Genomic DNA, 144,179 nt, shown 5'->3' with positions numbered 1-144,179 from the left:
CTGAGCAAACTTTCCTAAGTGCCCAAAAAGGGCGGTGGTATGAGGCCGGTTATTAACCTGCGCCCCCTCAACGCATACATTTGGTACCACCACTCAGGGTCGGCGCTACCATAAGGCGGCCCAGGCGGCCGCCTTAGGGCGCACCGGCCGTGGGGGCGCAAAATCAGGCTGACCAGAAGGAGGGAAGCGCACTGCGCTCCCCTCCAACCGACGACCTGTTGTAGCGTGGCCGAGCGCCCGGTTCTGCGGGCGCGCGAGGGAGCACTCTCCCATGTGTGCTTCCTCTTCAGCTCCCTCGCGCGCCGCATACTGATACCGGAGCCGGAAGATGACGTCATCTTCCGGCGCCGGCATCCCTACGCGGTGCGCGAGGGAGCTGAAGAGGAAGCACACATGGGAGAGTGCTCCCTCGCGCCCGCCCGGGAGCCAGCCAGCCAGCCAGCCAGGGAGGGAGGGAGGGAGGGAGGGAGCCAGCCAGCCAGCCAGCCAGCAAGGGAAAAAGCCAGCCAGCCAGCCAGGGAGGGAGCCAGCCAGCCAAGGAGCCCAGCAGCACCACTGGACCCCAGGGAATCCCTTCAGCACTCCAAAAAGGTAAGGAGGCTGAGGGATTAAATAAAAAAAAAAACATGTGTTAGTGTGAGTGTTAGTGTGTGTGTCTGCTAGTGAGTGTCAGTGAGTGACAGTGTGTGTGTCTGCTAGTGAGTGTCAGTGTGTGTGTCTGCTAGTGAGTGTCAGTGTGTGTGTCTGCTAGTGAGTGTCAGTGTGTGTGTTTGCTAGTGTCAGTGAGTGTGTCTGCTAGTGTCAGTGAGTGTGTCTGCTAGTGTCAGTGAGTGTCTGCTAGTGTCAGTGAGTGTGTCTGCTAGTGTCAGTGAGTGTGTCTGCTAGTGTCAGTGAGTGTGTCTGCTAGTGTCAGTGTGTGTGTTTGCTAGTGTCAGTGTGTGTGTTTGCTGGTGAGTGTCAGTGAGTGTGTCTGCTAGTGAGTGTCAGTGAGTGTGTCTGCTAGTGAGTGTCAGTGTGTTACTGTGTGTCTCTTACTGAGTGTGTTTGTGTGTGTATTAGTGAGTCTGTTTGATGTCTGTTAGTGAGTGTTTGTCAGTGAGAGTGTATGTTTTGTAAGTGAGTGTGTATGTATGTCTGTCGCTGAGTGTGTCTGTCAGTAAATGTGTGTGTCTGTTAGCTGGTGTGTATGCATCTGTTCGTGAGAGTGTGTGTGTGTCTTCAGCACTTACCTTTCTCTAGCGCCGGACTCCCTAGGCGCTGGGGATCCCTCCGCCTCTCAGCTCCGAATGCTCTTGCCGCGCATGCATTCAAACCGCCCATAGGAAAGCATTACTCAATGCTTTCCTATGGACGTTCAGTGTTTTCGAATAGCGGAAGCTCCTCTAGCGGCTGTCAGTGAGACATCCACTAGAGGCTGGATTAACCCTCGGTGAAACATAGCAGTTTCTCTGAAACTGCTATGTTTTCAGCTGCAGGGTTAAAACTAGAGGGACCTGACACCCAGACCACTTAATTGAGCTGATGTGATCTGGGTGTCTGTAGTGGTCCTTTAATTGTGTGTGCATCTGCATGCACTGGCGTAAATACCGCGGTCGCAGGGGTCACAGCCCTGCAACCCCTGCGACCAGGTGCCCGCCGCCATGTGTTGGAGGGGGCGAGGATATGAATGACATCATATCCCTGCTCCCTGTGTACCACACAGCGCGGCTGGCGCCCTGTGATAGGGCTGGGCTGCAGGACAGGACTCCAAGGAGCCAGACAGCATGCATCCAGGGGACAAGATTGAACTAGTATGTAATTGTGTATGTCTCTGTATGTGTGTATGTCTCTGTATGTATGTATGTAGATCTCTGTATGCCTGTATGTCTTTGTATGTATGTTTCTGTATGCATGTATGTATCTGTATGTTTCTGTATGCCTGTATGTCTCTGTATATACAAATGTATGTGTCCGTATGCCTGTATGTCTCAGTATGTACAAATGTATGTGTCTGTATGCCTGTATGTCTTTGTACGTATGTGTCTGTATGCCTGTATGTCTCTGTATACCTGTATATATGTATGTGTCTGTATGTCTCTGTATGCGTGTATGTCTTTGTATGCCTGTATGTATGTATGTGTCTGTATGCCTGGATGTCTCTGTATGTATGTTTCTGTATGTCTGTCTATGTATGTATGTATGTATGTGTCTGTATGACGGCATAGGCGTGCGCACGGGGTGTGCCGGGTGTGCCTGGGCACACCCTAATCCCCGCGGCACGCGCTATGTATTAAGACCGGCAGGGGAGATCTCAGGATCTCCCCTGCCGGCTCATGCAGAGCCGGCGCTATCCGAGCGCCGGCTCTGCTCTCAGCCTCCCCTCCCCGGCTCACATGCAGGGAGGGAGGCAGGAGAGGACCGGCAGAGCTCTTGCCAGCAGCTCCGCCGGGTTCCTCTCGCGAGATCTGAGCGTTGCCGCGGCAACGCTCAGATCTCGCGTGAGTGAACTCTAGGCCTGCGGGGCTAGAGTTCACTCTCCACTGGACCACCAGGGAGGGTAGCAGCAGAAAGGATCCCCCCTCCCAGGCATAAGGTAAGAAGGGAGGGGGGATAACTGATCTGCCCCCACCTCCACTGGACCACCAGGGAAGGCAGCAAGGAAGGATCCCCCCTCCCTACATGAAGTAAGTAGGGAGGGGGGATATTAAGTAATGTACCCCCACCTCCACCCCCCACAATCACCCACACACATACACAGCACCAACACACATACAGCACCCACATACATACACAGCACCCACCGACATACACAGCACCCACACACATAAACAGCACCCACAGACATACATAGCACCAAAACACATACAGCATCCACACACATACACAGCACCTATACACATACACAGCACCCACACACATACACAGCACCCACACACATACACAGCACCTAAACACATACAGCACCTACACACATACAGCACCTACACACATACAGCACCCACACACATACAGCATCCACAGACATACATAGCACCAAAACACATACAGCATCCACACACATACACAGCACCCACACACATACACAGCACCCACACACATACACAGCACCCACACACATACACAGCACCTAAACACATTCAGCACCCACAGACATACACAGCACATACACACATACACACATACAGCACCCACACACATACACAGCACCCACACACATACACATCACCCTCACACATACACAGCACCCTCACACACATAACAGAAACAGCACCCTCACACTCACACAGCACACTAACAGTACCCTCACAAACACAAACAGGACCCTAACAAACACACACACACAGCACACTACCAGTACCCTCACACATAAACAGCACCCTCACACACAGTACATTTACAGCACCCTCACAAGTGCACACACACACACAAACAGCACCCTGACACACAGTACATTCACAGCACCCTCACAAGTGCACACACACACACAAACAGCACCCTGACACACAGTACATTCACAGCACCCTCACAAGCACGCACACACAAACACCCTCACCCACATAGTACACTACCAGCACCCTCACACACACATCACACAGCTTTGTGTGTGTGTATATATGTGTATATATACATACATACACATATACATATATATATATATATATATATATATATACCGCGTGTGCTTGTGCTTTAGGGTGCACACCCTAATGCAATAGGCTGCGCACGCCTATGTATGACGGTATGCCTCTGTATGTATGTCTATATGCCTGCATGTATGTCTCTGTGTCTGTATGTCTCTGTATGATTATTTCTGTGTTTGTATGAACCTTATTTTAAACGAGGGTGGGGGGCACCAAAATGCATCTTCGCCTGTGTAACTAAAAATCCTAGCACCGGTCCTGCCACCACTTCAAGATGGAAGGAATCCAGTGCCTTCGGGACCTCCTCAGGTTGGGGGATTGGATGGTCAAACTTGACCTACAGGATGCCTATCTCACCATCCCGATTGCTGACGAGTGTCCACCTTCTTCAGTTTCAATGGGATGAGAGAACGTGGAGATTCCGGTGTTTCTCCTTTGGGCTGTCGTCAGCCCCATGGTGCTTCACCAAGCTGCTGAAACCTGTGGTTGCCCTCCTGTGCAGCAGAAGTGTCCGCATGATCATATATTTAGACGATATGCTGATCATGGCGCACGATGCTCAGCTATTACAACAAAATCTCTCTTGGGCGTTATCCCTCCTGCACAACTTGGGATTCCTGATCAATTGGGAAAAGTCAGTACTAACCCCCACCCAGCCCATGGAATTCTTAGGATTTAACATCTAGCGCCCACAAAGGTAAAACTCATCAAGAAGGAAATCCGCAGCACCTTGGCTCGCCCAGTGTTAACCTTGAGACAACTGACCAGAATGATCAGCTTCCTCTCAGCCTCCATCCAGGCGATTTTCCCAAGGCCTCTCCATTACAGGGCCCTGCAAAGACTAAAGGCTACACACTTACACTTGGGTGACTCCTACTCCGACTCCGTGCCACTCGACTTCACAGCCAAGGAGAAACTCACCTGGTGGCTGCAACATATGGAAGCATACTAAATAGTATGTCATGATTTATTGTCAACTATATTATCGTAATCATTCAGCCTAGTCTTTACTGTTAACATAGATGATGGTCTCTGGGACATATTTTACCATTTCCTTTTCTCTGGCCCTTTTCAGCTTGACACTTTTCTGATGGCTACCATCAAAATCGGGTTTTCCTTCATGGTTTTCCAGCAGATGTGTTCCTAAACATCCGTTCACGCGGGGGATATCAACAGCTAGACAGTCTGATGTGTTCATCCAATTTTCCTTCAAGGGACACTATAGTCAACATTTAAAAGCAAGAAAGACATGTCCCCCAGCCTTCTTTCTTGCTTTTATATGAACTTGCCATAAAAAATAAATAAGTCCTTGTAAGTTTTAATAATAAAACTTACCTCTGTTCCAGCGCCGAGCTCCCCGCTAGGCCACGCCGCCTTTTTTTGTCAAAATTATGAAATCGCAGGGCCCAATAGGACGCTTCTCCTTGATGCGCTGCACATATCGCATTCTTTATAGAGCGGCATTGAATGCCGCCGTATGAAGAAACTCAGCGCTCAACCACTATAGTGTCCCTTTCAGTTCGGTTTTCGTTGATGGTTGGCTTCGGCATCAACAAGGAAAGAGGAGTGGCTCAGGGTCACATGGGATGATATTGCTATGTGGACTGCTCTCATTGGCTAAGATGCTATGATACTATGGTTGCTATGGTTAACCCTTTAGGGTACTTGTTTTAGTTTTTTTCTATGAATATCTTAATCCTTTCTTTGCTGCTGAGGTATAATAAAGAAAGACATAAGCATAATATTCGCCTCCGTGTCCTTTATAAAATCATGACTTTACGTCATGTAATTAGTAAAATCTGGTAATTTATTCGTAGAGTTACATCACAGCCTTGTCAGTGCCAGTACATTGACTGAGGTCACTCAGCTGACGCGCTCAGTCAATGAACACGGCCCTGATTAGCTCAGTGGTGATTACCGGATTCTCCGGCCCAGAAGACTCAAAAACAGGGGCTGGCGTCTGACGAGACCCTGTTATGTTGTTAAACTGTTCTAAACAGTATGACAAATTACACTGGGAGGACGCCAAAGCCACTACAGAGGCCAGTAGTGGCTAAGGTGTTTGGTGTGTTCATTTATTAAATTATTAAATATTCACCTAATATAACATAAAATAAAACGTAATTACATAGAGAAAGTACTCCCAGGTCTATGATGTATATATAATGTAATATGTTAGTATTTTGTAACACCTCTGCATTCTTTAGTGAATGACGTAGCTGCTTGATTCACATGACAAGTAAAAAATCCCAAGGGCAGTTATCAGAGTACAAAACATTTTTCTTCCTCCTTTGATGAACTGTTTCCAAGTTATTTCATCATTTCCTTTTGCTTTATTTTTCTTTTCAAAATCATTATTCTTTGTAGCTGCATGTAGGTACTGGAACGTGGGAGGCAGCATTATTTCATGACATTGTAACACTGAGCCTGACGAATACTGTGATAGTCACACTGACACAGCATTCTGTGATCTTACTGATAACTGCAGCACTGTCTCCTTGCTATCTCACAGTGAAATGTTTAATTGCAACAGAGATATAAGCACACACAGAGGGATTGCGTATTAAAAGTGCCTTGTTCTTTTTTATGTTTGCATAGGTTTTTTTCTTGTGCTCCATTTTCTTATGGATATTTTATTCTTTATATATTGGTGCCTTTCTTTTCCTCCTTTTAATTAATGGACCAAAGTAATCCTTCTTATTACCACGTTTTACTCCTCTCTGATAATTTGCTCCTTTTTCCCCCTGATGATTTTACCGTTAATTGCAATCACAGATAAAGACAAACAAGTAATATTATTAGGAAAAGAGGCGCATTCTTAATTTTAAAAATCTTTGAGAGTGGTGAAAAATTTGTTGGAAAGAAAGGCACACATTTGCACCTGTGTTTTTATAAAATGGAAGAGACAGATTTGTGATTAAAAAAGAAAGAAAATGGAACAGGAAAATAAAATGATGGAAGAAGACACAGGAAGGTATATTTTGGTGCAAATACGTGAATAAATAGAAGCAACTAGAAAAAGTGCTTGGAAAACGCACACAAAAGTTAATCCGACACTTTTTATACATAACTACAAATAATTCCAGAAAGGAGCACTATAGCGTTAGTAATACATATCTGTATTCCAAATGCTACAGCCCTTATGCCACTCATCAATTAGTGTCGTCCCCCCGGTGTAAAAATAAATAAATGAATTACCGTATATACTCGAGTATAAGTCGAGTTTTTCGGCACATTTTTTGTGCTGAATAACCCCAACTCGACTTATACTCGAGTCACTGTCTGTATTATGGCATCCATGTTATTTCATCATTTCCTTTTGATTTCTTTTTCTTTTTAAAATCATTATTCTTTGTAGCTGCATGTAGGTACTGGAACGTGGGAGGCAGCATTATTTCATGACATTGTAACACTGAGCCTGACGAATACGAGCCGCGGGGTCATAGTGCGGCTCTCGCGAGACTTACACTGTGAGCTGACAGTGGAGCTGCACGGACCGGCACGGAGGAGAAGGGAGCTGACAGAAGCTGCAGGAGAGGTAAGTGCTTCCTGCCAGCCCCCTCCACTGAACTCCCAATGCCACTGGACCACCAGGGAGTGAGAGCCCCCCTCCCTGCCATGTATCAAGCATAATAATAATAAAATATTAAAATATTAATAATAAAAAAAATTACGAATAAAACAAAAAAATAATAAATATTTTTTTTTTTTAAATAATATAAAAAATGCCCACCCCCCATCAAGGCTCTGCAACACACACACACACACACACACACACACACTGCACTCATACACACACTGCACTCATACACACACACTGCACTCATACACACACACACACACACTGTACTCATACACACACTGCACTCCTATACACACTGCACTCATGTACACACTGCACTCTTATACACACTGCACTCATACACACACTGCACTCATGCACACACTGCATTCATACACACACTGCACTCATACACACACTGCATTCATACACACACTACATTCATACACACACTGCACTCATACACACACACTGCACTCATACACACACTGCACTCATACACACACTGCACTCATACACACACTGCACTCATACACACACGCTGCACTCATACACACACTGCACTCATACACACACTGCACTCATACACACACACTGCACTCATATACACACACTGCATTCATACACACACACTGCATTCATATACACACACTGCACTCTTATACACACTGCACTCATACACACACTGCACTCATGCACACACTGCATTCATACACACACTGCACTCATACACACACTGCATTCATACACACACTACATTCATACACACACTGCACTCATACACACACACTGCACTCATACACACACTGCACTCATACACACACTGCACTCATACACACACTGCACTCATACACACACGCTGCACTCATACACACACTGCACTCATACACACACTGCACTCATACACACACACTGCACTCATATACACACACTGCATTCATACACACACACTGCATTCATATACACACACTGCATTCATACACACACACTGCATTCATTATATACACACACTGTAAATAAATATTCAATTAATATAATTTTTTTAGGATCTAATTTTATTTAGAAATTTACCAGTAGCTGCTGCATTTCCCACCCTAGTCTTATACTCGAGTCAACAAGTTTTCCCAGTTTTTTGGGGTAAAATTAGGGGCCTCGGCTTATATTCGGGTCGGCTTATACTAGAGTATATACGGTACTCACATTTTCTCCAGCACAGATTCTCCTTCAGCGCTGCTGTGACCTCCTCTTCAGGTTGCATCATCTTGGAAGGCCAATCCAATTCTGCTTGTAGAACAGCCCCTATGATTCCTCTATAGAGAATCACTGTAATCAATAATTCTCTATGGCCGAACGTGACAGCACTGTGCATGTGCGGTAGACTTCACAGTATGTTAAGGCATGAAAGCAGGGAAGTAAGATTCCTGGCTCTCATACCCGTATTAAGTTGTGTCTTGAAGCCTCGCTTTCAAGCCTTCTAATGAGTGAAGTAAAGGGTTGTGGGGGCTAGGACAGGGAGGCAGGGCTGCAGGCACTATAACAACTTCAATAGGATAAAGTTGCTAAAGTGCCTACAGTGTTCCTTTAGCTTACTTAAATACAATACATCTTGCATTCGAATGCATTGCTTGGTTTTCATACAAAAAAGAAATGTTTATTTGAAGTTTCGGAAACAATGTTATTTATATGCAATATATTTTACCAGGCACCGTAAGAGAGAGTTTATTAAAGAAAAGTAATTGAAACACTTGGTTTTATGAATCTCATACAGCTACATGGTCGTAGAGGTGGTGGGATTTGTAGTCCATCAAAGTCACTCAGAAGCTGAAATAGATAATGGGGCTTGTAGTCCACCTCAGCCAGGCAGAGATTAGAACAGATTATGGGTTTGCAGTCCACCTGAGCCATACAAAGATTGAAATGGATAATCATTCTCACAGTTCATCTTAGACAGAGAGAAACTAAAGTGGCTTATAGTGTTCCTCAGACAGAGACAGATTTTGCAATAGGTAACAATCGACGGCTGCTTGGTAATTGAATTTTTTAATATTTATCAAGCAAGTAAGATATGTACTTTCTTACTCTCTTCTATGTGTGAGCCAGACTGAACTTAATGGACGCAAGTCTCTTTTCAGCTATGTAACTATGTAACTACGTAAAAAATAATGCCCCTCTCATCATCGAGAAAGCAATAAAGGAGTGGATCTTATGAAGGTGGTATGGGTGCCTGAAGATTCTTTACACACAGGGAACTGAAATGTAGACAATTAGCTCAAACAATGGCTTAATGGGACAAGCCATCATGCAAAATATCATCCTGATTTGTATATATAGACAGATAGACCGATAGATAGATAGATGATAGACAGACAGACGGACGGAGGGTCAAAAAGATAGCATAATACCATAAGGATATAGGAGCTGAGGTAAATCTTACATGAGAAAACATTTTGTAACTTTAACAACTGTATGCATATTGCCCATGGGTTTAATTTTAAATCCCCTGCCTCTGTTCACTGAATACCTAATCAGACCTGCAGGAATAAATTGTCCATAGACTGTCTTTATCTCCTTGAATACCAAAATATTTTTTGCTTTTTGATAGACCAGAGACGTTAGGTTAAAATTTAACATTATGTTAGCCAATTTGTGGCATTGCATTCCAACAAACACCTTACACTTTATATCAAAAGCTATATCAAAAACTTAAAGGAACATTACAGGAATTAAGTTGTTATGGTTTCAGTTGGTCCCTGGTTATGGTTTACCTTCACAAACGGCTTAACCCCAAAGTCCAGTATCCAACATCCGACCACTATGTTTCTCAAGCCATTTGAAAATGGGGAGCTACTGATTGACCTTGCCCGTTAGCTGACACTCTCAGTATATCAGCGGCACCCCTGGCCAAGGCTTCCTCGTTCAGGATTCTGAGCAGCGGAAGGACAGGGTGCAGTGCGATAGGGCACTGAATACTGGACTTTGGGGTCAAACCATCAATGAACAGTTTAGCCCCTAATAATAAGCCGACGTCAAGGACCTCCATTATAATTACTTAATTCCCATAAAGTTATTATGGGGCCCAGAGTGTTCTTTTTTTTTTTTTTTTTTCTTTATATTTGCTGTGCAGAGGTGTACAAACAGTCATGTCATGCCACAACAGCAGTTGACACAAAACTTTTAAGACATAGCTTTACATAGGAGGTGGTATGCTGCTTAGACTTGCACAATTTTATTTTTTTTGGAGATTGTAATGCTAAACGAAGAGGAGAACAGTGTTTTGTAGCACTTCTTGAACAGTATACTTTTACACTCGCTGTACATGCTAATCATTAAACATATAGGCTCTTTATACATGCTAATCCTTATACGTTTATGCCCGTTGCTCATGTTTAACACTTTATGTTTAACCTGGTGCACATTCTTAACAGTATACATTTTAAACTTGTTAAATCCTATTGCTTATGTTTGCGTCAGATACAGATTTCTAAAGAGTATGGTTAGGGAAACGTGAGAAGAAAAAAAAAAAAGAGAAAAACATAACACTTAAATTAAGCCTTAATCATGTATCACGGGTCGCTCGGGTAGTGTTGCCACAGGTAAATAGTGTCTGTCAGTGTGTGGTCAAGCCTTTCATGTTCTGGGGGCCCTTTTCTCCGTTCATCCGATCCCTGTGGGTGGCAAGGTTGGTGCTGGGCAGGGTGCGAGTCCGTGGACCCCTTCGGTCGATGGAGATTGCTTCCAGGCTTCCCAGGGAGGCAGCGTGCGGGTGTTCCATGTGGGTGTTTGCACAGAGGTATATAGCATTTTCGGATCATTCCCTGTAGCGTGTAGGGGGTTTGGGCTAGACCGGAGGTGGCCCTGGTGCTTTCCTCCTTGTGGGTGCCTCACTCTTCCCCTTCGTTGAGCAAATTGGCGAGGTAAGGGGCGCTGAAGGGGTGACCACGTGGTGAGTCCACGTTGAGGCATTGAGTGATTCACCCCTGGTCGGCGATTAAGGTACTGGGGCTGTTGTCTACCTGCCCGTCTCCTTCTTGGCGCTTTCCAGTTCTCTCCTGAGGCCCGTCCCAGAGTCGCAGGCTGCTGCTCGGAGTTTCGTGGGGTTGCAGTCGGTAGGGTTCCAACCGAGGTGCACCTGCGGGTAGAAAGCCTGGCCCAAAAGCAGCGAGCAGCCGGTCAATCTGCCCCAATACTGAGGGCAGCGGGGGCCAGGTGCTGGGTGACTTCTGCCATGTTGTGCATTGTTGGTCCGATGGTGCAGGTAAGCTGATTTTGGTTCCCCTGTCTTGGGCTGCAGGCTGTTGTTGCCAGGATATCCCTCTCCGGCAGGGGGGGGGGGAATGGAGTGTGTTGGGGAGACCTTCTGTGATGTAGGCCGCAGTCGGTGGAGGGATCGGCCGCCTCCCTCGTGCCGTCTGAGTAGGCCTCAGATGTATCCCACGGCCGCAGCCGCCAATTCTGGCCAAAGACCTGATTGTGCATCGCTGTAGCGGTGGACCCCTGTCTCTGGGGCTGAAAAGCAGGCATGGAGTGGGTAGTTTACAGGCTTTTTGTCGAGTTTTTGCCCACTTCAGCCCGGAGCTCGTCTAGTGTGCAGCCGCTCAGCTTGACTGCCAAGCTCCGCCCCCCCCAGAGTGTTCTTTTAATACCGTTTTAACCAATTTGTGGACTGACCCTGTATAATACCTTGTCTTGTGTCACTTTCCTTTTCCTTTTTTTCTGTATCCTTCCCTGAACAGTTATTTGTTTGAAATTTTAGCAGTGAAAATAAAACCTGAGAATTGGGTGGCGTGATATTAACAGTACAGAAAGTGGTTACATGTCTTTCGAGCTCCGTCCCGACCATGGGAAAGAAAAGCAAACAGCTCAAAATCCTCCCAGGCAAGGGTTTTCCTCTCCAACAGCGATTTACTGCTGATCAGGCCTCAGCCTAAGATGGCAGCGCAGCCAGACCCACACTGCTCATACTGAGATAAGTATGAAACAGGTTCTTGACGCCAGAACATGGTGACATTATACCAGCTTAATCTATTGGTTTCTTGTGTCTATAGCCTGTCCACGCAGGCTTTTCAATGTAAACACAGACTTTTCTGAGAAACTCCTAGTGCCTATTTAGTAACACCTCAAGTGGAAGTCACTCAGATGCCCACTCGAGGTGCTTTCTAGTCTACTGCTCTGCAAGGACGCGCTGAACGTTGCCCATAGAAATGCATTAATTCAATGAATCTCTATGAGGAGATGCTGATTGGCACAGTGCAGTGTTTTGCTGCGCATACACAACAGTCTTCCAGTGATTTCCTATGGGTAAGCATTGGATTAACTGAGTGTTAGAACTACTCCTAGGTGATCACCAGACCTCGACTGCCATGAACTTAATGTTCTATCCAGACCTCAGCACTCCCCAAGTACTTGGAGACTCTCAATGAAAGATAATGCAAAGGAGTCATTTCAGAAAATGCCCGATGTTTATTAAACAGAACAAAGGTTTTCAAGCAAGGGAAATAAGGGGATGTCTAGGGGAAAGTATCACTAATTACCAATCAACTATTGACAACTATTACTAACAGCATGTACAAGTGCATGCAAACAGCATTGTATGGGCACGTAACAAATCACTGATCCTTAGTTTATCTAGGGGGCATTACTAGGTGCCCCCCTAGTATCTCTAATGTATCCCTACACCTTTCTTAGGAAGGTGTAGGGATAGGGTCTTCCTAGAAAAGGGGGGAGCAAAGATGGTCATTTGCAAAACCAAGTATGTAAAGTCCTTGCAATGTACAAGATTGTTAGTCTTACGATTCAGCTGAACAGAAATGAACCCTTTCAGTGAGATCACCAAAAGGCGGAGCGAGGCCAGGTCATCTGTGGTGAGACCAGTGTGGCGTGGGAAAAAAAGGTGAGGAAAATCACCTTTTCACTGCATAGACAGGGGAACCAGTGACCTAAATAGCCACACCAGCACTATAGTGTCGGAATATGTTTGTATTCCTGACACTGTTATGGTACTTTTAAAAAGTAAACCAAAATGTTTAAATGTCTATCTGTTCCTGTCCAAATCAATAAATTGAATTGCGTATATACGCTGAAGTAATTAAGTCTGACACACAAGGTTCAGGTTAAAATAACTTCGAGAAAGTTTATTGGCAAGTGAAGAAAAAGCGGGCGCGCAGGCCCTTTTAAGAGGCATTTTGCGTCATCATTGATTATTAGAATATCAGCAAATAAACATCATCAATTGGATTAATTGTTAAGTGTCGGTGTTAGTGTCTTACCTATTGGTTCAAAAAATTAAGAGGTTAGTCCCGTGTCCACCCACCAGAGGTGGGATTATTCTGGACACGGGTGGGGATAAGGGGGTCCTAAGCGTCATTTTACACGGTCAATGATATCAGGCTTCATGTCCAGGTGCAAGGTCTCTTATGAATAGAACATTTCATTACTACTGTGTTCTCGTGGCCTTCAAACTATACTATCTTACAAGTTCTAAGGAGTAGCCAGCAAGGTTTAAGGAGTAGCCAGCACCTCCTGGTGCTTGTCCTTGCAGGAAACACAGTCTTTGTCTACTATACTACTTGGGTTGAGAAGTTCAGTCACGTAATGTAGTTTTAAATGAACAAGTTAAGTCATGAGGACAAAATGGAGGATTGAAGAAGTCAGGTTAGGAGGACAAAATGGAGGATTGAAGAAGTCAGGTTAGGAGGACAAAATGGAGGATCATCACAGTATAAAGTTAAAATGGAGTTAGTACAATAATTCAATACAAGTACAATAAAGATTTTTAATAATCCCACATCTGTCCCCCCTATGAAATGTTAGATTCTAAGAGATAAAAACTTTATTAAGTTAGTACCAGGAAGACGTGTTAACCCAAAGGCACAGAAACCCCGTGGCCGCTAGCTAGGTGTTAATGCAAAGTGCAAGTCTGTCCCTAGAGCTGACCCTAATAGGCTAACTCATCCATCAGTATGGCTCTCGAACACTTCACACCCATGGGTGTCCCATGGCAGCTAACCCACCACTTCTCCACACGGGCCTTTACCATTCACTGACAGATGCTGTCCCTAAGCTAGTCCCTTCCTAGAATTCCTGCACTTTATCAACATAAGGGATTGTTTGCAGCGGCAGACAGGGTGAGTTGACGTCTTAAAAATCTTGGTCATCAACTTCAAGATGGGTAAAAGTGGGTGCCGCTTGGTCAACAGTCTTCATGAGGGATTTTCTCAGACATGGGAGGATACAACAAAAGAGAAGAGCAAAATAAAAAGAAAAATTAGTATAGCCATACCAATCTGCATTAAAGCCTTTTGCCATCCTGTCATCCAACCAAACCATCTTTCCCAGGGATCTTTTATCCCAAAATTCCTTTTTAACTCTTCAGACAGGTCATTTAATTTTTCTATGGCTAATGTAACTTTACCATTAGGGCCTGTGTTTTCTGGGATATAGGTACAACATGTCATGGTGTCGGGCAAAATTTTACAAACCCCTCCTTTTTCGGCTAAGATCATATCTAGGGCCATTCTATTCTGGAAAGCCATTTGGGATGTGGCCTGCAGCTGTTCGGCCAACCCCTGGAGGGCGTCTCTGGTGTAATTAACAAAACGCTGTTGATTATAATAAATGTAATTTATCCAATTTAAATTTTTGTTTGCGGTAACTATGGTAAAAATTGATTCAAATCCTGCGGCAACTTCATCCCTTGCTTTAAACTCATTGGGCACCCCCCTAGGCACTCCAATGGCATCAATATACACATGAGGATCAAAACTTCCTTTCACTGGGGCGTCACGCTTAACCTTAGTGTGTTTGGACCCATGGGTGACGAGGTGTGTGTCAGAAATGATATGTATAGGCATAATAGCTTTAGCCAGAGTACACTCCCCCCACCACTGTTTGTCCATTCTGGATCTTAGCTGTAAATCCCCACACAACCAGTAAATATCCCCTAATGACCTGGTGTGAAACTGCAACAAGTCCATAGAGACATTTCTGTAGGTAGCACAATACCCCTTGGAGAAGTTACCCAAGAATTTACCTATTCCATCGTAATTAGCATAATAAGTGTAATTACCTTTATACACGGTAATACCATCTGGGGGTTTGACATCCTGGGTTAGGAGAGGATACTCCTTTGTCCATGCAATACATATGGACCTGTTAAAATTATAGTGATAGGCAAAAAGGCTTAAAACACATTCTTCTATGTCTACTGGTAGGATTAAAGGCACGGTACCCAGGTAAGGCCGGGCACCGCCACACACATAACATGCAGTTCTATTATGCTTATTAGCATTATATTTCATCCATTCTAACCATAGATTTACATCATTAAAACCTGTTTCAGCGGCCATGGTATCTTCAAAAGTGGGGTTAGCAATGGCCATCATGTCTTGAAAGGTCTGGATATGAGGTTTTAATGGGTTAGGGACCATATGGGTGGCCCCTTGCCACTCAGAAGAGTTGCACATATCTTTGAGGTAGAAATGCCCTAATTTACGGTAGGAACCCTTTTTCCAATACATTCCCATCACATACTGGTCCGCATCTGTTGGGCTTGGATGCTCAATGTTAAGGATTAATTTCATTGGTGTACTCCCCCCAGGCTTTCTTAAAGTCATTCTCTGGAGAAGGGATCTACCATGATCATCTACTTTAGATACGGCACTTTTTAGTTTGTAACCCCAGGCAGGCCCGGCATTCCATCCCGCCGCCCCCCAATGGTCACAATTGTGCCCCCATTGCTTGTCAACTACACAAACATATGGGTCTTTCGAATGAGGGATATCTCTATAGATGCTCTGGATTTGTGGTGTGGGAAATGGGCATTCTACAATATCACAGTAGTCAAAGGTATAAGTAGCCACCTGGGTGCACGATGAATTATACCAAAAGGTGTACCCACTAACATCTTTGGTAATGGCTACTTGCTGGGCCTTCATAAGGCTAATTAAGGAGAGGATGTACCAGAGATACATGTCTGTGCGGTATTCGCTTCCTCTGGGGCAGGAGATTTCTTGCAGTGGGAGGCGTGGATCCAATTTGGCCTACCGGCCAGTTTGACGGAGGTTGCGGTAATCAGGAGAACTTGGAATGGACCGTCAAATCTTGGTTCCAGGGTATTTTTCCGCACAAACTTCTTAACCAGGACCCAATCTCCGGGAAGCAGGCTATGAGAACCTGTATCCAATTCGGGATCTGGAATTGAAGAGAAAACTTGGGCATGTATTTTGTTTAAAACACTTGCAAGTTCAGTTACATAGTCTACTAAAACATCTGATTGGAGTTGCAACTGCTGCGGATAATAACAACCTAGTCTGGGTGCTGTCCCAAATAGAACCTCATATGGGGACAGTGAATGTTTCCCTCTAGGTGTGTGCCTAACACTAAATAAAGCTATTGGCAGGCTTTCTGGCCAGGGCATCTTTGTTTCTTGTGACATTTTTAACATTCTGGTTTTTAGAGTGCCATTCATGCGCTCCACTTTACCACTACTTTGTGGGTGGTAAGGGGTATGGAAGGCTAGAGTCACCCCTAGAGCAGTCCAAATTTCTTTAGTCACTGTTGCTGTAAAGGCTGGGCCTTGATCACTCTCAATGACTTCTGGGAGTCCGAATCTACATACGATATCTGTAAGTAGTCGCTTTGCGGTTGTTTTTGCAGTGATATTGGCCACTGGGTAGGCCTCCGGCCAGCCTGAGAACATATCCACTATTACTAGTGCATATTCATGGGGCCCACTCTTGGGCATTTGGATGTGGTCAATTTGAATTCGCTGGAAGGGGTACATGGGCTTTGCCAGGTGTTTTGCAGGCACCTTGATTGGTCTTCCTGGGTTGCATTTTGCACAAATGACACAGGCCTTGCAGAAGCTATTGATCAATGTTGTGATTCCAGGTGCTTCATAATACTTCTGTATGAGGGCGGCCATCAATTCTTTTGACAGGTGTGCAGGCCCATGTGCCCATTGGACAACTGCTGGATACAAATTTCTGGGAAGACAAAATTTGAAGTTGTTGTAATATATTCCGTCCTTTTGGACAGCTCCTTTCTTTTTCCATTTCTGGATTTCTTCAGGAGTGACTGCAGCTTGTTGTTCTTGTAAAATTCGCAAATCAGTAGGAAGAGTTTGCAGAGCAAAAATAGGAACTTCTTCTTCTTCTTGTCCGGACACTTCTTCATCCACTTCCTGCAGATCCCTGGCCGCTAGCTTAGCAGCCTGATCAGCTAAATGGTTGCCCTTTGCTTCATCTGTATCCAATTTCCCATGGGCCTTGACTTTCAAAACGGCCACTTCTTCAGGGAGTAGGAGGGCATCCATTAGTTCCTTAATTGCAGTGCTGTGTTTGACTGGTGTACCGGCGGTGGTAAGAAATCCTCTTGTCTTCCAAATTAGGCCGAAGTCATGTGCCACACCCAGAGCATATCTTAAATCTGTATAGATGTTGGCACGTGTTCCTTCGGAAATTTTGCATGCTGAAGTCAGAGCCTGTAATTCAGCTTCTTGCGCAGACATTGCTGGCTGTAAGGATGAGGATTTGATGACTTCGTCTGTTGTGGTTACGGCATATCCTGTGTGATATCTTCCTTCTTCATCAGCATATCTTGATCCGTCCACAAACAGGGTAAAATCTGGATCTGGTAATGGATTTTCATGCACAGTTGGTAAGTGCACTGTTTCCATTTTCATCTGTTCGAAACAGTCATGAGGTGTTTCTGGGTCATAATCATTCTTTATGACCAGATCTTGAAATTCCTTTTCCAGGAAATGGCGTGGCCATGCTTCTAGAAGGTCAGTTGTTGGGTATTTGGCAATACCATTTTCCTGTAGCTGTTCTTCATTCATGGTGGCCCATAGTTTCGCCATGGGCCCAAGATCATTCCATGACCTTGTTTTTAACTTGGTAACAGGAATATGTGGGATAGCGGTATCCCAATGGCGGTAGAGGTAGTTAAGTTGTTGAGGTAGCTGGACCAAGACCATGCTATTTCCTTCAGAGTCACAATAGAAATCTTGTGCAGTGAGCTTTACATCGGTCCAGTGGTAAAGCTCATCTTCATAGCAAGGTTCAGGAGTAATGTTCGGTTTGTACCACATGGTACAGAAGGCGTAATCCGGGCCTTCACAAAGAGGTGTCTCATCTTCATAAAATGACAAATGTGGATGCATGACTTTCTTGATACATCCACAGAGCAGGTAAATGTAGGTTTCATCCGTGATAAATCCATAATAGATACCCCCCTCAGGGAGTGGAAGAAGAGTAGATGGATTAAGCACTTGACATCTCTGGATGGAAATGTTGTCAGGCAAAAGAAGATGACACTGTAGGCGCAGGTGTCTGGCTGGAGACACGTGCTTGAGCTGGACTTGGTTGATGATAGCAGAAATATCATGAGGGGCCAAAACAACCAGAGGGTGGCCAAGGACCAGGTCTGAGGTTCTTTCTATGAGCTCTCTAGCAGCAAAAACAGCCCTGAGACAGGAAGGAGTCCCTCTGGCCACAATGTCCAGTTGACATGAGAAATATCCAATAGGCCTCTGGCGGCCTCTTAAGTCATTAGTTTGGGTGAGAACTCCTGTTGCATGGCCTTGTCTTTCAGAGACAAATCATTTGAAAGGTTTGGAGTAGTCAGGTAGGCCCAAGGCAGGAGCAGAAGCAATGGCACGTTTTAGAGCATTAAAATTGTCCAGAGCTTCATTGGTCAGACAAAATGGGTCAGACTTAAGAGCATCGTAGAGAGGTTGCATAAGCAGAGAGGCTTCTGGGATCCATGCTCTGCAGTAGGAAATGAGGCCTAGGAAGGCATGAAGAGACTTTGAAGTCCTTGGAGGTGGAATGTCCAGAACAGCTCTTACCCGGTCCCGAGTAAGATGTCTGGTACCTTGGGATAGGCAATGTCCAAGAAAAATCACTGAAGATTGGCAGAATTGCAGCTTGGTGAGTGAAGCTTTGCATCCTTGTTCTGCCAAATAGGAAAGAAGACTAATTGAACACCTTTCAGTAGTGGGTATATCATCTCCACAGAGCAGTAAATCATCCACATACTGGAGCAAGACAACTTCTGGGTGCTCAGCTTGCCATGGGTCAAGGATGGTACCCATGGCCTTTGCAAATTGACTTGGAGAATTTTGTGATCCTTGGGGCATGACAGTCCAGGTATACTGTTGCATCTCATAAGTGAAAGCAAACAGGTATTGACAGGATGGGTCCAGTGGGACACTGAAAAATGCATTGGCCAGGTCGATGACTGTGAAGAATTTAGCAGACGGTGGGACTCCAGAGAGCAGAGTATGGGGATTTGGTACAAGAGGTGTATCCAGGACGGTAACTTCATTGACAGCACGGAGATCCTGAACCATCCTGTACTTCTCTGGCTCACCCTTTGGAGTTTTCTTTTTCACAGGAAATAACGGGGTGTTGCATTCAGATTTACATTTTACCAGGGCACCCTTCTCCAAGAGTGCCTTGATGTGGACAGAAATGGCAGCAGACTGTGCTGGTTTTAATGGATATTGTGGTTTTCTTGGTAACTTAGCTCCTGGAATAAGCTTTACCACCACAGGGGGAACATTTAGGTGACCTATGTCCTCTGGGCCTGAGGACCATAACTTGGCGGGCACCCGTGTTTTTAATTCCTCTGGGAAATTGGACCTTAATTCTGCTGCTTCCTCACGGGGCTTTTCTAAATGCAGCATCAGAGGCAAGGAGCACAGGGCTGAGGTGTCTGATACAGATAGAGGTGTGAACATTTCTACTTGCCCGTCTGGGGTGAAGGTGATGGATGCTTGCAGGCGTGAGAGGACATCAGCACCTAACAGGTTAATTGGGCATGTGGAGGATACCACAAAGCGAGCAAGCAGGCTAGAGCCAACTCGTAGTGGAGTTGTTAAAGGGCTGTGTCTTGGCTGGCCGTCCACTCCAACACAAGAGACATCAATATTGGACAGGAAGGATGGGTCTGGCAGGTCTTGTTCTCGTAGAACACTACGGGCTGCACCTGTGTCAACTAGAAATGTGGTAGGGTGGCCTTCAATGGGTAAAGTCACTGTAGCAAGTGGCCCCCCCTTATCCCCTGTAGACACTGCCATGACAGGGGTTACGGACACAGGCTTGCCAATCTCCTAGTCATCGGGTTCCTCAACTATTGGAACCTGTTTGGTGGCTTTGGGAGCCGGGGCAGGCTTGGGTGGTTTTCTGGATTCCCTTTGCTCCCTTTTAGGTTCTGGACAGTCATTTCTAAAGTGTCCCTTTGCTCCACAATTAAAGCAATGTCCCCCCTCCTCCGGTCTGGGACCTCTTGGGACTGGAGCGGAGCGGGATACCATGAGAGGAGCTGAAGTAGGTCTTCTTGGGGTCTGAACAAATTCCAAACCTCTAGCAACTAAAAGCAGGGTATCCAGGGGAACAACCTTATATTCAGGGCGTGCGGCAATGATTCCCTTGCGTATAGAGTCTTTAACGTCTTGGACAAACGCACCTGACAGCATTTGTGAATGAATTTTGTCAGTAAGATCAAACCCCAAATCTGTGAACATTTGATACAGTCTTCCATGAAACCTTTCCACTGATTCTCCTTTATCTTGAATAACATCAGTAAGGCCAGCAGCCTGATCTGCAAGTTTGTCCTTAGCCCATTCTCTTAATTGGGTGCAAAAGGTTACCCCGGAAGGGTAATCAACATCACTGGAAAGCAGATCTGTACTGAGGTGACGGGCCATGCTCGGCCAATATGCATCCCCTGCTTTAATAGCACAAATGCTCAGTAAGTCACGCCATGCGGCGGAATAAGTCTTTTGAATTTGAACTATCCCTCGGTAAAAAGGCATAGGCTGTTTTTCTGGGTCAGGGAGCGATTTCATTAATGCACTAGCTTGAGTGGGGTTAAAAGCAACATACTTAGGAGGGGTCCGCTCTCCCCGACCCTTGTGTCCAAAGGGATCATCGATAGAACGATGAGTTGAGGCTCCTGCAGCGGCTCCTGCAGCCTCCAACGAGTCCTGGGATAACCTATCCTCTTCTCCCTCATCTAATTCTATGATCTGAGCTCTCTTACGTGCAGGGCCCGAGTAAGGTGACAGGACCGGGGGATGAGCGGGGGTCCCAGATGCGGGGGTGGCTAGCGGATCATAACTAGATAGGTAGTCACCGGGAATTACTGGCATCAGGGCTGTACTGGGGGCCGCCATATTGGTGGCTGGAAAAGGTACTGTAGTAGGGTTAAGGGAAGAAGTGGCGGCCATGTTGGATGTGGGCACATCCGGGGCAGACTGTGCCGGACTGGGCATGACCGGAACCTGGGGAGTGGCTTGGGGAATGGGTAGTGGATATCCGGGATAGGGCAGGGCCATGGGATATGGGAAGGGGTAGGGCCAGGCTGGGGAGGGGAAGGAGGTGGGGTATTGAACTGGGGTGGAGATGGGAGGGGACGGAGAGGGATTGGTAGGGGTGGGTGTAGAGGGAGGAGCCGGGGCAAGGGTGGAGGAGGTGGTTAGTTGGGCGGATGAAGAGGGGAGGGGATCATTAACGGAGAGAGAGTGTAGGGAAGGAATGGCAGATGAAATATTAGGGGGAGGTACAGCAGGTAGCGTAGGGATGGATGAGGATGATGGGAATGTTAGAGACGGGGAAGGGGAAAAGAAAGATCCATCAGAATTCAGGACCGGGCAAACAGGGGAGGTGACGGGATGGGTGTTAGGAGGATTGGGAGTGGGGAACATAGTCAGCTGGCTATCACCTACGGCTGACTGAACCTTGGGGATAGATATCCCCTGGGCGCCGTTTTGGGGCGCTGGCTGAGGGTAAACCCCAGTAACACAATTATTATGATACACAAACAATTTCACACCTTTGTAATTTATTTCTTCCTCAACCCAACCTTCTAGCTGAATAGCCTTCGCTACTCTGTACCATGCTTCAGCAGTCTTTAATAAACCATTATCTGTAAGCTTGCCTTTCATTTCTGCCAGTAACTTGCGCCAACTTTCTGGTTGCAATCTTCCACCCGTTGGTACAGTAATTTTACATACTTTTGCAATCTTTTCAACACCTTTAACCATCTCCTCACCCTCTCTGTTTTCTACCAAATCACATGCTAACCAGCCCTTACTGGGCTTGCTTAAATCCTGCCCCATAATCCCTCTACCCCTATACCAGCGTCCTAGATATAGAGAGAGAGAGGGAAAACTGAACAAGAACGTCTACAATGCTCGACTGCCACCCGAGAACCGTGGGACTTTCTCAGGTGCGTCTTCCCAAAACGTAGACTAGTCACTGAATCCGCCTACCCGGGGTGGTAGACACGGATTGGAGCGAGGTGAGAAGTGTGTGACCAATCACTTCTCTTTAAAGAGGAATGGGAGTGGATAGTATAATAATATAGGAAGTACAGAAAAGATGAACGGCAAGGAAAATCCTTAGAGACAGACACAGGAGTTCATGAGACTCCTAATTAAACAAACAAGACAACAATACAGTTGAAATACAGTGCATGCATCACAGTTCAAAATCAACAATAATCCCTTTCCTTTACTCGTGTGCTTACTCCAAAGTCACCTCCCTCAACCCCGTAGTGTCTCCGCTCGGAGAACGACTTTCGTAAGTCTCACTACCAGCGGCCACGGAAAACAACTGACACCGGTCCGAGTTCCGTCAGCCTCCCTCTACACAGCAGTCCACAAGAATGTGGCCACCTCTATCCTCACTCCCGTAGTGCCCCTATAAAACCCACTTATAAGTCTCAGTACCACGTGATGCGGAACACAAGCAATACCTACTTGAATTCCCCCAGGAAACAGAGTCCTCTGCCACAAGACTAAGCCCCCCTCACAAATAAACAGAAAAATTCCCTCAGCCTCCACACTTGAAGCTGCGGGTTACCACGTGCACAAAGAAGCTAGCTAGGCTCTCAAAGTGACACAAGAAGGATCACAGGAAATTATGAGTCTACACAAAATCCACAGTTCCAACACCCCTCTTTTTCCTTACAGCCACAGCCACGAGGCTCCTAAAAGAGGTAAACAGGTAAAGAAGACCCCCAGGAACGCATCCGCAGGTCAACCCCTCTTTTTCCTTACAACCACAACACCGTGGTTCCTAAAAGAGGTAAACAGGCAACAGAGACCCCCAGGAACGCATCCGCAGGTCACCCCCCTTTTTCCTTACAGCCACAGCCACGAGGCTCCTAAAAGAGGTAAACAGGCAAAGAAGACCCCCAGGAACGCATCCGCAGGTCAACCCCCCTTTTTCCTTACAACCACAACACCGTGGTTCCTAAAAGAGGTAAAACAGGCAACAGAAGACCCCCAGGAACGAATCCGCGGGTCCACCCCCCTTTATCCCAAAAGAGGTAAAATACAAACAGATAGACAGACACACTGAAGACCCAGGCAAGTCCCCTCAGGTCCACCCCCCTTTATCCCAAAAAGGGGAAAACAAGCAAGACAGAACCCCAGGCAAATCCCCTGCAGGTCCACCCCCCCTTTATCTCAAAATGGGGAAACAGGCAAACAATTCAAACACACCCAGGCAACAGATAGACTAAAATGCAGGTAAACAAGTGAGTAACGAGGCACCGGGCAAGATATTACCTGTCTTTGATGTCCTCCCGGGAAGCAGTCACAGACACGTGGACGGGTCAATCAAAGGGGCCGGAACATACCGGTGGCTCTGCAGAAGTCTCTACCGTGTACCTGGAGGTGATCAATCTCCTTTCCTTCCCCCCTGATTCCTCCGTCCACCCTTGTCTTCCTTAGGACGGCTCACCGGCCGGACATAGCCCGATGCCCCACGTTGGGCGCCAAGTTGTTATGGTACTTTTAAAAAGTAAACCAAAATGTTTAAATGTCTATCTGTTCCTGTCCAAATCAATAAATTGAATTGCGTATATACGCTGAAGTAATTAAGTCTGACACACAAGGTTCAGGTTAAAATAACTTCGAGAAAGTTTATTGGCAAGTGAAGAAAAAGCGGGCGCGCAGGCCCTTTTAAGAGGCATTTTGCGTCATCATTGATTATTAGAATATCAGCAAATAAACATCATCAATTGGATTAATTGTTAAGTGTCGGTGTTAGTGTCTTACCTATTGGTTCAAAAAATTAAGAGGTTAGTCCCGTGTCCACCCACCAGAGGTGGGATTATTCTGGACACGGGTGGGGATAAGGGGGTCCTAAGCGTCATTTTACATGGTCAATGATATCAGGCTTCATGTCCAGGTGCAAGGTCTCTTATGAATAGAACATTTCATTACTACTGTGTTCTCGTGGCCTTCAAACTATACTATCTTACAAGTTCTAAGGAGTAGCCAGCAAGGTTTAAGGAGTAGCCAGCACCTCCTGGTGCTTGTCCTTGCAGGAAACACAGTCTTTGTCTACTATACTAATTGGGTTGAGAAGTTCAGTCACGTAATGTAGTTTTAAATGAACAAGTTAAGTCATGAGGACAAAATGGAGGATTGAAGAAGTCAGGTTAGGAGGACAAAATGGAGGATTGAAGAAGTCAGGTTAGGAGGACAAAATGGAGGATCATCACAGTATAAAGTTAAAATGGAGTTAGTACAATAATTCAATACAAGTACAATAAAGATTTTTAATAATCCCACATCAACACTATAGTGTTCCTATAATGATATAATGAAAAGCATACAGTAAAGTTTTTAATGCAGATTTGCTGTTGGTGAGGGAAGAGATTACCGCTGTTTCCGATAGAGTGCAAGTGGCAGAAGAAGAAATTTCGTCAATGGCTCAGACCCAGTGGCCACAACAAAGCAAGTTACTTGTCTACAGGCCTCAAACTAAAAGATTCTGCTTCAATTAGATGCACTGGATGACTATCGAGGGGAAAAAAAACCCTCAAAGTGAGGGGTATTGCCGAGGCAGTACATGCAAAGGAATTGGTACACTACAAAGACAGGAAAAATCTATCCATATTCATGGCTGGTTGCACCTTCAAAAATAGGCAAGAGTCTCAGGGATGTTCTTCTTTGCGTCATAGCATGTATAGATAAATTGGCTGTCCTGGAGGGATTGAAATCTAAGATGCCCTTTCACTTAGAACCATTGCCACTCATGTTCCTGCAAGATATATGTAAATCCACTTTGCAGTGGAGAAGATCATTCTACACCATGACAAAGGCCCTATGGGATGCCAAATTGAGTTATCGGTAGGGACAGGCACACTCTACCTCCATTATAAAACATGTGAAGACCTACAAACTCACCACTGTAGTGAACTCTGCTCCATTCCTCTTGTCGCTGGGTCTGCCCCCATTGGGTAAAATGCTGGAGTCTTGTAAGACTTGGGATATGTCTAATATAGTCCCCTTGTCCCCTGTATCACAGTTGACACAGGCTAAAGGATATACTGTAATCAGGAAAACCAGAGATCTTCCAAATAATAGTGCAGCAATATTTTAATAACAAAGAAAAGCAACCAATAGTGCAATATATCTTCTAGTATGTGTAGTAAAATAATAGAATCCTACTTACGAATTCCAGAGCATTGGCCTGTTCTGGGTGTGAAGAGCTTTGGTGGTTTGATCTCCACCATTGATTTAATAGAAGCAAGAAAGCCAGGACAAAAACAGTGAAAGTGGTACAGATATAAAATATATATCAAAAAGAGTTAGAAGGTATGCCGTTTATGTAACAAATTAGTTTTGAAAATTAACTAAACTAGCTAGAACCAGGCCAGAACATAGTTATTTCAGTTTTCAACAATTATTATCTGACTAAAATTCATAGTTGCCAACTGTCCCGGGCAATTTACTGTTCTGGGACAGTCCCGGCTTGCAGAGCCATATGCTTTTATTATTTTCCCTCGGATTGTAACAGCCTGTTACAGTCTGAGGGAATTCAGGACAGAGGTGGACACTGCTGGGAGATGCTGGAGAGAGATGCTGGGGACTATAGAGAGGTGCTGCGGGCTGCTGGTGGCCGGAGGGAGCACTGACAGTATCCCTTCCGATTTCCCAGCAGCTCCCTGGCACACAGGCTCCTGCTCCATCATTTTGCTAGCAGGCTGCGCCCCGATGACGCAAGTTCCACCCACACATGTAAGCCCTGCCTCCTACCACCAAGCTCCGCCCCTCCCCCCCCCCACCGTTAAGCAGCAGACCTTGCTGTAGTTGGAAGAAGCCAGAAAATGGCTATCTGACCTCCCAGCAACAGTCTTCAGCTTGATATACTCAGCCTTGTGTGTGTGCCTGCTAGTGAGGAAGCTTGTGTTGTGTGTGTGCCTGCTAGTGAGGAAGCTTGTGTTGTGTTGTGTGTGTGTCGGTAAGCTTGTCTGTAGTGAGCTTGTGTGTGTGTCAGTGAGCTTGTTTGTAGTGAGCTTGTGTGTGTCAGTGAGCTTATCTGTAGTGAGCTTGTGTGTGTCCGTGAGCTTGTTTGTAGTAAGCTTGTGTGTGTGTGTGTGTGTGTCAGTGCCCAGGCTGACAGAGGAGACCTGCTTTCTTGCTGTGGGCCCTCTTGGGCTTGTGAGGAAATCAAAGATTGTGTGCTTACTATATACCTGTATACTGTATCAGTAAAGCGAGAATTGCATGCAATTGAGATGGGAACTTCAAACTTTAGGCCGAAATAGTGCAGCTGAATGGGAGAATTATTCCAACTCGGCTACTTTGGCCTTAAGTTTAAAATTACCATCTCAATTCCATGTAATTCTCTCTTTATTGAGTAGACCCTTTAATCTGCACTATGATACGTAGGCAGAGATTAACTATGTGGGTTGGACACAGTGGGCCGAGCTTTGTGGCAGTGGGTGTGGTACATTTTCAAGGTACGGTAGTAATTGATAGTTGTGCTGCAAAGTGTCCCTGGAAATTTTACAAAAATGTTGGCAACTATACGAGACTTTTGCCACATTTTTAAATTCACCATAGCATACGTGACCGGCCCATCTTCATGATATAGAGTTTCTTGTTAGCAAATATGCAGTTTGCATTGTTAACATGACTGCTATAAAAATACAGCACAACAGAAATGATTATTTATGTTATTTTATAAATAAAAGGTAGGGTGGCCTAAAACCCACAGACTATTCAAGGGTCACTTGTCCAGAAAAGGGCATCATTAGTGTTTCCAATCATGTTTTTGTTATGTTCTTACATATTGATAAAAAAAAAAAATGTGGCCTTGAGTCTCTGCTAAATGATCCTAAATATTCACCAATATAAAGTGATGGATCTCACTGTTACACCTGGCTTATTGAAAATTAAGAATAAAAAATAAAAATAAAAAAAATAACCCAGAGAAATATTGTATAACTATAAAATACAAAATATAAAAACTAGCTGTGATACAGAGAATACTTTCACATGGGTTAATATGTTGGTCCTATTGCAGTAGACTAGACTCCAATACAATGGTTGCCTTAGTTAAAGGAAAGCACGATCAAGTCTCTAGTTTTTAGAACTCTATCTAGACAGCGCTAGAGGTGGTGCACTCTGTAATCCCATTGGTTTAGTGTTACGAAACCTGCAGTTAGTGGGCGTGGTTACTGCTGGCTCGCAGTGGAGGTCGTAGTGTGTGTCCCAGGTCTAGGTGTGATGTCATAGAGAACACGTCACGGTGGAAGTGTTGGAGCCGTCACACAGTCGCTGTTTCGCCGCCTGTCCTCCCGGATGGCGCACCGTTGCCTGCTCCTGTCTGGGGCCGGGCGAGCCTTCACCGCAGCCCTAACCCCGCTGTTGGATAACAGTGCAGCCCGCCAGGCAGGGGCCTGCTGTCTGAGGAGGGTAAGTCACCTTCTGATGGCTGTACCAGGGGCAGCCATGGTCTGCAGCACGGCGGCCGAACGGTGGATAGACCAGGAACCTTTACAACTCCTACAACACAGGGCCAGCATTAAAGGCAGACCCACAGCTATTAAACTGCAAATCCAATGATGCTTTGACAGCTTTTACCTTAAAGGACCACTATAGGCACCCAGACCACTTCAGCTCAATGAAGTGGTCTGGGTGCCAGGTCCATCTAGGGTTAACCCTGCCTGCTGTAAACATAGCCGTTTCAAAGAACCAGCTATGTTTACATTTGTGGTTAATCCAGCCTCTAGTGGCTGTCTTCTGGACAGCCACTAGAGGTGCATCTGTGACGCTGGAGGCACATTTCGCCTCCATTGTGCAGAGCGTCCATAGGAAAGCATTGAGAAATGCTTTCCTATGGACCCTTTGAATGCGCGCGCAGCACTTGCCGCGCATGCGCATTCAGCCCCACTGATGTCAGACAGGGAGGAGACGTCACCAGCGCCGAGGGAGCCCAGTGCTGGAATAAGGTAAGTGGCTCAGGGGAGGGGGACCCTAAAGGTGGGGGCACCCTCAGGGCACTATAGTGTCAGGAAAACCGCTTTGTTTTCCAGACACTATAGTGATCCTTTAATGAAGTGGTCTGGGTGCCAGGTCCATATAGGGTTAACCCTGCAGCTGTTCAGAGAAACTGCTATGTTTACATTAGGGTTAATCCAGCCTCTAGTGGCTGTCTCAATGACAGGCGCTTCCGCGCTTCTCACTGTGATTTTCACAGTGAGAAGACGCTTGCATCCATAGGAAAGCATTAAGAAATGCTTTCCTATGGACCGAATGTGCGCGCGGATTCGGCGGATGATGTCAGAAGAGGGAGGAAGCCCGGCACTGGAGAAAGGTAAGCGTTTAGCCCCTTCCTTCCCCTAGAGTCAGTCGGGTGGGGGGCCATAAGGGGAGGGACCTATTAACACTATAGTGCCAGGAAAACAAGTTTGTTTTCCTGGCACTATAGTGGTTCTTTAACAAAGTATGATGGGCATTGTAGTTATATAACACCAGGGGCTCTCTCCTTTCTTCACCAGCCTTCATCTGGAATTACAGGGCTCTATACTGATCTGTGGTTACCCACGTGTATAGTTGGCCAATGAGGGTGCTCTGCAATGGGTGCTATCTGGGCTAGTGAGGGTGCTCTGCAATGGCTGCTGTCTGGGCCAGTGAGGGAGCTCTGCAATGGGTGCTGTCAGGGCCAGTGAGGGTGCTCTGCAGTGGAAGCTGTCTGGGCCAGTGAGGGTGCTCTTCAGTGGGTGCTGTCTGGGCCAGTGAGGGTGCTCTTCAGTGGGTGCTGTCTGGGCCAGTGAGGGTGCTCTTCAGTGGGTGCTGTCTGGGCCAGTGAGGGTGCTCTTCAGTGGGTGCTGTCTGGGCCAGTGAGGGTGCTCTTCAGTGGGTGCTGTCTGGGCCAGTGAGGGTGCTCTGCAGTGGGTGCTGTCTGGGCCAGTGAGGGTGCTCTGCAATGGGTGCGCACCATAATAGCAGTGCAAAAAAAAAAAAAAAATACCCTATAATACACATAATCGAAAGGGTAAATAATAAAATACGCTAAAATACACTTTTACCGTACATTAAATAATCCATATTATTAATTTAGTGGTGTCCTATAGGTACAGGTGAGTTGCATCATAGTTGTCACGTGTACACTCACTGTCGCATATATACTAATGAGTACACATTGAGGTCTAAGGAGGTGGTGGCCAAGAAGTCTCTGCAAGGTTTATATGCATATCTGTAGAGTGATGACTTTTTTTCTATGGTGCTGTTTTACATTTGGTTGTCATCTGTAATACCAACATAGTATGTTGGTATTGCGCTCTTAATACCAATTTTAAGGTGTGTCACGTCATCATTGTGTTACGGCAAATCAATCAAAGCATTATAATCAGTGACAATAAAGATACTTTTTCATGTAAGAGATTTTGTTTGGGTATAAAAATGGTGTATTCATTTTATTTGCAAGCTTGACATATGATTGCAGAACTCTTCTCTCAGTGTTGTACACAACCCAATAGCTAACTAGAAGTTAGCAAACTATTTGTTATGCTATGCTTTTTTTTTCCTCCTCAATTCTGAGATTAAAAAAAAAAAAAAAAAAAAGACCTAGACTGCTTGGTTGTCCTGGCATGGCTTGAGCTTACCTTCGAAATTAATTTAGTCACTGTGACGCCATATGCACCATACACTTGTGTATGGTACTATGGAATGAATGCCTGAACGCACATGCATTTATATGGCATGTATCTACAGGTGACTGACACAGCCTGCATGGAAAATACATGGTTTCATTTTCAGTCAGATGTTACATTGAATGTTTTTATCTCCTGTTCTGTAAATTGAACTTTCATTACATACAGGGGGCTCTTGCAGGTTCTAGCAAGCTATTATAGAGCAGGAGATAAAATCGAAATTAAGCAGAATCTGCAATAAAGAAAGTATAGACATTAGATTATTCTTTACAGTAAGTGTTTAGGAAGGCCACGTGCAGGGAGGTGTGACTAGGGCTGGATAAACAATGTGATTAATTCCTAACTAGCACATAATTGAGCAGTGAGACTGCAGGGGCATGATCTATACACAAAAACTACTTAATTAAGCTAAAGTTTTTTTGGTGACTATAATGTCCCTTTAAATGTGAATTCCAAAGACCAACACAACTTTTATGTGAGTTACCACTTTCAGACTTCATATTTAGCTGTATTATTTTTAATTTTTTCGTTTCTTTGATTTTGTATATAGATTTTGCAATGAATAAATATTTAGCAGCATCCTGTTTCTCCCATTTTAAATAATTTCTTGCTAGTTTCTGTATTTGGTATATGAGGCCACAGATGTACCCCCTTTCTGTCCATCTTTCCTGACCAGTGTTTCTCCAATAACATAGTTATCCATGTCATCAGGAAGCACAGCAGTGGCTTCACCCTTGCTCTGAGCAGGACTGTAACTTTGAAATCTTATAGTCAGAATCACAAGCAGTTTCTTATTGTCAGATTTATTGATGATGAAAAAGACACAGCCTCATATGCATTTTCAATTATATGGCTGTCTGCATGGTTTTATGGCATTGCAGAATTTTACAGTATATGTGCGGTGTGCTTTGCTGTTCTTAAATGACATGCATTCCTAAATAATAAAAAGGAAGTAATTTGTCATGAATTTTTGCCTTCATTATTTGCCAGTGCACAGTATATGCTTGCATAGTTTATGATAATCCAATGTTAAAGCGGTGCGGTCATTATGCAGGTTTTGGTTTTAAATGCGTTGTTTTTGTCCTTCTATTTACCTTGATATTTTTGAATTTTTTTTTTTAGTTCAATTTGTTAGTTCTACCTGAGAAAATGTAAAGACTACTGTTTATGTAAATTGTGTATTTTTTTTTTTTTTTTTTTTTATTGCATTAGGCAAACCATTAAATAAGAAAGTTCAGAGCAATTTCAGCAGGCAAGTTAGGTTGAGCTGCAGCTTGCCAGATAACAATAAAATCCACTATGGCTGCTTAGCCAGAAAAAGTAAAATTTAAAGAAAAATCTAAGTACATACGTTAAAAAAACAAAACCTTTTATTCTGTTTCATCAGATGTAGTAAACGTTAGAATAATAAATTAGAAGTGAAAATTTGATAGCAGTTGTCCTTTAAAATAAATATATACCGGTATATATTTTTTAAAATTCTTTATTTTTGTGTCGACACAGAGTGCGGCATAGCGGTATACATTGGCTCACGCAGGGGCCGATTACCAATAATTTTTACATGGTATGTAACAGTAGATAGGTGGTTTTTCAGATTATATGACATTTGTGTTTTGCCGCTCAGTGTCGCTTTTTTAACTTTGGAGGGCATGTCTTGCCCATTCATAAAATTAAAAAAGAACACAACAATACAATAAAATACATTAAACTGTAAGTGTACAATATGTGACTCGAGACACTTTCCAACAGATTCACAGTGGTCACATCGGTCATTTTTCCTGCGTAAAGCAGTTCGGAATTTTGTGCTGTCGGCTGCATTCTATGTCTGATGCTGTGTGTGAGTTGGAGTCATGCCATAGTGGTTTTTAAAGTCGTGTAGGTTCGTTCCTGGCAGTTGAGTCTAGTGTCTACCCGTCCTATGTGCCACCCTATTCAGGGGTTCGTTTTGGTCGCGGGTTGTAGTAGTGCCCTGTCGGGTTCTTTTTTAGGGCCGTGGGAGTTATCCTAAATAGACCCTAGTGCCGGGTCGTGAGCTTAGGGTGGTTGTAGTGCCTCTCTTATAATTCTCGATACCAGCTTATTGGTGTGGTGCTACCTTTTGGTCTGCCATCTATGTGGATCCTTCTTATTGGCTTGCTTGTGGTTCTAAGGGGTTTTATGTGAAGTGTTCGCTGTCTTTATCCACTCTCCCTTTGGTTGGAGGGAGGTGGGGGGGGATGGAGCCGCGGGGCGGGGGGGTACGCTGTTCGTTGGGGCGCACGGTGGATCTAGGCCCCTACTGGAGCCTCTGTCTTTGTCTAGCTCGTGGGGTTTATTCATCAATATAGTCTTCCCATGGTTGCCATATTTTATGGAATGATTTTTCTTTGTTTCTAATTTGGGCTGTGAGTTTGTCCATCAAATATGTATCTTTGATCTTTACTATCACGTCATTATCTGTGGGTATCGTGGGCTTCAGCCACGCCTGGGCTAGAGCCCTTCTGGCCGCCAGTGTGATTTTATTAAAGAGTTGTTGTTCTTTCCTGGGGAGGCCGTCTATGGGTTTGGACAATGGGACCGACCATGGGTCTAAAACTATGTGTTTACGTCGGTCAGTAGTGTCTGTATGCGCTTCCAATATTTGTTTATTTCTGGGCATTCCCACCACATGTGCACGAAGGTGCCTTTACAGCCGCAACCCTTCCAACATGTGTCCGTCGTGGTTTTCCCCATTCTGTGTAGTTGCACTGGCGTGGTTTACCATCTCATGAGCATTTTGTAGGATTGTTCTTGGTGCAATACACATATCGATGTCTTAGCTGTCGCTTCCCATATGTCCACCCAGTCCTCTCCTTCCAGTACCCCTCCCAGGTCCGTCTCCCACTGGCCAATGTATCGTGGGTCTTTAGCGTCTTTGTCAGGGGCGCTGTATATGGCTGTTATTAAGCCCTTTTGTACGGTTTCGGCATTACATAGCTGTTCATAGAACGTCATTGGGGTGTGAGCTGCTTTTCTAACCTCTGCGTTTTTGGCGAAGTCTCACAGTTGTATATGTCGAAATACGTCTTTTGTAGTTAGGGGTGCTAAGGTTTTCAAACTATCAAACGTTCTGAAGGATTCCCCATCATACATGTGGCCATATCTCTGCATCCCTGTACTCTCTATGCCCCGAAAGTCTCGTGCGCTCAGCCCGGGTTCAAACGCTTTATTTCTCAGGTACGGAGTCAGTGGTGAGGGTGTGTGTTTAACCCCTTAAGGACACATGACATGTGTGACACGTCATTATCCCCTTTTATTCCAGAAGTTTGGTCCTTAAGGGGTTAAGTGCATATTTGGTGGCTGTCTTGTCCCATATACATATGGAATTAAGGATTGCCGGGCAAGTGGTTCGTAGGGATGGTCTGTCTTGTTTGGGTACCCATATCCAGAATTGTGGCAGATCCGTGCTCATTAGCTTCGTTTCTAGGTCGACCCACCGGTGTGAGCCCTCTGGTGCATGCCAAGCTACTATTTGGGCTGAGCCGCCAAGTAGTACTGGTACAGGTTTGGGAGACCCAGTCCTCCCCTTGATTTCGGTCGGTACAGTACTTGTCTAGCTACTCTGTGTCGTCTTTGTGCCCATATAAAGTTATCTATGTGTCTTTGTAGTGTCGTTAGGTCTTGCTTAGTAACTTTGATCGGTAGGGCCTGGAACAGGAACAGTAGGCGAGGTTGCAATGTCATTTTTATTGCATGTAGTCTCCCTATCCATGAGATTTTTTTTCTTGCCATTTTTCTATATCCCGGTAGAGTGCTTGCAAAGTGGGTGTGTAATTCGCTTCATACAGTTTCCCTGGTTCTGTAGTGAGGTTAATACCTAGATATTTAAAGTCAGTTCTTGTGAATTTGAGGGAGTGGTTGGCTTTTATGGTGTTAATCTCCGCCGTATCCATTTCAAATGGCATGGCCACAGTTTTTTCTAAGTTAATTTTATAGCCTGAGACACCTCCATATTCCTTTAGGAGGGAGAGTAGGTGGGGTAGGGATCTCTGGGGGTCGGTGAGTGTGACCATGACATCATCTGCATACGCAGAGACTTTGTATTCCTCCCCTCCCGCCCGTATGCCTGTTATGTTCCCATCCTCCCTTATCCTTTGCAGGAGTGGCTCTAGTGCTAGGACGAACAGCAGGGGGGAAAGGGGGCATCCCTGTCTGGTGCCGTTAGCGGGCTTGAATGGGGTCAGAGCTGTTCCTGGCACTGCGGTTTGCGCCCGCGGTTCTGTGTACAGGGCTTTTATGCCTTTGATGAATGTTTCTGGCATTCGTAGATGCCCCAAAATTGAGAAGAGGTAGTGCCACTGGACCCTATCGAACGCCTTCTCCGCGTCCAAGGATAGAATCAGAGAAGGCGTCCTAGTCCTCACCGCCCACCAAATGACATCCGCTCCCCTCCTGGTGTTTTCAAACAGTTGCCGAGATGGTACGAAGCCGACCTGATCCGGGTGGACCAGTGTTCCCAGTAGGGGGTTCAGCCGCGTCGCTAAGATTTTTGCAAACACTTTTAGGTCAAAATTTATCAGTGAGATGGGCCTATAATTCCCTGCCTCTGTTGGGTCTTTACCTGGCTTGGGGATGAGTGTGATATCTGCCGTAAGTGTTTCTGGATTAGGATGTCCTCCGTCCATCCATTCCGTGTACACCTTCACCAGCCTTGGGATCAACGTGTCTCTAAGGATTTTATAGTAGCCGTCTGGGAGCGGGGCTTTGTTTCCTTTGAGGGCTGTGATTGCCCCGTTCACCTCTTCCTCCTCTATAGGTGCTCCCAAGGTTTGTATGGCTTCCGGACTCAGTCGCGGCATATTTGTTTTAGCTACGAAATCTGCGACCGCTTGTGCATATGTCTTATTGTTTCCGTCTAATTCTGGGGAGTGGTTATAGATGTTGGCTAGGAGCTCCGTGAAGATCTGATTGATCTCCATGGGATTGTGGGTCACCTGCCCTTTTTTGTCCCGGATCGCCGTTATGGCTTTGAATTGCTGTAGTAGAGGCGTTTTTTGTGGACCAGATCTCTGCCGAGATCCTCTACCGCCGTGGACCTTATTTTGTGGCGGAGTGCCCTAAGGTCCTGGAGTTCCTGTGTCGTGGGGGTTTGTTTGTGTCCGGCTTTGGCCCTCATCAGCGCCTTTTGGAGCTCGAAGAGGGTTTCCGCTCTGTTTTTTCCGCCGGGGTGCTAGTTTGATGAGGGTGCCCCTGATGACCGCCTTATGAGCGGCCCATATCGTGGATTGTGTTAATTCCGGCGTGTCGTTTGTATCGAAATAGGTCGTCCGTTCGTCCTGAATTAGCTTTGTCACCTCGGGATCTTTTATAAGTGTGCTGTTCAACCTCCATTTCCATGGTGGTTTGGGCCCTGGGATTCTTATTATGAGCTCTGTCAGCGTGGTCTGACCACGTAATGAGGTTTATTCGTGCAGATTGGATCCATGGGATCCCTCTCTGGTTGACCAGAAATATGTCTATGCGGGAATATGTGGAGTGTGCCGCCGAGAAGAATGTGTAGTCCCTCTGTCCCGGGTGTCGCAGCCTCCAGGGGTCTAGCAATTTCGTCTTTTGTATGAACTGCGTTAGCAGCTTATCTTGTCCCCCGGCCCTTGGTGCCCTCTGGCCTCCCGTCGGTGTGCTACGGTCGACTGGTGGGCTGGGAGTCGCATTAAGGTCGCCCCCAGCACTATTATTCCGTGTGGCAGTGTGTGGATTAAGTTGTGTAACTTCATATACTTCTGTTCACTGCGAAATCTTTCGGTCTGTGTGTCCTCTCGCGTCAAGTCACATATATTAATAGACCACAACATTATATATTACATACATTATATACATGACCATGAATAACCAAATAAATAAAACATGAAATATGAACTATTCCAAACAACCCGTCCTCTAGCACTAACATGCCAAGTATGTTTTTAGTTAACATTGTGGTTTAGGCTTCCTGGTAGGGCCGGTTTACCCCGACGTTTCGGCTGCCCAGCTACCTAAGCTGTCTACAGTTCGTGGTTTTCCCTCACTTCCTTACATTATCTTGGGTACCTCTTGGGGTCTTCAGGGTGGGGGTTGAGGAAGGAGAGGGGATGTCGTCCAGTCAGTGTCGGATCTGCTGGAGATCTTACCTTCTTGTCCCATGTCCAGTAAGGTGGTGGTGGGGACGGGGGCGTATATGGCTGGGAGTGAAAAGGCCTGAGACCCTAATGTTAGAGGTTAATCGTTAGCAGGTATTAGTTTACTGGTCCCGTTTTGGGGTACCTGGCTATTTCCTTGCCCATAGGTTGGTGTTTACTCTAATGTACAGCATGGGGGGGGGGGGGGGGGAGGAAGGGGTTTACACTTGCGTGTCTGGTCGTGTTTACAGTGATTGCTGTAGCCCAATTCGGTTTCTATCAGTTTAGGTATGTACAACGGGACACAGCCCCATTCCACGGTTTTCACTGGTGCTGTCCTGTTTTCAAATGTTCAGTGGTAAAGTCAGAGTTCGTTGTTTTGTGTTTAGTTCTCTTTTTGTCCAGTCATGTGTCTCGTCTTGGCATGTTCACTCTCTTGTCTTCTTGTTCCGTCGTCTCTGGCACAGCGTCTTGTTTATGGTTTGTTTTTTTGGTGTGTTTTCAATTGTTTTTCTTGTTTTTTTTCCCCTTCTCTTTTTTCATTTTTTTATTTTATTTTTTTGTTTTATTTTTTCCGTCTTCTTTTTGTTGTCTCTTATCTGTTTTATTCCCTTTTTTTCATTATTGTTGTTGTTGTTTATTGTTTCGTCTGTTTCTTGGACTTATATTCCAGGTGTTTAGGTCTGTTTGGGTTGGGTCTTGGTAGTTTGTTTCTGTCCGTTATATATTGTCAGTCTGCTGGGAGGAAGGTCCTTTCAGGCCCTTCAAGGAGCGCCGCCGTCCTGTGCTGCTTCCTCTCTGGGCAATTGACCCAGTGCCTGGGTGCCTCTGTGGGGGAGTCGGAAATCTTCTGGGACTTCTATGCCTAAGCCGTGGAGGAAGGCCTTGGGGTCTGCTGTGGGCTGGAGTACGGCCGGCCTCGGTCCATTGAATACCAGCATTTTGAAGGGGTGTCCCCATGCGAAATTAAGGCCTTTGGCTCTGATTAGGTCGGCAATGGGTTTCCATTCCCTTCTTCTGGCTAACGTGGCAGGCGCTATGTCTTGATACAGGTGAATTGTGGAGCCTTCAAATGAGTAAGTGTGGTGGCGTGCGCTTTTGATGATGGCTTCTTTGGTGGAGAAAAATATATGGCTGCTTTGGTGGGCCGAAAATAAATAAATAAATATATATATATATATATATATATATATATATATATATATATATATTATTTTTTTTTTTTAATGAAGTGTATATATAAAAAAAAAAAGTGTGTGTGTGTGTGTGTGTATATATATATATAATATAACACATCGCTTACTTTAGTATATGAAAGAATCCTCTAGCCATATGCATGCACCATAGGTCCAACAGTGTTTGAAAACCTGCAGTTCTTCCCTAGAACATGAGATAAGAACTAGAGAGACTAAATATATTGATATTGAGATTCAGCACAAGGAAGACATAAGACATAAAATGTCAAGGGCTGGGGGTAGTATCAACCCTTGACCATACATAACCACTACAGACCGCTAGTTACTATCCTCTTTCCCCTTTCTCTTTAGCATGGCTTTGAAATAATATACTGATTATAAGAGACCAGTAATTGGATGCGAGTGAGCGCCATATCATCAGCTCACACTTGTATATTGGTTAAGGTACACTGTGCACCTTCAGATTAGGAAGACAAATTGTGAAAAGGGGAGGATGGGCTAACGAGGTGAGTTATGCTGCAGAAAGCAGCAAAAACCGGAAAATGTATTCGAATTTACAGTTTTGTTTTCTGGTAATATACCATGGCAGCACAACAATGACTACAACTCCTCCCTAATCAAAATGTACAGGAACACCTACTAATTAAATAAAAGGTACACCCCAAACCCCCTGCCCACAGTCTAGTAAAAAGCTAGCAATTCCAAATGATGGTGGGTGTGTAGTATTGCCATGGAAAAAAACACGTCCTGCGCTCAAACTCCCACTACTCTTGGGCGGCAGCAACAACCATAGTACACATCAGCCCCAATACATACAGTAAAAACCAAAGAAAAAAAGAAACCTTAGACTTTTCCTCTCAGTTTCCAAACAAGTGCTAGGTTTGAAACAGATATGGAAGATTTCCCGTGTCATAAGGAGGTTAAATTGCCAGCATCCTGAGAATGTGGAACCAAGGATGTTGAGAATAGGACCAGATGGTTAGGACTGCCACTCTTTTGTCTTTTCATTTTCTTTAGGAGGGAAAATATGAGAGGGAAAGGAAGGAATAAGTAGCACATACTTAAAAGCCACATGCAGGTCAGGATGTCCATGCACCTGACCAAAGGACCATAGAATTGAAAGAAAAAGCTCTGCACATGATGATTTCATGGTAGATGCTGTTAGGTCTGTCTATGATATACCCAACCAGTCATCAAGCAGCTTTTCCTGGAGAGACACCATTATCTGGATACAGCATAAAATATGCTACCTGTTTGAATTGACCTGGGAAAAAATGGCCATGACGCCCTAAAGTTTCTTTAGCGCCCAACACATGAGGAGATGGATGACATCAGTTCTAATGACCTCCTTGGTGATTCAGATAGGCCACAACTGAATTATCATCTATTTTGAACTTTCAACTATTTTTGGAAGAGACAAGGTTGGAAGCGGAGTAGTGCATTGTAAATTGACATTTGTTCGAATATAATTCAAGGAACTTGATTCTGAGATTGATGCCATGTTTCTTGAACATGACAAGATTGAAGGTAAGCTCCTTATTCAGTCTGGTGGTAAAGATGGTCCAAGGAATTTTCTCCAAGATTTAAACTATTGAAGAGTTTTTCTTTGATTTTCCACCATTTTGGCTTTCTTTTCCATTTCCTGATTCATGTTTTGAAAGAAGAATTTTTGAGGGATTCACAATCTCTATTCTACTGATCTTGTGAGACCTATTGTGGATAGAAGACATGCCAACAGGCTCACAAATTCTCTTTCAGGAACTGCTGAAAGAGAATCTGATGAACATTTCTTTGGAGACAAAAACCTCTCTTTTTGTAACAATCTCACTGATGGTTCTATGGTATTGAATTAAATAATTTTCTGGGATGGAATCAGATGACTCTTCTTGAAATTGATGATCCAGCCATGAGCTTGCAGAATCTTCATAACCTGTCTTGCTGTGTTTCCATGGTTTGCAAATTCTCTATCAAAATCAGGGTGTTCTAATGGAAGATGGAAATCCCTAGCAAATGAATTTTTGCAACCATGAAATCTAAAATCTAGGGGAAAGTTCTCAATGCTATATTCAGATAAATCGAGAGGGCTCTGAAATGTAACTGGGGCTGACCCACAATACATTTTAGCAAATTGTAATAACTATTGGTGATTTAGGAAATATAAATCGATGTCTATTGACTCCATAAAATCACCTGGAGACATTTTTTTGATGGAGTTCAGGGATTCTGTCTTAAATTGTCTTACAAATTCTGTATTTAGCTTGTTAAGGTCTAGAAATGAACGCTATTCCACTGAAACATGTCTTCAAACCCTTTCTTCTATATGAATTGGATAGAAGACTTGTTCTCTCAGAAGATTCAAAATAAAGTTCTATTTTCTTAGGTCCTATGGAATCTGTATACATAAAAGCAGAGTTGGATGGACAGAAGAGAATTCTAGAAAGTATCCTTGCGAAATATTTTTATAACCCATTCATCTTTTGTTAAATATTTCAGACCTCTTAGAACTGGGAAAAAACTTGCTCCCTCTCTAAAAGCCAGGGTAGGGATGTGGTGTGAAGGCCATTCTTGTTGCGAACAACTCAAGAATTGGATACAGTTCCATTCCAGAAAATGGTCTCCGAGGAATTCCTAGCCAAATCTGTAGTTCCTGTAAAAAAATAGGCTTAGTCCTGTTTCCTACGGGAAGAAAGCCTTGTGCAGCTCCTGATGCTTTCATGTAGATGTTTTCTGAATAAAAGGGGCAATGTTGTCTTTTTGGGAAGCCTGACTATATAGCTGTATTCATTTTTATGCACTCGTTTCTCACATTAATATAATGTATTCAGTATTAATTCCTTGTTGGTCTCGTGCAGAGGAAAAGGAGCACATCTCATTAGAACTTTTGCTAAGAAAGCTCCTCTTAGATGGGTTCCTTGAGGTTCTCTCTCACAGTCTTAATTAAAAGCTTAACTCTCTTGTTTAAAGAACTGTAGAGAATGAGGAGAGTTTTCATGCGTGGATGAATCCTTGTCCTCTTTAAATACTGGAGTAATATCACCACTGGAACTGGCATCATAATAAATCGGAAGTAAAGGATCCATGATGTCTGACAAGTTCATAAATACCTTCTGGTACAGCTTCATGGAAAAAGGATAATACATAAAAGAGATGAACTTGCTGTGCCTACAGCTGCTTTTGAACTTGAGGAATATAAGCAAATGCCCTCCATGGCTCCATTCTTTGAAGAGAGGGACTTGTCTTTTTCTTATAAGAGGCTGACTTGTGATGAGGCCTGGAATGAACAGTCAAAATTCAAAAAGTGGCTTACCTTGAACCTCTGCAATGCAATGTATTTTGAGAATGGCTTGCAAAATCCATAGTTTACACCATGCAACTGAAATAAACAAATTGAAAACAAAATTCTAGATAAAAAGCCAAAATAAATCTTCAGTAAATAAATAAAGTACTTATCCAAATAATTGTCTTTTTAACATTGCTATTACCCCAAAAACAATCCCCTATAATCAGAAGCAAACAAAATCTTTAAATAGTGAAAGTTGATAACATTTGCACAATTAAACACATGGCAAAATAGGAAGAATAAAAAAGCACCAAACAGACTAAACTTGTGAAATGTGGATCCAATAATTTTCTCAGAACTCGATGCAGAAATGCCCATGTACATTAGTTTATCAGCATACAATGCCCAAGGAAGGGTAAACCCAGACATTTTGTTTCTTGTTCAGTGAATTTAATACCTAATTGATTTAAGTTATTGTAATTACTAAATGCCTATTTAACCATTGCCTTGGCTTATTGCTCAATTGAGTATCTCTCGCCTTCCTTGTAGCTCAAAGTAATCCATCAGGTTACTTTGTTCATCCTTGGCTAGAGACCTTGGTTCGTGTTTCTGACTACTCTTTCGGTTTGACTCTAAGGGAACCAACCTTTAGGGGATTGCCATTGGTAAAGTTTCAATTCCTGGGTTTCCATATGGAGAGAGCCTGAAAAAGGAGCTGGAAAAAGGACATGTTCCTTTAATTAGGTAGCATTCCTGTCCATATTGAAGTGGGAGGTGTTAAATCCATCCAATTTTATTGTTTAAAGCATCTCTTATTAAATATGCACAGACCACTTAAAACTGGAAAAAATGTAACTTTGCTCCCATTCCAAGTCTGAGCTGACGTCCCATCAAGGTTGTTTCCATTTACGTGAAGTGCATCTTTTGCTGTGACCAACTTGAGAACTAGATACCTCTCCTTTCCATAACCGATCTGAGGAACTGCTTGCCAGAGATGTTCTGCCTTTAGTGTCTGTCACAATAGGAATGTCTTGCGTTTCCATAACTTGAAATGTGTTGCTTTTTGCAGGGTTTATTAACTAAACACCAAATTGCATTGAACTCGAAACAGAAGCATTTTGATCCAGGCTAATATCTCTTTTGAGGCAATTTATCACCCTATTTAGAAATATATTTCATGGTTATTATACAATGTTAAAAAAGATACAATTATTAGATTTTTTTTTTTTTTTTTTTACCCTTTTGTGTTCTTATTGTCATTTCTTTTTAAATAGCAATCTATAGCTGGGCACTATACACTAGTTGAAGTTTACTCTCTGCTGCAATTATGTTCAATCAAATGCACCATAGTTCTGTATTATACTGCTTATCAGTGTAAATGTGTACACTAGCAGTCTAACATTGTATTAGGCCTGGACAGATACCAAGGGCAAGCCCATCACGTGCATCTTATATTTTTGCAAGGGATGAACTATTTTGTACCTGGCTGTTTAATTTTTGGTATTTGGTACTCCATATAAATCGGGTGGGGGTAAGGCTGCATTTTTCACGGAGAAAGCGGTGGTATCCCTTAAGCATTTGATTTGTCACCAGTGATCCACTAATAAACAGGCTGCATGTATGTCTGCGTTTTGTGTTTTCCTTGTGTGGATTCATGTTCTACCTTGGATGCCAAATCATATACAGCTTTTCTGTAGAAAATAAAAATAATATATATGCACTCTCTCTCTCTCACTTACATTTTCTGTAATGACTGAGAACGGCAGAAAAAAAGATTCACAAAGTATAAGGCTAACATGTAGCACTGCGACTAATTTATTTTGTCTGCCAGTAATAGGCTTATCTTCATTGTATCTTCATTGTTTCACAACACCTCATTGCACAAAATTAATCAACATCCTCACCATGATAATTAAAAGTGGGATTTCACATCACTGTAGCCGCTTTTCGTCTGCTCGGCACAGCAGTGCTAAAAAAAAAAAGAGTTGTAAAAAAATTTAAATTTTTCATGTTGTGTGTTTAAGTTGCTGTGTGCAGTAATTGCAGAAAATTCTCTTCCAGATCCAGAACCTATCAACTTCATCAGAGGAAAATGCTCTGTTAACCAATGCTCTTGCAGCTTATAGAAGACTTCTCTCTTCTCAGCCGCCAAAAGGTATGCCGAAGGAGCATGGGTAATCAATTGCTGCTGCACGCCTATCATATTAAAGATCTGTTTTAAAGGCTACATTTCCTGGAATTCTCTGTGAGCTAGCAGCTGCAAAGTAGTACAAACGGATGGGTGTTCAACCATCAGTCTTCAAGTTATGAAGCCTACATCAGTGTTAATTTTGTCGAATAACAATTTTAGTTGACTAAAATTTTTGAGATTTAGTCGACTAGAACAAATATAATTTAGATGACTAAAATACAACTAAAACTTAAAGGGCATTTTAGTCAAAAGACTATAAATTAAAATTTTATGCCAAAATCAACACTGCACAGAGGGGCTGGGGAAGGGGCAAAAGAGACAGATGTTTCAACTAAATACATTAAATTTTAATCGTGTCGACTAAAATGTACTGAAAATCGTTGACTAAAATCTACTGGAGAATTAGTCAATTTAAACTAGACTAAAACAATTCAGATGACTAAAAATACAACTAAAACTAAAATGGCTTTTTAGTCAAAAGACTAACACTAAGTTGAAATTTGCCGCCAAAATTAACACTGGCCTACAGACTCCTAGTGTGTGGCAGATTTTTTTAGAAAATAGTGTATCGATCATAGAATATTTGATTTGAACTTGGGACGATAAAGCAGAGAGGAAAATGAAAAACCTCCCATAGAGACAGATTTTCAAGGTCTTCATAGAGTAACATTACATCAAATTAGTAGTTAACGCTTTGTCTAATCTTTACTGTACTATAAATGATTACTTTTATAACCTGCAAACCTGTAAAAGTATATCAATAATTTAAATATATCTTGGTATGATAGTAATTTATATTAATCTATCAGGTTTTGAGAAATACTTTCCTAATGGGAAAAATGGCAAGAAATTAAATGACTCGAAAGGAACTTCAACTGAATTAAAAGGTAATGTAATACCCTTTTTTTGCGTGCTTTGTTTTTCCCCTCCTCTTCTTCTTATTTTTTATTATCATTATTATTATTATTATTATTATTATTATCATTATCATTTATATAAAGTCAACATATCCCACTTCACTTTACAATTTGATAGTGGGTGATATAAACAGAGGTAACTAAATATTTGAACAAGAACAAGAGGTGAAGCTGGCTCTGCTCTAAGAGCTGATGATCAAGAGATTGTGAATTGGTTATGTATAAAAACTGTTGCAGTTAATGTAGCTTTTCTGGCATCTTATCTATTCGACCCCAAACTATCTGTCACTGCTCCTCTGTTATTTCCATTCTAATTTTTCCAACAAATTTGTCACTACCAGTGTACTGAGGCAGAAACATGCAAGAATTATTTAACAAAATTTACAGCTATGCTCGATGCGCTTCTTCCTGTTTGTCCAATGTATAAAATGAAATTAAAGGGTAAAAAGCCTTTCTGGTTATTCTATTAGTATTTAGGAAAATATTTAGGAAAACTGTATAGCGAGCAGCAGAGCTTAAGAGCACTGCTCAGCCCAAGAGAAGGTAAATTCAAGGTCATGACTTTAATAAAGACAGAGAGGAAAGTATCATGCTTATCACTTTCTTTTACACCCAATAGCAGCAAAAAGGAGAAACAAAACTGTATAATACATTGTAATCATCATGGTATAATAGTAGGGAATGCACAGGCACAGTTGGCAACATCACTCCCTCCCACCAATTATCTCTCAACATAGTCTATAAATAAGTCTCCACAATCTAGCATCCTCTTTCTTTGCTAATTATTATTTTATTATTTATATAGCGCCATCAAATTCCGTAGCGCTGTACCAAGGGGTGGACTAACAGACACATACCGTATATACTCGAGTATAAGCCGACCCGAATATAAGCCGAGGCCCCTAATTTTACCCCAAAAAACTGGGAAAACTTATTGACTCGAGTATAAGACTAGGGTGGGAAATGCAGCAGCTACTGGTAAATTTCTAAATAAAATTAGATCCTAAAAAAATTATATTAATTGAATATTTATTTACAGTGTGTGTATATAATGAATGCAGTGCGTGCGTATGAGTGCAGTGCGTGTATGAATGCAGTGTGTGAGTGCAGTGTGCGTGCGTATATATTAATTGAATATTTATTTCCAGTGTGTGTATATAATGAATGCAGTGTCTGTGAGTGCAGTGTGTGTATATGAATGCAGTGTGTGTGAGTGCAGTGTGTGTATATGAATGCAGTGTGTGTGAGTGCAGTGTGTGTATATGAATGAAGTGTGAGTGTGTGAGTGTGTGCAGTGTGTGAGTGTGTGCAGTGTGTGTGTGAGTGCAGTGTGTGTGTGAGTGCAGTGTGTGTGTGAGTGCAGTGTGTGTGTGAGTGCAGTGTGTGTATGAGTGCAGTGTGTGTATGAGTGCAGTGTGTGTATATGAATGAAGTGTGTGTGAGTGCAGTGTGTGTATATGAATGAAGTGTGAGTGTGTGTGATGCAGTGTGTTTGTGTATGTGTTGGTGGGGGTGGGCATTTAATATATTATTAATTATTATTATTTTTTATTATTATTATTTTTTTGTATTATTATTTAATTATTATTATTATTTTTTTTTTTTAATTATATTTTTTTTCGTCCCCCCTCCCTGCTTGATACATGGCAGGGAGGGGGGCTCCTTCCCTGGTGGTCCAGTGTCATTGGTAGTTCAGTGGGGGGAGAGGGGGGCTGGCAGAGCTGTTACTTACCTGTCCTGCAGCTCCTGTCAGCTCTCTCCTCCTCTGCGCGGTCTGTGCAGCTCCTTCTGTCAGCTCCCAGTGTAAGTCTCGCGAGAGCCGCGGCTCTCGCGAGACTTACAGTGGGAGCTGACCGAGGTGCTGAACAGACGGCGCGGAGGAGGAGAGAGCTGACAGGAGCTGCAGGACAGGTAAGTAACAGCTCTGCCAGCCCCCCTCTCCCCCGGTCTGTATTATGGCAATGCAAATTGCCATAATACAGACTCTGACTCGAGTATAAGCCGAGTTGGGGTTTTTCAGCACAAAAAATGTGCTGAAAAACTCGGCTTATACTCGAGTATATACGGTAATTGGAATCAGACAAATGAACGCACAGGAACAGGTTGAGGGCCCTGCTCAATGAGCTTACATGCTAGAGGGAGTGGGGTGTAGTGACACAAAGGGTATAAGTAGGTTTAATGAAATGGGTTGCTAGAAAAGTAATCACTGAGAACTTATTTTTGACAGTTGCAGAGAGGTGTCATGGGGTGGGGGGTTGAAAACGGAGTGGAGACTGTGTGAAAGTCTAACTAGGAAGTCTTGGAGGCGAGTATCAGATGTGGGAGTACGGACAGAGGATAGACTTGGGAGAGCGCAGGGATGAACTACCCCTAATCTTCAGAAGGGAACACACTCCTCCCATCCTTTGGCAAACATTGCGTCAAACCCATCTGCTTTTCAAAACCGCTATCATCTATATGCACACAGAAACCCCCACAACTATGGGGAGTCGCACACAAAAACCTAGTCCGGCACCTCAGCGTAACAGCCTGACGGCGGCAGGCGCAGTCCAAAATGACTCCCACAACACAGACGCCATCCCGCTCTCCAGCCCACTCATCTACACTAACCAAGCACAATACCGGGAACCGATGCAGCACGAGACAACACATTTGCCACCAAGCGAGACCTACAAAACTGGGTACAGGACTTCCAGGAAGAGCTGGCGTCAGACGTGGGAAAACTGGAAGCGGACACGCAAAATTTCACTGATCGGGTGCAAGCGACGGAGGTAGACATCAAGGACAAAGCGGCATGAGAAACGCAATTCACCAACTACAAACCACCCAGCAAAGTCTGTCGCTACAAATGTCCCACCTATGAGGACTGCGCCTCCGACGCAACCACATTAAAATTCGAGGCATACCTATAATGTCTTCAGTCAGTATCCAAAAGAAAAAAAAAATAAATCCTAGATGTAATGGCTACTTGGCAGTATGTTTTCCATATATATTGAAATATTCACTTCTGCTTTTTTCCCAAGTAACCTTTTAAGCCATTGCTGTAATGCAGTTTGACACAGATCATGCAAATAAATAAACAAGGAGTCACCAACATATTGTGTTAAGTATTTGATTCTTGTTTCATATTCCTTGAGATGTATACCACACACAAATTACTTTTATTTGGAAAGGTTGGATAAGTGGTGATTTCACAGGATTTGCTATCTACAAATATTAAGCTTGAGTCCCTGACGAAGATGTAAAACCAAATTTATTTTTCATCAATTGATTGAGGAATTTTTAAACTAAATTCACAATTTCCAGAGGTCTGGAAATTCAAGTTCATTTCAGCAAATGATCAGAAATGGGGAAGCACTTAAAGGACCACTATAGGCACCCAGACCACTTCCGCTCAATGAAGTGGTCTGGGTGCCAGGTCCATCTAGGGTTAACCCTGCCTGCTGTAAACATAGCAGTTTTAGAGAAACTGCTATGTTTACATTAGGGTTTATCCAGCCTCTAGTGGCTGTCTCATTGACAGCCGCTAGAGGCGCTTCTGCGCTTCTCACTGTGATTTTCACATTTTCACTGTGAAGTTCTTCCTGAGTTTCTCGGTCTAACGTCACTGGTTCAGAGTAATATTAGTCGAGACAAAGACAATTGGGATTTAGCCATTGGAAGGCTCTGTAACGAAATGGTCCTGTAGCTGAAAGTAGACTGGTTATCCTGGCCAAATTGCTCAATGATGTGTAGTCAGTTCTAGGTTTGTTACATTTCTTTAACCCCTTAAGGACACATGACGTGCCTGACATGTCATGATTCCCTTTTATTCCAGAAGTTTGGTCCTTAAGGGGTTAAACAACTTTACTTTTGAATTTGGTATGCTTGGGTTTCTTACTCTAAATTGCACTTTTTTTTGGTCTTTGCTTTTATTGTGAGTAAAAGAAAGATATTGGCATAATATAAGCCCCTGTGTCTTGTGATAAAAATTATGTTTTTGTTTATCAAATATCCGTACAATATTCCAGTATTATCTGTTTAGATGCTAAAGGCAATGGAAACCAAGCAAAGCGCAATGAAAACCAGCATTCGTCAGGAGGGGGAAGTGACTCAACTGGAGGGGGCAAGAAAGGTGGAAAAGGAGGAGGAAAGAAAGAAGACTCCACTTGGTGGACAAGACTGCAGAAGGTTTAGTTTTAATTCTCTTGAGTATTCACCTAATTGAAGAATGATTATATTACTTAGTCTTTGTTCTTTGCAATGTTTGCAGTGGTAAAAGTTGCATTAGAGACAAAAAACAACAACAGCAAACAATGGTTATATTGCATGAATCTCGCCTAGTGGGTGGTCATAAACGCTTCTGCTAAAGCTGAGAAAGACATTTAATAGCAAGTTTACCTTGCATGCACTTAATACAATTGCGATGAAAATACACACCACCTGGTAGACAGTAACATTGTGCTAGTCAGTTACCTTAAAAAACAAGGTAAGTTATCTTTATGACTTCCATGCCATGCACTTTGGAATGGCACTTGCACCATTTTGAGGATGGAAGCAACAAACTCTGACTTGGTTAGGTTCCCAAATATGAGCCCGTCTCTGGAGCATGCTAATTACAAAAAAATTGCTAAAGCTTTAATGTAACCACTACAAGACTCAACTGGGAAGGAATATTTTACAAAATTCCTTAGTTTTCTTTCCCACCTATTTTGGTTATTGCCTATGATGATCTTGCAATGTTTCCTTTTGAATAGGTTTGTGATTTTTGCCTTTTTAGGGTGAAATACCGTGGGATGATAAGGAGTTCCGCTTTTACTTTATGGCAAGTGCCGGGTTATGGGCTGGTGTTACCTATTACATCTTCTTCAGGAAGTCTGGCAGAGAAATCACTTGGAAAGATTTTATTAATAACTACTTATCGAAAGATGTGGTGAGTCAACTGGCTGGTAATTGTAACGTGTACAGTGGGAGTCTTGTGTGTGTACGGTATTATCTTCACCATAGAAATCATGTTAAAGTGTTGCATCTAAAAGAGAGGGCATAGTAATGCACGTGGGGATGATTATTATACACGTGTGCAAAAATTAACGTTTTGTTTTAATAAAATTCCCGGCAATCGTCCAACAAATCTATTTCCTTTACAAATGAACTAAATCAGGATCATCTGAAATAAAATCCTTGTATTAGGGTGTTAATTTGGATGATTCTAATTCGGTTTGTTTGTGAAATGATTCATTTGACTGTCAGGAATTTTATTTTGACGAATTGCTGTACGTTAAATTTTTGTGCATGTTTAATTATTAATGTGTAGCTTAGACACCAAAGTAGATCATGACCACATAATCTGGTATATTAGTGAGAAACAGTGTTTTAATTGCCGTTAGTTTCTCCATGGTTTGATCCCGTATCAGCTGCTTCTTAATTTATTAATCTTGGATGTAGTCTTATACATAGTGAACTTGCCAACTTGTGTGTGTATCTATATTCCAAAAGTACGTTTGGCACTATTCCCAATGGTTGGAATCCAATATCAGCTACTACCATGGTGCGAACCCGCGATATATATATATATAATTTCTTTTTTTCCTGGATTTGAAAATTATAACTTGGTTTATTGTGCAAAAAAGATCAGAGGATCGACGTTTCGACCTCTAAAAGGTCTTTCTCAAGATCAGAAAATTGCAAATTATAGCAGTGTGAATATATACATAAATCAAATAAAAACTTAACAATAACTGCTAAATTTCACAAAATGCCAATAATCCGCTATAAGAGAAATAAGAACTTCCGTGACCTGCTGGTAAAAGGCGATCCTATTCACCGCTACAAAAAAGTGATAACTCTGAAACGTGGTTGCTTTAAGAGTTATTGTATTCAAGGCCATCGCTCAACCATCAACACTGCCTACCGAGATCAAAAGACTGATAAACCAGTTGCCAAGCACTTTCTTATGATAGGGCATAGTCTCCCGTCTCTCCTTCGATTCATTGCTATAAATCATGTCCCCCCTTTACCCCGTGGGGGTGACAGATCTCGAGCATTACTGCAACATGAGGCTTACTGGATACATCATTTGAACACTGTAGGTGTGGATGGTTTACATAATATGAGCCAATTTAAGTAAGATTTTTTTTCCTAGCCTGATCTATCAACAATAGAATGTTATAGTATTTCTGTCCCACAGTCACCTTTTTGTATCTGTGGGAGTCTATGCTTCTGTTTTAGGAATATATATATGTTTGACTCAGGGCACGTAGGAAGCTATTTCTCACTATATGCACGGTTTGTTTCACTTTTGTATGGCACATTTAGGATGCATTTATGTTTTACGGACTTCACACATCCATATGGGTGTTTGCCCATGCCAGCTTCCGCGGTCCCTGCATGATCCTCCGTCTCGGAAGATTAGCTTTAGGCTTTCTATATGAATCACTGGTGCTTGGTCACCCCTGGCAACGGTTCCCTGGTTACCACATTGTTTACCGCAGTGACGCAGCGTGATGACGTCACATGCGGTCTTCCTTCACTTCTGGGTTTACAATCGGGTGGTGGAGATCCACTTCACATTATTGGAACTTTTTTAATTTTTTTTTTTATTTACTTCACATTATTGGAACGTTTTTATTTGATTTATGTATATATTCACACTGCTATAGTTTGCAATTTTCTGATCTTGAGAACGACTTTTTAGAGGTCGAACCGTCAATCATCGGATCTTTTTTGCTATATATATATCCGATATCCTGATGAAAGTCCACAGGCTGGACTGAAACGTCGATTTTTTTATGCGATTTCATTAAAAGTTATATTTTAAACTGAAGAAATTCCGTGAGGGCAGCCATTCTATTTTGTATTTGGATATTTGGAGCCCTGGTAATGCACCCGGTTCATTGCAAGAACTTAAGGACAGCTTGAGTGCAAGGTATTATATATGTTTTTATATATATATATATATATATATATATATATATATATATATATATATATATATATATATATATATATATATAAATCTCTCTCTCTCTCTCTCTCTCTCTCTCTCTCTCTCTCTCTCTCTCTCTCTATATCTATATCTATAGAGAGAGAGATATGTAAATGTCTATTGTAGGGGTTAAGGGGAGATGTTTACTGTCATTGTATGTCTCACTACTGTGACAACAGTCATGTATGTCTGAAGGTAGGATCTTAGAACTATACTGATTTGAAGTCTGAATTTTTCCCTGTTTCTTAGGGGAAATAATTGTATGGATGATATCACCACCCATGCGCTATAAGATTCTAAATTGTGACTATATACATATTCTCAGGGGCATTGCTAACTTCCCAAAGAAAAACTCTGTAACCCTACCCTAAAATTCAGTCCCAGGAGCCATATCCCCAGCTCTCTCTGTGTAAACTTTGCCAACTATGCAAGCCATGATCTCACAAAAAATTGCCAGAAACAAGAACATACTGAATTGTCAGGTATTCAATACAGTTCTGCCTAAACACACTACATAAGCAATGAAAAGTGGTACAGTGCAGTTTCTCTGCCCAGCCCTCCTCCCCCCAATGTCTGTCACCTGGGTGCTATTATTCTATCCCCTTTATTAATGTGGAGGAGCTCTTTTTGAGTTAGCTTCTCCTTTAAAATAATCTAAAATGGCATAAATGTTTCTTTTATTTCTAGATTATTCAGTTTTAACTATGTTGTATATTACCTGCATTTTCCCCTTTTTATAATGTTTGATATAGTGAATAAATAATTGTGAGTAATGTCACATTAGCGTTTCTTTTTTTTGTTTTTGTTTAGGTAGATCGTCTTGAGGTGGTGAATAAACGTTTTGTAAGAGTCGTCTTTACACCAGGAAAAACGCCTGTTGATGGGGTAAAGTTGCTTCTTTATATTTTTTCTTACTTAAAGGAACACTATAGTGTTAGGAGTACAAAGCTGTATTTCAAACACTATGGTGTCACTTCGCCTCTGCGCATGTGTGGCGAGCACTGCATATGTATAAGGGCTTCCCCATAGGAAAACATTGACTCAATGCTTTCCTATAGGGACTTGTAATATGCTGGATATCCTCATGCAAAGGGGGTGACGAGAAGTGGACACAGCACAGAGTAGTGTTTTTAAAAAGGGGGTTAAGCCTCCAGTAGTCTTGAGTATTGCTCCAGGAGCAACAATCTTCAAAGGTTGAAGGGTTCCCAGACAAGAGAACAGGTGGATCCAGGGGGACAAAACCTCCAGGTCTGCATTGTCATGAGTAGTCACAGTCCGTTTGTCCAAGTCGTCAGATTTGAATAATTGTTAGCTTGATACCTTAATCCTAGCAATACATTGATTAAATCAAAACATCAGGAGGATAGGTTCTTTAGAAAAGTTATAAAATCCAGCGCACTTGTTCATTCACTAAACAGCAATTTCAAGTCTACCAGAAAGTAATGGTTTTATTTAAAAATGCCTTACCTAGGCAAAAAATTATGGGGGGTTTAGTTACAATACATGATCATACATTGCAAGAAACCTGTTACAAAATCAATGTACCCCATTCTTGGCAGGTCCTACTCTAACAGCCTAATGCCTGCTCTTGTGAGATTAATCCACTTATTTGGGAAATTCTTCCTCCTGATACTCTCTGCAGGTCAAGGCTAAATAGATCATATATTGTAACTAAACCCCCATTATTTTTTTTGCCTAGGTGAGGTGTTTTTAAATACAACTATTACAATCTGTGAAATTTGAAATCATTGTTTAATGAATAAGCGAGTGCGCTGGATTGTGCATTTTGTATGTTGCATCTATTGGCCCCAGCAGCACCCTATAATGTATGCATGTTCACCTGAGTGCAGCCCTCTTGGTTTTATATTTATATCGTTTTTGTGGGTTTTATATTTATATAGTTTGGATTTTATTTTATATTTTATATTATATGCAAAGCTAAAAAGATTGAAAAAGTACAATTTTGTGCAGTCATAATAATCGTAAATTGCATCGCTGAATCTGTGGAGTGTTATAGAATGAACAGATGAATAACTAATGCATTCATTTTGTAAAGCAGGTTTGTACATTTCTCGTATTCTGAAGTCCCTAGTTTAAAGAGCATCTGAAAATAAAAAATATTAAGTATGTAAAGGATATCTCCTTTTTCTTTTTTTTTTTCTTTTTTTTTTTTTTTTAATCCAGCATTCATATTCCAACTATTTAGAAGAAAAATATGCAAAATACACAATGATATAATTAAAAGCTTGCATAGTAACACATTTTATTTTATTAGTATGCAATCAGTCTGTCTACACCAATTTTATTGACTCACGTTTATCCAGTGTTTTTTTGCACTTTCTTTAACCCTTTTAATGTTTAGTTGTTCTTGCATTGCACTGAATGTAATCACCAAGAACTCTGTCTAGTTAGATGGGAACAGTTCATGATATTTTCCACTCTTGTGTTTTTTATTTTTTTTTTATTTTATAGCAATATGTCTGGTTTAATATTGGCAGTGTGGACACCTTTGAAAGGAATTTGGAAACTGTGCAGCAAGAGCTTGGTATAGAGGGAGAGAACAGATTACCTGTAGTGTATGCAGCTGAAAGTGATGGGTAAGATTAATTGTATTATTCCAGATACAGCAATCAGGCTCCCGTTATCTGCTTGTGTTGCACATTGCGTGATTTTCAAAGTTTTGTTTGTTTTCAGAAAATAACCTGTCAACATATAGAAATCGTTCTTTGTGAAAATATAGGAGTTTGCCCTTCCTTCCTTTTCCTTGTAACTCTTGCAGCATATATTCACTGGTTTGTCTGTCAATCTATCTGTCTCATTCCATCATTGTTCGTTTATGTAACCGGCCTGTCAGGCATGTTGCCAATGAAGTCACACAACTTTTTATACAAGGCTTACCATTTAAAAAGTTAAATTTTGTGTGTGTTAGCGCCGCTGTGTAAAAGAAGAAAGCTCCTTATACAAAATAACCCATTGGAGTAGGAATAAAATAGTCTAGAACTTATTTATGTAATTACTAAACTCTGTCACTCTTGTTTCATAGGTTTTATAAGTTGTTGGCTGTTTAATCACAATGCTGTATTGTGTCTAAGATGCAGTCACATAAAAAGTTGTGACAATGTCCTTGTAACCCAGTGGTTACCACGATGATCCACAGTATTGCTGACTTAGTGTTACGCTAAGATGACCTAAGCTTTACATGGCAATTTGCTTTTAGAGCTGCTTGCTAGTGTTTAGGCACTAGAGCAAACTTACACATCCACAGTATGTTCTGGTACACATGAGGACATATCAAACATATCCATCGACGCTATATGCTGGATATATATTGGTATTGTAAACAAATATCAGGAACTGATGATGTTGCACATTAATCAAACTTCTGTGTTGGTGTCTCAGCTTTGAACTAATGCATTGTTTCCACTTTGTCAGGTCTGGTCAATGCATTTAATGTTCTGCTAAAATTAATATGTGTGGCTCCATACCGGCCTTCATCCTGTTATCCTTTTTACTGGAGATTTATCATCCGTTCCCAATGTCTTGTTTTTTTTTTTTGGCATTGTTTAGTTTGAACAGAAATAAAGATCAAACAACATAACAGCTTTCATAATACAGTGCAAAAGTACGATAATTTTTTTCATAAATCGGTTGAAGATTGCAGGGTTATGCAACATTACATACGGGATTCAATACAGTGTGATGAAATGTACTCTTCCAGTTGTTGGCATTCAGAATACATATGTGGAGGAGACATTGTTATCATACAACACATAGAACTACTACATGAAAAAATTTGAAATGTGCTAGACATGCTTCACTCGGTGAGGCTTGTTATGTCCCAGCTCATGTCGGATCCAAAATGGATGCTTAAGATGTAAACAGTGGTATCATCACCAACATACACTGTATTGGTCCACTCGTTCCACCACTTGCAGTAGAGACCAGCAACAAAACAATTCCCAAAGCGATTAGGAGAGAGAAGTGAGGGAGGAGGAAAAGGAAAGAAGAAAGTAAGAGAAGGTACCCATGGTCCAGATGTAAGGTATCAGGATTTCCATGCCTCTTATAATTACATCAGACACTATATGTCACTTGTGGTAATACCCAAAGTATAACACATATATACATATCATCATTTTATCGTTTGCTACTTTTTGTGTGTATGTGTGTTAATAATGGTCATAAGGAGAGTTAGGAATGATACAACGTACAATTCTTCCAATGTTTACAGTGAGCACCATCCTTGCCTCTTGGTTTACAGGTTTTTCAAAGGTGATCTGTAGAATCAACATAATACATTTTACATAATTGTATTTGTCTTCGGTAATTGATTAGAAGTTTTTATTTATTTTTTTTATTCTAGCTCCTTCCTTCTAAGCATGCTTCCTACTGTCCTCATTATTGGTTTTCTCCTGTACACTGTGAGACGTGGTCCAGCTGGTGGAAGGCCCGGTCGTGGAATGGGTGGTCTCTTCAGTGTTGGAGAAACAACTGCCAAGGTACTCAAGGATGAAATTGATGTGAAGTTCAAGGATGTGGCTGGATGTGAAGAGGCAAAACTGGAAATTATGGAATTTGTTAATTTCCTCAAAAATCCAAAGCAGTATCAAGATTTAGGTGCCAAAATCCCCAAGGTAAATGCTGACTATTCAGTACTATGATGAAATATTAAAACTCTTCTTGGGATTACTGCATGCTCTCAACAACTTTTTAGTGTCATGCACTGTTCTAAATGGGTTATTAATAGTTATTGCTAAAATTAAATGAACTGATTTTCATTGTAAGCTGTTTAATTTCCAGTTGAACATAGACCTTGTGGTTTTTCAGATTGTAACATGGTTATGTGAAATGAAAGTGCTAGTTCAACAAATGCGTATTGTTGGGTGTTATCCCATTTGACACTTGATATTATCCTGTCTCCCATCACTGATATGTCATTATTAAAGCAGTAACCAGGGCTTATTACAGTTCTATAGGTCTGACCTATATGGAAATCATGGGAGACCATATGCAGGGCAAAAGTGATCAAATCTAAGATAGATAGCATGGCTTTATTGTGGGATTTGGTTTATTCTTGAGCAGGATGATAACTCGGTAAAGGCTTCTGAACTTTGTGTGTTAATCTTATTGCCCACTAAACAGTGTTTCTTCTTGTGATTCTGCTTAATCATATCCTGGGCTTGCTTTTGTAAAGAAGTTTTAATTTGTGAAATGTATTACTGCTGTATACAATACAAGCTGCATGTCAAATACTAATAATGCAATTATTAACACTAATGTTAGTAGCAGCGAAGAAGGTGGCACTAGGGTGATAGCCTGAATATTTACCTATTCTTATCCCCCCAAACTCAGTCTGCTTCCTTAGAGTTTAGTCTTGTCCCAGGTTATAGGCAGGGAGCAGTGTAACTGATGTTTGAGGTTTAATTTAAATAAAATAATTTGTCGTATGCGGCTTACAATGTCTTCAAAGACATTTTAGATTTCTTTTTCACATTGTAACAGTCTTGCTATTCTTTAATTTTGTGTATTTAATATTTACTTACTGTTTTCAAGGGTGCAATTTTAACTGGTCCTCCTGGCACTGGAAAAACACTTCTGGCAAAAGCAACAGCAGGAGAAGCCAATGTCCCTTTCATTACAGTCAACGGTTCTGAGTTTCTAGAGATGTTTGTTGGTGTTGGTCCAGCAAGGGTAAGTTGATGAATGCAAGGACCCCCCTCGGCGCTCTGTTAATGTCTGAAGGTGGGAAAGAACTTGGCAGAAGTACACTTGTCAATAACCTATATTTATCTGTGAATGAAAAACAAGGGTCACTGTTTCCTCCTGGGTATAACATGGCTCTTTATTTATTGCTTGGGTATTTATAATGTGTTTGTACTCTGGTTTGCATGTGTCTTCTACAAACCTTTTAGTAACGGTCACTTGAAAACATCTCTTGTCACCAACAAAGCCTTGCATGCACGCACTCCATACATTGTCCTGGCAAAAACCACCCGATACCTGGTATTCCCATTTAACTTACTTTGTGATTTAACATGCATGTACAGTTAGTTTGTGCTGGGGCTTAGGAAAATGAAATTTAAAATATTTATCGTGCTTGTTATGCTAAAGGGGAGAATACAATTTACTGAAGTGGAAAATCTTTAAGCACATTAAAATGATGTTGCATCTTTAATGTCAATTACCGGCATGTGGATGGTTTATACTCTGGAAAAATTATTTGTGTTGGAAAGATGACTAATGATACAAGTATATGCACACTTGGTTTGTCACAGGAAGCCCTACTAAACAGCACTGCATGTATAGTTACCTATAACTGTTTTATACTAGGAGTCTGATAACAGACTACTCTGACCACACAAAGTGTGATGGGGGGAAATATTCTGTGCTTTTTCACATGATACTAGATAAGTTATTACATTTACATTAGCATAAACCCCTTCCAAGTCTCTCATTTATAAATACAGAGACCCAACCCTATTTTGGTTGAATTCTATTTCCTGTAACATTATGATATGAGTGCTTAGCTCACACACAAACCTAATTCAAGTAAAACAGATAGGGGAACGCATTCATAGGTGCAATTGGTTTCCATCTCTTCAATTTGCAGTTTAATTTGATGCTGCTTGTTAGTGCCTTGCACGTTTGTGGGTAGTCACTAAATATGAGCTCTAATGTGCACATATTGAAATATCATACACACATACATTGCTCCTGCTCAGACCAGGAAAAGACTTTATCAATCAGTTTTCTTTCAGATTTACATCTGATAAATAGTAATTTAAATAGAACAAAAATGGGGACTTCCCATCATTGTACATATGGTTACCAAAGACAGATAGACCACACTTACCCCCAATCACCCCAGCACTCACCACATCAATAAAAATATTGGACAAAATAGCGCTGAAACACTACTTAACCTCTGACCCCTCCCCTCCCCTCTCACGCAATTGTAACGGAACACCTCCTTTGAACCTGGTATGTCACTCCAGGACTTGTCCTATGTGTCGGCTTGGGAGAGGGACCCTGGGTCCACCGGAGGACCCGTCTTACTGGGGAGATATACGGGAAGCGACAGCTTCGGTCTCCATTTGTGTAAATCATAAAGGCGCAGTAGAGATGGACAAACTCTCTGACATAGTACACGACACTACAAAACACTTTTTTTACAAAATCTGGGACCCATAGATCCTAGAATCCAACCTCCCAACCTAAATCACTGGAGAGACGGGAGAGGCGAACGGCAGGACCACCCACAGCCGGTCCTCCCAGACCTCTCCCCCCCCCCCCCCCGAACCCTTCTACCCTCACCCCGTTTTTCTTTCTTTCTCTTCCTCACCTTCCTTCATCCTCTCAATTTCCCAACCGCCACTCCTTATTGAATCATGATCCCTATCGGCTCAGTCTTCACCACGCCTTTCACTTGGGATGGGGGACACTGGCTTGACCACATCGGGACGAACGCTGCCAATAGGCAAGACGGCAGAGGCACCCTGAGGGGAACAGAGCCTTGCACACATAGCCACCGACAAAAACAGCACCTCCGGGGGATGCCCTCCCCGATACTGGGCTCTAAAAACCTGGCTCTACCCACACCACCGACATACCACAGGAGGACCATCCACGATGGCCAACCCTCGACAATCTGAACAGGCACTAAGCTGCAACGGTTAAGATGTGAACCTTTTTCACTTTCCCCTATTGGTATAATACCTCCGACATAAGCCAAATACCCCAATGCAAAGTCAACTTGTTATATGTTCTAGAATACTGTTTAAATATTACTACGATCACCACTATTATATTTCATTCTGTTCATTTCGCATGGTTAGTGAAACATTCATATGCCTCTACATTGTACCAACTTGTTCTGTGTTCAAGACAACTGTATAATTGTCACTACTGTTATTACTATTACGTATACCCAACTTCTTTTTTTTTTTACTGTTGTTACAACACCTTTTGAAAAAGACACATGCCTCTACATGACACCGCTCTATTTTAAGCTCAATATTATTGTTTAATTGAAACTACTGTTACCACTTTTCTTACTGTTTTGTCAACACTGTCTATTTCAAAAATTTAAAATAATGTTTAAAAAAAAAAACAAAAAAAACTCCAAAGAACAAAAAATGGACAGTGGAGTGTTCCTTTTAATTTATAATAAATATAAGGTCAAGTGACCTAGAGTCCATGACCGGTCTTTATCAAAGTTTAAACCAACAGAGAAAAGAAGGAAGGGAAACGGATTAAGGAAAGTGTGGTGAGAGGTAAAGTGAGAGGAAGGGAAGAGATGATGGTGAGTTATAGAGAAAAGGTGGGGAGATCAGATATCTTATTGGAGAAAGGGTAAAACAAAACTGTATTTTTGTCCATGTATTCATGTTGTTTTGGTATTAGTATCAGAAGTAGTAAAAAAACACTTATAATCATCCTTGTCTTTTTTTCTAGGTGCGTGATTTATTTGTCATGGCTAGAAAAAATGCCCCTTGCATTCTTTTTATTGATGAAATCGATGCAGTTGGTAGGAAGAGAGGACGTGGAAACTTTGGAGGGCAAAGTGAGCAGGAAAACACTCTCAACCAACTTCTGGTAGAAATGGATGGTAATTTTTCTATTACTCTTTTTCCTCTTTCACTCGGTGAAATATTATCTCTAAACTCTTAAGTGTCCTAAATTTTGTTTTCTCGAGTCTTATATCTATGGTAGTCGTATCTTGATAGACTTTACTTTCTCTTCCTACATTAACCTCCGTTACCGCCACAGTACTGTAAGTATCCCTTGCTTCCTGAAAAGCTGAATACCAACATCAAGGCTTACAACTGACCTACTCTCCTAGCCAGACTTTAACGGTTACATGTCACTGCAAGTCTGCAGCATGCATGGCACATTTAGCAGGACTAGATTTTCACCTACCAATGTGGCAAGTGGAAATTTTTAAAAAGATTAACCATGGGTGTTTGTGGATGACTTGCCTACTTTAATGCATGGAGGTTCTATTTCATTCTTTTGGGATTAACTAAATTGAAAATGATGAATTGTTGATATTATAGAGTTTAAAAAAAAAATTTAATCTTATTAAAACATATATAGTACAGCGGGTAGAGCGACCATCGAGCTATTCAGTCGTGCTACACTTCAACTCCATATATTACCTACAAGACGCTATAAAATCACAAAAATGTAAGTACTAGTCTTTCAGCTAAGATACTCTGCAACATAAAGACTACTATGGGCAAGAGAAACAAGAAGCTGAAGCAATCTGTTAATGGAGGCACCAGAGATATCTGTGACCTGCTCTTTCACGCAGGTAGCCCTAAGATGGATCCCGCAGAGGATCTCCGCTTTCACTTCTCACCACATTTGGACGCACTAGATATGTTTCTGCCTACACCAGACTACAAAGTGGACATCCAAGAACTCTTATCCAACATAAAGCGGTTGTTCGCTGCAGACTTGATAATAAAAAGTAGGGAAATACTTACCCTGATGGGACACATTAAGTCCACAAAGGAGGATGCATTGGACTTGCTGCTAAAGCAGGCCCAGCAAGATACATCTCTAAACACTATTCAAAAACCGCACCAGGCCAAGTCAAGGCCATATGGATTCTCTGGAGACAGTGTTAGGTACTCAAACCTCAAGATAGGAGGTATTTCAGAGGAGGTCACTGATGGGGAACTTCCTCAACATGTAAGGTGTTTGATTCTCACTATACTGCCTCCTGAGAGAACCAAAGCTTTAAACATTGATATAATGTATCACAATGCTAAATCACCTGCAGCCCCATCTAATGGTCTACATGATGTCATTGTTATCTTTGCCACTTTCAAGTTATGGCTGTGTTAATGGAGAAAACTCTATATGCATTTGAGTTATCTAGTCTAACTTTCCTGCTCGTATGCTGTTCCACACTTCACTTTAGACAAAACTCAGAACCGTTATCCAACCCAACTCCTACAAGCAACATGAATCTGCTACTCTCAGGGAACCCCTAGAGCCCTGCTGAGGGAACTTAAGGGCATTACTCGCCATGTACAGACACCTAAAGCTGCAGATCTTTGCTTGCATCAGCTGGATTTTCTTACCCACTAAAATGTTCCCAAGGATGACCCTGGCACCCTGACATATAACGTGGACCCCATAGTCCCCTTTATGAAAATGAATAGACATTCTTGAAGACGCTTCAGTGGGTTACCCCCAATCTTGTTTTTATGCCAATGGGTTTTATGGATCCTGGATTTACCCCTTAAAGTTGGTTGTTGGGCTTTAATTAGGCCCAGTTTAAAGAAAGATATCGTTCATTTTATTAATTTTTGTTTGTCATATTTTTCTATACCCCTGATCGTAGTGGGATCTGTTCCAGATTGAACTTAGTTTTGTTATAATGTGTTTTCTTATAAAATGTTTACCTATGCATATTTTTTGTCATATGTTTTAGACAGAAAAGAATTTAAAAATGAAAAAAAAAATACTGTAAATTAATGACAGTTTTGTGTTTATGTAAATAAACCTGCTCATGAGATGTCTGTAATCTTTTATTGTTCAATAGGGTTTAACACCACAACAAATGTAGTTGTATTAGCTGGAACAAACAGGCCAGATATTCTAGATCCTGCCCTGATGCGTCCTGGGCGATTTGACAGGCAGATCTACATCGGTAAGTTGCATGTTTTTGATCAGGTATTACAAATAATATTTTACAAGTGCAAAATGAATACTATTGTTTCTCATTGAAGGTCCACCCGATATAAAAGGCAGAGCATCTATATTCAAGGTTCACCTTCGGCCTTTGAGAATGGAAAGCACCATAGACAAAGATAGTTTGGCTAGAAAAATGGCGGCATTAACACCAGGATTCTCAGGTAAGAATGTTGTTTTTGTTATATAATGAAAATTAAAACATATTGAGGATATAAAAGGGACAAAATTCTTTAAATACATAGTGATTTTTCAAACTTTTATAGTTGATTGAGATTTTTTAAAAGTGAACAAAAAGGGAATTTTAAATTTAAGGTCAAAACCGCCGAGCTGGACAGATTCTTGAAGTCAACTATGGTTCCAGTTTTGTTTTTTTGTCTTTATTTTTTATTTTCCTTTCAGATTAGAGGCAGTGCTTACACCATAGGGATATCCAATCTGGAGGGAAAAAACAGGCAGGCAAATCTCCAAACATTTTAACCCCTCCCCTAATTACCTCCTTTCCAATAAGTAGCAGCTCCTCCTGATCATCCCCAGTTCTTTGCCTTCCTTCGGCAGGGGAGGTTATGCAGGAAGGTTCTCCAGGAAGCAGGTGAGAAGGGCTGAGGCTCGGGAGGCTCTGCTTCCTTGATGTTCGGGTAAGTAGCGTTTAACACGCCGGACGGCGTGGTCCCTCAGAATTTATTCCGTCTCTTGCCGTGCCAGGTGCCGGTCTGACGAAGGACGCAGGCGTGCGTCGGCTGGGAGGTCCTGTCGGTGGAACGCACACACAGGTTGCGTTGCGTTCCACCAGGGAGTCGCAGAGCGCTATGCACATGCGCAATGCGAACCTGGATTCAGGCGCCAAATTTGAACTGGGCGTTTTTGTTTGGTTACAGGACTTAAAAGGAGCATTACCAGCAGCAACCTCTGTTTGCCAGGAGCTCTCAGAACGGTTTGCAATGTGTGTTTCTCACCTGCCCTCCAACACACTCTCGGGCCATTTAAGGTAAGACTGATTAAGTTTTTATTTAAATGGTTCTAGCCTGAATCTTTAGGGAAAAATTTTGTTTATTTTCCCTTGTTTGTTTTCTGTTCCCAGTATATAATCCTGAAAATTTGGATAAAGTTGCTGAGAAGGGGAAATGTACATCTAGCCAAGCATTTAATTTGCTCTGTGTGTGGCCATCTTATGCCAGATGGTTGTAAAAAGAAAACTTTGCTCTGTGTGTTCAAAGAAGCTTCAGAGGAAGCACAAAGAACAGTAATGTCCACTTTATCAGCTGGTTGCAACAAAGTATGCAGCAAACAGTTGTGGATATGTGGTCAGCAGCATTACAGACAATCCAGGCTTCGGTTGCCCAGGATTCTCAGCTTGTAATACATGCTAACAAAAAGTAAGATCTTGGGAAGTTCCGATTCTAGTTTGGAACTAGTGGTTCTGAGTATGGCGATAATTCAGCAGTGTCTCATCAAATGAGGAATCTGCATTTCCCAGTAGAATCCATTTGGGGAATTGATTAAAGAAGTGCAGTTGCATTTGAACTTGAAGAAACAGGGTAAAAGTCCTATAGGTTTCTTTTTCACCCACAGATTGGGGTATTGATTTAAAAGAATGGAAAATTCCCAGGTCACATGCTGTTTATTGGCTAGACAGTTTTTAATTCTCTCTTTCCATAGAAGCGGTACAAGACTGTATGCTGGATACTGTCCCTGTAGTGGGCGTTCCTATTGCTCAAATAGGTAAGAAGACTACATTACCAATTGGAGTTTCAAGCGATTACCAATTCAGAGCACTACCTTTCGGCCTGGCATCAGCGCCCAGAGTATGCACATAGCTTCGAGTAGTAGTTCAAGCTTTCTAAGAAGTATGGGCATCGCTGTCATTCCATATTTGGACGACTGGCTGTTGTTTGCAGAGTCCCAAGTTCAACTACAGTTAGACCTGGGGACAGCCATCAAATCGCTGGAAAAGCATGGCTGGCTAATAAATTTCAACATATCGGAACTAGTGCCAGTTCAAAGGATCCAGTTCTTGGGTCTAATTTTGGATTCTATCGCGATGAAGTTATTCCTGCCAGAAGGGAAGATACTAAAAGATCAAGCGGTTAATCCGGAATCTCTGAGAAAAAAGTATGTTTTCAATCAGAGATGCCAGGTGCTTACTGGGTCTGTTTACAGCCTCAATCCCGGCAGTCGCTTGGGCAATAGCCAGAATGAGACCTCTACAAAGTTACACTCTGCAGGTCTGGTATCGACAGGAACTCGGCCTAGATAGGCTGATGAGGTTTAACGATCTAACTTTGAAAAGTCTGCAGTGGTGGACATTTTCTCGATTCCTCCACGAGGGTCTGTCATTCCGGATGAAGTCCTTTACTATCATATCAACAGACGCCTCTGCGCTGGGCTGGGGGGCCCATCTGGAAGACATAAAGAAGCAGGGGTCCTGGCAAGAGAAGGATATGAGAAGTTCCTCGAACTTCAGGGAATTAAAGGCCGTATGGATGGCACTCTTGGCGTTTCAGTTTCTCATCAAAGTTCAACATATTCAAATTCGTTCAGACATTCGAACGACAGTGGCATATTTGAACATACAGGGAGGTACGAGATCAACAAGATTAGAAAGCCTTTGTTCAATAATCATGCTGTGGGCAGAAGTGCACCTTATGTCAATCTCTGCAGTTCACATTTTAGGAAAGTTCAATGTGGTGGCAGATGCCCTGAGCAGGCATCATTTGAAACAAGCAGTTTGGTCCCTGTCATGCAGAATTTTCAAGTTCAGCACAGTCCGCTTCGGTGTTCCAGAGATAGACCTGATGGCACCCAGAGTGAACAGGAAGACAAGACGTTTTGCATCCCTAACTCCAGCAGACAGGCCGGATTTCATAGATGCCCTGTCATTACCATGGAAGTTCAACCTGGCATATATCTTCCCGCCAGTAGTGCTTATTCCCAGAATACTTCAAAAAAGTAAGGCTGGGAAATGTAAGTATTATCCTAATCCGTCCAGGGTGGCCAAGAAGTAGTTGGTTCTCGGCTCTCCTGAACTTTCCGAGGGCCACCTTTTGGAAGCTTCCTCTTTCAGGAGTAATTCTAGAGGACGCCATGGTGCCTCTTCCGGCCCTTCGGAGATTCCGATTGACGGCCTGGTTTCTGGACTCCAGATTTAGAGTGTAAAGGTCTGGATCCTGAAGTTATAAAAATTTTTGTTGGCATCTACTTCAAGGTTCTACGTTAGGAATTGGAAGTTTCAGCGATGTTGTAGGTTTGAAGTCAACCCTGTTTCCGCGTCCATCCAGAAGATTCTATGCTTCCTTCGGATGAGATTTGCAAAGGTCTTAAACCTGCTTCATTTAGTTTACATGTTTCTGCTATCGGTTTCTTCTCCCTCAGATGTTTCACCTCGAATTTTCTGATTTCAAGGTTCTTCAGAGCTCTGACACGTTTGGTGCCCTTTGTTAGGGAAACCTGTCCTCCCTGGGATCTGAATTTGGTCCTTTCCGCGCTTTGAGTACCGCCTGTTGAACCATTGGAAGAAGTTCCCTGAAGATGTTTTCTTTGGATCCCGGTTTCCTTTGATGGCTATTCGTCAGCTAAAAGAGTATGTGAGCTCCGAGCGCTTCGGGAGTATTTTCCCTTTTTGGTTTTCATCAGGACAAGGAGGTTCTGAAGCTCGATCCTTCAGGTATCACTAAAGTTTTTTCTGTTGCCAATGTCAACCGAGAAGTGGTTTTGCCGACCTTGTGTCGGAATCCGTCTAATGCCTTGATAAGTAATTTTCTCTGCTTAGACGTAACGATAGGTCTTTGGCAATATCTAAAGCTACGGAATCCTTCCGTTAGGATATCGGTATGTTTGTCTTGTTCATAGGCACAAAGAAAGGTATGTTGGTTTCGCAGAGTTTCTCTGGCTAGATGACTGAAGGATTGTATTCTGTTATCTTATTCTAAGAGTGGCACGGAATTTGCAGGCCCTATAAAGGAACATTCTACTAGAGCTGTTTTCGCCGTCAGGGGCTCTGCGTGCAGCTACTTCTCCGTCTCGAATTTGTTCAGCTGCTAATCGGTCCTCTCTCCATACGTTCTCAGGACACTACAAGTGGGACATACTGGCCTCGGAGTATGCAGCTTTTGGGCGCAGGGTGCTTCAAGCAGTAGTGAACTGAAACCCGCCCTCAGGATCTGCTTTATTATATCCCTATGGTGTAAGCACTGCCTCTAATCTGAAAGGAAAAACATAAATTTTACTTACCGAAAATTTCTTTTTCCTGAAGATTAGAGGCAGTGCTACAATTCCCGCCCCTTTTTCTAATAAACTAAGTAATTTTGCAGCTATTTGGCTTATGTATTGTCTGGGGATGATCAGGAGGAGCTGCTACTTATTGGAAAGGAGGTAATTAGGGGAGGGGTTAAAATGTTTGGAGATTTGCCTGCCTGTTTTTTCCCTCCAGATTGGATATCCCTATGGTGTAAGCACTGCCTCTAATCTTCAGGAAAAAGAAATTTTCGGTAAGTAAAATTTATGTTTTTTATTTTTTTTTAATTCTTTATTTTTCATGTGCTCAGATTAACATCAAGCATGCAGGGCCACAACAGCTTCTGCATGCAATTTCTTAACAGTTTGCAGTGTAAACAGCACATACTTTTCTGTTAAATGTAACATGAGGAATACAAGCCTTGAAACACAAAGGTAATATAGTGTAGCATGTTAGTCTGAACGTACACCTGACGTAGCTAGTAGGGCTGCGGCTCGTAGGTATAAGGTATTACATTTATATGAAGGCATTTCAAGTGCGAGAAAAATACATTCTAAACCGATTAACAATGCTTAGGTTAGGTCTTTGAGTGTCTGAGTAAGGTACACGCTTTAAGAGTTAGAGTACATAGGCTACAGCGGCGATCATAAAATGACTCGCTGAACATAGACAAGCTAGGTCAAGTAAATAAAATAAAATAAAACATTGCTATCCATCAGGAGTGTCATCTATACTGAAGCTGAGTTACGTCGTTTAAACAGCAGGACGGAAAGGAAAGGTAAACCATCTACATGGCACACTATGTTATTGTGAGTAGTCCTACATACAAAGGTAGTAAGCTGTAGTTAGTATTATGTCTGCTTTGTGACCACTGGGCGCCCGTCACACCGTGACCGCTCTTAGGAAACATTTAGTGTAGTGTCTCTGCAAGAGATTTGGTGGATACTACTTGCTACCCGTGTATCCAATGCCACGTATAAACACAGGTCAGTATGCAATAATGAGGCATTAGGTGGGGCTTTAACTGTTCTATCTGATAGCGTAAAAATGCATGCATTATAAGTTAAGGCAAGTGACTGGTAACTTTGACAAGAATACACATAAAGGGCTGGGGTGACCACCAGCTCCGGCAGAGCAAGAAATGAGAGTCCGGGGGAACACAGCTCATGACTAGGTGTGTGGAAGAGTCCCTGTATAGTACCACAAGAAGTCCACTAGGTCCCATTGTCCCGTCCAGTGGCGTGGTGTCCGCCGACTGTTGTCGACAAGCTTCCCGGCTGCTGTACTCTGTAAGCTGTAGCACTCCGGTGATTCAGGCCCACTGATTGTTGGTGAGGCTTGTTCTGTCAGGGTGGGCCCAGAGTTCTCTCCAGGAGATTGCCGCTGCGGTAAGGGTAGGTTTAATCCCTGGGGGCTGCTATGGTTACAGCTTGCTGTCGGACGGGCATGTACACCGCACGGACCTCGATGCTCGGTAGGACCGGAGTGGAGTCACTTTCATCTTGCATAGAGACTCCCTGGTGTAGGAGTGGGTGGCACAGGGATGTGATCCGCCGCCATCTTGCGAGGTGAGTCTTGCGGGTTCCGTGCGCCTCAATCCCCATGCGGCTCAAGCTTTCCTCAGTGGGGACTGGGATGACCCCCCCGGCCCAAAGGGGGGGGAACGGGGCCGGCAAGTGGCTCAGGCAATCAGCTTGTGGTAGTCTGGAAGGGACGCCCGGCGGCGGCCGTCCACCTAGCTCCCCTCCCGGGTAGGCCGCAGCCCTCGAAGCCCCGTGCTCCCTCCTGGGGACCCGTACTCCCGATCTCGGGGTCTGCAGCCTCTCCCACAGCCGTGGGTATCTCGTGGGCTTGTTTGTTGTGCGAAAGTCTGCGTTGAGTAACTTAAGAGGCCCGGTTTCACCGGAGCCTCTCCTACATGCGACCGGTTAGCATGGCGGTCCGGCCCCGCCCCCCTGGCCTTTATTTTTTAAGTTCACTTCCTGACAATTGAAGTCAACAGTGAAATTACCTTATGACCTTTCCCTTTTCTTATCTCTCATTATAACGAGCTCTTGCAATTCGCATGATATCTAAAATAGTCACATCTTTTGAATGAGAAGACACCTGCAGCAGGTGGTAGCTGTGAAGAATGTCTCCTACATAGATTGGGCTGAGCGGTGGAGTTTGACTTTCCATATCTTGCCTGTTTAAATGGTACCTAATAAATTAAATGAAAAGGCATCTTGCACTTCTATATTCCGTGAAAATAAGAAAACATAATCTCTATAATTTAACTTAAAGACACGTGATTGTTTTACCTTTTTTTTTTTTTTTTTTTTTTTTTAAATTCAAACTTTATTGAAAATTTCAAAGTGTATGTAAACACTATATAACGGAAAATAAAACCGGTTACAATTGAGAAATCTCTTTAAAGTAAGAGTGTCTGCAGTTACTAGAGATGCTTTGGTCTGCTTCTGATCATGTCGGTTATTTTTTTTTTATCTACTGGATAGCCAGCTTACATAAGTTAGAAATCATATAATCAGTAATGTAACAATTTACCCTTTATTTTTTTTAATTTAAATAAAAAAAAAAAAAATACTTTTGACCAAGGAAATGCATTGAAATGATACACAGTGGGAGTGCTTTACAAACTAGAAATGAAAACTAAATTGCAGAATTCAGTTGTGACTACCACTTGTTAGAGCGTTTTTGTCCGTTATTTTGGTCTGCACTTTGTTTTCAAATCCGTAAGTTCACTGTTTAGTTAATAAACCTCAGTTCTCCATATGCATGTTAATGAAATACATATTATTTGTTCCTACAAAGACCCCTGCGTGAATTTCATTGCTGTATATGTGAACTGAGACTCTTGTGAGATTTTACTACTATGTTATAACTTAATATCATTTGCATTTTTATTGCATGTGTGGTTTTTGTTTTGGGGGGGGGGGAGGAGGGTGATTGTTTTTTTTTTTTTTTTTTCTTTCTTTTTTTTTCAAAGCCATTTGACCTTGAAATCTTAACTGAATCTGGAATACGAGTCATACTATTGTTCACTGCTCAGGTGCAGATATTGCGAACGTGTGTAATGAAGCTGCCCTAATTGCTGCAAGACACCTTGCTGATGCCATAAACCAAAAGCACTTTGAACAAGCCATTGAAAGGGTTATAGGAGGTAAGAATTATACACCTGTAGTAAAGGAACTTGCAATGGAAGCGTATTAAAATTAATGTGACTTTCTCTTTGACTATTCTGCTAGGCTTTAAGACTTTAAATTTAAAATTGTAAATAAAAATGGAAATGACTCTTTTCTCTATAAAGAATGTCTTGCGTTAAAAATGTTGTTTTGGGAAGAATCTTTGAGTTTAATTAGAATCTTAGTAAGGAGGGATTTTCTGGTAATCTCTCATTTTTGCAATTACAACTCCTTAATCACCAGTCGTTTAATTGAAAGAGAAATTGGTTATCCACTGGATAAGTCATGCATAAGCGCTCATCTATTACAACCTGGCATGCATGATACCAGGAAGAACAAAGAGCTGTGTTTGTTAAAATTATTTTAACATATTATTGAAGAGGTAATACAATACAATATTCAACTGGAACAGAAGAGGCCTTTCCATTATAATTCTGGAGAGAGCCTTTGTTATTCTTCAGTTTAGAATATAGCGCCAGAGGCGGCTCTCTAATTAGGCGATTTAGGCGGCCGCCTAAGGCCTCGCGCTTATGGGGGCCTCGCGGCCGCCTAAATCGCCTTAGGGCAGTGTGACAGGTCGGGTCCTCGGTCAGAGACCGAGGACCCGACACAGGAGGGTGCCCGGCGGCTTGCCCTTAATGCCGCCGGGTGCGAGGCCCCTCCTATGCCTGCCCGGGAGAGACAGCCTGTCTGCAGCTCCGCCGAGCGCAGAGCTGCAGACTGAGTGGCTCTCGCGATCTCAGCCAATCAGAGCGTTGCCGCGGGTTACCACAGCAACGCTCTGACTGGCTGAGATCGCGAGACTAAACTCACCACGTGGTCTGCAGCTCTGCACCCGGCGGAGCTGCAGACCGTAAAGGGAGCCCACCGGACCACCAGGGAAACAGCCTGGCCTCCCACTGGACCACCAGGGATCCTAAGGTATGCCTCCGCTCCCCACCCTGCCCTCTTACCACCCTCTGTCCCAGCCACCACACCACCACCCCAGCCACCCCACCACCATTGCCCCAGCCACCCCACCACCACTGCCCCAGCCACCCCACCACCATTGCCCCAGCAAGCCCACCACCACTGCCACCCCACCACCACTGCCCCAGCCACCCTCTGCCCCAGCCACCCTCTGCCCTAGCCACCCCACCACCAATGACCCAGCCACCCCATCACCACTGCCCCAGCCACCCCACCACCACTGCCCCAGCCACCATCTGCCCCAGCCAGCCCACCACCACTGCCACCCCACCACCACTGTCCCAGCCACCCTCTGCCCCAGCCACCCTCTGCCCCAGCCACCCCACCACCACTGCCCCAGCCACTCCGCCACCCTCTGCCCCAGCCACCCCACCACCCTCTGCCCCAGCCACCCCACCACCCTCTGCCCCAGCCACCCTACCACCACTGCCCCACCCACCCCACCACTACCCTGTCACTGTCCTCCTACCACCCCCTGCCCTGTCATAGTCCCACCTACCGCCCCAGCCACCCTCTGCCCTCTTACCACCCCAGCCCCCCCACCACCCTCTGCCCCAGCCACCCCAGCCACCCTCTGCCCCAGCCACCCCAGCCACCCACTGCCCCAGCCACCCACTGCCCCAGCCACCCTACCACCACTGCCCCAGCCACCCTACCACCACTGCCCCAGCCACCCTCTGCCCTCCTACTACCCTGTCACTGTCCTCCTAGCACCCCCTGCCCTGTCATAGCCCCCCCCTACCATCCCAGCCACCCTCTGTCCTCCTACCAACCCCTGGCCCAGCCACTCTCTGCCCTCTTACCACCCCCTGCCCCAGCCACCCTACCACCCTCTGCTGTCCTACTATCCTATGCCCCCTACCATCCCCTGCCCTGTCACAGCCACCATACCAACCTCTGCTCCCTACTACCTGTACCCTGTCACTGCCCTCCTACCACCCCCTGCCCAAGCCACCCTCTGCCCTCCTACCTCCCCACTACCCTGTCACTGTCCTCCTACCACCCTCTGCCCCAGCCACCCTCTGCCCTCCTACCACCTCACTACCCTGTCACTGTACTCCTACCACCCTCTGCCCTCCTACCATCCTATGCCCCCTACCATCCCCTGCCCTGTCACAGCCACCCTACCACCTTCTGCTCCCTACCACCCCGTACCCTGTCACTGCCCTCCTGCAACCCCCTGTCACAGCCACCCTACCACCCCGTACCCTGTCACTGCCGTCCTACCGCCCCGTGCTTTGTCATAACCCCCCTGCCCCAGGGGAACCCTACCACCCTCTGCCCCAGCCACCCTCTGCCCTCCTACTGTCCTCCTACCACCTCACTACCTTGTCACAGCCCCCCTACCACCACCTGCCCCACCACCCCCTGCTCCAGCCCCCCCACTACCACTTGTCCTGTCAAAGTCTCCTACCCTCTCACAGCTCCTCTACCCTGTCACCCCACACCCACCCAATCACAGCCTTCCCACACACACGCACTGTCACAACTTTCTACCGCACACCTTGTCATTCCCCAACCGGACCCTATCATTACCACACACACTGACATCCCCTTCACATACACTATCACCATTCCCAAACAGTTCAGACCCCACACACTGCCGCCCCCTACACCCAGCCAAACTTACATAACCCCTCCTAATCCTGTCACTCTCACCCACTGCAACCATACAATACTCCTTGCTTTGCCACACCTACCCTATTGCATTAACCCCCCCCATCAACCCTGTCAGACTCACCTTCTCTTGCACTGTCACACTCACCCCCCGACCCTGTCACTCATCCTCTATCAGTCTGTCCCACTCACCCCCTTCACCCTGCCACACTCACCCTATTACATAAACCCTTACAATCCTGTACTCCAACTGTGCAACACTCACCCCAAACCCTGTCACACATAGGTAGACAATGCCAGATACACTCATATACAGGGGCGGACTGAGAACCCTCAGGGCCCACGGGCAAAAAAAATCAAGGGCCCCCTTACAGGCCCCACCCATGCTCCGTAGCAAGCCCCACCCTTGTCCCGCCTCCAGCCACACCCTACACAATCTTTAGACACAAGGAACAAAAGTGCAATAATCCCCTCAAGGCCCCAGTAGAGACTACAATTGAGGGCTAATGGGCCATGGAGGGGGGTCTTTCTAGCAGAGGCTATCTCAGTGTTATTTAGAGAGTGTTAGAAAGAATCTACTCGAGCCCCATTAGAGACTACAATGGAGTCTAATGGGGGCCTGGAGGGGGGTCTCTCCAACACTCTGGTTCCTATTTACAATATAGCAACACAACATAGCTTGCTGATACCTAGGCCAAGTTGGCTCCTCCTACCTTAATTACTGTTGCTGGAAGGCTGTGGGCTTGCTGGCTGCGGCTGGCAGGCTGTGGCTTCCCGGCAGGCTGTGGGCTTGCTGGCTACTGCCGGCAGGCTGTGGGCTTGCTGGCTACTGCCGGCAGGCTGTGGGCTTGCTGGCTGTAAGCCTGTGGCTTGTTGTAAGTCTGTGGGCTGGCTACTGGCCTGTGGCTGGCTGCTGGCCTGGCTGGCCTGTGGGCTGGCTAACTGGTGGCTTGGTTGGCTTGTGGGCTGGCTGGCTGGCTACGGGGGCACTTGTAGATTATTTAAAGAAATAATCCATGCACAATAACCACTGCTGCTCTGTGTAGTGGTTATGGTGCCAGGAGGGCCAGGACCCCCTCCCAGAGTAAGTAGTCAAACCGTTTAAGAACAGTTTGAAAACTTACCTGGGGTCTGCTGGGATATGGGGCTGTAGTAGGGTATAGGAGCAGTGGTGCAATGTGTGAGGGGTGCAGTGTGTGTGTGTGTGTGTGTGTGTGTGTGAACATATAGGGTGTGTGTGGCAATGTTAGTATGGGGGGCTGTGTATGGGGGTCTGTGTATGTGTGTGTGTGAGGCAATGTGTGTAAATGTGTAGGGTGTGTGTGGGGACAGTGTGTGTGTATGGGGGGCAGTGAGTGAATGTGTATGGTGTGTGTGTGGGGGGGCAGTGTTTGTATGGGGCTAGAGTTCACTCTCACTACTACGACCACCAGGAATCCCTGGTGGTCGCAGTGTTGAGAGTGAACTCTAGCCCGTAGCTCCAGGGCTAGAGTTCACTCTTGCGAGAGCCGGAGCGTTGCCGTGGTAACTGCGGCAACGCTCTGTGCTTGCGTGAGAAGGACCCAGAGAAGCTGCAGGCTAAGCTCCCGGGTCCTCACTTCTTCCCTCCCTGCCAGCTGCCCGCACGGTGCCTGCAGACCGGGGAGAGAGATCGGCTGGGGCGATCCACCAATTATATATACAGCCCTACTGTGTGCCTTTTTGTCTCCCCCAGTCCCTCTGTATGTTTCTTTCTCCCCCTCACTGCTCCTCTGTGTCCATGTCTCCCCTCTCCTTCCCAGTCTCTCTTCCCCCTCTGCCTCTTTCTCCCCCTCCCCTTGTGGGTCTCTCTCCTTTCTCCCTGTGTCTCTCGTCCCCTCTGTCTCTTTCTCCCCCCTTTCCCTGTGTCTCTCTCTACCCCACATCTCTAGTCCCCTCTGTCTCTTTCTCCTCCCTTTCCCTGTGTCTCTCTCTACCCCACATCTCTCGTCCCCTCTGTCTCTTTCTCCCCCCCTTTCCCTGTGTCTCTCTCTACCCCACATCTCTCATCCCCTCTCTCTTTCTCCCCCTTTCCCTGTGTCTCTCTCTACCCCACATCTCTCGTCCCCTCTGTCTCTTTCTCCCCCTTTCCCTGTGTCTCTCTCTACCCCACATCTCTCGTCCCCTGTCTCTTTCTCCCCCCTTTCCCTGTGTCTCTCTCTACCCCACATCTCTCGTCCCCTGTCTCTTTCTCCCCCTTTCCCTGTGTCTCTCTCTACCCCACATATCTCTTCCCCTCTGTCTCTTTCTCCCCCCTTTCCCTGTGGCTCTCTCTACCCCACATCTCTCATCCCCTGTCTTTTTCTCCCCCCTTTCCCTGTGTCTCTCTCTACCCCACATCTCTCGTCCCCTGTCTCTTTCTCCCCCCTTTCCCTGTGTCTCTCCCTACCCCACATCTCTCTTCCCCTCTGTCTCTTTCTCCCCCCTCCACCATCTCTCTATTCCCCTTCTTTCTCCCCCTGTGTCTCACTCTCCCCCCTGTCTATTTCTCCCTCCTTTCCCTGTGTCACTCTCTCCCCCCCCTCTGTCTCTTTCCTTCCCCTCCCCCTGTCTCTCTATTTTCCCACTGTCTGTTTCTTCCCCTGCCTCTATCTTTTCCCCCTCTCTGTTTTATTTTTCCCCCTCCCATTTACCAAGAGAAGACTGAAGGGGCCGGGTACATGCTGGAGCCGCCGGGCCGGGTGGCAGCCTCGCCGGTCCGGCGGCACTCCTGTCAGGCTGTCAGTAACGCTGAGGACGGAAGGAGGGGAGGAGCATGTCTCTCTCACATGCTCCTTTGCGGTTCCCACATCCTGTGCTGGGAATTGTGGGAACCGCAAAGGAGCATGTGAGAGAGACATGCTCCTCCCCTCCTTCCGTCCTCAGCGTTACTGACAGCCTGACAGGAGTGCCGCCGGACCGGCGAGGCTGCCACCCGGCCCGGCGGCTCCAGCATGTACCCGGCCCCTTCAGTGTGCCACCGGACCGGCCACCCGGTGGCACTTACATGCACAGATGCCGAGGCCGCGGTGGGGCAATCCGGCCCTGCCGCCGGGCCCCCTGATGGCGGCTCTGGCGGCGGGCCCCCCTCCCAGCCGGGCCCTCGGACCATGTCCGAAGTGCCCGACTGGTCAGTCCGCCCCTGCTCATATATACATATTCCGGCACTTATGTATACACGACTGCAAGGCTATGTAACCATACCCCTCAGTCATGTATAAACGATTGGCATAATTGCCAATTAAATTTGTTTATTGCAAATTAAGTTAGTTTGCATATTATGCCATAACTACAGTCAGAGAGATCATAATGCGGCGGCACAGGGAGCCGCTACACTGCAAGCCTCTGAACGATGAATACAGAGACTAGCTCTCTGTATCCAGCGCTGCAAGCTCGTCCTTAAATACAACAACAGCACCTTATTCACACAATGCAACCCCTATTTTTAACTTTAGGTGTTAGTGGGGGCCTCAAGTTTGAGTTTCGCCTAAGGCCTCACAAAGTCTAGAGCCGCCACTGTATAGCGCTGAAGGGAAACTAAGCTAGTATTACAAAATTTGTATTCCTAGCACTATAGTGCCCCCTTGCTTGCGCCCCCACAGCGCAGAAAGTATTAAAAACCCTTAATTCACTTACCTAAATACAGTGCTGATGGCTCTCAGCGCTGGGTCAAGCTTCGCATCCGCTCCTCTTCCCGCTGATGGGGAGTTAATGCTCATGCGAGCAGAGTGCCATGATCGTATTAAGACATCCCCATAAGAAAGCATTGAATAAAAGTGATGACATTTAGCGTCAGGTGACCAAAAGTCACCTAACAACCCAGAAGCGCATTTCGTGGCTGTCTGGCAGATAGCCACTATAGGTGGAGTTAAACCTGTAATGTAATTATTGCATTGTCTGAATAACTGCAATAATTACAATTTTTAACCTGACAGGAACAGTGCACCCTAGACCACCTCAATGAGCTGAAGTGCTCTGGGTGACTATAGTGTCCCTTTAAGGTTAAAAATTAAACTGGTGCAGCTAGCAATAATGTACAAGTGTTCAATCTAGAAAAGTACTCTTTTCAAGTATCATTCTGTTTGTTGAAATGTTTTCTTGACCTTATTTATTGTGTTTTCATCTAATCCAGTGGTTCCCATACCAGTCTTCATGGTCCACCAACAATCCAGGATTTATGTATTTACTTTTTTATTTAATTTTTAAAAAAAATTGTAAATATCATTTTTTTTTTTTTTTTTTTAAAGAGATTTTTTTAGTTTTCAAATACTTAGATGAAACCAAGGCAAGACTCACAGGTCTCCAACAGTCTGAATATGTTTTGTGTAACCATGAAATACCCAGATCTCTTTAAGAAGGCCAAGGCATTTAAGACCATCAGGTCTCAGTAATATGTGAGGCAGAGCATAAATATACTACTAGTAGAGAGACCATACAAAGGCAAACTGTGTGCTTCATGTGTGGTTGTCCAGTAGCAGCACAGGGTTACTAGGGCATCCCCCTTGGCAGAGATGGAAGTGTGAGGTTGTAGTGTTGGCAAGATAAAGCCTCAGGACCTATGTTAACTGCCTGGGCACTACATCTCCTGCCAGTGAAGTCCATAGAGAGGAGGAGGGGGTAGCAAGAGGGGGAAGAAATACAGTTGAGGAAATATGGATAAAGCAGAAAGAGGAGAGAAGTATTTCCTTTTTTTTATTCCAATGGAGATACTGGCAAAACCTGAACTGTTGGAGGGTCATGAGGACTGGTTTGAGAACCACTAATCTAACCAATCAAATCTGGACGGTATGTTTTACATTGTATTCCTTCAGAGTTAAGGAGCTCTGCCACTTAAGAAGACGCAGCAGTGTAAACAGTAGTCCTGCTTGACAGCCCACAGATTTTTAGTCCTACTTGACAGCCCACAGATTTTTGGTTCTTATATATAATTTTTCCTTTAGGTGTAAGCAGATACATAGAGTAACATGCCACAAGGTGGCTTATTTTTGACAGGAACATCCAGGACCAAAATCTATTGGTTTCCATTTTTATTGTCCAGCACTACCTTTTAGTGTTGCCTAGCATGAGTGTCCTGGAGAATCATTAACGAAAAAAAGATACATTTTCACTTTTATTTAAATATCATTATTTATTTTCAATCAAGCAAACTTTTTTGACACTCTTCTTTTATAATGGATGTCCCTAGTGACACAAGCAACAGCCATTTTATTGAATCTTTGGTATTAAATTTTCTATTTTTCACTTCTGAGGAAGGAGCTAAAGGGAGTGGATGCAGACACAGGAGCTCCGTGTAGAGCTGTCCTAGAAACTGCCTTGAAAGATCTTTCTGAGCCCCCTAAAGCTTTCACCCCAACAGTTGTCAGTAGGCACTCCCTGCCACCATTGGGATTGTTCTTTACAAGCACACTATTGTCCTGCTCTATACTGGATAAAAGGAATGTGGCGAAGACACGGCATTACACCTAGAAGCACAACTTTGTCCTGGTGTGGCGCACTCTCTATTGCTACACTCCCCGTATGCCTCTCTCCCAGAGGAAGCATGTGAAAATCCTTTACTAGCATTCATTAAAACGTGGAGATTGGTGAGACGGCTCCTAGGACTCCAATGGCAATAAATCAGATTTATTCCCTTCTTATGTAATCCTCAGACCTTTATCACTGCTTTTGGGGATGTGTGGGGATTGAAAAAACTCTAGAGATAAGTTGAAAATGATATAAAGAGACTAACGAGTAAATTCATATTTCTCCAATTGCAACATTGGGGCTAACAAAGGAATCAAGAAGCAAGGCACATTTTTAATTTGATCCATGTGATCCTGGCTGCTGCACGTAAAAGTATATTGCATCAGTAGATCTGCCCCCATCCCCCACACCCCATGTATTCTTGCTTAAAAACAAATCTTCCATTCCTATTCCATATGGACTAGATAGAAGCCCTTTTAAATAAAAATACATTGCGGAAAATATTCTTTCTCACCTGGCAACCTTATATCAACTCATTAGACAGATCTATCCAGTCCAAATGAAACCCACTTTTGAATGTAAAGATTGGTACTTTACTAGGGATTAAAACAGGCAAAACCCACCATAATATAATACAAATCGTTTTAAACTGGCACCCCAAATTTGTTTTCCCTGACGTTGCGTCAACTTTATTGCTTCAAGGCTGCAGATTTCATCCTTCACACATGATTGGTAAAAGAGAGCATGCTTAGTTCAGTTTTGATTTAATGTTATGTTGTTTTTAAAGTCTTTTTATTATTTTAAATTTCTCCAAAAATGTCATTGTGAGAGCTTCAACCTGCTAATTATTTTTCCCTGACTCATGACAATGAAAGAGCCAAAATATTCAATTTTATACCATAGGAAGAGGAAGAGCATTTGGCAAGATCTCCTGTATTTGTAAAGGAAAGCCCAAAGGAATCATTTTTGCATTTTGTCATTTCCAGGCTCCTCGTTGGCATTTGCATTTTTGGATTGTCATTAAAAAATAAATGTGATGCTTGCATTTCTGTAGGTTTGGAAAAGAAAACTCAGGTCCTACAACCAGAAGAAAAGAGGACAGTGGCTTTCCATGAAGCTGGTCATGCAGTAGCAGGATGGTTCTTGGAACATGCAGATCCTCTCTTGAAGGTAAAATGATCTTGAGGCAAAACATATCTGAATAGAATGTTAATATACTCCTACCAACCAGACTCAGGATTCCTGTTCCACAGCTATCGTGTTTTAAACTTCTAATCTCACACATGGCATGCTAAATATGCATAGTATGGATACAGGTAGTAGAAAATGAGTAGCAAGAGTTGCTGTGTTCATAGCCGTATAATAGCCATGCACTAATACGTGTTATTTTATGACCTAGTTTGCGGTTTGAAGTATGAACTATGTTTTTGCCCTATCGGATGATCTGTTTGGCTATCTTATATGGTTAGAGGTTTCTTTGTGAGATCTTGAGCAACAAAAATGTGCAAAATGGTCACATATTCTTTGAAAGGGCTCTGTGTACTTCTACTGTCTGAGTTCCTGTGACACCCTAATACAATGCAGAACATGTACAGTGGGTTTTATTTTCAGGTTTTTTTTTCTCTAAATGTACAGACATGGTGATAAATAATAAGAGCACACATTTTAGATGTGCAATTAAACAATAGAAAAGCTGTATCTATTATACCTATTGTAGTTGTACATGTTACACCTTAAGCAGAGCCTGGGTCCCAAACAGAACATTAGCTCTCAGGACTAACAGCTACCAAAACAAGCTACAGCCTTAACCCCTTAACGCCGTTAAGGGCTTTAAAGCCGTTGCGGCGGCATAGAACGCCGTAACGGCTTGCAGCCCCAGGAGGTACTGTGTACTCACCTCCGCCGCGATCCTCTTCTGGGGGGCTGCCTGAGAGCCCAGGCAGCCCCCCTCCAGCAAATGAGCGATCACATGGCCCCCTATAGCTGGCTATGGATCTGCCAGCAGGGGGACTGTCTAAAATATTAGACAGTCCTCCTGCTGGTAGGTAGTGTTAAAAAAAAATATATTAAAATGTTATAAAATAAATTAAATGCCTTTTTATATGTATATATATATTATATACATATTATATATATATAATGTCATACGTAATGTATTTTAATATTAATATTAGTATATATATTGGTATTCAAATACACTTAGAATGACGTTACATATATAATGTATATATATTATATATATAATAGATCTACATATATATATATATATATACGTATAATTACAATAATAAATAAATACAATAATTAAATAAATAAAATATTGAATCAAAATTTAAAATAAATTATATATTCATATGTAATTTCATTCTAACTGTATTTTGTTATTAATATATATATATATATATATAGGAAACAGAATACACTTAGAATGACATTCTATATCTATCTATATATAAAATACAAATAACCGCAAATATATAAAGAGATAAATACATATAATTACATAAGATTACATTAGTATACACGTAGAATTTATATACCTATAAATGCATATATATTAAAATTCTACGTGTATATTTAAGTAATTTTTTAACATAATTGTCATTTCATTAATTAAAATTTGATTGACATGCCTGACAACACAGGGAGAAAGTGCAGAGAATTTAATTCGCAAGCACTATATTTGACCCTGTAACTCTCCAAGACACCATAAAACCTGTATATAGGGGGTACTGTTTTACTCGGGAGACTTCGCTGAATTCAAATATTAGTGTTTAAAACTGGTAAATTGTATTACAACGATGATATTTTAAGTAAAGGTGACGGTTTTTGCATTTTTTACAAACAAACTGCACTTTTATGGACTATATTATTGTTGTAATATGTTTTACTGTTTTAAAACACTAATATTTGTGTTTAGTGAAGTCTCCCGAGAATAACAGTACCCCCCATGTACAGTTTTTATGGTGTTTTGGAAAGTTAGAGAGTCACATATAAGGCTCGCATTTCATTTTTTTGACATTGAAATTTGCCAGATTAGTTATGTTGCCTTTGAGACCGTATGGTAGCCCAGGAATAAGAATTACCCCCATGATGGCATACCATTTGCAAAAGTAGACAACCCAAGGTATTGAACGTGGGGTATGTCCAGTAATTTTTAGTAGCCACTTAGTCACAAACACTGGCCAAATATTAGTTTTTTGCCTTTTTCACACAAAAACAAATATGAACGCTAACTTTGGCCAGTGTTTGTGACTAAGTGGCTACTAAAAAAGACTAAACATACCCCACATTCAATACCTTGGGTTGTCTACTTTTTCAAATGGTATGCCACTATGGGGGTAATTCTCATTCCTGGGCTACCACACCGTCTCAAAGGTAACATTACTAATCTGGCAAATTTCAATTTGAAAATGGAACGTTCTATATTTGACCCTGTAACTTTCCAAAACACCATAAAACCTGTTCATGGGGGGTACTGTTGTACTCGTGAGACATCGCTGATTACAAATATGTGCATTTTGTTGCAGTAAAACCTAACAGTATTATGACATTTACAGCTAAAATGTGAGGCGGAAGTACAAATTTAAAAAAAAAGTAAAAATTCTCACAATTTTTTTTTATTTTATTCATAATAAATTGTTTCATATACAAATATTTTTTTTTTTTTTGTAAATATATTTTTATTGTCATTTTTATATTCATTGTGAGACTCTCAGGTCTCTATAGCTGTAACATATTCAACATTCAAGTCGAGACTCGCAGGTCTCTTTAAGAGTGGTAGAAACGAAGCACAACATGTGCTATAACATGTAGAGAATATAGGTTGGAATTGGAGCACGCAGGCCCCCAACAGTGGTGGACACGCAGGTCCTAGATCATGTGAACCGTGGCTAGGCTTTTAATATAACTTTCGAGTGTCCCTCTTGGTTTGGCTACGTATGAGGTCGCCACTGGTAGTTGTCATGATGCTTAGATTCAGTATGTATGTGGCTTCGGTTCATTGGATGAGGGGGTTGGGTAACCATGTGTGCTTAACAATCTCTAAGTCACCGTAGGTGAGCATTATGCGTCTATGTGACTGCCAAAGCCTCTGTAGAGTAATCATACGTGTCTCCGTGCCGTCGGGGCATTTGCCTGCAACCTGAATGGGGGATGTGGGAGATGTTAAAGGGGGGGGGGAAGTGGGGGGGTAGGGGGGGATCCTGAAGGGGGAAGGGGTATGGGCACTTTGGTAGGTTGGGTAGGTGGGGTGGTGGGGTCAGTCCGTCCCGTCGTGTGAGTCTCCTGCTTCCAGGTGAGTGGTGAAGTCTGTCTGCATGGTGGATATAATCCAGTGTGTCCAGGTCTCCATGTATTTTACAGTGGTGTTAGTAGCTCCCGAGTGGAGTTCTTATATAGCCCTGAGGTCCTCCATTTAGTTGAACCATGTTCTTAGGGGAGGGGGTCTGTCCTGTCTCCAATATTGTGGGATGATTTGCTTTGCTACATTGAGGATCCTAATGGTCAGGGATTTTTTATATCTAGATCTGGGTGTTGTCGTGTGGTGTAACAGCATTGCCGCTGGATCCAGCGGTGGTGGTGCGTCTGATAGCCTCGACAAGATGGCGTGGATACCCTTCCAGAATGGTTTAATCTTACGACAGTCCCACCATAAATGTAGTGTGGTGCCTGTAGCCTCTCCACATCTCCAGCACAGGTCGGAGTGTGAGGGGTCTATGGCATGTAGTCTGTGTGGGGTGCGATACCAGTGGCTCAACAGTTTAAATGCCGTCTCTTGCGTCTTTGAGAAGGTGGAACAGTGGTGTGTTAGATAGCAAATTTTGTCCCATTCCGTCTCAGTAAATGTCTTCCCCAGGATCGTTTCCCATGTTCCCTTAAAGGCAGGAGTCTCGGTCGGGGTCTCTCTCTGTAGCAGTGAGTACAAGATAGATATGCTGTGGGGAAGGGGGTCTGGATGGATACAATGATCCTCGAAGGTGGTCGGTTCCCTAGCGTGGTTCTGTCCTCCGGGCAGTGAGTCAATGTAGTTCGAAAGTTGTTTGTATTTGAAGGTTTGCATGAATGTAGGGTGCGTACGTTCCGTCAGTTGTGTGAGTGTCTTTCGTCCGTTATGTGTGTATATGTGGTGTAGTCTGGGGATTGGTTTGTGGATGAGGTCCCTGAAGGCCTTCGGATCTAGACCTGGTGGGAAGTCCCGGTCATGGATGAGTGGTAGTAAGGGTGAGGGGTGTCGGGTGAGGCCATGTACCCGGGACGCTCTATGCCATACCCGTAGGGTATGTTGTGCCAACGAGGAGCATCCCCGTCCCAGGCCGCCTCCGGAGCACCATGGTAGGGTCGACACTGGCCCTGCTATCTCTGTCTCTTCCACTGTTTTCCATAGTTTGTGGACGTTGGTCTTGGTCCAGTCTAAGACTCTCCGTAGGTGTCCTGCAGTGTAATATAGATAGAAGTCGGGGATGGCCAACCCCCCCCTCTCCTTAGGTAGAGTGAGGGCCTGGTATTTGAGGCGTGGGCGTTTCCCGTTCCATATATAGGCACTTGTCAACGTGCGTAAGGCAGTGAAAAATCTTTTAGGGATTGTTATAGGGAGTGTCTGGAATAAGTAAAGTAATCGTGGGAGGAGGTTCATTTTAATTACCTGAACCCTTCCCAGCCACGAAATATGTGGGTGGGACCACTCGACTAGTTCTCTCTTGAATGTGTTCAACATAGGGGTGAAGTTTTCTTTGTATATGTCTTCTTTCTGTCTGGTTAGCCATGTACCCAGGTAGCGTATTTTGTGTTCTGCCCATTGGAATGGGAAGCTAGGGCGGATGGGGGAGGTTCTGTTGTTGGGTAGGTCTACATTCAGTATGTGGGATTTGGAGTAATTTATTTTGAGGTTGGAAATGTGTCCGAATGTCTTGAAGGCTTGCAGTATATTGGGGAGAGAGATCTCCGGTTTCGTGACATAAAAGAGGAGGTCGTCCGCGTAGGCGGCTACTTTGTGATGTGTGTCTCCTGTGTGTATGCCCGTTATGTCGTGGTGTTCCCTGATGGCTATCATAAAGGGTTCAAGGGCAAGGACGAAGAGCAGCGGGGAAAGTGGGCAACCCTGACGGGTGCCGTTGTGTATCAGAAACTCGTCCGTCAGTGCCCCGTTCACTATGACGTGTGCATCTTCGCCATCAACTTAATGTCGCAATTGATGAGGGAGATGGGCCTGTAGTTCCCGCAGTGCTCCGCGTCCCTGCCCTCCTTTGGGATGATAGTTATGTGTGCTGTCAACGCCTGTTTGGGGAAATGGTGACCTTCTCTAATTGCGTTAAAGGAGGCCAGCATAGGTTGGTACAATTTGTCTGCGAAGTGCTTATAGTAGCAGAGGGGCAGGCCGTCAGGGCCCGGACTCTTGCCAGGTTTAGTTCCTTTAATCACCCCCGACAGCTCCTCAATAGAGAAGGGTTCATCAAGCTGGTCTGCTACCTGTTGATCTAGTGTGGGTAGTTTGTGGGTCAGTAGGTATTGTCGGATGGAGTCTTTTAGGTGGGCGGCCGCTGTCTCCGACGTCGGTCGGGGAAGCGAGTAGAGTTCTGAGTAGTAGGTTCTTATCGTTTGCATGATTTCGGACGGTAGGCGGCACGTCACTCCCTGTTTGTCTCTTATTTTATTGATGTATGTCATTTGGCGTCGTTTCGCCAGCATTCTGGCTAAGAGCTTGCCACTCTTATTTCCGTGTAGAGAAAAAAAGGCCCTATGCCTGAGGGCTTCTCTATGATGTTTGGATTGGATCAGGGAGGTCAGGTCTCGTCGCAGTTGTAGGAGTCGTGTGTGGTGGGCTGGGGATTGTTTTTGTTTGTGGAGCGTGTCGTGTTTGTGTATGTCCGCTATGAGTTCTGTGATTCGGGTTTCCCGTTGTTTCTTGAGTTCTGCCCCCTTTTGTATGAAGTGTCCCCGTATGACGCTTTTGTGTGCTTCCCATCTGATTGTCGGTGAGGTGTCCTCTGGTGCATTGTCCTGAAAGTATTCGGACAAAACTTTACTAAAGTGTGTGGTCATGTCTTGGCGTGATAGCAGGTATTCGTTTAGTCTCCATTTGGTTATTGCGGGTCTAAGAAGCGGGGATCGGAGGGTGATAAGGACTGGGGCGTGGTCCGACCAGGTCGCTACTCCTATCTTCGTGTCTCGTATTAAGGAGAGGTGATAGTGTGTGGTGAGAAAGTAGTCTATGCGAGTGTATGTCCGGTGGGGGTGGGAGTAGAATGTGTAGTCCCGTTCGTCTGGGTGGTGTGCTCTCCAGCAGTCAATAAGTCTGTGTCTATTCAGTAGGGAGTTTATTGCTCTAAGGTGTTGTCTGGGGAGGTGGGAGGTGCCCGTGGAGCTGTCCCAGGTTGGGTCCATGGCAATGTTCAAGTCGCCCCCTATTATGAGGACCCCCTCTGCGAAAGCGTGAAGTTTCCGCAAAGTTCTTTTAAGGTAGCGGTGATGTTTGTTGTTCGGTGCGTATAAAGTGGCAAAGGTGTAAAGGTGGTCGGACACTGTGCCTTTTACAAAGAGGTATCTCCCTTCCCGGTCGGTCATGCTTGCCTTCTCAACAAACGGTATTTTCTTATTAAACAGTATCGCCACCCCCCTGGATTTCCCTTCGTGGAAGTCACTGTAGTACCCTGTTGGGAAGTGATGGTTGGTCAGCTTGGGCCTGTCCCCTTCCCTAAAGTGGGTCTCCTGTATCATGACTATGGATGCTTTCTGCGAGTGGAAGTCCCTCAGTGCCCCTGACCTTTTCTCCGGTTTGTTAAGCCCTTTGGCATTTATGGAGAGGACAGTGAGGTCGCACGGTAGTAGTGATCCGTCGGTCATCGTGGAGTGTGCACACTTATCTGTGTTGGGTCCAGTCGGTGTGCGTCGTAGGTCAGTCGAGTCGTCCGGTAGGGGAAGGAAAGGAGGGAGGGGGGAGGGGGGGGGGGGACAGGTACGGGGCAGGAAGGGGATGGGAATCCGGGTGGGGGAACTATGTACAGTGAACTATTCAGTCACTCGGTGGTGGCTGTTTAAGGGTCGAGCGTCGGGGGACAAGGAGTGGTGGGGTCCACCAGTGGTCCACCAAGTCCCGTCCACCTATCTGTGGGCGCTCTATTCCTATTGGGGAAAGCGGAGGAGGTCGAGGGTTTCCGTACGAGTCCCGTCCAGGACTCCCGGGGTTGTGTGGCCTCCCGTGCCCTCACACCCTGGGCTCTCGTGCGCCGGGCCTCGTCTGGAACCTCCGACTCCCCTGTGGCTTTAAGTGTGGGGGGTGGGTGGGTGTTTGTTTCATCCTCGTCCTAAACTCGTACTGGCCGAAGGCCCTTAGTGAGTAGGGTTTGTTTCGTCGGGCGTTAGGTTTTGGTGTGGCGTGTAGCCCGGTGGGGAAGTCAGTGAGCAACAACAAATAATAACATTTCAAATGAACATATTAAACAAGTATTTTGAGCAATTTATCTACCAGAGAAAAGAGAAAAGTCCCGCTTCCCCACTCCTCGGAATTGGTCTCGACCTTCCCATGCTAGTTTACGGCTATAAGTTCCTTTATGTTCCCTGATACTGTGTGGGGGTTAGGATACTAAGCGACTCTCTTGGTGCGAGTGGGAGGGGGTACCCTATCCGTAACATCAGTGGTTGTCGGGGGTGGGTTCAGATTCCAAGTTTGCGTTCCTTTGTATCTTGCGCCCATCCCTAGGTTGAGGTAGGCCCTATATTCGTCCTCCACCCTCTGGTTTTAGTGCTGAGTCATCTTCCCTGTTGCTATCTAGGAGGGGGGTCGTGCCCCAGGTGAACCGCACCAGCATCGGCCTCCGCCACTGCTCCCCCACCGGTTCCTTACAGGGCGGTATCTACCTCCGCGGTACGGTCCAGCCAGGAAACGCCCCCCCTCGCCCCTCCGCTAGGGGGTTCTCAAAGGTCGACTTGGGTCGTGGGTCTGGTCTAGGGAGTATTGATGATGGGCCGGTTAGAATTTGCTCGGATGTGAGCTACCTGTCTCTCAAGGAGTTGTTCCTGTGGCGGGGTCCCAGGCTGCCCCGTGGCATTTTACTCCCCTCTCTCTCATCACATCCCCCCCCCCCTGTTACTTGTTGTAATGAGTCGAGTGGAGTCTATTGAAACAAAAGGAAAAGTCTCGTGTGTGATGCATGGGTGATCACAGTCTCTGAGTTCATGAAGCGTATTAAATACTTGCGGTTGGAATCAGAGGTAGTAATGTCTCTCGGCTTAAGAGGTTGCTCCTGATTGGCGTATGGTCTGGGCTCTGGATCTCCGCTGCCTGCGGGGTTGTGAGACCGTTCCGGGGTGGAAGGAGTAGAATGACATCGGGTCTGGCCATGTGAGCTGAATAGGTGGTAGTTGCAGTTCAGTAGTCAGGTCTGCTAGGTCTTCTGGGGTTTTCACCACAAATAGGCCGCTGGGAGTGGAAGCTTGTAATCCTGAAGGATAAGTCCATCGGTAACGTATTTTGTTACATAGTTAGATAGCTGAAAAGAGACTTGCGTCCATCAAGTTCAGCCTTCCTCACACCTGTTTTTTGCTGTTGATCCAAAAGAAAAAAAAAAAAACCCAGTTTGAAGCACAATTTTGCAACAAGCTAGGACAAAAAATTCCTTCTTGACCCCAGAATGGCAGTCAGATTTATCCTTGAATCAAGCAGTTATTACCCTACATTGAAAGATTATATCCTTGAATATTCTGTCTTTGCAAGTATGCATCTAGTAGCTGTTTGAACATCTGTATGGACTCTGATAAAACCACTTCTTCAGGCAGAGAATTCCACATCCTGATTGTTCTTACAGTAAAAAAACCTTTCCTTTGCCTTAGACGAAATCTTCTTTCTTCCAGTCTAAACGCATGGCCTCGTGTCCTATGTAAAGTCCGGTTTGTGAATAGATTTCCACACAATGGTTTGTATTGGCCCCGAATATATTTGTATAATGTTATCATATCCCCTCTCAGGCGACGTTTTTCTAAACTAAATAGGTTTAAATTTGTTAACCTTTCTTCATAGCTGATATGTTCCATTCCTTTTATTAATTTTGTAGCCCGCCTCTGCACTTTTTCTAGTGCCATGATATCCTTCTTTAGAACAGGTGCCCAAAATTGCACAGCATATTCAATATGTGGTCTTACCAGTGATTTATAGAGAGGCAAAATTATATTCTCGTCCCGAGAATGAATGCCCTTTTTCATGCATGACAATACCTTACTGGCCTTGGCCACTGCTGATTGACATTGCACATTGTTGCATAGTTTGTTGTCTATAACAATTCCCAAGTCCTTTTCGTGTGTTGTTATCCCTAATTCGCTTCCATTAAGGGTATACGTTGCTTGTGTATTCTTTACGCCGAAGTGCATAACTTTGCATTTTTCAACATTAAATTTCATCTGCCATTTGAGTGCCCAGTCCTCCAGTCTATCTAAATCCTTCTGCAGCAAAGTAATATCTTGCTCACATTGTATTATTTTACAAAGTTTTGTGTCATCTGCAAACACTGAAACATGACTTTCAATGCTGTCTTCAAGATCATTTATAAAAATGTTAAATAGAAGGGGTCCCAGAACAGACCCCTGAGGGACACCACTTGCCACCTCTGTCCAGCTTGAAAATTTACCATTAACGACAACTCTTTGTATTCTGTTTTTAAGCCAATGTTCTACCCAAGAACAAGCATTTTCATCGAGACCGATTTCCTTGAGTTTGAACACTAATCTTTTGTGTGGAACTGTATCAAATGCCTTGGCAAAATCCAAATAGATCACATCCACTGCAACACCCTGATCTATACTTCTACTTACTTCTTCGTAGAACGCAATCAAGTTAGTTTGACATGACCTGTGCTTCATAAAACCGTGCTGATTTTTGCTGATAACCATATTCTTCTCAAGGAATTCTTGAATATTATCCCTTAATAACCTTTCAAATATTTTACCAGCCACAGAAGTTAAGCTCACAGGTCTATAATTTCCAGGCAAGGATTTTGAACCCTTTTTGAATATAGGAACCACATCTGCCTTCCTCCAATCCTCCGGAACACTTCCTGTTAGATTGTAGGACACGAGTCAGGGGTTTAAGTGTTCTTCTGTAAGCCAATGTTGCTGGTGACAGGTCGGGGTACAGTTGTAGGGGTGTCTCGGGCCTGTCTCAGGATGTCCTCCTTTAATTGGTAGCTTGCTAGGCAGCAGATTGTGTCTCTGGGAGGGGACTCCGGGGGGCCCCTGGGTCTCAGGGCCCTGTGTGCCCGCACAAATTCGATGTGCGTGGTTTCAGGCCGTCCGAGGAGCCTGTTAAATAGACCCGTGAGCGTTGCGCGGATCGGAGTGTTCTGGTCCAAGTCTTCCGGAATCCCCCTAATCCGGATATTTTGCCTGCGTCCCCTATTGTCCAGGTCTTCGAGGTGCAGGGCCATCTGGCGTAGTTGTGCCTCATGTACCCTTAGGGTATTCGTAGTGGCGTTTTGTGTGGCAGACAGATGATCGCTGTCCGCTTCCAGCTGGGATACTTTTTGTTGCAGGCCCTGTAGTTCTTCTCGGAGGGAATGGAGCTCTGCCGTGATGGAGTTTCGGAGCTCAGAGTTCGCCTCCTTGAGGTCTGCCTTGGTGGGTAGTGCCCGGATTAGAGTCACCCAGTCCGGTGTGTTCTCCGGGTGGGGGTTGATGTCGGGGGATTCCGTGCAGGGCTCTGTGTTCGGGGAGTGAGGGCGCGAGGCCCACGAGGCTCCGGAATCCGTCGAGGCCTGTGAAGCCAGGTCCGCCGGGGTTTTCAGGTATTTGTGCAATGTGGACGCCGGGGTGCCCTTGGATGTGTCTGCGGGCTTACCAGCATGTGATGAGCGGTGTGTTTTGCCCATTTTGTAATTGTAGGGAGTGGATGGACGAGGATTCGTGATAAGCCTGCGGGGAGCTCTCAGGTTAAGCTGCCATTCCTCTCGGCCTCCAAGCCACGCCCCCCATATACAAATATTTTATATGAAATGAAAGCCCTGTTTCTCCTGAACAAAATTATATTTAAGTGTGGGTGCATTTAATATGAAAGAGGTGAATTACGGTTGAACAGACATATAGCGCAAATTCCAGTTTTTGTTTATGTTTTGTTTTGATCAGAACGTGTACTATTGACTCCGTCCTGAAGGGGTTAAGCAGAAGTAGGAATACCTGCAGCACTTATTTTATTCTTCTATTTCTTAGTTTCTATTTTTACTTCTCTCCCCTACGATATTACTGCTTAATTGTTGACTTTGTACATTCTGTGCTCAAAACTTGTTTTGATTGTTTATTTGGTTAAAATTGTGTTAATAGTAGTGTCAATTTATGTCCACCATTTATGTCCAAACCCTATTTTTGTTAGTTTAGAGTACACACATACACACACACGACACATACACATACACACACACGACACATACACACATACACACATACACATACACATACACACACACGACACACACATACATACACGATACATACACACACACGACACACACAACACATACACACATACACGATACATACACACATACACACATACACGACACATACATACACACACACACGACACATACATACACACACACACGACACATACATACACACATACATACATACACACACACACACACACACATACACAGACACACATATATACAGACACACAAGACATACATACAAAGACACACACACACACACAAGACATACATACAAAGACACACACACACACACATTATATTTAAGTCACCCTCCTGTTTCCTACCTTTTAGATTCAGGAGGGTGACTTTCCCTGGGGTCCAGTGGTGGCTCAGGTGGATGGGAGTCAAAGTTCCCACTCTGACTCCCTGGTGTTCCTCCCGCGCGGCTCTCAGGGTTAGCTGGGAGGAGTGACCGGGGAATCACTTCCTCCCAGCTCTGGGATGTCATCACAGGGGGCCCGGTCGCGCTGTTAAAGCGCCCAGCGCTGACCGGGCCCCCTCACAATCCACATCCATCGGGTGGCCCTGACAGCCTGGGCCACCCGGTGGACCCCTCCATATGCGGCCCCGGCGGTATGCCGCGCGGGCAGGGGCCGCAAATTGTCACGGCGGTACCCAGTCGCAGGGGTACCACCGGCCCGCCCGCCCGGTCGTCAGGTCGTCAAAACCTGGAAATCCCTACCGCCCACCTGAAATCCTAAAACGCCCACTAGTGGGCGGTAGGGACCAGGTTGACGACCCATGGTGTAGACTATAGTCAATCTTTATTAACCCTTTGGCTTGAGCTTTTAAATTCCTTCGTTTGACCTGTGTATATGCAGCATTTCCAGCAAGCCCTTCCTTTATCTGGAAACTTCCTAAAAAGTGTGTTGTCTGGACACACTTGTTCCAGACCACTGAAATTTCCCTCTGTGTACCCCAAGAAGGTGAAAATTCTGTATAGCTTAATAACTTTTCACCTACACATTTGCTTGTAATTTGGCTTGAACAATGTAGGAATGAAATATTATGCCAATAAATTTTAAGCATAACTTGGTGCACATTGGGGCTGTTGAGGCATCAAAACATGTTGGGTGCAATGTGTAAGTTACAGTTAACCCCCATTTATTTGCTTTGTTACCAGAACTGTTCGACTGGGGCAATGGTCAAGAATCGGGATGTTCTAAATAGCACTTACATTTTCCAATGTATATTGTAAAAACATATTGGTTTGTATTTTTGGGATAACTAGTCGTGATATGGAACATGTGAACATTTCTGTAATTAAATTTGATGTTGTATTTCCAGGTTTCCATCATCCCACGGGGGAAGGGACTTGGTTATGCACAGTACCTGCCTAGGGAGCAATATCTGTACACTAAAGAGCAGCTTCTGGATAGAATGTGCATGACACTGGGAGGACGGGTCTCGGAGCAGATATTCTTTGGGAAAATTACAACTGGTGCACAAGATGATCTGAAGAAAGTAACACAAAGTGCTTATGCCCAGGTATGTACTTTAATGTATTTCCATACACAAATAAAGCAAAACCGGTTTGAGTCTGCTTTTCTAATTTTAAGGTTGATTGGTGTATTACTGGGTATCATTGATTTTAATGAACTCACAGGTTGAACCATGCCAACATATGCATAACAGTGCAGCCCTTCTGGTTTTAGAAAAAAAATTTGTACCTTTTGCCCATGTATTTCATTGTGATCTGATCATCTGATATTGATCGCTTTTTTGGAGGTAACTGAGAAATGAACTTGTCATAGGAAGCATTGCTATAATATGCAGTGGGGAGGATCTTTATATTATGTTGGCTGATACATAGGCATGACTAGATTTAGATTGGGTGATTGTCCATCCAGTAATACTGTCCAGGCACAATAGATTTTTGTCCCTGTGACACATTTCATCTGTAGGCAAGTGTGCCTCTGTTGAACTCAATGCTTGCATAAGGGTGTTCTTAATTCACAGTTTATTTCCCAAGTTCCATTCATGCTTAAGGAGCTCCTAAGATCTACATCTGCCTGGCATTATGTGCATCCTCAAACTCAGTATTTTTATTTTTTTTATTGCTTGTCGGTTCCATCTTGTTAGTTAGTTACCATAATTCAAGCTGTAACCAGTCAAGATGACATTCTGCACTGCTTCCCTACATGGATGTATAGGGATTATTTAAAAGGTATGTGAAAAAGTGGATTGGTGTTACAATAGTATAATGCTGACTGCACCATTCTCATACACACTTTTTATGTAAGCATTTAGAACTTACAGAACCTGTCATGGCACTAGCAGGTTGCTTGTCCATTGTAAAATCTATATGGCTACTATACCTATAGGTTACTGATAGGATAAAATCATATAACCAATCAGCCATAACATTGGGAGTTGATTTGAAACCTCAGAGAATCACTCGGGAAGAATTATAGCTCAAACAGTCACTTAGTGTTCTGAATACTTTGTGTTATGAAAGTGGTATAAACTAAATCACCTCTTGACAATTTGCGATCTAATTTGCTGTAAGTTGTAAGAAAAAAAAAAATGTAAAAAAGTAGGTTACTGTAGGACCCAATATCTTTTTCTCACATTAAGTAGTAACACAACTGATTTTCAAATGCACCATAATGCTACACACATTTATTGCTGGACATATTGTACAAAGCATATAGTTTTAGGTGACTGAGACCTTTTCTGTGCATCATACCCATCAATTTTGGGGGGATTTTTTTCCCTCCGTGCTCAATTGAGTATTTCAGGCTGCTTCTATGCACCTTAAAAGTGCAAAATGTTCCATATCTATATCTTTTATCTGTAGTCCAAGAGAAGTCAGACATTCATGCAACCCATTGCAACTTTTTTTTTCCCCGTCAGATTGTCCAGTTTGGCATGAATGAAAAAGTTGGACAAGTATCCTTCGACCTTCCACGCCAAGGAGAAATGGTACTGGAAAAGCCTTATAGTGAGGCAACAGCAAGAATGATCGACGATGAAGTTAGGCTACTTATCAATACTGCTTATGAGAGAACACTCGAGCTCCTTACAGAAAAGAAGGCTGAAGTTGAAAAGGTGAGGGTGCAATACAGTAATAACATTTATATTATATTTTTATTTATATGTTAATGTATTTATTAGTGTCATTATTTTCCTTTCCCAACAACAGGTGATGTCATAACTACTACAGAGCTGTTGTTATTATTGGTATTTAAAAGCACCAACATATTCTGCAGCTCTGAGTTGGCTCCTCTCACAACTGCCATTAGACCGAACTACCTCCTTAACCCATCCATATCACAATCTAGTAACAATACACAATAGAAACAATGCCAGTGTCCTGGAGCATAATTTCTCAATGCAGACTTCCCAGCATGACTGGCAAACATTTGATGGCAGGACTTGCCATGTAATGACACATAAAAGGAATCTATGAAACAGAATGGAGTCTTTTAACCACCATGACATTTCTCACTTGACTCTAACCGAGATCACATTCTGCACTAACATGCTCTTCTGTTTGTAATGACTGAGGAAGCATCTCAAGCAAATGTTTAAATTACATCAAGCCTGTCTTGTCAGATTTATAGTCTATGACAGAGACACCCCCAAAAGGCTTGTGAAGTGTTTCCAGTCTCTTTCCATGTTTTCCTTTAACCTTGCACTCCCTTTAAAAAAATAATTCCACTATTCCAACTGCCAGTGTCACACTTCTCCAAGAAAAATAATTTGCCAGATTAGAGTCAGCAGGCTTTTCTTTTAATTGATCATCCAGCCATGATTCAGCAAAACAGATGATGTCTGTCTGAAATTTACCAAAACCAGCACATCCTCCAGTTAATGAAAAATCGGAATTCCAATCTGCTTTATCTTTGCAATAGGAGTCACAGGAGTATTGTTAACTTACCACACACTCTTATACACTGCCCAAATTATGCCATCCAAACGGAAAGAGAGACAGGTATGGGTCCAGGAAAGGAGGTCATGCAACTCCATCTTGCCCATCTTTATCTGCTTCCACACAGAGTTACAGCAAATGCTCCCTGGCCCAGGATATTCTGTGGAGGGTCACCCTTTGAGAGATGCAATATACTGCAGCTTTCATGGGAAGAGTGGTTAAACTCCTCCAAGCCAAAGGACCTGAAGAGACCCGATAAGCTGCCTTAAAAGAGGAGAGGGGAAACTATTGAAGCCTTACACCTGTACAGGGAGTGTGGACAAAAAAGAAAGACTATGGTATAGATGGGTTATGGGGCCATTATGACATTAGAGTGAAGTTCTGTCCAGTGAGAGTTGTGGTAAGGAACTAACCCTGGAGTAGTGAGTATTTTTTTCATAAAATAAATTTGTATTGTATTAATGTACACCTAGATAATGTGTAATTATTTTCCAATGTTCATGCTATACTAAACTGACTGACAACAGTTTGGACTCTTTGACAAAATGTAGTTTTAACAGCCTCTTAACCCTTTAAATGCACTAGTTATTTTCTTTCCTGGATGCAAATCTAAGCATCTGATTTGAGCCCTAGTGTCTGTGTTTAGTTTTTGGTGTACTGAGCCTGCAATGTGGCTTGTTTGCAGTATAATACTCTCATTTAATCAGACACTTGTCATTTTGTAGATTGCTCTTCGGCTTTTGGACAAGGAAGTGCTTAGTAAAAGTGATATGGTGGAGCTACTGGGCCCCAGACCATTTGCTGAGAAGTCTACTTACGAAGAGTTTGTGGAAGGCACTGGAGGCCTGGAGGAAGATACCTCCCTTCCTGAAGGTCTGAAAGACTGGAACGTAGACCGTGAGAAGGAGAAAGAAGAATCTTCAGAGGAGCAGATTGCCAGGCATATAAGTGGAAAGATAACTACTTTTTGACACTGGACAAAAGACACTTTATTTTCATAGGAATTTGGAGCACTTTTTAAATAAAATGTATTTCTCCTGAAATCTCGACTGTATACATATATGTGTATGTGTTTTCCACACAAGTATGAAAGACTCTGCATTATTAGTGTCCAAAAGAAAATGAACCCTTTCAGAATGTAACGCCATATGACGCAACCACTTCACCTCAATCTTATGTGTACTATATAGTATTTGGGATGGTGGCTTGTGGGTAAATTAAAAGCTTTTTTGTCCCGTCCCCCCCATATCATATTTAAAACGTTAATTCATATCTCAAAATGTAGTTGTGCTTATAAAAACAACTGCGTTTAACTTTTTTTCATGTCCCCTCATTTTCTTTAACATGCAAAAGAATAGAGATCAGATTTCAAAATGTAATACTTATACATAGATCTAAACTTGTAACCCATAAACCTTGAACTAAAGTATAACCAGGTACAATTAAAGGAGGAACTTAAAAAGGTAAGAAACAATTAAAATACATTACATTAATATTACAATAACTTAGATGTATCTAGATATCCATATTTAACCCCTTAAGGACACATGACATGTGTGACATGTCATGATTCCCTTTTATTCCAGAAGCTTGGTCCTTAAGGGGTTAAAGAAAAACTAGTAACACATCCACACTCTCTTGACAAATTGCATAAAAAAACCTTTAGGTTTCCAGAGACTAGTGGCATGAAAAGGCTACCATCCCATCTTTTACTTTATCACTATTAACCATACTGAAGCATGCAAATGAAGAAACCAAACCGATTAAATCTGCACAAGTATATTCCAAATATTGTTTATTTAAAACCCAAGCTCTGTACTCCAGCAGTATTCCAGGCTCCCTGTCCTGCCGCTTTCTGAAATTCTTCATAATGGAAAGCTCGAGCAGTGGCGCAGCTGATTGCTCTAAGTCAATCAGTGGAAATCCTGCTCAATGCTCCTAATTTCCTGGGTCAGAGCGGAACGGTGCTGGAGAACAGTCTTGGCGGTTAAACAGATTGTGATTGGTTTAACCTTTGATGGTATGCCATCATCTGACACCACCTGGCACCATAACAACTTAATTTTGATTAAGTTGTTATGGTGCCCAGAGTGTTCCTTGAATGGGAGACTCCACTGCCTAAATAACTTTTTTTTTAATTAAATATCACTGTATGGTACATTTAGCCAAAATAAAAATATGCATAGGTTTAATTATTCATTTTGGGGGTATAACCAAAAGCTGCAGATCTTTGTAAGCCCTCCTCCTTCTACACAGCCCAGACGTTCTGAGACTCTCCAATCACAGGCTTTCCATTTCAATGAGAAGTCTTTGCATAGCAAGGTTACTTTATAAAAGTTACAGTTTCTACTCAAATCTTTATGTAAAATAAAAAAATAAAGAAAAGGGCACACTGTTCACATATAAAGCACTTCAGCAAGCTGGAGTACTTTAAGGGTCTGGAGTGTTCCTTTAAGTCAAAGATTTACTGGATAAAAACTTGTACAACTACTAGTTCAGGTATCATAGTTCATACATTTAATGTGTGTATTGAAAGTGTTGGTTTTGGGAAGTGCTCAACTTTTTTTCTTCTTCATATTTTGGTGTGTTGGCTCAGGACATCAGTACTAGCAGGGATGGTCACTAATGTGAAAATTATCAGGTATTCAAATTGTACATACATTTCAAATGTAACCCCTTAAGGACCAAACTTCCGGAATAAAAGGGAATCATGACATGTCACACATGTCATGTGTCCTTAAGGGGTTAAGGACAAAATGGATAAATTCTCCAAAATCAGCAATTTTGGCCTTAAGCTTGAAATTCACTTTGAAGTCCCAACAATAATCACTTTAGTGAATAACCATGTTTGAGTGCCTGTTTAATTTGAGGTCACATATATCTTTAATATAATTTAATTGAAGTGCTACATTACGATTTTCTTGTGTATATTTATTGTGGGCATTTACATGGAAAGTACATGATGTGTCTGTCAGCCACCAAAACACCTTTTTGTGTCCTAAAACACGAGTTAAGAACTTCCTTGTATGTATAAATACCGGATTTAAAGTCCTGAAAGTGACATTTTTTCTGTATTTAATCTTTGTGTTGTGTCTCAGGGTATCTGCCATTGAGAATCTTTCGAGTCACAGTACAGAATTTATTGACATTTATAGTCCAATAATATGATGGTGGATTATGCAAAGGAGTATAGAGTCGACTAAATCTGCAGGAGAGACCGAGAGTGGGTCCTTGTGACCGAACACTAGGACAGTTGAGAAATATCTGTTCACCCCCAATAGCCTATACCTGCAATTATTATTATTACTAATGTACTTGCAGTCACTTATGTAACTGGAATATCAGTATGGAGTTATTGGCGACTGCATATATTTGGTTACAGAATCACATTTAATAAAAAATCTGCACTTAAAAATTGCATAACAACAAATGCTTGATGAAATTCAAAAGTGTGCATGAGTAAAGTGGTTCTGACAAAGCTACCATTGGAGACACAAGCGTTTTATATATGTGGTGGGGAGGGGGGTGTTTTGTTTGTTTCACTTAGTATTTGCTGATGATTTGAAGGCCTTTTTTTGACCTGTGACACTCGAGTAGTTTTCTCTTGGATGCTTCTACCCATGTATATGTTATAGTTTTAATTTGTACATGAAAGATGAATCTGAACTATTTTACAACTAAAAATCTATGTATTCCAGATCCTGCACCTTTTTTTATTTTTATATCTGCGTTTTTCCAGTGTTAATTATAATGGGATTATTGTTCCAGTCTAAATCCCTTGATGCCTCCAAACAAAATTAAGAGCGGATTAAAATGTGACATAACTGTCTGCCTTTAAAACAATGAGCTTTTATCATTCGTTACTTTTTCATTGCTCTTGATCTAACTTGCTGCTAGAGAAAATACGAATTTCTATCTTAAGTGGAAACTCCAATGCAGACATGTCTGAAGGAAAGTAATTATTTGGTTAATATTGTAAGAAATTTGGAAATGTTTTATAAAAGAAGCTTTACGCATGTTTCTAAAAAAGTTGATTCCACAATCCTGAATGTATTGTTTTGTATAAATATTTTGTTAAACTATTAAATAAATTAAATAAGTCTTCATTCTGTTTTGGTTGACAATGTAGCATGATAGTTTGCTTCAGAAGGAACATGTGAAAGCCCAAGTTTTGTCCTACACTGATGACAATGTGATTAACATTAATTTTGCTTTCCTTAAGATGCAGTACAGGTGTACTTTTAGCTTTGGGTGTAGACTATTGTATCTGTTGTGTTTTTAGTAGTCATGGACACAAGTTTAGGTGGACACACACACACACACACACACACACACACAATATATATTTCTATTCTCTCTACTATTCTTCTGCCAAATGGAAAAATAATACTTCATTATTCTGAAGGACATTTGGAATGTAGTAAATAAACCACTGGGGTAGAACTTCTCTATAATTACTTCTTAATGCTGGGTGTGGGCAAAGCTTCATGGAATTTTAGTTCTACACACTTGATGGCCACACATTCCAGAATAAATATCTGGTATTCTCACCTTGCAAGGTCTCCCAAATGTACCCCAAACCACATGCCCTTTCGTATTGGCAAAAATAAATCTACTTGGCCTGTCCTCATTGTTAACAAGCTTCATTTATACTCCGTTTGACCCCTTCCTCCACCTTTCACCGGCAGGAGTTTGCTAGTCCTGCCCTAATGGAATACACTGCAACCCCCAATAAGAGAGATCCTTTTCTAGGGCAGTCTACTTTCATCTGGTTTCCCACAACTTCCCTACCACTAATTGATGGACCCTATTCCACCTTATTCTGCATATATTGTGTAGTTTAGTGTATATATTCAAATATGTTTACACACCTGGCAAAAGTCTGCCTACCACACTGGATACGTTACACTTGGTCTTCTGTATAACTTGTCTTTTTTCCCTGTTTGGCTAATTGGTTTACCCTAATTTCATTTTCGCTTTAATTTACCCACTATACAAATCTGCAAACTATGTTTATGCTTTATAAATTGTAATGTATAGACACTGCAAAATGTAAAAACACTATATGATGGTTCTTCTGTAAAAGAACACTATAGGGTCAGGAACACAAACGTATTCATGACCCTATAGTGCTAAAACTACCATCTAACCCCCCCACTCCCTAACTATAGTATAATGTTACTTTGATTCAAGTCTGCACCTGCTACCTTTGTCTGATCTGCCTGGTTGGCTGACATCATCAGAAGTGATTCTCTGAGCTAATCAAAATGCTTTCCCATTGGATTGGATAAGACTATTAAGGAGGCAGATTATGGGCAGAGCCAGCACAAGTCAAAAACAGCCATAGCCAATCAGCCTCTTCTCCTAGAGATGCATTGAATCAGAGGGTTTGGGCACTGGGTGGCAGTATTGCTCAGTGAGCAGCTTTTGTAGCCATCTGAGGAGTGGCCGGTGGAGTTATCATTAGGCTGTAATGTAAACACTGCTTTTTCTCTGAAAAGACGGGGTTTACTGCAAAACACCTGAATGTAATGATTCTACTCACCAGAACAAATACAATAAGCTGTAGTTGTTCTGGTGACTATAGTGTCCCTTTTTTACCCATTGTAAAGCGCTGCAGAATTTGATGGCGCTATATAAATAACATAATAATAATAATACTTAATACTTTGCTGTTGAAAGGAAGTAAAAGCCAAATTCTTCTTGGCGAATCACTGTTCTCTTCTGGTTTTCTATTGGTGAATCTGCATGTGTGCTTTTGTACACAAATTTTTTGTTCATTTTAACTACTCCCCAAAAAATAAAAATAGGATGTGCCTTTAATTCTGTTAATCAAGTTGGTGGATACAAGGGAAATGATGGTGGGGGCATATTGCTCCAAATTAGAGCACATTTACAATTATCATTATCGTTGTTGACTAAACCAGGAATAGGGAAGATTTTTTTTATTTTTTTTAATACATTTTTTCAAATTTTAAGACATTATGGATAAATTTGACAACATACACATCTATACTATTTTCCAGGTTCAGTAGTTTTGAAGGCAACATATCTACTTAATCACTTAAAAGGATACATAAAATGCAGGTTTTATCTTTTGGAAGAAATAAAACAAAGAAAGTTCGGAAATAGTAATGGCATTAAATAGCAACTGTCCCGCCAATAGTGGGACATTTAGGTGGCCTGCAAAATTAGTCAAGACCTTTAGCAAGAAGTCCTTACTTTTTCTTTTTATGCACTAATAAAAATCCACAATGGTGAACACAACTAGCAAGGAATAACTTTTATTAAACATTTTACCTTTTTGTATTTTCAACCATTTTGCAAAATTTCTAATACAAATATACGTGTATCTTCTTTATTAAACAATGATCTGTATTACAAAATCTGTCCTAGAAGTGTAAATTTCCCCACACTTTCAAGTGCTACAAAAAAAAGTTTTGTTGTTGAAATGGCCTTCAAACATTTACAAGTGTAACAGAGAAATGTAAATTTAAGAATTTCAATTTGTTTAAAAAATATGGATTCTGCTGATTTTAATTTTGCATTCAGCTTCTTATTCACTAATTTCTTCTTCATCTTCTTCAAATGTCTCCTCCCCATCATTGGCAGTAGCTTCTTGATACTGCTGGTATTCAGAAACCAGGTCATTCATATTGCTCTCAGCCTCTGTAAATTCCATTTCATCCATGCCCTCCCCTGTAAACCAATGTAAGAAAGCCTTTCTACGGAACATGGCCGAGAACTGCTCTGAGATTCTCTTAAACAACTCTTGGATGGCCGTGCTGTTGCCAATGAATGTGGAGGCCATCTTCAAGCCACGTGGTGGGATGTCGCATACAGCTACTTTTACATTGTTAGGAATCCATTCTACAAAGTAACTGCTGTTTTTGTTCTGAACAGCAAGCATTTGTTCATCCACTTCCTTCATGGACATTGGTCCCCTGAAGACTGTCGCCACTGTCAGATACCGCCCGTGACGTGGATCGCAAGCTGCCATCATATTCTTGGCATCAAACATCTGTTGTGTAAGTTCAGGTACAGTGAGGGCTCTGTATTGTTGGCTTCCCCGAGCTGTCAGTGGTGCAAATCCTGGCATGAAGAAATGAAGACGTGGGAATGGTACCATATTAACCGCTAGTTTTCTGAGATCTGCATTGAGCTGGCCAGGGAATCGTAGTGAAGTGGTAACTCCACTCATTGTAGCTGAGACTAGGTGGTTCAAATCTCCATAGGTGGGTGTAGTGAGCTTCAATGTACGGAAGCAAATGTCATACAAGGCTTCGTTGTCAATGCAGTATGTTTCATCTGTGTTTTCCACCAGTTGATGGACAGACAGTGTTGCATTATAGGGCTCAACCACAGTATCAGACACTTTAGGTGAGGGCATAACGCTGAATGTGTTCATAATCCTATCTGGATATTCTTCTCTTATTTTGCTTATGAGAAGTGTCCCCATTCCAGATCCTGTTCCACCTCCAAGAGAATGGGTTAGCTGGAACCCTTGCAAACAGTCACAATGATCACATTCCTTTCGGACCACATCCAGAACTGAATCTACCAACTCAGCCCCCTCTGTATAATGTCCTTTTGCCCAGTTGTTTCCTGCACCAGTTTGTCCTATATTTGGAAAAAAAAAAAAACACAACATAAAGAACAAACAAAAACTAAGCCTTAATTGGTAGAAAAGAAGTGGAAGTTGTTCAAACTTTGCAAAAAAAATAAATATTTATATATAATATTTAGCCTCTCCTTCCCAAAAGAATAGGGGCTGCTTTAGGCTGCAGGAATTCCTGGGCATTAACATGTGCACTAGCACCAAAAGCAGTTGCACGTGATGTCAGTTCAAGTACTCTCAACACTAGTAGAAAGCTTTGAATGGAAAAGTGCTACTACTTAGTATATATTGTTTCAGCAAATGACCTTTGTTAAAATTTTTAACATGACACGTAAGAAATCCCACATGGAAGGTTTATATACATAGATTGTTACATATAGTTACGTAGTTACATAGCTGAAAAGAGACTTGCGTCCATCAAGTTCAGCCTTCCTCACATATGTTTATGGCTGTTGATCCAAAAGAAGGCAAAAAACCCAGTATGAAGCACTTCCAATTTTGCAACAAGCTAGGAAAAAAAATCCTTCTTGACCCTAGAATGTCAGTCAGATTTATCCTTGGATCAAGCAGTTATTACCCTACATTGAAAGATTATATCCTTGAATATTCTGTTTTTGCAAGTATGCATCTAGTAGCTGTTTGAACATCTGTATGGACTCTGATATATAGCATCAACTATTGTTTATTGTAAAGGTTCAGAGATAAAAGTAACTGACAAGTAAAGTGCCTTTTTATAGGTGTAAGGATGGAGGGTGGGGGGGGGGGGGATGACCGCATCATATCCCATGATGGCCCTCATTGCCTTAAAATTCAGTCTAATCTCTGGAAGGATCAGAATTAGATCAAAGTTCCAGTGCCATGAAACATCTCTTGCTCGTGAATTACATCAGGGGACTCAAAAACCCATTAACATTGAATTAAACCTTCATTATGTTTTTATTACTGAGTATCTCTATCTATACTTATACCTACCAAAAATGAAATTATCGGGCCTGAAAAGCTGTCCAAATGGGCCAGACCGGACGCTGTCCATGGTACCTGGTTCCAGATCCACCAGGACGGACCTTGGCACATACTTTTGAGCTGTAAATAAAAATAATGTTTATTGATTTTACCATTATTAATAAAGGATATGTTTGCCATATTATATACATGGCAAATTATTGCCACCTGGGTAGATTTGACTTTTTAGTTGGCTTCAACAGATGAGGGCTGGATACTACAGTGGTCCCAAACTGCAGTCCTATCAATGTGGCTGGACAACACCTCTCACAGTTCTCTTCAATGCATTTGAATGCAGAGAAATATGGGAGTTGTAGTCCAACACTATCTGCAGGTCACAGTACCAAACTACTATTATATATTTTTTATTTTTAAAGTTTATGTAGTCAAGTCCTAGAAGTATGACTAAGGACGTTCAGTAAAATATCTGGGTGTTAATTCAGCCTGGGCCCCTGATGTCATGTTCTGCTCTTTTCTTGTGATTTAATTAATCCGCAAACCACACAACCCCATGTGTACCAGTCAGCCTGGAGCCCTTCTTGGAAGTGTCACTGTTTTAAGGCGTGATCAAAGCTAGCCATATAAAGCACACAACATTGTGATTACCCAACAGCCACATGTAAGGCATGTGTTAGTAAAACAATTCATCGTGGTTATTCGATTAAGTCCAAATTTAGTCCAATGGCAGGATCTAAACTAGATTTGTAATTCTCCTAATTGATAAAGATAAATTCAGTTGTAATTTTGTATTATTCAACCAATTTAGCACATCTCATCTCAAGTAATCTCTGGTATGAGCCTTAAAATGAGTCTTCTTCAAATAAGAATCCAATATAAAATATAGGATTTACACATTTATCAAACATTAAACTTCAACCAAATTCACTGGGCTTCTTTCCTGACAGCACCAATAGCTAGTGGGCAAAATGTAAATATATAAATATAAAACAAAAATGAATAAATTATTAATGAAATGCCTACTAGATATGTTTTCATAATTGGAGTTTATAAAACCCCTCCATGGAGTTAACTCTTTCTTGAATAGATTTGGCCATCATAATAGTTCTACCTGCAGGGTTTTGCAACATTAGCTTGTATTAGTGTTTGTCCCTATTTGGACCAACTGCATTGTGTAAATTCAGTATGACAGTTAGGAGCCAATTATGTTGAATCTGAGCATTTAATTCCATTATTTATTTATTTTTTTAGCAATTTGGTTGCACATGTATAGCCTGAAATCTGGACTACATACAGATTAATTAGAAGGCTGTTTTGCCATGTCCAGAAATTGAACAATGTCTGGAGCTTTTTTTTCTTTTTTTGCATTGTATGGTTTTTATTGGCTGTAAGGCGTTACATTACATATGAAGTAAAATATATTAGTTATATCCAGGTTCTGTAAATATATTACACGATTATACATCAGTCATTAAATGCAGTAATAAACACAACTTATTAAATGACATGTAAAGTATCAAAAACAGCATACAGACACGCGAACAAACATTCAACAACCACTAGTTCATCCACTATGATCACTGCTCCCCCATTTTGAGACATATTGTGCTTGTTGTGTGTGTGTACATATATACTATTTGCTTACTGAGTAAGCGGTATGACATAGTTTCATACCTACTTGATTGTTGCAACCTGTTGATTACTATTTGTATAGGAGGCAGAGACGTAGATTTCCATGCCACCGCTATACTAATTGTAGCTGCGGTTAGTATATGTCTGCTGGAAACATATCAAGTAAACTGAGTTCTGAAGAAAGATGTATGTTAGCAGAGCTTACCAGGTTTAGCATAACTAGTGCTTGGTTCCAAAATGTTTTTAACGACAGATAGGACCAAAATATGTGAAACCCTGAGTCTACTTCTCCGCTGCATCTCAACCACACCGCTGAGCTAGAGGGGAAAATCTGAGCTAGCGTTGGGGAACCGTGTACCACCTCATTACTAGCTTATTTTTCACCTCCCAATGTGTCAGACATTTGGATGCACATTTGCTAGTTATAATATCTTTGTTTCACGTATTAATGCGAACGCTCTTCGTGAGTTCTTTTTCCCACTGGAGCATGTATGGTAGCTTAGGGGGTTTATTATTTTGTGCAATAAACTGATAGTCTAGTGTTAACGGTTTAGTCGTGAATTTAGTCCTCCAGCAGAGTTTGTGGATGGTGGTTATGTTTTTCCTATTTTAAGAGTAAGCCGTATATTTTTAATTCTGAGATATGCGCACAGCTCTTTTGAGCAGAGCAAGACTTCTGTTTGCAGGTCTGGTAATGTTTTATATGTGTTGTATCTAATAGTTGCCTTATCTCCTTCACCCCCGCTTTGTGCCAGTCATTTATGTTCAAGTCGATTGTGTATAATTGTAAGGATGATAAAGGTGACATAGTTTATTTACTCATTGATCAATATATTTTTTTTGCAGAATGTTGCACTAAAAGCTTGCCCCCTCAGCCAAGCCCCCTCATTCCATAATGACTTCCTTAGCAAATGTATGCTACAGCTGTGGGTGAGCTAATTCTAATTCACAACCTGGATGCAGACAGCCAGAGAAACTATAAGCAGGTAGTGATATCCTTACTATATGTCTCCCTGAGTGTCCTCTCCTTCTAATGTAGGCTGTTTTGTTCTTTAGATCATTTATTACTGTCAGTGGCTGAGCTGTGCATACCTTTCATAAGGAAGTCTTTTTCTGGAGTGAGGGGGAGTGGCTAAAGAGGCAGGCTTATGCTGCAGCATTCGGCTAAACATTTGTTTATTTTTTTCAAAAAGTATAAATATTTGAGCATGCAAAAGATGCAGCATAATAATGAGGCCACAACCTATCAAATGTGTTTAGTTGCATTGGTGCCCGAAGTGTCCCTTTAGCTTGAAAAACGGCCATGCTTTGCAATCAAGGAAGGCAATGGAAATAATATCATGCAAAACAATGTGTATGAAAATTCTAATGCAAGTAAACCTTAAATCGTACTAGTTTAGAAAAAAGCCCCAGTATCATTAGGTAATGATTCAGCAAGGTCTTAGACAAGTAACTGCACACTTCAACTAGCAAGCTCTGTCTTGCTCCCCTCCCAAAAACCAGTAACTGCCATGACAGATGGGTTTATTATTAATGGTTAGTCACCTTGTATGTAAGGTCAACATTTTTGTATCCTTATGTAACTAAAACATAGCATTTTAACCTGATGTCAAATCCATTATATGATGCTCAAGATCTAGGCTGTGCCGAGGTTTCTGTAGGAACAAAACAGTTCCATTTTTAGACTTGAATTCAGACATTTCAGACATACCAAAGTTCATTCCTGCTATGTGTAAACAATTCTGTATTACTAGCAGGATTCTAATGTACACAAAACACACAGTATTTATTTGACGGAGTCACACTGGGTATCAGCAGACAATTACTGGAAAAGTAGAGATCAAGCAGAGCAGGTCTGATAGTCTAGTGTTCATTTATGCATAATATATCTCCCATAATATTAAACAGGGTTACACACTAAAGTACGAATGGGCAAAACCACCTGGCTATGCATGGGACTATTTGGACTGCAAAATCCGGATTCCAGCCCGACCGAACGCTACCGGACAGCTGAGATTCGGAACAGAATGCTTAAAATCTATGCCCACATTTTAAAAATCTCCACTTTGTGTGTATGCAATGTCTACGTTTATCAAAGACACTATCAAGTTCTATATCAAGTTGATTTTAAACAAACAACAATAAATAGAACATATTTCTTAGTCTACAATGGTGTTAGCTTATTTACATACAGATCGTACTCAGCTTTATTCTGCCACCTACCCAGACAGAAAGCTAGTGACAATGACATTATTAGCTGACCAAATACCATAAGGACATTATATTACTACGTCTTGGACACATGGCTCAGGTAAGTGCCCAGTATCCGATTATTCGCACATACAGCTGGTGATGCTTGTGTTGGTTTTCGATACGACCACCTGTTGTTAATGCTGACCGTGCAGACATTCAGCAGACAGCTGATGGTGACTGTGCTAGTTTGCAAGACAAACAGCTAATTGTGAGGGTGCTATTCTCAGGCAAACAGCTGGTGAGAGTAATGTTTGCTCTTAAGACACAGCTGATTTGAGTGTGACGACCCTTAAGTGTAGATAGTACGTGTGTCGACTCTCAGGATAATAGCTGATGGTTTGCATGTGGTTTTCAGAATATAAAGGTATGTTTTCAAATGTTTAAAGGATACTCTAAGCAGCAAAACAACATTAGCTTAATAAACCAAGCTCCTGCAGTCTCAATTCTCTGCCACGTAGGACTTAAATCACTTTAGTTTCTGATTATGCAGCCCTTGCCACAACTCCCTTGGCTGTGACTCGCACAATTTCAATCATATCTGAAAGCACAGTGCATTTACTTTAGAAGTTTTTATCTGCTGCTCTTTTGATTGAACTTTAATCACATGCAGGAGGACCCTGCATGTTCTAGCAAGCTATAAGCAAATCAAGAGATAAGAAATTCTAAATTAACCCCTTAAGGACCAAACTTCTGGAATAAAAGGGAATAATGACATGTCACACATGTCATGTGTCCTTAAGGGGTTAAGGGGTTAAACAGACTGTGCAATAAAGGAAGTTTAAATACAGAAAATGTGTAGGTTACCTGCAGGGAGGTGTGATTGTGGCTGCATAAACAATAATGCCTGAAAATTGGGCAGTGAGACGACTGCAAGGGCATGATCTATACACCATAACCATTACAATAAAAGGTACACAATAGTCACCCAAACAACTTTAGTTTAATTAAATATTTTTGGATTCCAACTTGACAGAACGCTACCGGACTGCTGAAATTCTGAATAGAATGATTAATATCCAGGCCTAGATTTTAAAAATCCAAACTATTTGCCCACTAGCAGCCAACAGGTAAATAGTAAAAAAAAAGTTTAGTGTGGAGTTAAACGGGAGGGCCTAATATAACATTTTAAGTGCTACTAGAGGTTTTGTTTATTTGAAAGATGTTCGATATCTGTAGTGGTTTGCTAATCCGCAACTTACCATTAACAGATTTACATGAGCAATTGTTTGTTTACATAGTTCTGATCTATAACAATTTAGTGATTTTTGTGGAGATTTCCACTTAAAGGGTTAAATTAAAGGGTTACAATTATAGGGCCACTGCACCAAGATCACTTCATTGAGATGAAGTGGTCTGGGTAAATATCAACCTAATGAAATATACATGTATCACAATCAAAATCTTAAATTGGGATTAGCAATACTGTATACCAAACTATAATTGTACATATTACACTATGAACATTTTTTATTTCATTTTTAAAGTACCACATATTGGGGGGGAAAGGTTAAGTGCTAGTTACAAACAGTGACAAATTTAGTTTATGACCCCTCTGGCCCCCCCAATGAAAAACTCCACATTCCTCAAGCGGCAAGTGTAGGTCTGGACCCTATTGGTGACATTTACACATTTCTGTGCTGAAAAGTCTGTTCTGTATACGCTACATTTGATTATAGTAAATGGTCTGGTAATTGTCTCATAGTAGAATTAACCCCTTGCAGCATTTCTCATTTTGGATATTGCTTCTAGCCTCCCCTTTGCTGTCAGTAGAAAAGCAGCATTTGGGCTGTTTGGCTGCATTTGGTATAAAGTTGTTGTTATTTTTTTTAGGTACTGCAGTTACCTGTCCACTTTTTACATTTTTTACATTCTGTACATGTTTGGCATCTGTGGTCAGCATGTACAAGCAGCTGGCAACAGAGAGCTATTGGCTGTACCTCCCCACTCCATGCCCCCAATGTCCTCAACCTGCTGCCTCCCGATGTCCGTCACTTTCAAGTAAGTGTGTATGACGTCAGTGGAGGAGAATTGGACTGAGAGAGAACCTTGCAGTGGAACCAGATAAAAAGAGTTTTGGCAATGTTTTTGGTTGTTTTTTGGGTGGTGGGGAGACCAGGATGGGAGCGGTTGCAATGACCAAAAACAATGTTTTAATGGACCCCTTCAGCACAGCCTAATTCAGCAGCTTCCCAGCCTCTGTTAGCAGCATTTCTGTGTAGGCATTGAGTATGAGTGGACACGCACACTGCAATGGTATTTGCAGCTGTAACCTCTGGATGTTGTCACTGATGCTAAAACATGAATTATTCATCTCAGTCTCAGTGCACAAGTTGGGTCATACCAAGTCTTTATCTTAAACCACTTGTCTATAAAGGTCAGAAAGGCTTCCCTGCAGAGACATTCCATTAGTCGCAAACAGATTTTCCTACAAGCATGACAGCATCCACAGAGCTGTCACACTTGTCTCAAGTTGTCAGCATATGTAAGGGCTGCAGTTATGGAGGCATCAGGAGGACAAGCTGCCTTCAAGTCTAGTAGGAGCTCAACTAAAAAGCAATTAAAACATGCCAAGTAACACAACCTCAGCAGTCCTTCCAAAAGCGGGGTTTTGTGTGAGCATTGGGGGAAATAAGTGGCATGAGACTAAAGGCACAGAGATACATAGAGACTTTATAAGGCCTGGTGTATATTAAATGGAATTCAGGTCCATGAACAATATATCCATTATAATACACCAGTCTGTAACAATCCCATGTAAATACAGAATGCCTAATGAATGAAGGGCTGTAAATGCAAAATATGTAGGGAATTCCATGCTTTCATGTGGTCTTTAGGATCCAGGTTGTAATTTCTGAGGGCTTCATAAAGACTCTCTTGTAGACCGTTCAGTTTATTTCCTTTATATTTACATACTCTGTCTTTGTTACTTCTATTCATCATTACTGTCATCTTTGTTATTTTGGGTCCATGTTTCTTGTGTTGATGAAGATGGACATATTATTTTCTCTGGATGCTGAAAGCTTTTGAACTTTCAGAGTTTGTGTTCCAGCTACTGTCATTTGTGGTGGTACAGATTCTGTGCCTCGCCATAATCAGTCCACAAATGGCTAAATAGGTGCTACATATACTTAACAAAAACAAAGGATGACCAGCAGACTTGTACTATCGGAAAAGATAGGCTGATGGCCTTGCTTCCTAATTTTATCTGCTGGATTCCATTCCTCACACATAGAATAAGGTTTTCATTCCTCACACATAGAATAATGACCACTTAATTAATGTATGTGGTATCAGGTAAGACCTAGAGAGTTTCCATTTATGCTGATGGCCAGCGTGCTGACTTACAGAACAACGAGGCATAACCCACACCTGCTCCAGAGGTGGTGGTCCAATCGTGACTTGGAAACCAAGGAAATTAAATATTCTGCTTCTATGGGACACTAGAGGAACTCACGTGGAGTTGCTATATTATCATACGTGTATATAATGTTTATATCTCAGTGTAATTGTACATGCTTGCACAGCAGTAGAGAATTTCTGTGCCGTTTAATCCCTCTACTCATCCTTGTGCTTTTAAACAGACAGCTCCAGGTTGTCCCATTTTCTAATTCTCAGTATCTACAACATGTAGATCAGCATCTTGATATGCCACATCTGTGAGGTGGATGGATTATCTCGGCAAAGGAGAAGTGCTCACTAACACAGATTTAGACAGATTTGTGAACAATATTTGAGAGAAATAGGCCTTTTGTGTACATAGAAAAAGTCTTAGATCTTTGAGTTCGGCTCATGAAAAATGGAGACATAAACAAAAGTGTTGTGTTTATAATTTTGCTCAGTGTATGTATAATGTATGCTATTTTAACCTCCCTGCAAAGCACATGGAAGGAAACACAGCTATGAGCTCACCCCCTCACCATGACCTGTCTTCATTTGCCCCTGTACTCACAGGATGATTCATTGTAGTACACGTTAATCCTCTCGAGCTGCAGGGCTGAATCACCGACATAGCTTCCTGCTGGATCTATTCCATGTTCATCACTGATCACTTCCCAAAACTTGTGGAGAAGAACAAGAGAAAGAGACAAAGGAAATACATTTAGTTCACAATTCGAGGAAACAACTGGTTTAGTCTGCTACAGCTCTCAAAACTGCCGGTGTATTTCTAATGATAAATTATATAGATAGGAACATTTCCACTGCAACACAACTATATACCTGTCCTGTCTGTTATTGACACGCAAGAATATTTTAATAGAGCCAACTTGTAGCACTAGATTCATTTTATCAATGAGGACACTTACTAGGGACTTAAATAACCACTTTTCCTGGCACTATATGGTCTTTAGGTTCCCCCCACCCTCAGGGTACCACTCCTGCTGGGCTGAAGGGGGTTAAACACTTACCTTTCTTCAGCGCCGGGCTCCCTCTGTGCTGGGGAACTCTCCACCCCGTGCCGGTGTCAGCTCTGAATGCGCATGTGCAGCAAGAGTCGAGTGTGCATTTAAACAGTCCATAGGAAAGCATTTCTCAATGCTTTCCTATGGACGTCCAGCGTCTTCTCACTGTGATTTTCACAGTGAGAAGCGAGGAAGCGCCTCTAGCGGCTGTCAGTGAGTCAGCCACTAGAGGCTGGATTAACCCTAATGTAAACATAGCAGTTTCTTTGAAACTGCTATGTTTACAGCTGCAGGTTTAACACTAGAGGGACCTGGCATCCAGACCATTTCATTGAGCTGAAGTGGTCTGGGTGCCTATAGTGGTCCTTTAAGAAGATTCATATTCAGGAACATTGATTTAGATTTAGATTTTTTTCTAATTGTATATATCAAAAAGGAATCTAAAAAGAAGCAACCACAGAACATGAGTGGGTATGGGCATGTAAAGGGGTGGGTATGGGAATGTAAAGGAGTGGGTATGGGCATGTAATGGAGTGTGTATGGGAATGTAAAGGGGTGGGTATGGGCATGTAATGGAGTGTGTATGAGAATGTAAAGGGGTGGGTATGGGCATGTAAAGGGGTGGGTAATCTTTGCACTGTACATTTAGAAAATGGTCAAGGCTCAAAATAAACAAATTGTACAAAATAGCCAAACTGGAGAGAGTTTCCGGTTTGGCTATTTTGGCTGAAATTCTTTCCAATTTGCAGATCAGTGAATAAACCCCTTAGTAATGATTCTGTAACCTGCAACAATAAAGTAGATCAAAATATGGCAGCGTAGACAGAATATTCACTAAACTCTGAATTTTAGAGAATTAAAACTGAATGCCAAAACTAAGGCTAATTATCTGATCTGGAAAAATTCTCTAGGTCAGCTATAGTCACAGCTTGGCAAGTTTAGCCTGAGCCTTGCCTTCTGATTTAAATGGACACTACAGGCACCAAAACAGCTTTAGCCTAATGAAGTTGTTTTGGTGTATAGATCATGCCCCTGCAGTCTCACTGCTCAATCATCTGCCATTTAGGAGTTACATCACTTTGTTTATGCGGCTCTAGTCATACTTCCCTGCTTGTAGTAAGCACATACTTCCTAAACATTTCCTGTAAAGTGAGATCTAATGTTTACACTTCCTTTATTGCGCAGTGTGTTTAATTTACAATTTCTTAACCTGCTTTGTTAATTGCCTTCTAGACTCTGTGTGTAATTAAAGGTCAATTTACAGACCAGGAGATAAAAGCTTCTAAAGTAAGTTAAGATCTGATTGAAAATGAAACCATTTTGTGTTCATGCAGACTGTGCCAGTCACAGCCAGTGGACGTGTTGCTATGTCAAAATAAACAGAAACAAAAGTGATTTAACTCCTAAATAGCAGAGAATTGAGCAGTGATACTGCAGGGCTACGTAACCACTGACTTAAGTAGCTAATAGTCCACCAAATTATCATGACAAAGTGAGAATTCGAAGGGAATTTCAAATATACAGTCACAATAGCCAATCTGGAAAAATTATCTAATACAGCTTATGCTTCCAGTTCAACTGCTTTAGCCTTAAATTTGAAATTAACTTTGAATTCTCACTTTATAGAATAACCCTGATAAAGAATTTTAAAAAATATTAGAAATAAAGAGAAAGGGAAATAAACAGTGAGGGACAGAGAGGACCCTCTTATTAATGTCAATGTAGGGCCAGAGCTAGATTTAAGTGAGTGTTATAAAGCTGTTCAAAAAATTTTGGAGAACAGCCATATGGTGTACATGCTGGCAATACGTTTCTACTATTTTAACAGGTATCATAACTTAAAGGGGAACTATAGTCAGCAATACAACTTTAGCTTAATGAAGCAGTTTTGGTGTATAGATCATGTCCCTGCAGCCTCACTGCTCAATTATCTGCCAATTATGAATTAAATCACTTTGTTTATGCAGCCTAGTCACACCTCCCTACATGTGACTTGCACAGCCTTCCTAACACTTCCCGTAAAGAGTCATATAATGTTCATACTTCCTTTATTGAAAATTCTGTTTAATGTAGAATTTCTTATCTTCTGCTGTGTTAATAGCTTGCTAGACCCTGCAGGAGCCTCCTGTATGTAATTAAAGTTCAATTTAGAGAGCTGATAATACAAAATTGTAATGCAAGTTACTATCTGATTGAAAACTAAACCATTTTTTATACAGACTGTGAGTTACAGCCATTGGAGGTGTGACCATGGCTGCATAAACAGAAACAAAAGTGATTTAACTAAATGGCAGTGAATTGGGCACTTAGCCTTCAGAGGCATGATTTATACATCAAAACCGCTTCATTAAGGTAAAGTTGTTTTGGTGACCAAAGTGTCCCTTTAACTACTGCTTTCAGTGGTTTGTTTTCTGTGTGCAAATCGTATAATGTGTTAATGTGTGCAATTTAGAAAGTAATACCAAGGTGGCACAGATTGACTAAGAAATTATAATTAAGAGAGAGAAAAACAAATTAGGAATGTTTGAAATGTGCCACCTTGTGTTCATCATCTTGGGCTTATTCATGAGTGGAACATGATATTTTGCCCCCTGTGCCAGGCCAGCCTGTAGGAGGTGAGTCCATAGCAGCTGGTGGAATTCCTGGCATTGCACAAATGCACCCGGGGCACTCCCTGCTCCAAATGCTGCAGGACAAGGGGCCATAGGGGGGCGGACAATTCTAGGATTTCAGAAGGATGAGAGATAGTCTGATATAGCTCCTTGCCCACACTCTTCCTAAAATGTAAGAAATGTAACTGAAAATGTATGTTATTCCTTGTGGTATCAATAACCTAACTGTTCATATGCTTCCTATATAAGAAGGTATTTGTAGCAGACACACTTTACATTTTATAAATGTCTTCAATAAACTTTATAACTGTCTCGGTGAAACCTTGAACAATACACTTCTTAAAGTACATTGAATTGACAGAATTTACAAGAATTTCCCACAGTGAGGAACAGAACTTGGAATTAACCCTCACAGTGACAGGGATAAAAACATACTGAGGGGCCCACACACATGTCTGATGAAATACAAGTCGAATCCCAGGTTTTAATCATATCTGCCCAATAAATATTCACATTTGAGGAAAAAAAAAACAAAAAACAGTGGTTCTAATAAAATACCAAAGAATCCCCAATGCTTTAGCTAAAGGGGTAGTTAAACGATTTTGCTTGGGTGGTTTGGTGCAGTTTTTCTCTGAAGTGAAGAGTTTTACTAGGCACATTGGCATTGCCAGGAGTGGAGAAGCTAGTGTTAGGAGTGTCCTGTCCAATCTCTGGGTATGAGCCCTGCCTTGTATGGACACAGCTCATAGTTTCACATTAATATCATCCTCTCTCCTCAGGAAGAGGAAACACGTTGTTCTTTCTTTTTAACTTTTTTTTTTTTTTTTGGAAAATGAAATAAATAATAAAATAAAGAGCAGAGAACACACCCAATCACAGCCACGAGGGGAAAAAAATATATTGTTGCTAATTCACATTTACTGTTTTATAGCTCCCACCTCCCCATCCCCCAAATCAAAGCATTTCCAAAAAAAAAAAAAATCAGTTCAGTCTGGGTAAACTTTGGACTCATTTTTGTTTTGAGAGTGGAGGTCGTCTTGCAACATTCTAATGACAAGATACTGAGACAAACACTGTATCACACATCTGGCGATCACTATCAGCCCCAGAACAGGGGGACACAATAAGAGAGCACTCGGCTGACTCTGGTGTTGACACACCGCTCAGTTCAACTTAACCCTTACAGTGCCAGGAGTGCCGACAACCCCAACTCAGTCACTGCCTCAACGCAACATTCCAATGAAAGGGTTAATATTGAATATAGAATGTATGTTTTATTTTTCCTCTACAGATCCAATGTAATGTAGCACCAGGCGCATTATATTGAATGAAAGGCTGTCCAGCCAGCCCAGTCAGTGAGATAGCTGTAATGTCACGTTACCTTGGTCCCAATCTGGTTTCCACACTGGCCAGCCTGGATATGCACTATTTCCCTCATGTTCTCCCTGCTGTGCTGCTGCTGCTGCCGTACCGTGCGCAATGTGGATGAGAATATGATGTGTGGGGATCCTCCCTGCCGGCTGAATAACTCTACAGCTCCACCATCCAACCAGCTCACAGCCTGAGGACAGCCTCCACTGGGCTGGATCTGGCACTCACTGGCAGCTGACACCAGGACAAGCCAGACCACAGGGAGGGAGCATTAAACACTCTATATCTCCAGTCCACATTCCAACCAAAAGGACCACCACAGAAACTGTGTACATAAGGATATATTTTACATATACCACAGCAATCAGTGCTGAATCAAAAACAAATTAATGATACATACTGGTAGAAAAGGAAAAGTTTGATTTTATTTAAAAACAAAACCGTATTCTAAACAACAACCATAAACTGTGATAATGTGTATTCCAGCAGGGATGGGGAACATTCACTTCTTATTACAATAGTTCAATTATTTTGGCTGTCTTGGTTTTGGACCTTTAACATACAATATTTTTTTAGCACACCATTCATTTTTTAAATCATTTTCTCATATGCGTCTGGTTACACAATGATTATTCTACTGGTCTGTGATTAAAAGGGGGGGGGGGGGTATCAATACTAAATGTCCCAGTTTGCAATAAATATCATATTATTATGCTGTGGTGTACTTATACAGGCAACAATAACTTGGTAAATCTGTGCTCACAATAGATTGATTCATGTTGGCTGAATGTAACACTTTCCAAATACCAAATATAATAATAACATGGGTAGGACAATGAATTACCCATCTAAACTCCTGTGCTATAAATGTTTATGTTAAAATGTAAGCACTATCAGTCTCAGGCTATGCTTTGCTGGGCCTCTGACCCACGTTAAGAAAATAGTAACTCACTTAGGGACACTTGGCATCATCAATAAAACACTTCGCTTTGTGTCAGTATTTATCTTCGATTACTTCACACAGCATTGAGGGGGGTTCATTTAGCAGACATTGCACTGGATGGTGAATGCAGGGAAGCAGCACCTTCACAAGTCTCCTCAACCCCAATAAGATGGAGTGATATGCAATACAAGAGGACAAATAAAATGCAATATGGTGTAGTATTTTCGATGCTGGTGATTATCTTTATTTGAGTTGAGGACACTTGTGAAGGCGCTGCTTCCCTGCATTCGTTTTCTATATCTACCTACGGCCAGAAGGAAGAAACTCTGGTTTGGGAAGTCCAAGCTGCCACATAGACTTTGAATAAGTGCTAGAAAGTCCATCATTTTATTTAGGTGCCTGGTATTTGCTTACACCAGTAATAGCTGATGTTGTCATCTTAAGTGTTTCTGAACAACATTTCCCCTGATGCTGAGCCAGCCTCAGAGTGATATTTTGGGTCTTTGCATATTTTGCAGAGCCCCTGATGGTGACTCCTCCAATGGGTGTCCTGTGACCACGGGGTGAAGGGAAGGTGAGTTTTACTTATCTGAAGTGGTTTTTCTGCCAGTCTTCTTCAGCTACGGGTGTGTCATTTCCCATGCGCCAGACCATAGGATCCTCCATAGACAATCCCTCCCTTGACAAAACTAGACGGGTGTAACTCCACCTTTATTTGTCAAGCTTGTCAAGTGTAGTAAATACATTAAGACAAAGTAGTCCCTAATTTGTCTCAGTATATCCTTTAACTTCATTGGAATTTCAGTGAAATTCTAACAAAGCCAATGTGCGTATTTCATGATTTTTATGGGAATGGCCAGGAATCAGTGAGGGTGGACCTGACCAAATAAGGGGAACTGTCAGAAAAGAGGCCTGTCAGAAAAGGAGACATGATAACCTGGAAGGTACACATAGCTCGTTGACAGTAAATCACATTTGTCATTCTCACACTGGGCTGCCCAAGTGCACAATGCTGTTGAAATGCTCTTGCATTTGTGCGAAGCATTGACAGCACTTTGTACAGAGCTAGAACGAATCCTGATATACTCATACAGTGCTGTTTTAGAAGGGGAACACCATAGACCAACACTTTGCAAAAGGGACTGGGCTATACCATTCCCAAAGGGGTTAGGGCCAAGTTAGAGGCCAGGCTCATAAAGCATCGAACAACTGTGGCGCTGTAGTAAATATAGTTACGCATCTGTATATATATTTTAAGAAATGTATTAAATGGTTTTGCTGTTTGTTCAAATTATACCAATGCATACATAACTACACACACACTGTATGTACATAAAGAGACAGGTTTGACAGAACACCATGTAAGTAGTTGTTTTAATCCAAGCACCATGTATGCTTATAGTTATGGTGAAAAGAGTGTGTTAATGCCAAGTTGTGCCAAACTTATTTTAGGAAGGGGTGTAATCAGTGGTGGGTATGTCCATAACGCAGTCACGATCACAAACATAGAATCCATGCCAGTATAAAAGGTTATCTGGCTTTTAGTTGCGGCATGATAAACACCTGCATTCATTTTCCAATTTTGGGCAGCAGTTATGTGCTGCTACTGCTGGCAATAGACTAACCTACCATTGTCTTTCAAACATGGACTGACTAGTGCAGCGGTTTACTTCCACATTAGCTGTGATGCAGGACGTGGGCCAAACGTTAGGTACTGGGAAAGCATCATTTTTTTTTTTTTTTTCAAAATGCAAATAAGTGGGATTGCACTCATATACTCTTTGCACCATAACCATTACAATGAAAGATAGTGGTTACAGTGCTTAGAGTATCCCTTTGAATAATGGATGAAATGTCAATTAGCCTTCTCTTTATATGGGTTCATTTTTAAAATAGATATTTCCTACAAAAAAAATTGTGTTGGGGAAAAAGGATGAATTTCCAAAGATGCCGAACATCACACCTCTAATGATTATAGTGTACATGAAATGTAGCAACTCAGCACATGAGTAAATAGGCTCCACACTCAGTACCATCATGGCAACTGGCTCTCTCCGATTACAAGAGTCTCATGCCTCACAGCTCCATCTGGCCTCAGGACAAACATTGCAAAGCAAACCCAGAGAAGTGAGGCTTCCTATAGGCTATTTTTACACACTAGCTCGAAATGCAACAAAAGCACAGGGTGATTTAACGCTCTGTGCCAGAATGTTCTTCTGATCCCATGTAAACAGCTGAGGTGACTGTTCAACATGACAGCGCTGCCAAGTATTTGCAGATCATCAGGGCCGTCTTTAATATGATTAGGACCCTGGGCAATGCATTTTCTTGGGCCCCCTGGGCCCTGCCCCTCCTATCCCTCCCCCCAATTACGCCCAATGTGCAATCACACTGACAGACGTACTGGCACATACAGACACAGACAGACATTAAAACATTCACAGATACACACTGACACACAAATATATACTGGCAGACATACTGACACACACACACACAGACGTATTGACACACACACAGGCATACTGACACACACACAGGCATACTGACACACACATAGACAGACGTACTGGCACATACACACAGACAGACATTAAAACATTCACAGATACATACTGACACACACATACACTGACACACAAATATACACTGGCAGACATACTGACACACACACAGACATACATACATACATACATACATACACACACAGGCACATACACTGACAGATATACTGACACACACAGACACATACACTGACAGATGTATTGACACACACACACACACACACAGACATATACACTGACAGATATACTGACACACACACAGACACATACACTGACAGACGTATTGACACACACACACGGACATACATACACACACAGACACATACACTGACAGATATACGGACACACAGATACATACACTGACAGACGTATTGACACACACAGACATACATACACACACAGACACATACACTGACAGATATACTGACACACACACAAACACATACACTGACAGATATACTGACACACACAGACACATACACTGACACACACAGACACATACACTGACAGAAGTATTGACACACAGGCATACTGACATACACATAGACAGACATACTGACACACACAGGCCTACTGACATACACACATACATACATACACAGACAGACATACTGACACACACAGACATACTTACACACAAGCATACATTTAGCCACCCTCCAGGTTCTTACCTTTTCCTGGAGGGTGGTTTCCCTGGGGTCCAGTGGCAGGCTGAGGCAGATGGGAGTTCTCCTCTGGAACTCCCCTCCCTGCCATTCTCCTCCTGCGCGGCTGTGTTCTCCGTCGGGAGGAAGTGCGGGAGGAAGCCGGTACAGGAAGGGGCCCGGTCGCGCTGTTTAAGCGTCACAGCGCCAGACCGGGCCCCTGCTCACACATGCTCCCCGGGTGGCCCTTAGTGCATGAGCCACCCGGGAGCCTCCTCAGCGTGCGGGCCGGTGCGGCTCTGTGCAGCCGCACCGCCGGGTCCAAGAGGGACTGCACAAATCGCGGGGCACACGGGGCAGCTGCTCTGGGCCCCCCAGGAGCAACTGGGCCCGGGGCAGCTGCCCCGTTTGCCCCGCGTTAAAGACGGCCCTGCAGATCATATATACACACATGTCAAACTTAAAAGGCTGAAAATGTATCCAGTTTAGAGTAATCAAGTCAGTAAAATTGAGTAAACCCGTTATCCTTCTTTGTTTTAACATGTGGGCCCTTTAACCCATTGATGATAATGGATTCAAACACACATTTAAAGAGTACCTGTAACCCCCCAATAAAAAGTATTCTCATTCTAAAGAGCATAAGATTTCATCAATACTTTGCTTTGGCAGTTTTGGGAGAAAAAATATAAAAATTAAGAGAAACACATTTAAAGTCAACTCTATGCTCCTGTCTCCCTGAGTGCAATCAGAAACCCTTCTCACCCTCGAAGAGTGTTTTGCATAAGTTATTTTTTATATGTTATATAGCATGTGACAGATGGCTCATCTGGGCTTACTTTACAATTGGTGACACGCATGTAATATGGATCCCGGTCAAATAGAGTACCATACCAACCACTAATTTAATGAATGTTTGCTGTATGTATACTAAGTAACCAATTAGAGATGCTTAACAGTATCTCCTTAATCCCTATGTATTTGTTTAAAAATACAAAGGGATTAAGGAGAGAGCGCAGGTAACTAGTTTTTCTTTGGTTTTTACTATATATTGGGGCTGATGTGTACTGTAATCATTGCAGCCGCCCAGTGATGGGAGTGAGCGCAGGACTTATCTTTCTGCATTTGTATGCTTAACAGTATGCTCACATTAGTATCCTTACTTGAATCATGTGTACAGTGATTGCAGTTGGCACTGATGCTAGATGGACTTGCTACTCTATGACCGGTGTATAGTCGCCATATGGGCAGTCGGAACCTTGGACAAAACCCCCCACATACCTTCCCCAATAAAACACTGACACTAGGGTATATGGGTCAAATTGTCCACAGCTTTTATTAAATAATTATGAATATATATATATATATATATATATATATATATATAAAATGATAATAACCATACTACTATAATAATGATAATAATAATAATAACTTAACATAGAAAACATGTGTCATTGCCCCATACCCCGCCCTCTCATCCGTATCCTTCAGTTAATGTACAAGGCAATGATCCCCATATAAATAACACATAATATATATATATAACATTCTTCCAACATAATTTCAACATGAACATAACTTAAAGGACCACTCTAGTGCCAGGAAAACATACTCGTTTTCATGGCACTAGAGTGCCCTGAGGGTGCCCCCACCCTCAGGGACCCCCTCCCGCCGGGCTCTGGAAAGGGGAAAGTGTTTAAAACTTACCTTTTTCCAGCGGTGGGCGGAGAGTTCTCCTCCTCCGATCCTCCTCTTCTCCTCCCCGTCGGCTGAATGCGCACGCGCGGCAAGAGCTGCGCGCGCATTCAGCCGGTCACATAGGAAAGCATTCATAATGCTTTCCTATGGACGTTTGCGTGCTCTCACTGTGATTTTCACAGTGAGAATCACGCAAGCGCCTCTAGCGGCTGTCAGTGAGACAGCCACTAGAGGAAATAGGGGAAGGCTTAACCCATTCACAAACATAGCAGTTTCTCTGAAACTGCTATGTTTATGAAAAAATGGGTTAAACCTAGAAGGACCTGGCACCCAGACCACTTCATTAAGCTGAAGTGGTCTGGGTGCCTAGAGTGGTCCTTTAAAGTGCCAAACATAATTAACCATGGCAGGGGTATACCTGGATACCCCTACCCACACCAAACATAATTTAACCATGACAGGGGTATACCCGGATACCCCTACCCCACCAGGTTCTGAGCCACCGACAGGACTCGAAACCTACCAACTTACCAATCACCACAATTTTTCCATTTCCATCAATCTTCCTAATGGGGAGCCTATTTCCTCTCCTTCAGCTCCTTATCACGACTCAAGCTCAAACCTTGAACCCTTAAGCCGTCTGAGCTCCCCACCCCGAGGAAACAGTGCCTTCTGCAGCCATTCCTGCCAATCCAGAGCCCGAAGGACCCACCCATGTCGGAGAGGCGAACTCCGTCCTCGTGAAACAACGCGGCAACCCCCGTCCTGAACACAATGCCTCGCCACCATGCCGCCCGTGTTCCGAACAAAATAGCTACCCGCCATTTGGGGAACCGTCCCCGACCACCACCAACGTCCTGGTAAGCAGGCCTCCCGATCCTGAAATCCCTTACCAAATCCGTCTTGCCAGCCGACGCTGTGGTACCGGACCCAGATCTCACCCCCACATGTGGGCCAAGAAAAATCGGGCCAACTCCACGCCAGAGCTTCTGCAACACAGCGTGACACACGTCCCCCATTGACATCCCGTAACCAACCACTGAGTCGCTACCCAGTCCACCGGAAAGCCCAGCTGCTGACCCTCACCTCAAGCTGCAGCCCTCCTCCTGGCCCTGAGAACGACGAATAACCAACTATCCATGCAAGTTTGCCTGGTGAGACAAACCGACATTAACCCTGGCCCTCTGGACTCCCAGGGACCCCCGACTCCATTCAACCGTTCCCAAACATACGTGCAAGCGGGAGCTCAAAGGCTGCCGTCACCCTATCGCCTAGACCAAGGCTCCCCCCCCAGGCCATACCGTGTCGTTTCTGAGACCGCCCCAAAGCGGAAGGATAGCGACCTCAACTCACCCGTTCGTAACCCCAGGCTTGCAAAGCCTAACGTAAAACCATAGTAACCAAAAGCAAGACTGGGAAGAACCGTCCAGCAAGCACCAGAAAACTCCCCTCCGCCAACTGATGGACCCCCTGCCAGAAACTGCGGTGCCGTGGCAGCCGCACCCAGCGCTGAACCTGGGAGTTCACCCAGCATCGCGTCCAAGCTCCAACCCCCGATACTGGTCGCGGACCAGGCCAAACGATGTGCGTGCGTCAGACTCCCTAACACCACCCATTAACCCCCGACTGGAGTTTACCCGTTCCCCCAATCCGAAAAGTGCCAAAATTGCCCATAGAATTGCCGCACAAAACAGCGGCCCCCGGTCAACTTTCCAAGCCAAAATCAGGGAACCCCCAAATGAGATCCCCCGACACCCCACGGACCCCGGCCTCCTAGCGTCCAGAACCCAGCACCCTATCGGACCTCTGGAGCACCGGTACATCAAGAAGGTCCACCGAAGGTCGTCCCAACCGTGTGAACCGAAACCCAAGGAGAAGTGCCCCCCGAAAACCTGCCCACCACCGCCGTAAAAGCCCCTGGCCAACCGCCTGAGTGTAAACCATTGTACGGCATCTCACCGCAAGCTACCCACCAGAGACAGATCCAATTCAACCCATGAGCTTTTCCGCGCTACCCAGCCCTGTGCGTGCGCGGCCCACGGTGCCGGTACGAAGCTCCCACACATTCTTTTAGCATGACGCTTCCCACAGCCCGATCGCGACCGAACCCGCACGTCCTAAAAGTGTGACCTCCAAGTGCCACCGGCCAAAACCAGGACCATTACCCACCGAGAGAAAGCAGCAACCACCACGTTCCTGAATAACCACGCACCCGCTGAACGTGACAACTACCTGGAGGGACCCACATCGCTGAGTGAGGCGCCGTAAGAAACGCACCACCCGAATTAATGACACAGACGGTCATTGACTGTGTGCACCACTGTCACCTCCCGCACCCGACGAACCTCAACCACCACGCCCTGCAGCCCTACAAGCCTACCCGGAGGAGGCCAACACCCCCCCAGAGTCAGAACCAACTCCCCGGCCACTCTCTCCCCTGCTGCCAGCGTCACTCTGAACTGCCCCGCCACCAATTCGCTGGTGCGCAACCTGTGGGGGCAGGCAGAGGAGTCCGCCAGCTCCCCACCGAAATCCACCCCCAGTGCACAACCCACTCATCCCTTGCCACCATCCAAAGTACCCAGCCCCAAAGGAACCAAGTTCTGCGAAGTACAGCAAGGAGTGAAACAGCCCGTCCGTGGACACAAGTCCACCACGTACCCCCCTACAAATAGACAGTCCAGCAAGGGATTGCTAACCGGGCGAACGGGAAGCCAGAGATGTGCAGCCTCCACTTCCCCGTGGCCATCAAAGAACCCCAAGGCCCGGCCTACTCAACCAACTCGACCGCATGGTCAAATGATGCGCAAGAGACCGAGCATAGCTCCTTATCGACAGCATCAAGCAATGACGCCCCTTGAGTAAGAGAGGCGGTGCATGAGCCGAAATGCTCCCGGTGCCACCCAAACCGAAAGCGGCCCTCCATCCTGCCCGACCGCCCCTCCCCGTCCAGCTGTATCCGAACCACCACAGGGAACCCCCGTGACCCCTCTCTATCCAGAAAGGAAGAAGAAGGAAACCCGCTTTAAGTCCCCGTGCCTCAACCCCGCAACCGCCCCAACACCGTATCGGCGCAGCCCTGGCCCTGTCCCCTCCAACCTCACTGGGGTGAAACCCGTGACAGCAGACGCAACACCTGCCAACGCCGACTCCCCTCCTTACCTCGTTAGAAACCCCCTACGCAGGCTGTAAGTGCCTCCTCCACCCAACCACTCATGCTGAAACAAACCGCAGACCCCCAGATTGCGCCGACCCATCTCGAAAAGCTGTAAGCCAAGTTCTCAAAGGCGGCAAACAAGGTGGAGGCTGCGCCTCTGGTGCCCTCATCAGCCGCCTCCAGCGGGTGGGTTCGATGGAACCACCGCACACCTGGAACTACCACCTCGGCCAAAACTGCCCAGTACCCGCCACCCCGCAAGTCCGTCGTATTACAGCCTTAGCATAAGAATCCCATATTCCTTCCAGAGTGCCGTGCTACGATATACACTGGCCCGGCGAGTCCTCACCGAGGACACCCCAGGACGCACAATGCACGCGCCCAGTTGCCGAACGATTGCAGTATCTTACGATACCTCTTCCGGCGGCCATATCCTCCACCACATCGTTCTTGCCCCCCCTGCCTTGAGGACTATAAAGCCCACCGACTGAGAACGCCGAAAATTTTAGCAAAACTCACCACCCCCAAGCGCTCGGCCCTGCCCAACCCGGGATGTACCCCCCATCCAGAACCCCTCATCAGATCATCCTCTCGCCCCTGGCCTCTGCCGATGCCCTCTGCTATACCTGGGCCACCCCCCACCGTGCACCTGCACCCGACCCCGCGTGTGCCTCAACAATCGACCCTTGCGTCCAGACCGCCCACGCTCGTCTCCACACCCCCCAGCCCTTAAAGAAGTAAGCAATAACTGCCACTTGCTCAGTACGTGTGAAAGAGTAGTGCCAAGTGGGACTCACCAGCCAAGCCCCTCTCCACGGGGCAGCTCCACCCGGTCCATGGGCTCCAGGATGCTCGACATCTGCCGCCTGCACGCCAACCGGGGAGCCCTACCCGATGCAGAAAATGACCAGTAGCGGCTCCGAGACCTGTAGCGAGAATGAGAAAAACCTGGGCAGAGTGCCTGCACCCAGGCTACCCTCCCGTCCTTCCCCTGGTAGCACCTGCCCGCCAACAAGGCCTCCCGCGGCGACCTGACAGTCCTCCTCCGGGTGGAGGGTTTTGGGGGGGGTAGAGCTTGACATCAGCGCGGTACCCACTCCCGCCCACCCGGATGACCAGCCCCCACCACGTGCCCGGGGGCGCACAGAACGATCCCCCTGCCGAGCTACCGGAGCCGGACCGGTGCTGCCATGCATATTGAGGAGGGGCCCGTCCACTCTCGCCCCCAGCCGACCTGCCGCTCCTCCCCGCTGCTGCCCCCCAGGCGACTGCCCATCCCACGCCAAAGTATGACCTCTAGGGACCACCTGCCGCCGCTGCAGTTCTACCCAGATGCACCCCCCAAGGCGCTGTCCGAATAACCTGCTTGCCTGCCATCCTCGTAGCGCCACGGATGCGTCCCTGCCCACAACTCATCAGAAAAGTGGGGTGGGAGGATTGCCAGTCCCGTGCACCAAACCAGGCCGATGCCTGGCTGCAGCAAGTCCCTTATACTGTATGGGGGGGGGGGGGGGGAATGTGGAACCAGCCAAGGGGGAGGGGTGGGGGGGGAGACACAGTGGCACCCCCCTGAAAGGTCCCAGGAAACCTCCCCCACAACTTCCAAAGGGGCCCATAGCCTGACCCCCTGCCCAGTCCTCTAAGCTGTAGACCGCCGGCTCCGTGTGGGCCCTGGAGCCGGATGGACCGCCACGTGTAGTGCTCCCGCCTGGGGCCGCCCTCCCACCATCACTTACCCAGCTCCTGAGGGCTCGCCGCTGCCCGCGGCACCCCCACTCCAAGCCTGGCCCCCTTCCGCATGGGGACCATGCTGCCAGATCTCCGGGCTGCGGCCCACGACCACTGATCCTCCCGAGGCACCGACCGCGCGCTGGGAGGCAGAGCCTCGACCATGCACCATCCATGCCTGCCTCCCGGTTCGCAGCCAGCTTCGGCCACCCTCACCAGAGCCTCGCCCCGTGCTCCGCCGATGAGGGAGCCTCCTGGCTTGTGCAGGATGCCTCCATCTGCCGCCATCTTTGTCGCCGCCTGCATTCAAGTGAGCTGTTCCTTCTTCCAGTCGGACGGACGACCCGCACTGCTGTCCTGGATCCCAGCATCCACTCCAACTCGCCCAACATGCAGAAAAACAAAAGAGAGAGACACCTACCCGACTCAGCAAGCGCACACCTAAGGTGCACACAAACTCAGCCAGGTAGGTAATTAAAAGTGCTGATTCCAAAATGGCTGCTTATTTAAATAGCCAAACTACTTACCCACAACCCACCAGTCCTAGCCGCTTCCTTCTAAGCCCGCCTCCTAACCCCTGTCAAGGCCCTTTTCCGCTAAGCTGCGCTTTGGCTACATTACAGCAATGTTTTGCAAACTCTTCAGCAGTAAAGTGGTTAAAGGAATACTCTGGGCAGTAGAAAATTACGTTTTTATGGTGCTCGGAGTTCCCTGGCACTGGCTCACCTTAAAGGGTTAAAAAGTTCTTGAAAGGTTTAACCACAAAGTCTGTGTTCCGGCGCCGAATCTCCCTGCCTCTCTGTCCGTCCATTTTAAAAAAAAATCGGGAAACCAGAAAGCTCTTGCAGAATCAGGCAGTGGCACGTGCCTTAGAGTGGTCAGCAGACACTCTCAGCCAATCAATGACTCCCCATCCACAAAACTGGCTTAAAAAAAAAGGTACATTTATTTTCAATCCAGATTTATGAATGAGGAGTCACTGATTGGCTAAGAGCATCAGCTGACCACTCTCAGCCAATCAATAGCGTTGTTGCCCAATTCTGCAATAGCCTTCTGGTTTCCCGATTTTGAGAAAACGGACGGACAAAGAGGCAGGGAGATTCAGAGGTTGTTATGGTACCCAAACCGGTCGTTTAACCCCTTAAAGGACTACTATATGCACCCAGGCCACTTCAGCTCAATGAAGTAGTCTGGGTGCCAGGTCCATCTAGGGTTAACCCTGCTTGCTGTAAACATAGCAGTTTCCGAGAAACTGCTATGTTTACATTAGGGTTAATCCAGCCTCTAGTGACTGTCTCATTGACAGCCACTAGAGGCGCTTCCGCGCTTCTCACTGTGATTTTCACAGTGAGAAGACGCCAGCGTCCATAGGAAAGCATTGCTGCGCATGTGCATTCAGCCGATGACGGGGAAATAACACCCTTCCTCTCCATTCAGCCTGGTGGGAGTGGGACCCTGAGGGTGGGGGGCACCCTCAGGGCACTATAGTGCCAGCAAAACAAGTATGTTTTCCTGGCACTATAGTGGTCCTTTAAGGACTGAGCCAAATGTACATGTTTTGATCAAAATAAAACAAACAAAACTTGGTATTTGACTATATGTCTGTTCAACCGTAATTCACCTCTTTCATATTAAAGGGACACTATCGTCACCCAGACCACTTTAGCTCAATGAAGTGGTCTGGGTGCGAGGTCCCTCTGGTTTTAACCCTTGAGATGCAAACATAGCAGTTTTAGAGAAACTGCTATGTTTACATTTGGGGTTAAGCCAGCCTCTAGTGGCTGTCTTTTGGACAGCCACTAGAGGCGCATCTGCGACGCTGGAGGCATATTATGCCTCTATCGCGCAGAGCGTCCATAGGAAACCATTGAGAAATGCTTTCCTATAAACACTTTGAATGCGCGCGCGGCAGCTGATGTCGGCGGGGAAGGAGAGGTCACCAGCGCCGAGGGAGCCCGGCGCTGGAATAAGGTAAGTAGCTGAAGGGGTTTTAACCCCTTCAGCGCCAAGGGAGGGGGACCCTGAGGGTGGGGGCACCCTCAGGGCACTATAGTGTCAGGAAAACCGCTTTGTTTTCCTGAGACTACAGTGATCCTTTAACCCCTTAAGGACACAGCTTCAGAAGCTTGACTTACGCTTAATGACACAAGCAATTTTTGCATTTTCTTGCTGTTTGCGTTCAACTGCAATTTGCATCTCTCTCATTTATTGCACCGGCACATATTATATACTGTTTTTTAAAGGACAGAAAGGGCTTTAATTTGATATAACATATATATATATAAATGCTTACTTATTATAAAAAAATACAGAAAAATGCAAAAAAAATGAAAAATATTGGGTTTTTTTACAGTTTTTGCAATAATAATGTGTGCCTAATTAGTGCAGGCTAAGGAAAGTAATTAAAAATAAATTCATTTATTTGTTCTGATTTACAGAATATATAATGTGTCTGGGATTTTAAGTTTTTTTTGGTAGTTACAGGTCACAAAGCACAAGGAGTAAAATAAAATTTTAATGTGGAGCGATTTTAGAATTTGGTATGTTTGTCTTGTAAGCCTAATGGCCATAAAAGAAAACAAAATTGCCACACAAAAGTATATATTTATATAAAGTAGACATCACAGGCTATTTACCTAAGGTTGTTTTGACACTTTCTACGTAGCCATTTTACCGCCAACCTCTGCTAAATAATGGAGTAAAATTGTGTTTTTGGGGGGTTTTCGCACACAAACGTATAACAAAGAACTTCTCATGTGTATTTTGTAAAGTTGGTGTGTGCTATTCCTGTACAAAGTTTTATTATGTGTTCAGTTACTTCTGCTGAGTACAACGGTACCCCCATTGTATGTCTTTGGCACTATTTTGTGAAGCTACAGTGCCATATAGGAGACCTGTCCTTTTCAGTATTCACAGTAGAATTTTGAGAGAGGGATTTAATGAGCCTATGCTTCCATTTGGGGTATTATAACAGTTTGACTGTTCAAAAACCCCCACAAAGGCCTACCATTTGTAAAAGTAGACACTCCAGGGTATCTCATAAGGTGCATATTGTGCCTTAACATGCCCCCATTTTTTTACCATTACATGCCAAAGTATGTGGTAAAAAATAATTTTGTGCATTTTTTACATACGGATTGCATTTTTGCTGGGCATTTTGTATATTTCATATGTGCCACTAAGTTCAAACCCCCCAAATTATGCTCAGCTAAGTCTTCTGAGTAAAAGGACACCCCCATTGTATGTCTATGGCACTATTTCGTGAAGCTACAGTGCCATACAGGAGACCTGTCCTTTTCAGTATTCACAGTAGAATTTTGAGAGACGGATTTAATGAGCCTATGCTTCCATTTGGGGTATTATAACAGTTTGACGGTTCAAAAAAAAAAACCACAAAGGCCTACCATTTGTAAAAGTAGACACTCCAGGGTATATCATAAGGTGCATATTGTGCCTTAGCATGCCCCCATTTTTTCACCAATATATGCCAAAGTATGTGGTAAAAAATAATTTTGTGCATTTTTTGACATACGGATTGCATTTTTGCTGGGCATTTTGTATATTTCATATGTGCCACTACGTTCAAAACCTCCAAATTATGCTCAGCTAAGTCTTCTGAGTAAAAAGACATCCCCAATGAATGTCTTTGGCACTATTTTGTGAAGCTACAGTGGCATATTGGAGACCAAGCCATATCAGTTTTTACAGAACTTTGAATTTTGACGCTGGGCCTATGTGCAATTTCCAAGCATCTTCGCAGGTTTTAAATTCAAACTACCCCACACAGGCCTACCATTTCTTAAAGTAGACACCCCAGGGTATTTCAAAAGGCATATTTTGAACCTTAGCGTGGGATAATTTTTCCGCTAGCTTGTACCAGGTGTAGTGGTCATAAGCGTTTTTTCTGCCTTTTTGACACACAAAGTGAGTTTGCACAGTATATTTGCAAACCTTATGTGTACCACCACTCTATAATACTTTATATGTTGCTCAGCTATGTCGGCTGAGTACAAAAATACCCCCGTATGTACCTTTGCTAGGTATATGTGGACATCGGAGGGGCACATTTGGGACACAGCCATTCAATTTTTTTCAAACTTTTAATTTTTACGCTGTGCCCATGTCCCATTTTAGAGTATTTTACCAGGCTATATAATCCAAATACCCCAATAAAGCCATACCATTTCTTAAAGAAGACATCCCAGGGTATTTCAAAAGGCATATTTTGAACCTTAGTGTGGGATCATTTTTCCGCTAGCTTGTACCAGGTGTAGTGGTAATAAGCGTTTTTTCTGCCTTTTTGACACACAAAGTGAGTTTGCACAGTATATTTTGCAAACCTTATGGGTACCACCACTCTACAATACTTTATATGTTGCTCAGCTATGTCGGCTGAGTACAAAAATACCCCCGTATGTACCTTTACCAGGTATATGTGGACATCGGAGGGGCACATTTGGGACACAGCCATTCAATTTTTTTTCAAACTTTACATTTTTACGCTGTGCCCATGTCCCATTTTAGTGTATTTTACCAGGCTATATAATCCAAATACCCCCATAAAGCCATACCATTTCTTAAAGAAGACATCCCAGGGTATTTCAAAAGGCATATTTTGAACCTTAGCGTGGGATCATTTTTCCGCTAGCTTGTACCAGGTGTAGTGGTAATGAGCGTTATTAAATTCATTTTTTAACTTTTTAAAACTTTTTTTACTTTTTAAAACTATTTTTTAAACTTTTGTTTTGATTATTAATTTTTTTAAAGTTTCCTAAAGTTTCGTAAAACTTTTTTTTACAGATTTAACATTTTTCTAAGCTTTTTCTTTTACCGTTAACCCCTAACTAGCAGTAAGCAGCACTAACAGTAAATTCCCCATTTTCCCATAACTCCCACCCACCCCAGCTAGCAAAATATTTAATTATACAATATTTAAATTAGTTAATTAAATAAATTTAACCCCTGAGGGTTAACAAATAAATAAAAGTTAATCGTCAGGGGTTAAAAAAAAATTAGATCACAGTATAATACTGTGATCTGTATTTTGATCACTGTAGGCAGTGATAGACTGGCAGGGAAGGGGTTAATTTTTATTTGGACTGGGTAAAGGGTTTATTTTTTTTAATTTTTTACTTAAACGTTATTAAAGCTTTTTTTTAACTTAATTTTTTTACTTTTTAAAGCTTATTTTAAAACTTTTTTTAACGTTAACCCGTAGTTAGCCTAACACTAATTCCCCCAATTCCCCACTAACTTCCACCCTCCCCAGCTAGCTAAATTTATAATTTTAAAATATTTAAATTAATTAATAAAATAAATTTAACCTCTGAGGGTTAAAAAAAAAAAAGAATTAACCCTCAGGGGTTAAAAAAAAATCAGATCATATTAAAATGTAATCCGTGCCAATTGATCACTGTAGCCAGTGATCAATTGGCAGGGAAGGGGTAAATTTTTTATTAATATGGGTAAAGGGGGGGTAAAGGGGGGTGGGATTTTAATTGTACTTTATTTTTTTAACACCAGGGGGCAGGATCACTGAAGATCCGTCTCCCTGCACTTCACACTGAACCCGGAAGTGCAGGGAGGCGGAGGTGAGTATGCAGAGCACATGTGCCCGCTCAGACATGCTGTCAGAGCGGGCACATGTACTGGGGCAGCCCGATCCGGTGCTCCCGGTCTGCCTCTAATACAGAGGCAGACCGGAGCACCATTAACCCCACGATCGCCGCGATTGCGGCGATCTGGGGTTAATTTTACCGCGTGACGGACGAGGTCCGTCATCCGTCGTTAAGGGTATCCCCTGGATGACGGACCTCGTCCGTCACCCGTCCTGAAGGGGTTAAGGGCTCCCACACTTATTATATATCATTTTATTCAGGGGAAACAGCGCTTTCATTTAACATCAAATATTTAGCTATGAAGCATAATTAAATGAATAAAATATAAAAAATGTGAGAAATTAAGAAATGTTGTTTTTCTTAGTTCTGCATAACATTTTAACAGTGAATGTCATAATACTGTTTGCTTTTAAAATCATTTTTTTTTCTGTTTATGCAGCTCTAGCCACACCTCCTCTGGCTGTGACTAACACAGCCTGAATGAAAAATGGCTTCATTTTCAATCAGATGTTAATTTACTTTAGACATTTTTAATCTCAAGGTCTGTAAATTAAAGTGGGAGACAATTCACAGAGTAGGAAATGCACAGTGTGCAAGTCAAATGCAGGTGTGACCAGGGCTGTATAAACAAAGGGATTTAATTCCTAAATGGCAGAGACTTGAGCAGTGAGACTCCAGGGGTATGATCTATACACCAAAACTGCTTCATTAAGCTAAAGTTGTTTTGTTGCCTATAGTGTCCTTTTAAAGAATTGTATGCCCAAGTACAGATTAAAAGAACCCTAACACTATATAAATAAATAGTTGTTTCTGGCTAATCATGGCAGCATTTAACATATGGGTTTAGCTCCTCCCCCTAACCCTTAGGCAGGAAACACAATCAATTAAACAATGAAGCATACCTTCCCCTGGTATAATAGGGACCCCAGTAGCTCCCACTCCTCAGTCTTTTTCCTGTCCTCATAGCCCTAGGACAATTATTTTTTTTTCTTTCAGTTATCTGATCAATAATGTTTTTTATGCTTACCTGATCATGTTATATGGTCTTCTCCCTGTTGAGGTCAGCTTCCCTCCACAGGAAGCCCAGGCACACGTAGCCCAATCTCTGCGGAGCTGGGAACCCCTGGGAGCCGTGGTGGTTAGTTCTCCCGGCATCTGGAGCCTGTGTTAACCAGGACAGAACTTCTAGACCTTGATCAAACGATTAGCATTCTGGTAAGACGCCGGCGCATGCAGTAGAGTCAGAACATCGGAAGTCACCTCAAGCTTCTACCTCTTCAGCCCAAGACATAGCTTATTGGATTAAGCAAGCAGTGGTTGAGGGGATCTCAGAATCCAACAGAGGTAAAAGACATGTGAGAGCTTTGGCTGGGATTCAGACCAGTCTTCCGACACACCGCTGGCTCTCTGGAATTTGAACCCATCTCATCTAGTGAGGAATAGTTCATGGAACAATTTTGCTCTTTAGACTCCAAAGCCATAGAGCATTTGATTGTGGCAGTCAGGAGAACTTTGGACTTACCAGAAGAAGTCAAAGAATTTTCAGCTTCTGACAGACACTTTGGAGACCTACACAAGAGAAGACCTTTTTTCCTGGTCCACAGATCTATTAAGATGCTGATAAGCTCAGAATGGAATAATCAAGGAAAAAGGATTACCAGTCAGGGTAGACTTTCCATGTTGTACCCAATAAAGGAGAAAGATTTAAGAATGTGGACAGCGGTCCCAAAAATTGATGCTCCAATTATTAAGGTAGCAAAAAGATCCAAACTTCCTATTGAAAAGCAATGCTTCACTGAAGGAACCCATGGATAAAAGAATAGATGCAGCCATCCAGCTGTTTCTATTTCAGCTTTATCCAAAGCATTGCGTTTCTGGATCCTTGATTTGGAAGAAGACATGAAGAGAGGCATGAGTAGACGTCAGATGGCAGAATCCTTAAGGGATATCAAGCTTGCCAGTGACTGGCTATTGAAATCTTACACGGGTCTCATTAGAATCTTTTCCAAAGTCATGGCACACTCTGTTACTGCCAAAAGGGCACTGTGGTTACAATCCTGGGGACCTCTCTTCAAAAAATAATTTATGTACCCTGTCATTTTTGGGTGAGGTACTTTTTGGTAAACCACTGGAAGAGGCTGTTAAAAAAGCAGCTGATGTCAAACAGGTCATGCTTCCACAAGACAGGCGACCAAAGAGACCACAACAGGATCATCAACCATTCAGAGTTCAAGGTGGTTATAGAGAAAGCAAAACATATAGACCCGGCAGAGAATACACTCAGCATTCCAATTGGAAGAGTGGTCAGACCTCTAAGTCTTCGAGGACCAAGACTCAAAACGCTTCCTTTTGCCCCAAGAAGCAATTCTAAAGGTGTCTTACACCAGGTACCTCATGTAGGAGCACGTCTTTCGTTCTTCCAGAGGACTTGGAGAAATATTCTGGATGCTTGGGTATAATCCATAATCACCAGAGGTTATTGTCTGGAGTTCAAGTATTCTTCTCCTCCACCAAGGTTCTTCAGAACAAGGCTTCCTACAAACAGGCAAAAAAGAGAGGTCTTGACTCTTTATATAGACAATCTGCTAGAAGAACAAGTCATTATTCCTGTACCTGTAACAGAAAGGTTCCAATGGTTTTATTCTCCCCTGTTTTTGGTCAAGAAACCAGGAGGGAAATGGAGACCTATCCTGGAACTCCCTAGCAGCTCAACCTTTCCTTAAGGGTAAGAAGGTTTTGCATGGAATCCATCATTCATCCATCAACAGGGATTGGTTAATATCAGTTGATCTAAGGGACGCATATTTCCATGTTCCTATCATTGCCAAACATCAGAAGTTTCTCCGATTTTGTGTCAAGAGAGACCACTTCCAGTTTCAGGCTCTTCCCTTTGGGATAAGTACAGGCCCGAGGACACTCTTGAAGATTCTGGTTACCGTTATTGCTCTTCTCAGACGGAAAGATGTAGTTTTTCCCTACCTCAACGACATCTTAGTAGTTGCACCAGACTTTGAGATCATGCTTCAGCACTGACATCTGGTCCTCGAGACTTTCAGTTTGGGTGGCTCATCAACCACAAGAAGAGTCAATTAAATCCAATCAGAAAACTGTTATTCTTGGGAGCGAACTTCGATACCAACACAGCGATTGTATCTCTCGCACATGAAAGGAAGATTGTCCTACAAGATCGTATAAGGAGCTTCAATCAAAAAACTTCAGCACCTGCGAGGGAATCTTCAGATGAACGCAGTGGAATCTTTGTCCACTTTAACATTATTTCCTGAAGAATTTCAGAACTAGCTCAAAGGACTGGGAAAGGTCATCCACATTCCTCTCTATCTGAAGAAGAAGCTTCTTTGGTGGCTATCTTGGGAAAATATTTCCAGAGGTTTTCCTGTGAGGGAAATAGATTGGGTGGTCATCACAACAGATGCCAGTCAGTACGGATGGGGAGCACATCTGGGAAAATTATTCGTCCAAGCAAGATGGCCTCCAAGAACTGAGAACCTGCCTTCAAACATAAGGGAGCTGAGAGCAACATTTATGGCACCCCTCCACTTCCAACACCTTATCTGGAATTCCTGGATCAAATTGAGAGTGGACAACAAGGCGGCTGCCGCTACTCATCAAGAGGTACTAGAAGTGTCTCACTGATGAGCGCAGTGACTGCAATCATGAACTGGGCCCAGTTACATGTAGAAGGCTTTTGTGCAATCTATCTTCCAGGGAAGGAGAATGTTTTAGCAGATTTTCTCAGCAGACATCAGATAGAGGCAACAGAATGGCATCATTCGAAGACAATATTCCAGCAATTGGTCCAGAGGTGGGGACTTCCACAAATGGATCTCATGGTGATGGCTCAGAACACTCAGGTTCCATGCTTTGAATCAAGTAGGTACCACCTGAAGGCGATCGCTCAGGATGCCCTGTCATTCAAATTGTCTTTTCATCTGGCTTATGCCCCCCCCCCCCCACCCCATTCCTCTTATTCAAGTTGGTCTGAGGAAGATTTCCAGGGAACGTTGCAAGGTAATAGCAGTAATCCCCTTCTGGCCACGTTGCCCTTGGTTTCCCCTTCTGAAAAGGCTAGCAATGTGGCAACCTTGGGAAATTCCAGTTTCCGAGGATCTACTGACTCAAGGCTCTGTGTTTCATGGCTATTGAAAGGCAATCCCTAATTGAACAAAACTTATCAGACCAGGTGGTATTAACCCTCTTATGTTTCAGGAAAAATTCTACTTCCTCTACTTATCATAAGATCTGAGAAGCTTTCGCCTTATGGAAAAATTCCACTGTACATGATATAGGTACTCCTACAAGACGTTTTGTTCTGTTTATTCTGTTCCTTTAAAAACCAAGTTCCTGCACTGATTTTATTTGCCACTAGTGGCCTCCCTAACCACTAGCACAGACATTTCCATCTCATCCTCACCTGCCTGGACTAATTCATATCCTATGAAAGGTTACACCCAACTCACCTCATGGCCTTGACATTGAAGTTGATGATTGCCTGAAAGACTTTAAATCCTGGCTCCTATGTTATAACCTGTGAACATACCTTATTGGCTTCAAACCCTGCTTTACTCACCATCCTGCTCCAGACTTGCCTGAACAACTCTACATTCCTGCTTTATCTACAAACCTGCACCATACCAGCCTGAACAACCCTAAATGCTTTACATCTAATTCGCTTACATCTATACTGGACTTTAATTTTTAATTATTACTTTGTGGCTACCTGCATTACTCCTACATAGGATTTACAAATATTACAGTACAACCTCTAATCCAAAAAGACTGAACAACTACAAACCTATATAAGTAATCTTTATATTTCTGTCTAGTTCTGTTTAGTTGTTGTTTGTTTTCCTGTAACTTATTTCATGAATATATTTTTATTATCTTGCTTTACCTCTCTCTCTCTTTTTTTTTTATAGGTTTCCCTGTTTCTTTATATCCTGTTCTGTTTTCCCTCAAGATTGTGCCTATAATTTCTCTTATAAGTTTATCTGCAATCTCCTACCTATAACTTTATTTATAGGTTAGCTTAACTTCCACTTTGGGCTTATTGTCTAAACCCTTACTTCATAGCCTAGTTATTCTCACCTACAATCTGTTATTCGGTTCTGTTTTATCTCTCTCCTGTTCCTATCATTTCTATTATAGGATATCCTGTTCTTACTATAATGGCTAAGATAAAAAATAAAGACCCTGAAGTTAACCCCAGTTTCACTCTCATCCCTGACCTGCACAAGATCATGACAGAATGTCAAGGGCACGAGGTGAGTTGGGTGTAACCTTTTATGGATCTGAAATAGTCCAGGCAGGTGAGGATGAGATGGAAATCTCTGTGCTAGTGGTTAGGGAGGCCACTAGTGGCAAATAAAATCAGTGCAGGAACTTGGTTTTTAAAGGAACAGAATAGACAGAACAAAAAGTCTTGTTTGTCGGGGGGCAGGGCCTGATGGTAATGGTGACTGGATGCTTTTTGGGGTTTTTCTTTGGCTCCTCATGCTTCTGGTGATTTAGCCCAGTCGTCGGCACCCTTGGCTTCTTCTTTGGACCAGACTGAAGCATCCTAGCGTCTAGCAATGACTGACCGGCTCAGGGAAACTTCCAGCGGTCGTTAGATGCGATTTCAGGTGTGAGGCAGAGTGAGAGTTGTGGAGGGGAGAGGCAGCCGCTCTCCCAGCCCGACGAACGCTAATTAATGGAGCCAGAGCCCTGTTTCCCCCCCATGGACCGGCGGGGGTAATCCCGGTCCCCAGCCTGGGGGCTCCGTACCTCTGTGGGAGGATAGCGGTGATTCTGTGACTCACGCTGCTGACACGAACGGTGCATCCAACATGGCGGCAATCACATCCTCCTGGATGAATCTGGAGGAGAGCTCCTGTATTCTATTGCAGTGGAACTACCACTTAAAAAAATTCTGGCAGAAGCTGCAGGATATGTGTCTACTGCCTGTCACGAAACCTCCACCATCTCACTCACCTGTCCACTCCACAGCCCCAGTGATCAACATGTGGCTCTGAACCCTGTGGTGACCCACAACACGTGGTATAGGCCGGAGGGAAGTGCGCATACGCTTACTGAAGTCGGGCACACTCAAGACAGGCTGGGAAGCTCCCAGAAAGACAGCAGCACAACAAGAAAAGCCGACTACAACCCAATGCCTGACTACAATCAAGGTATTTATCAAGTGGGACTAACACCACTTAGCTTGCTGATCAACACCACGCTCTGGGATTTAGACTTGCTCTTGGAGGGCATAGGCTGAAGGACACCCAGAATGTCTGAGTGTACAGCTCCCTACTCTCTGTCAAGCTACAGTAGCCTGCTTTCCCATGAGCCTTCATGATTAATATCAGGACTCTCACACCTATCACACAGAGCCCCATTGGCTGGAATTTATCATCAGACAAAAGTTAATCGTTCTATTACTCTATACTTGTGTTGTCTGCTCAAGCAAAGTTTATACAGCATGAAAATTATCATTATTCGGGGGGCGGGGCCGGACCGCCGAGCTGGATGGCTGCAAGCTAAAGCAGCTCCTGCAACTCACTTGAAAAAACGCTCTAAAACCATGTTTTACCACCCAAGACTGAACCGACAGCGAAGTAGCCTAGAGCTGAGGATCTGCTGGACCCAGGGAGAGGCTGGCTCATCGAGCTTCAGTCCCCTGGGGGAGAAATCTAAGTTGCCCCAACCGGGGCCTTCTCCGGTGGAGAGTGGGGTGGACGGCCGCTGCCCCACTATCCTGTACAACAGACCCCAGCCAGGGGTACACTCCGGCGCGGATCCGGCTCCGTTCCCCCCCCTATGGACCGGGGGGGTGATCCCGGTCCTCACCCTGAGACCCAGACGCCGAGGCCACAGAGGCCCGACAGCTAAAATGGCTGCCACACCGTCCGAGCACATGCTCCACTGGGAAACTAAGATTCAAGCGGCATTCAACGCCCTGTGTGCGGCATTCCGGACCCGAATAGAGTCCCAGCAGCAGCAACTCACACACATGGTGACCGTTGCCACAGTGGCCCCCAGCGCCATGCAGACAGCCTGCTTATCCCCTGGACTGAGAGCAAAGAGACACAAGTACCTGACGCCACCTGCACCAGGGGTAGAGCCTGCTCGCAGAGCTCCCACACGGAGAAACCCTGCCAGACTGAAAAATCGCCGACCTCCCCTACCTGCAAACAGCTTAAGCACCCAGGCGCTTCAGCACTCAACGGAAAATCAAAGACACAGCCTGACCGCAGGGATGAGGGTCTGTAAAGGCGGGAGCTGGTGGACAGCGACGAGATACACAGCCCATACTGATCCTGGAGACCCTGACAACCGGCCACAGTGTGACCTGCTGGCGAAAGGCATTGGATGACCACAGGACTCAGAGCATAACACTAAGCATGCATAACCTGTAGCCAGTGGACTTCCTCTGGGTGATAATATCCTCATTTATCAGCATGGCTTTATTGCAAACGTTTTCATCTTTGTTTTTCTTCTGTTGTTCTCTGTGTCTTGAAACCAGCAATTACAACTATGTTTATTAATTGCTTATTGACCTAGCTAATACTAAAAAAAAAAAACAATGTGTGCCGTGAACTACTTTGCCCTCTATTTGCTCATATATGTATTTTGCCAATCTTGTACCTGCCATTGGGGCATTGCAAGAGCTTGTGTTAACTATGTGCACCACAAAAATAAAGAATTTAAAAAAAAAAAAAAAAAAAGAAAATTATCATTATTCTCGCAAAGGTGAAGTTGCTTCAGTCTCCACTCTCTGTTCCTGGACAATTTCTGCTATTTCTAAGGCATATAAGGCAAAAGATGTACCCAAAGACATCAGGGCACATTCTACAAAGTCCATTGCTACGTCATGGGCTACAGAGTCTGGAGTTCCTGCAGAGAGCATCTGCCAATTGGTCATCTCTAAATACCTTTGTGAAACACTACAAGCTTGATGTATCTTCTCGCTCAGATTCTGACTTCGGCCTGTCTGTTCTGAACTCTTATAATCCACAAATCTGATCTATTAAAAAAAATGGTGTAGCATGAATTACCCTCTCTGTGTTATTATTGCTTGGGGAATCCCATATACTAAATGCTGCCATGATTAGCCAGGAATACGGAAAATGTATTCATACTTTCGTAATTTTCTTTTACTGGCTATTATTCATTGCAGCATTTGGTTTTTCCACCCTCTATTGGATTGTTTTCTTGTTACTTGACTGAGGAGTGGAAGCTACTGGGGTCCCTATTATACCAGGGGAAGGTATGCTTAATTGATTGTCCTGTCCTGAGGATTAGGGGGAGGAGCTAAACCCATATGTTGAATGCTGCCATGAATAGTAGCCAGGAAAAGAAAATTACGGTAAGTATGAATAAATTTTTCGTAGTCTTGTAGCTTATTATGATGTCTCCAAAACCCCTCAATTATGAGCAGATACAACATAGACAATATGATGCAATTGCCCCCCAGGTCAGTTTATTGCCTTTCCTTTTATTTAAATTGTGTTTTAAAGTGACACTGCTAATTCAGATAATTAATTTTTTTTTTTACCTGAATATATTCTGCGCGCGTGTGTGTATATATAATGTTTAAAAGCCACTGAAGATTGTTTGACTTTGGAGGCCACTTGAGCATTATTTTCACATAACCCTCATAATATGGATTACTGTGCAATCTCTTACCTTTGTATTCTGTCATTTAATATAATCAATCATCACACATGAAACTACCTCAGTGTGCTCAGTGTCGGCTCTTGACGTGTGCAGGAGATGCACTGCAGCCAGCCTGGTATTTCAACCAGTCCCATGGAGTCATGGCTGAATTTTCATTAACCTCATTAGCCAGCCTATTCTCCTGCCATAGGGCAAAGTGAGCTGACAGGGGAGATCTGTTATTGCACAGAGCTGCAGACAAGGGCATGCAGGCAAGCAAACATCTCCCACCAGGCCACTAAGGATCAGGTAAGCCTCAGGTAGGGAGAAGTAAACTGTTTTTGTTTTTTTAAAGCAACATCTCAGCCCATGTCTGCCCCACAAACACTAAATCCATCCCTGTGTGTGTGTATGGTTTCCTGACATTACAGATGAAACACTGTTCTGGGGATGGGGCAAAAAATAATTAATAACCCACAGGGTCCTAAGTAGGCTTCCAGTTTTGAACCCCTTACTCTTTATTCTTCACACAGGGACGGTATATGGGGCCAAGCAAATTTAGAGCCTCTATCTAACCTTCGGGCCGTAGGCAGCTGCCTACAGTCACCTTACTGTTCATCCTTCTCTGGAATGGGATGACGTCCTGCAAAATTCATGGACGTCTAAATAAATGTCACTTTACATTGGAATTTGGGCATTCCTGAGTGCCATTTAAACACTGCAATCCACCTATGATATCTTTAATATGTGCAAATCAGAATGTCTAGGACCAAACAATTTAAGCAGACCCTATCTAGACTCATACCATCATTTGTCCATGAATAATCATTTGATATGGTTCATTTGGCAAGTGCTGCAGCCATCACATTAAAGGACCAGGATTATATTACACAATGAAAGTCATTGCCTTGTAAAACCTATTGAAACAGATTTAGAGACTAGACTTGCTTTGAATTTGCGGCATTTAAAACAATTTCAGCATTTTTGAGAATTGAAGCATTTTTCTTTAAAGCATTACATCACTTAAAAAAGAACGGCAGAAATAATGTTTTAAATATAATATGATGTTATTACAATTAATGGTGCCAAGCCAGTAAAAATCGAATCTATAAACTGTCATTAAACATTATATGAATCCAATGTTCTATTCTATTAAGCCCAATGTTACACTATGTTATTATAATCTGGCATATAAAAATCTCAGGCAAGCGGAGACTATGTTCCTTATTGACTTTTGGCAGATTCATGAAGCCCTGCAGGCATTTATTTGGTGTATCATTCCGTTTTGAAATAAGATCCTTAAACAGCAGCTTGCTATGATGGCATAGATAGTCATTGGTTTTAAGAGGTTAATATTGACCTTAAATGCACATGATCGGTGTTTAGCATAATTTTCCTAATGGCTTAATCATAAAATTGTAATAGATTCGGACTCAGGGTTGATTGGAAGCAGGTCTGGTGTGAAGTTATTATAGGCTATCTGATGCAGTTATCATATAGAAAACTTTGCTGTTAGTTATGCAGCAGCCAGCATCTGAAACATTTGCATCTATATTTTTTGGCTTTAATGAGTCATGTGTACTGGCCCTGGCATGTGTGTGTCACTGAAAAGTCTTTAAAGAGGAACAGATGCTTATTCTTGGAGATAGTTCTGGTGCCTACACTTATTTACGATATGCATGGGGACGTCCAGTGTCACCCAAAACCCCATAGAAAAGCATTGTATAATGTTTTCATTGGCGGGTAAGGAGCGAAGGCGGACCCGAGCCAGCGCAGAGGGACATCGTAAGTGACCGAAGAGTTTTTAACCCTTTCTGCACCACAGGGAACCTTGATGGAAGGGGAAGCTAAAAGTGCCAGGAAAACAAGTTTGTTTTCCTGGCACTAAAGTTTCCCTTTAAGATTTTGAACTTGTTTGGGCAGGGCCCTCTTCACCTACTATTACCGTATGTCATGTTGTGTTAGAATTATATGTTTGTTTTGTTTCCTATTGTCCAGTGCTGCAGATTATTTGGTGCTTATAAATAATTGTAATTATCTACTCTGTCGATTAAGGTTTATGCACACACAGGGAATTACAAGAAAACAATGGTTGTGCATTGGAGAATCTTGTAAAACATGTAGGCATTGCTCACCTGGTAATTCAGTGTAGGCAAGAGGATTCAGAGCCCATATTCGAATGGAGCACTATTGTATTTTCTAACAAATTCTAAAAGGTGGGCACATACATCCCCCACAGATAAAGACTGTACTGTTGGTCAAAACATTTTTTCCCAATTGCGGATACAGACATGTATCAGTGTCTCTCCTTCTATGGCACCATCACCTTCAGTGTCTCTCTCCTTCTATGACACTACTACCATCAGTGTCTCTCACATGTCACCCCCCAACCAGTTTCTCTCCTTCTATGACACCCCCCCATCAGTGTCTCTCCTTCTATGACACCACCCCTATCAGTGTCTCTCCTTCTATGACACCACCCCATCAGTGTCTCTCCTTCTATTCCACCCTATCAGTGTCTTTCCTTCTATGATACCATCCCTATCAGTGTCTCTCCTTCTATTCCACCCTATCAGTGTCTTTCCTTCTATGATACCATCCCTATCAGTGTCTCTCCTTCTATTCCACCCTATCAGTGTCTTTCCTTCTATGATACCATCCCCATCAGTATCTATACTTCTATTCCACCCCATCAGTGTCTTTCCTACGCAACTATCATCAGTTTCTCTTCTTCTATTCCACCCCGTGTTAAATTAGTGCCTGCCTGCACCTGCAAACTGAGTGATCGCATGCCCGATGGGCTCCCACTGTACAAGCTGATTCAATGGAAATAATCATGGATACAAAGCCTGAAAATATCCCGGGGTATGCCACCAAAGTCGGGGGCACCCTGGTGAAGCGCCAGATACCTGAAATGAAAGTTTTCGACACACGGGATCCAGAAGTGGCACACTGCAGCCTGCGGTGGACGGAACCGGGGAGAGACGGCCGCTCTCCTCACGCCGGAGCCACTGACTTCCTGCCCCCCCAGGACCAGAGGGGGTGATCCTGGTCCAAATGGGCTACAGAGGCTACAGGCTGCGAGGTCGAACAAGCAGCTTCCAAAAGCAAGGGCCTGCATAATGGCGGACGCTGCGTGCACCTCCAGAGGCACTGACAGGAGGTCTGACATCCTGTCAAGGCTTAATGCCATATTCGATGCCTTCTGGGCGAAACTGGCCAGCAGGGAGAGGCAAACTGGGACATACTTACACGGAGAAAAGACTGCACACCCTGCCCACAGACGCGCAGTCATGCCTTCGGGGGGAGCTCGGAGACGGCGCCATGGGAGAAGACCTTTCCCGCCAAAACGGAAACCCAAACGCCTGCACCAGACAGCCACACCTCATCGCACATCATGACAGGTCCCCCCTAAACCCAGCTGCACACCGACACCAGCTGTGGGGCCGAGGAGAAATCGTCACTCCTCACGGCACCGGACCCAGATAACGTTGAAAAGGTCCCAACAGACCCCACAGGACGCATCATCTTTCCGCACTCTGCACACAACTCTCCACAGCAATGGGCGAGTGGGCCCAACACTGGGACTCTCACAGCTGGACTGGGTGTTCATCCATGCCAAACCTTCGTCTCCAACCTCCAGGGTGGGCATTGGCTGACTCAAGTGGACGGTCAAGGGGATTTGCCTGGCTGCACAGCCCAAGATGAAATCGCGTTTTTGGCAAAGATTGCTAAATCGTGTGATGCTGCTCATTCTTTTTTGAAGCTTGGAATACTGAGGCCAAAAATAAGGCATATTGCTGATAGACAAATCTGTCAATGTCAATCTAAATCCAAGGATCTCAAGGTTGCATTAGTATTATTGTTAGCAGTAAATGTTGTATTTAAGGTTTTGACTCCAGGGCATATGGCGTAACATGGCGGCAGATTAGCAGAGAACGAAGGGCAAAAGTATAAAGCATCATCAGAATCCCACTGCTGTGGCATTCCTGGGGCATCGAATGTAGCGAGTACCTCCTTCACATCTTGGCACGACCTGTGTAAGCATGGGTCTTTCTTGTCTGCAGTACCTGTTGCTTGTTTAGGGCATTGATGACTAACCTTAGTTAAATTGCTGTTCTGTCTTTGAAACACCAAATCTAATGTGATATCTGGCACCTGCATTTTTTGCAGTTGTCAGATGGAGAGAGCAGAATAATACGTTGAAAGAAATTCATTTAATGTGAAAAATAAAGACCCTATGAGAAGTATTTTAACAAACAAAATTAGTGCCTGCCCATGAAATTGGGACAAGTGTTGGCAGCCCGATGAGGCATGCTATTGATGCCATTTGAATCACACTTGGAAACCGGGTCAAAACTGCTCACAGCAGGGGCGCGTCAGCCTACAGTGAGTGCTCATCGGGCAGATTTTTCTGACTTTTTAAACATCTAGATTTTTTTTTTTTGCAACGTTCAATGCATTGTCTTGACAGCACGTTAAAATATTAGATACAATTTATATACACTACTTTCTCAAAGCAATACATTTTAAGATAGAACCCATTCTCCAACATTTGTTTTCACACATGTAGGGGTTAATGTGTATTGACAACTTGACACAGAAACTAGGAAACAGGTGATGAACCCTGTTGTGAGTTCCACAGTTTGCAGGGGAAAAACATGATAAAATAGCTGCATCTGTTTGTGAAGAAACAGCTGGGAGAGAGTTGGAGGCAGTAGGAATAAGCCTGCATAACACCAATCTGGACTTTGCCTCTAATACTGCAAGGTGTTATTTCCATAATTTATCGAGAACTCCTCCCAAGAGGGGGCTGATTCACTAAAGTCTTCTTTTCATATTTTCCTGAAACCTTCTGGTTCCGTTCTGTTCTATTCTTTAATACTTATCCCTCTATATTCTATTTTGTCCAAATTCACCCATAAAGCCTCTGATGCTAACACTGGCCAGGTCAGCTACAGTTACATAAACCTACCTACAATCTATCTACATACAATAACTG

General features: G+C 43.3%; 2 protein-coding genes across 3 annotated transcripts; one reads left to right on the top strand and one right to left on the bottom strand.

The window, feature by feature from the left end:
• The first annotated feature begins 27,667 nt into the window (after window positions 1-27,667).
• AFG3L2 (AFG3 like matrix AAA peptidase subunit 2) lies at window positions 27,668-94,364 on the top strand. Of its 2 annotated transcripts, XM_063451581.1 has the most exons (17): window positions 27,668-27,907; window positions 42,798-42,891; window positions 43,737-43,814; window positions 47,869-48,014; window positions 48,604-48,756; window positions 51,619-51,693; window positions 53,281-53,405; window positions 55,172-55,442; window positions 56,362-56,499; window positions 59,263-59,416; window positions 61,364-61,471; window positions 61,551-61,676; window positions 68,796-68,906; window positions 78,029-78,144; window positions 90,735-90,935; window positions 92,304-92,498; window positions 94,047-94,364. In XM_063451581.1, exons 1-17 carry the CDS (start codon window positions 27,794-27,796, stop codon window positions 94,290-94,292), a joined length of 2,451 nt encoding a protein of 816 aa, XP_063307651.1. In that variant the 5' UTR covers window positions 27,668-27,793; the 3' UTR covers window positions 94,293-94,364. The 2 variants fall into 2 exon arrangements, with proteins under 2 accessions (XP_063307651.1, XP_063307652.1); XM_063451582.1 differs by lacking the exon at window positions 43,737-43,814.
• Window positions 94,365-99,589: 5,225 nt separating this feature from the next.
• Window positions 99,590-114,359, bottom strand: TUBB6 (tubulin beta 6 class V). Its single transcript, XM_063451574.1, has 4 exons — window positions 114,178-114,359; window positions 109,734-109,842; window positions 101,912-102,022; window positions 99,590-100,941 (listed from the first exon to the last, which is right to left on the bottom strand). The coding sequence occupies exons 1-4, from the start codon at window positions 114,232-114,234 to the stop codon at window positions 99,878-99,880; spliced, it is 1,341 nt and encodes a 446-aa protein (XP_063307644.1). The 5' UTR covers window positions 114,235-114,359; the 3' UTR covers window positions 99,590-99,877.
• Window positions 114,360-144,179: the final 29,820 nt, after the last annotated feature.

The sequence above is a fragment of the Pelobates fuscus genome, chromosome 4, assembly GCF_036172605.1.
Source record: "Pelobates fuscus isolate aPelFus1 chromosome 4, aPelFus1.pri, whole genome shotgun sequence".
Lineage (NCBI taxonomy): Eukaryota > Metazoa > Chordata > Amphibia > Anura > Pelobatidae > Pelobates > Pelobates fuscus.
The sequence above is the reverse complement of the archived record's forward strand: the minus strand, read 5'-3'. Positions and strand labels throughout refer to the sequence as shown.

Coding starts and splice junctions, on each gene's coding strand:
- AFG3L2 (XM_063451581.1), top strand. CDS start 27,794: ATGGCGCACCGTTGCCTGCTCCTGTCTGGGGCCGGGCGAGCCTTCACC. Junction 48,757..51,618: donor ACTACTTATCGAAAGATGTG/GTGAGTCAACTG, acceptor GTTTTTGTTTAG/GTAGATCGTCTTGAGGTGGT. Junction 61,472..61,550: donor TGACAGGCAGATCTACATCG/GTAAGTTGCATG, acceptor TTCTCATTGAAG/GTCCACCCGATATAAAAGGC.
- TUBB6 (XM_063451574.1), bottom strand. CDS start 114,234: ATGAGGGAAATAGTGCATATCCAGGCTGGCCAGTGTGGAAACCAGATT. Junction 102,023..109,733: donor GTACTACAATGAATCATCCT/GTGAGTACAGGG, acceptor TTTTATTTACAG/CTCAAAAGTATGTGCCAAGG. Junction 100,942..101,911: donor GCCCGATAATTTCATTTTTG/GTAGGTATAAGT, acceptor TTCCAAATATAG/GACAAACTGGTGCAGGAAAC.